This window comes from Amphiprion ocellaris, chromosome 15 (genome assembly GCF_022539595.1).
Source record: "Amphiprion ocellaris isolate individual 3 ecotype Okinawa chromosome 15, ASM2253959v1, whole genome shotgun sequence".
NCBI lineage: Eukaryota > Metazoa > Chordata > Actinopteri > Pomacentridae > Amphiprion > Amphiprion ocellaris.
This window is the reverse complement of record NC_072780.1, coordinates 34,058,874-34,195,143: the sequence shown is the minus strand read 5'-3', so window position 1 is coordinate 34,195,143 and position 136,270 is coordinate 34,058,874. Positions and strand designations below refer to the sequence as shown.

The following is a 136,270-nucleotide window of genomic DNA, read 5'->3' as shown; positions in this document are numbered from 1 at the left end:
AATTAAAAATTAAATGTTTAATTGGAAAATTAAATCTTAAAGACAATAAAACTTTAAATAGGAATTAAACAGAAAATACAATGAGGCATTTAAAAAGAAAATTAAACATTAAAAGGTGGTAAAACATTTAAAAAGAAAAACCTTAAAGATTTAATCGAAAAATTAAACACGGGGAAAAAAAGGAAATTTTTCAAACAAGCCGATAAAACATTTGAAAAAACAATTAAACATTAAAAATACAAAACATTTGGAAATCAAATCAGACATTAGAAAAGAATAAAAGGTGAGAAATGAGCAAAACTAAACATTTAAGAAGAATCAAACTAAAGACAAAACATTTGAAAAGACACCAGTTAAACTTTAGAAGATCAAATTAAACAGAAGACAATAAACAAACAAACAACAATAAAATGATCAAAAGAGCAAAAACAGATAAAGGTCTGAAAGCGTTTTCTAGTCTGAAATGAAAACATCAAGTTGTTTCTTCAAACATTTCCTCTTTCTATGTCCTTGGTTTGATTGTGGACAGATTTACTAAGAACTCATTTCAGAAAACTGCTTTCCAGATAAAGTCTGCTCGTAGTTGAAGACATTGATCAAACTAATGTTACCTTCTGATCTCTACAAACTTTATTGTTCAGTGAAGAGAATCAAAGTTTGTTGAGGATTTCTAAAAAACCCACAGGTGAAGGTCTGAGAAGAACTCAGATGGATGATCTAAATGTGAAATCAAGACTCATGGTCACAAGTTTTAAGGCTTCTGTTAACCAGAAAGTTCAAACTAACAGAGAAGTACTGAGAAACTTCTAAAATTTCAGTCCTCAGACTGTCTAAAGGTTCAAACTAACAGAGAAGTACTGAGAAACTTTTAAAACTTCAGTCCTCAGACTGTCTGAAGGTTCAAACTAACAGAGAACTACTCAGGAACTTAGAAGATATCAGTCCTTGGACTGTCTGAAAGTCAAATCTAACAGAGAACTACTGTGGGACTTTGAAAATTTCAGCCCTCAGACTGTGTGAAAGCTCAGGTCCTGAGGACTCGGGAGGTCTGGAGGCTTTGGAAAGTCTTGGAACTGAGGGTTCAACCCTCCAGCACAAAGGCTGAAGTCCAGCCTCCTGAGAAAAACGGTCGAGTCGAGACTCGAGTTAAAAAAAAACTCGAAAATGACAAAAAAGAGATGATAAATGCGCAAAAAAAAGAAGAAATAGTATCTGAGCGAGTAGCTCAGGAGGATAAGAAGAGGACTACCAAGTGGAAGGTCGCAGGTTCAAGACCAGCCACTGGCAGTTTTCTTTCTTTGTCTTTGTCAGGATTTTAATGAAAATTTAAGAAGTGTCTGGTCTTGAACCAGCGACCTGCAGCTCCATAGGCAAATCCTTAACTCACTGAGCTACAGATCAGATACAAAGAAATAAATTCGTCGTCCCTTTGGCATCGTAGTTTCCGAAGTGACCACATGGGTGGAGCCAAGGCGGAGTCTGGGTGGAGTCAGGGTGGAGAGTAGGCGGGGAAGTGGGTGGCGGCCTCCCCCCTCTACTCCCCCACCTCCCTCCACCACCCACCACACCTTCCCCCGCCCAACAAGTTTTTCGAGTCTCCACAAGTTCTTCGAGTCTCCATGGGTTTTCCCGAGTTTCTGGAGTTTCCACCAGGTCGGAGGCAGAACAAGTTGTCATGAAGAGGTGTTGAAGTCGACCAGGATGGACTGACTTTTTACAGCGACTAGAAGAGCAGGTCTTTAACCACCATCCATAAAATCCATGGAGTCGCTCCAGAGAAATGAAGGGACGTCAACTTTTATCAACCTCCATCCAGATGTTCAACTTGATATCTTTGACATTTTTAGCACCACAAACCTTTAGTATCACACTTTATCATTTATTAGGACTTTATCAGAATCCACCAGCAGATTTAGTTTTTGTTGACAAACTTTATTCTTGTCGTCGTGGGACTGCAGTATTTAAAACTGTTCCTTCTATTTGACCTCATGTTTATTAGTTTTAGTGGAGAAAGTTATTTTAGTTGTCGATTAGTCTCTTAAAAACCAAGTAATAAATTGGATTAGTCAAGCGGTTTAAATTTCTTACTTTGTCATATTTTAAATGTGACAGAAAATGGAAAAATAAAGTGTCTTGAGACAATTTGACCTGTAACTGGCGTTATGTAAATAAAATTGAATTAAAATTGTATGTATCTTGTAATGTTGGAGTAATTCAGCCATATATGTTGGAAAACACATTTTCTTTGACCATTAATCTGTTGATTGTTTTCTCCAGTAATTCATTTCTTGTTTTGGTTTATAAAATGTCAAACCCAAATATATTCAGTTTACTGTCATAAAAACCAAAAAGATTTACATTCATGATGCAGGAATCAGGCAGTTTTTCACTTTTTATCTTAGTTTAGTCAGAAACATAGTTGATAATGTGTGAATTTTTGCAGCTTGCGAGCTGTAGAAGGTTTTAATCTTTGGGGCCGAGTGTCAGAAAACATTTAGAAACCAACATCCACGAAACACTCAACAAAGATTTGAACATCATTAAAGGGAAATCCAACTTTTGCATGACAATGTCTAATTAAAGGACATTTATTTCCAATGTAAATGTGTGATATTCATCCTCTGGAGCTTTCTCTTCACATCGTCTTCCACCTGGACTGGTTTGGTCGGGAGCATGTGCAACAAACATTTGAAAAACTGCACTTTAACATCAATGAATGACACTGAAGTTTAATCTCTACATAAATGAGACTGAGTCTGGATGTGCTGCTCTGTCATTAACTCCTAAGTTTAGGGAAAGTTCAAACAAAAGAGGACAGTTCAGATCAGACTTGAGAATGAGCTAAGAGAGTTAGCTTTAGCTGAGCCAAAGAACATGTGGGACGCTAACCTAGCAAACATTTCAGACTTTTCTCTGTGAATTCTGAGAAATTATTTCCTATTTAATGACAGAGCTACACATCTTAACTCAGTCTCATTAAAACAGACTCTAATTCATTGTCATCCATCCATATTAAAGTGCAGTTACCCAAAATGTTTGTTGCATGAGCTCCAACAAAACCTGTCCAGGTAGAAGGCCACTTTGACAAACAGGAAGTGGAAGATTCCAAGCAGATTTATAGAAGGGGGAACCAGACTGTACTAAGTGTGGTGGAGTATAGAGGGGTGTTTTGTGGGTTTTTAAGGCTGATGATGATTATTAGTGAAACATTTGGAGTAGATATTCATTTGCAGTAAATGAAAATATTTAAAATCTTGGAGTTAAACTTAGAAGAACACAAACTCTAACAGAAAACTTTGTTGATACGTTTTTGTTCTGTTTACAGATGTTAAGTTAAAGGAGTTTTACAGTCCAATCACGATGCCAGCTGCCTCTCAAAAGGCTCCTTCATCTGGCAGGTGGCAGCACTTCTTCTGAGGGGAAGCTGAGCTGGTCCAGCAGAACTTTGGAGATGTGTTCCAGTGGTTGGTGGATGTGTGGGGAGATAGAGAGGGACCTTTGAATTGTTCACAAAGGAAAACAGGGAACCCATTGGTAGTTTTAGTTTAGGCTGCTACTGCGGTGTGTTTTTGGGTTTTAAGAGATGAACAGGAAGAGTTTTTTTTCCTATTGATTATCTTTTACTTTGTTCCTGGTTGGAATGTCCATCAATGTCAACATGAAGTTCACTTTTAGTTCTGTTTATTTATTTTGATTTACTAACACCCATTTGTTTTTAACCCCCTCACATGTTGTGTTGTTGTAAACTTAGTCTTTCAAATAAATTCTCGTCTAACCCTCTGGAAACCAACGTTTGTACTGTTTTTGTGTTGCTCCTCACCTACTTCAGACAGCCGGGACATAACAACGTTTTGTGGACTAAAGGCTTTTCTATGACGTTTTTAGAGCAACATGCTACACTATGAGATTTTTAGAGCGACATGCTATACTATGACGTTTGTTGGACGACATGCTATACTATAGGCTTTTTTAATTGACATATTACTATGATGTGTTTTCTGTTTGTGTTTTTTTGTTTTTTAGCAACATATAATAATTTGAACAGTTTAAAAAATTACTATACTTTTACTTGTGCAATGAAATATTATTCTTTTTAGGCAAAGGCCATGTTTGATTACATATAGGCTATTAAATAAATGTTTATTAAAAACTAAAAAGCATTAAAAAATAATAACCAACTTAGGCATTTACTGAGTCACTAAAATAGTGTAGAGTCTACGGCCACATCAGCATTATTATAAGCATCCTCTGGTAAATTCACAGCCATATACTGTAGGAAATCTAGCTGATCTCATCATGATGTCCACTTACCATATGGACTTCAGGAGATGATTAGATGATGATAAACTGTGACCTGCTGGTTGGGTTCTCTCTGTTCTCATATTTCCTCCATATTTGTCTCCTGATGCTGCCTTACTTCAGCCAGTCCATGAGCAACAGAAAACACAGTTTGCCTTGTATCCATTGCCAGGGGTTCCACTCTTCCCACTCCAGTCTGTACATTTGCAAACGTTTTTGCTTCTTTAGACGTGGTGGAGTTTCAGGTGTAGACATTTTTAAACGTGCGGGTGCAGCAGCGTCTGTAACCTGGCAACCAGAGACAGGACCGGACAGGACGGGACACACAGAGACGTCTGAAGTCTGTCCACTGGACCTGGCATCGGGTCCTCGCTGCAAAGGTCCTACGAAGATGAAACTGGCTGCCCTTAATATTTCCTGTTTTATTTTATTCATTATGCAGTTTTGATGAGTGTGTGACAGACGTGTACAGAGGCATTTATGAAAATACGGAACAACTTGCGTCCCGTATTGATTCAATACGGGACGCAACAATTAATTGTCAAATAAAGGACGTTTCTGTATTTTAAGGGACGGGTGGCAACCCTACAGAGCAGTGTAAAGAAACTGGTCACCTAGCAACCTGAATTAGTCTAGGTAACACTTTGTTTATTATGTGTGTTTTCTGCTCAAGTTAATGTCCTGGTTTGATTCATTTTAAATTACTCCTGATCTTGAAAGGTTTTAAACTGTGCAGTCAAAGTAGTTACAACTGTGAGCGAATAGCTTGAAATGAACTGCCCTAGACTGCTCTGTTCATAGCCCACCATTCTTTCAAAGCTGTATCAAGAGTTATTGTGCAATGATAGATAAATGCAGCCCATTTTTCAACTGTTTCCTGTTTAGTATGTGTAACCTCCTCTTAATTTGTTCTAAAAGAAATGTCTAATGAGGCAGTCTAGTCTTTCAGTCAGGTTCAGTCATTTATCCCATTGGTGGTTTGCATTATATAACTTTGTTTTTCTCTGTTCTAGGAACTATTGTTAAATCATCTTTATGTGAGACTTTGTTCTCGTTTGGAGCATATTCTCGGACGCATGCCTCTGGATCTGGACTTCTTAGAGTTCACTTGCACACAAGAACTTGTGTTTTTAAATAATTTATCTAACCAAGTAGAAGTTTGCCCAGCTATTTTAAATGCACTGACACAGCTACACCATCTTATCAGCTCAGAAAAAGAAAACAGGAATCAGTACATTGCAACTGTGCACTCAGAGAGAGGAGCAGCTGGGCGACAAAGAATGGTCACATCCCCAGAGCACCTTCATAACTTACTGGAACTTAATATGTCTGTCTCATGTATAGATAATGGTATCTGTGAAGTATTAGCTGAGTATGTCAAATACTTTTAGATTTTTTTAAGTGGACAGTAGACCTAGTTTCAGTATTTTTTTTCTCACATTAAAATTTGAGGCTATATATAATATATATATAATATCTCAAGAATAATTCAAGATAAAAGCCTGAAATTTTCATTTATTTGTCTTGCTAACATAAGCATATCAGATTGCTATTAAATACAGCGGTGGAAAAACGTTTTTGGACACCTCATACATTTGTGAAATATTGCATTAAGAATCCCTCTGAGGTCTTCAAATGCAATTTCTATTAGTTCAGTCACAGCCATAATACGAAACAAATCCTAAAAAAGTCAATAAAAACTTGAAATTCATTGGTTCCTTAAAAATAAGAAATTTTGAGTATTGGGTCATTTTGGTAGAATTTAGTTTTGTTGTTCATGTAAACAATAAACAAAAAAAAGCATCATTTGTGTTTGTCTAATGCAGTCACACCTTTTGAAACACAAAAGACTTTCCAACAAATATTTTACGATAATATTTGAGATTGTGGAAAATTTTCAAGGTGCCTGAAAACTTTTTTCCACCACTGTATCTGTCAAAGCATGAAAATTTGCCATTAGAAAAATGCCACTATATTCAGAAGGATATATGTGGTCATGGTTCCATTATGCCAATGTCATGTTAATGACTGGATGCAGGGCTAATTTACAAAGAAATTACACAAAACAACATGTCAGGTTTCAAAGACTGGACTTTTCATAGACCCCTTCATTTTTTTCATATTTCAACTCACCCATAATCTGAGATTATTGATCTACTTGTTCAGTATTATAGATTCTTCATCATTGTTCTGAGATAGTGTCATTCAAACAACCTCAAATTTTAATGTGCAAAAAAATGCCTGTTGAAGTAGGTTGACAGTGACAGCCAATTTAAAAATATTTTTTGCTCTGACAGTATTTGGAATACTATATATATATATATATATATATATATATATATATATATATATATATATATATAGTCAACCTATAAATAAAGCCTATAAATAAATAAATAAATATATATGTATATATATGTGTATATATATATATATATATATATATATATATATATATATATATATATATATATATATATATCCCATTCACCAGTGAGAAAATAAAGTCAGTACAGTCCAGTTCATTTTTAACTCCTGCTTTAATGCCGTGATTGCATGTATTGTTCACCAGAAATATTCTTAACTTCAGATACTTTAAATGTATGGCAGAAACACGCATACTTGAGCCAGATAACCTGTCAGGTGAGTTGGGAGAACAGGTAGGGGAGGGAATCCAAAAGTGCACTTAGTTTTGTCAGTCAAGTAAAACTAACTAGAGAACAACACCTAACATATCTTGACTGGCAAGTGCAAATACAGGCCAGGATGTCAGTCTTAAATGATGTGTAGTCCTTGTAATGTCCTGGGAATGTAAGGTCTCATAGCAGGTGGAGGCTGTCAGGTATCTGCCATTCACTACTTCTGTGGAGAGAGTTCTTGGTAGAGTCTCCCATCCAGTCCAGAATTTCACCAGACTGGTCAGTTCAGACGGTGTTGCTATGGAGTGGATTAAAATTGATTAAATAAATGGCTACAACAAATGATCAAAAACAATCTAGGGTACGCATACTAAACAGGAAACAGTTGAAAAAATGGGCTGCATTTATCTATCATTGCACAATAACTCTTGATATAGCATGCTGTGAAAGAATGGTGGGTTATGAACAGAGCAGTCTAGGGCAGTTCATTTCAAGCTATTCGCTCACAGTTGTAACTACTTTGACTGCACTGTTTAAAACCTTTCAAGATCAGGAATAATTTAAAATGAATCAAACCAGGAACATTAACTTGAGCAGAAAACACACATATTAAACAAAGTGTTACCTAGACTAATTCAGGTTGCTAGGTGACCAGTTTCTTTACACTGCTCTGTGACTTAACTGCATTTTCGGGCGCATAAATCACACTTCCACCCATTTGTGCGTTTATAAAATTGTTACTCAACTACCCAGCTGCAGAACGTGCTGTCTGTGTGACCTTATTACTTTGCTAGCGCGGCTAGCGCTGTATTAGCGTGGCTAGCGCTGTATTAGCGCGGCTAACGCTGTATTAGCGCGGCTAACGCTGTATTAGCGTGGCTAGCGCTGTATTAGCGCGGCTAGCGCTGTATTAGCGCGGCTAGCGCGGCTAACGCTGTATTAGCGTCGCTAGTGCTGTATTAGCGCGGCTAACGCTGTGCTAGCGCTGTATTAGCACGGCTAACGCTGTGCTAGCGCAGCTAACGGCATGCATTACAGCTTACTGACTCTCACAAAAACAAACCACATACAGGACAAAAAGGATTAATACACTCACTGAAGCGCCGTCGTTCATGCTGGTAGCTGTGATTGACCCCGGTCTTGTGAGGTGAACCGTCTGCGTCACATGACCGGAGGAGGAGTCCCCCAGATGTGAACAGCGAATTTTTTGACAGCGAATTGTGAACATTGAATTTTTTGATGGCGAATTTTGAACATTGAATTTTTTGATGGTGAATTTTGAAGACATTGAATTTTTAACTGGTTTTTAGAATTTTGATGAGCTAAATTCAGGCATAAAAAATTCACATATGTAATTTTGATGCAAAAAAAAATTATAAGTAAGAAATTCAGCACCTTTAAAAATTCAGAATCTGATGAGTCTGATTTGCTTCCATAATATAGAGCAACTTTAACTAATATAGAGCAACTTTAACTAATATAGAGCAACTTAAATAATAGAGCAACTTTAACTAATATAGAGCAACTTTAATATAGAGCAACTTAAACTTAAACAGAGCAACTTTAACTAATATAGAGCACCTTTAATTCATTTTACAGCATCTTTAACTGATATAGAGCAACTTTAACTAATATAGAGCAACTTTAACTAATATAGAGCAACTTAAATAATAGAGCAACTTTAATATAGAGCAACTTAAATAATAGAGCAACTTTAACTAATATAGAGCAACTTTAATTTATTTTAGAGAAACTTTAACTAATGTAGAGCAACTTTGACTTATTTTTGAGCAACTTTAACTAATATAGAGCAACTTTAATTTATTTTAGAGCAACTTTAACTAATGTAGAGCAACTTTGACTTATTTTTGAGCAACTTTAACTAATATAGCGCAACTTTAATTTATTTTAGAGCAACTTTAACTAATGTAGAGCAACTTTGACTTATTTTTGAGCAACTTTAACTAATATAGAGCAACTTTAATTTATTTTAGAGCAACTTTAACTCATATAGAGCAACCTTAATTGATGTACTGTATATCTGTGCATTGTGTGCTGCTCTTTTTTGTACTGTTTTTTCTGTCTTTGCTGCTGTAACACTGCAGGACCAATAAAGGTTTAATCTACCTATCTGTGTAAATGAACAGAATGTTCCTGTAGATCCAGGTGAGTTTCAGGTGAGTTTCAGGTGAGTTTCAGGTGAGATCCTTATTAAAATCTGATTTAAATGCAGACGTGTAACAAAGCAGAGTAGAGCGTTTCTGCTGTAAATTCCTGAATGCAGAAAACACCCACAGAGGACAGCTGGAAAGTCTGCAGACCTTTAAGGAGACAATGGCGCCTCCTGCAGGATTTATGAGAAAATGCTGCAAAGTTGGAACAAATATTAACATTTCATAACTAAATCTGAAATCCTTTTTCCCTGCTGGTGCTCCATAGTTTTATTTTTGTCCTCTGGAAACACCACAAAAGTAAATATGATCTAAAACGAGTGAAAATAAGAAAATAGGAAGAAATATGCTTTTAAATAAAATTTAAGAAATAATGGTGCAATATAAAGCAATATTAATCAAAAAATGAATCCATAAAAGAAAAGGCTAATAAAATTAGAAACTATAAAATTATATTTCTATTTAGCATATTACTATATAAATTACATAATTATAAATGATAAATTATTACAGTACATTATAATGTTATGTTGCTTTAAAAGCGAAGGAAGAGCACATTTCTTATTTTTTCTTTATATTTCTACTTTTATTAGCCTTTTCTTTTAAAGATTCATTTTTTATTAATATTGTTTTATATTGCCACATTATTGATTTTTCATTTTTTTAAATTTTTCTTTATATTTCCACTTTTATTTTATTCTTTTATCGATTTGTTTTTGTAATTTGGCATTCTCACTTCTCCACACATGGCTGCCGGAATTTTACCGTAATAACAACATTTCTTCTTCTTTTTTTTTTTTTTTTTTTACAGTGTATAAACACAAGATGTATGGAAGTCCATTTCTGCCAAAAAAGTCACATGCTATCTCATAATTATGAGATAGAAAATCATAATTATGAGATAGTAAGTCATAATTATGAGTTTGTATCTCATACTTATGGGATAGAAAGTTATAACTATGAGATAGAAAATCATAATTATGAAATAGTATCTCTTAATTATGAGATAGAAAGTCATAATTCTGACCTTCTATCTCTTACTTATGAGATAGTATGTGACATTTTTTTTCAAATGGCTTAAATGGGCTTCTATAGAGAGAGAGAGGGCAGGACGTCAGAAAACGTTTGACTGAAAAACAAACTACATTTCCCATGAGTCAGTAGGACTTTGCGCAGACTCAGTGAGAGTCATGACGCTGATGTTGTGCTAACCGGGTTACTGTGCCGCTTTGTGTCGTCCTAAGGCGTGAACAAATCCACGTCGCAGTGATGTAGCTCCCTCCAGAGGGACTCTACCCCGCTGTGAGCTGCTGCCTTCGGCTCATGTTTCCCTCCTGCCGGCCTGAGGACCGTCTGTGACCCGCCGTGGCTCCGTCTGTCCGCCAGCTAAGCTAACCGGCTAAGCTAGCAGCTAGCTCAGTAAACAAGCCGGTGTGAGTGTGCGATGAGCGGCCGTTTGTTTGTGTCGTCCCGGTCCGGTTTGTAACTCTGCTAGCGCGTGTCCGTGTGGTCCTGAGCCGAAAACAGCGAGTCCTTCCCCCGTATGCTGGTGCTGCTGTCCGGCTAAGATGTGGCAGAGCGTCGGGCTCACGCTGCTGGTCATCGTGGCCACTCTGGTGTGTGCGCTGCTCTTCATGCTGTTCGGTGAGTTAAAGGACAGAAACCTGGACGAGTTACCGACAAAACCCACTGACTGACCGGACGAGTTACCGACAAAACCCACTGACTGACCGGACGAGTTACCGACAAAACCCACTGACTGACCGGACGAGTTACCGACAAACCCCACCAACTGATCGGTGACTACTTTAACTAGTACCGGGTTGTTGTTCTACCGGCACCACCGGCCTGGATCATACCGGTTTATTAGTGAGAGAGGCTGCTAACTAGGCTAATTAGAGGCTAACAGGCTACTTAGAGGCTAACAGGCTAATTACTTTAACTAAAATAGAGCAACTTTAGCTAATACAGAGCAACTTTAACTATTATAGAGCAACTTTAATATAGAGCAACTTTAATATAGAGCAACTTTAAGTAATATAGAGCAACTTTAACTAATATAGAGCAACTTTAACTCATTTAGAGCAACTTTAATATAGATAACTTTAACTAATATAGAGCAACTTAAGCTTAAATAGAGCAACTTCAACTAATATAGAGCAACTTTAACTAATATAGAGCAACTTTAATATAGAGCAACTTTAATATAGAGCAACTTTAACTAATATAGAGCAACTTTAATATAGAGCAACTTTAACTCATTTAGAGCAACTTTAATATAGAGCAACTTTAACTCATATAGAGCAACTTTAAGTCATTTAGAGCAACTTTAATATAGAGCAACTTTAACTAATATAGAGCAACTTTAATATAGAGCAAGTTTAACTAATACAGAGCAACTTTAACTAATATAGAGCAACTTTAACTCATTTAGAGCAACTTTAACTAATATCAAGCAACTTTAATATAGAGCAACTTTAGCTCCTTTAGAGTCGCCCTACATGTCCGGTCAGCTGTTTTCAGTCTTTAACTTTAGTTTCTATTTTTATCCGGTTCAGAGGAGGACTGGCTGCTTCTCTTTACCAACTGGAACTGATCTGATCTTTAGACCTGCAGGGAAAACAACCGGTTTGTCTTAATCTAGACATTTAGTTCTTCCCTTAAAACAGCTGTTGAGTTTCCAGGTGTGAAGCTGTAAAGTCATGGAATAGATTAATGACAGCATTTGAAGCAAAGCTGCAAAGATTAATCCATTAGTTTGAACTATTATTATGATAATTAATTGCTTTGTTGCAAAAGATTCTCTGATTCCAGCCTGTTACATGTGAATATATTCATTTTTTTCCCTCTTCTCTGTGACAAAAAGTGACTATCTTTGAGTTATGGAACAAACACGACACTTAAAGACGACATTCTGGGCTTTAGGAAACACAGACCGACATCTTTCACCATATTCAGATATTTTATAAATTTTACAAAAACGGATTAATCAAGAAAATAACCGACAGAGTTAGGGGGTTAACCCAATAAGAGTAAGTGGCTGCAGGTCGATACAAATGTTTGGAACTGATGCACATTTGCAGTGAATAGTTATATTTTATTTAAAGTTTATCAAAGTTAAACTCAAACACTAAACCTATTGGTTGTACAGATGTTTAGTTATAAGAGACTTCAGTGTTTCTAGGCTGTAGTTAGGACGTGTCAGATATTCCTGTGGGTGGGACTACAGATAGAGAAGTACAATGTAGAATATTGGATCTGACGATTGATGAGGCTGATAATCAGTTTGCTGTAGTGATTTGTCCCAGAGAGGACCATATATTCCCCTAATCTGGATCAGTGAGTCTGAGTAATAAGAGTCGTTTATTGCTGCTGTCTTTGTTTGAAGTGGGACTGAATTAGGAGTCGTACCGTAATAAATGAGTAAATATCATATTACTTGTGCTCTGAACTGAATATATTTTTCTCCAGGAGGTCAAAATTGTTCCTGAAAATATCCTAAGAGCTACATTAAGTGATGTTTTGGGTTAGAGGTGGCAAACATAAGGTCCTCGGCCCAAAAGCGGTCCTCCAGAGGGTCCAATCCAGTCCTCAAAGTGTAAAAATTCCAGAGAAGACATGAACTGCAGATTGTAAATTAGTAAAACTATAAATTTAACATCATTTCTAGACCATGACAAGTTGTTTGGATCATAAAGTAAAATACTAGATTGTTCGTTGTTCTTTTGTCGTTTTGTGTCTCATTTTTGTAATATTTTGTCTTGTTTTTGTTGTTCTGTCTTTTTTTGTCTGACATTTGTCGTTTGTCTCATTTTTTACTCGCTTTGCGTCTTGTTTTTGTAATATTGTATCTTGTTTTTGCTGGGTTTTTTGTATTTTTTTGATGGCTGATTTAGAGTTTTCTTGTTCAGCTTTCTTTGTCTTTCTGTATTCTTGTGATTTGTCCCGCTGTTTTTTAGTAAGAAAGTAAGAAACGATAAAATGAACGTGGTCCATCTAACGTTTTTTCCTCCTTCCATCCTGCAGGTTGGTATGTCGTCTGGCAGCTCTTCCTGTCCAAGTTTAAGTTCCTCCGTGAACTGGTGGGTGACGCCAGTACCCCGCAGGCTGAAACTCAACCGTCCGAAACCAAGAGCGAACGTTCGACCAGCGCCCCGACACGAAACCGTCCCCGGTCCGCACGCCAAAGAGTCGCTTCTCCAGAAATCCCTTCGTAGATCCTTCACGTCATCGTCTGAGATGTTCCTCACCGACCCGACACTACACAAGGACCTCACCTCACCGGGACACTTTACTCTGACCAGGCAGACCTCCTGGAGTCAAAGGGAAAAGCCATTCGTCTTCGTTACTGTCTGTCTTTCTGTGTCCTCTGTTCATATGTCTCATAGAGTGTAGTGAGTCCTCAGAGGATCCTCCCGGTCCTCAGAGGATCCTCCCGGTCCTCAGAGGATCCTCGTGGTCCTCAGAGGATCCTCAGATCTTCCTGCTGTAGAGGCGGCCGACCGTCTGAGCGGCCGAGTTGCTTCCTGCCGCCGCTGAGAGCTTCACTCTCTCCTCTACATGTTTTAATCATGTATTTTTAGCAGACAGCAGTTAAAGATGAGCTCCTTGGTTTTAGCGACAGAAGAGAAACTGAAGCAGCGATTTGTACAACTGACAACTAAACAGAACAAAGTGCGATGGAGGGAACGTCGTGCTGTCCTGTAGGTGTTTCCTCACCGACTAGATTACGCCCAAAGCCTCAAAGGATGATGACGAATGACTGGGCTGCATTCCAGATCAGTGAAATGTGACGTGTTGTTTTCTTGCAACTTCTTCTTCTTTGTCTTCTTTTTCTAGATTTATACTTGAAGAGTCAGGAGAAAGTTTCAAGGAAATGAAGCGGCGTTTAGACGCTAGCCGACCTCTGTCCGAGCGACTTGGTCTGAATCCTGTCCCCTCCCGGTGCCTCCGTCTGTACCAGTGCCTGTCTAGATGGCATCGCTGTTGCTTACTCGGCCTCCTTTTGTACCGGCGGTGGTTGGAATCCTCGCCGACACTGTTTCTGTAACACAGTCCCCCTCAACGTACAGCTCATGTAACGCTCGCACCTTTTATCATTCAGTGGAGCTGTAGCTTCAAATAAATAAGGCTGTAAATAAAACCGTCTTGTTTGTGTGGTTTGTGGAGAAGTTGCTGTTTTTGTCCAGCAAATAGACACATGACATTTAATAATAATAATGATAAATTTTATTTATGAAGCGCTTTACAAGTAACTCAAAGACGCTGTACATAAAATACAATAAAATAAAACGAGTTATAAATAAAAACTGTTCATTTAAAATCAATAAACAGTAAATCAAATTCAAGATAAAATACAGTACAGTACATTTAGGAGGACAAACACCTGAGTTCTGGGAAAAAACTGAAACTAAAATAACTAAAAAAGCTGAAAAATAACCCCAAAAAGAGCCAAATCTAGCCTGAAAGGTTCAAATATGCCAGCAAAAGCATTCAAAATCACCACAAAAAGAACAAAGTTCATCACAAAAAATACCAAAACTACCATAAAAGAGGTGAAATTGCAACAAAAACTCAAATTTGGCACAAACATGCAAAACAACTAGAAAAACACATAAAATCATCCCAAAAAGAGGCAAAACTGCCCTGAAATGTTCAAATATGTCAGCAAAAACATGAAAATTCACCATAAAAATGGCCAAATTTGCCACGAAAAGGACCAAAGCTACCATGAAAATGGGTGAAGTTGTGACAAAAACTCAAATTTGACACAAAAAATATGCAAAATAACCACAAAAAGACACAAAATCATCCCAAAAAGCACCTCAGAACTTCATCAGTCCAGCACATCCGAGTTCTGGGAAAAACTGAAACTAAAATAACTTAAAAAAGCTGGAAAATCACCACAAAAAGAGACCAAATGGCCAAAAAACGGGCCAAAATTACCACAAAATGACCAACAGATTCTAAATGACAGAAATGATGCAAAACAAAAGAGTTTCAGCCCAAAAGTCCTTCTTTGGTTTGAACACCAGGTGGCGCTAGTGCTCTGGTAGAAGACAAACATCCTGGCAGTCTGCAGCTCGTTCAGGATTTATAATTCTGTTTTCTGTGGTTTTAATCAACTGCCTTCATTCAAGTGCTCTACATGAGTAGAATTATTAAACTGTTGAACTTTACTTCAATATTTAGATTTTTTACATGTTCCAGGGGAAATATTGTACTATTTAACTGGTTTTATTTGGCAGCCATATTTATTTGGAGGATAAAGATTAAACACTGAGCATTTCAGACATGTAATACATTTACATAATGGAGTGATTCTGGTTTATACAGCAATAAATAAGTAATAAAATCCATAAATGTAACTCTGCAGCTTCATGAGGACATGTAGTTTCGATACTATGAGTCCATTTTGCTGCTAAAACCTCCAGTGAAGTAAAATGAAAACAGATTTTACACTTGTAACAGTGCTTTGTTTCTGCCTTTACTAAAGTAAATCATCTCAGAACTTAGTTTATGGTCCGCTGCTGGTCAGAACAGATCTGAGAGTAAAGATTTTACTTTTTAAGATGCGTAATCCGACTGGTTTGCAGTAAAGGTTCTGTTCTGAGAGGAGACAAAGAAGCTCGTGTTTGTTCGTAAATGAAGTCCAGAGAGCAGAAAATGAAAATAACATTTAGGATTCGGGTTCATGAAGTTTTTCTGTGCAGCTGGTTTGTTTTTCAGAGCAGATGCTGAAACTTACAGCAATAAAATATTAAAAATAAAACAAATAGGAACAGAAAAGCACATGTCTGAATTCTGCTAAACCATTTTAGCTCAAACTGCTGCCATGAATTACTGTCCTAGAATTAACCCTCAGTATGTAAAACCTGAACCAGGAGAGTCAAACTGATCCTAGTCCAGGTTCCACATCTAGTCCAGTCTGATCTCCAGTAAAACCAGTAAAACCTAGAAATAACCACAACTCCTAATGGTTCCTTTGTTTTAGTGCAGAAATGTTCACAATTCAGGAATTATCTTTTTACTAAACATCATGAACAACCTGAAATTTATGAAGAAAAATAAATTCAGTTTCATCAACATTCATTCTCAGTTTATCATTTCCACATTACAACTTCCAGATCACAGAGTGTCTACAAAGGAACACAACATTTAGTCACCTGGAACTGAACCAGAGAGGATTTACTGGAGGATCACAACCACAAAAGTCAGACAAAAAAAAGACAAAAAAACAACAAAAACAAGACAAAACATTACAAAAATGAAACACAAATGGCAAAAAATGGACAAACGACATGAAACAAAACAAAAAAGATTAAAAATTACACAAAAACGGTACAAAGTGACAAAAAAATTGACAAACAACACAAGCAAGACAAAAAATGACAAAACGACAAAAACGCTACACAAAACAACAAAGTGAAACACAAAATGACAAAAATAAGACAAAAAGCACAAACGAGACAAAAAGGAAACACAAAACGACAAAAGTGAGATGCAAAATGACAGAAAAGTAGACAACACAAGCAAGACAAAAATGACAAAACAATAACGATACACAAAACAAAGAATCAAGCAAAACGACAAAAAATGAGACAAGAATCAAAACAAAAAAAGAGACCAAAAAAATCTGACAAACAACAAAAACAAGACAAAAAAATTACATACACGAGACCAAAAATGACAAAAGTGAGAAACAAAACGGCAAAAAACACAAAACAACATAAACGAGACACAAAGCAGCGAATAAAGCAAAACACAAAATGACAAAAGTGTGACAAAAAGGAAACACAAAACGACAAAAATTAGAAACAAAATGACAAAAACACGAGACAAACGACAAAAGTCAGACAAAAAAAGACTAAAAACAACAAAAAAAGACAAAATATGACAAAAATGAGAAACAAAACAATAAAAGAACAATGAACAATCTAGTATTTTACTTTCTGATCCAAACAACTTGTCATGGACTAGAAATGATTTTAAATTTATAGTTTTACTAATTTACAATCTGCAGTTAATGTCTTCAGCAGTTAATGGGGAGATGTAATGAATGTGAATGTAATTTCCCACACTATGTGGTCAGTGAACGCACCACTAGACATCACGAGAGTTGTTGAGCCTTTTATGGGGATTCTGGAAAGTTCGAAGGCAGCTCACCAATAAACCACCAGCTCTTGTTCAGCACGTTTTTCGGTGTGTTAATTTTATGTCAAGGCGACATTACAAGCACCTTTTCCATGTAGGCTGCAGTGATCTTGTATTCATCACCAAAATGTTGTTCCAACAGATTCTTTGCCATTTCATAACCTCTGTCAGGTGGCATGTGTTGACAGCTATGTACTAAGTCTCTGGGCTGACCCCTGGTGTATTTATCGAGGAAGTACAAACAATCACCTCTGTTGCTCGTGTTACGCTCTACACAATGTGCAAATGCTCAGACAAAAGTTCTATACTGGAGAGGATCTCCATCAAAATATGGAATCTCTCTCGGTGGCAGCAGATGAGAAGTTTGTTGCTCCACTAGCAATGCTGTTCTTTCATTTTGTCTTTGCAGTAAGTTGCATACAGTTGATGTTTCATCATTGTTTTGAATACAAATATTGGTTGGATTGGTTGACTGCTCAGGAGGGTCAACAGGAAGTTTGCTCAAGGGTTTTCTGTATTGTTTCAATTTATTGTCCTGTTCTGTATCCCAGTATACATGCTGTTGGTACTGTTGTTCTTGCCAAGGTGGTTGTTGAATGGGTGGTTGCTGAATGGGTGGTTGTTGAATGGGTGGTTGTTGAATGGGTGGTTGCTGAATGGGTGGTTGCTGAATGGGTGGTTGCTGAATGGGTGGTTGCTGAATGGATGGTTGCTGTGATTCAGGTGGTTGTGATAGGGATGGCTGGTAATCCTTGGCATGAGGATTGAGTGTGCCTGAAGGTTTCTTTGGCCTTGTTCCTGTTCTATAATATGAGTCCATTCCATGAGTATGTGGTTGATGGAGCTTGGTGACTGGGGGGTTTTAGTACTGCTACCTTAGCCTCAGCAGCAGCCAGCTGTGTGTCAAGTTCCAGCATTTCCTTCTTCTTTCGCAGCATTTCTTCCTGTTCCTCCTCTCCCTTAAGGCTGCAGCACGTATAGCAAGTGCAGCTCTCTCTGCCGCCGCCTGGAGGCGTGCTGATGACGTTGAGGATCTGCTGGATGTGCTGGATGATGATTTTGTATGACTTTTCCCAGTAGACCTTTTACTGCCCACATTAGAAATGCTGTCATGGGGATTAATTTCATATTCCACGTCCTCCTCATTCACGGTTTCCACAGGTTCCCGGCCATCTGCACATTTTATCCATTTTTCCATGTCATCAATAAATTTATCAATACTGAGCATCTTTGCTTGAATCCATACTCCGTGTTTGTCCTTTTCCTCCGGAGGTAATAACGGTAAAAGAGACTCATGTGCCTCTCTAGCTTCCTTGCATACATGCAAATATTTCTGAAAGGAGCATCGCACCTCTGTTTCACATCCTCCGTCTTCCATTAACTCGCACATTACCTTTTGCAAGTTACTTGCCTTATTTAGTTTGGAGGCTCGAACCTTTTGTAGTGTGATCAACTTTTCCATTAAGGCCTTCGGGGTTAGTTTGATTGTGCGTTTTTTAAGGACTTGTGTTTCCTTTCCACCGTTACCTGTCGCTTGCGTGGACTGTGTTTCAGCCGTGGCTTCAACCAACAAAGCTTGATCATTTGTTTCACTCTGTACATTTTCTGACTCCATCGTCACACAATACCCTCAAATTAAATATAATAAACACCACCTTTCATTGGATCAGTTACACCAGACTTTTTTTGTTTCAAGTTTGAATCACAAATACCTTCACCCATATAACACACACCTCAGTTCACAAATAGAACAAGTCACAATTATTTCAGTTCGAGTTCAGTTCGATACCAATGCATTGGATTTGTCTCTTTCCTTTTATTTCAGGAAAACGGCCCTGTGTGTGCACACAATTGTTTATAGTTAATTATGGCCATGTGTTGTGTTGGTAGCGCAACATACCTGTTGTCCATACGCTGTATGTGCCGACTGTCCGTGTCCAAACCAGCGCTTACCGTCGTCCAAACGATGCGTGCGGGCGCTTATCTGAAGTAAACAGCAGGCCGAGCAGCGTCGTCCTCACATCCCGCTACACAACGCGGCTCTGGATTGCTCCGATCCAGCGATGTCCTCAGCGATCGGCAGTTGTTCTGTAGGACAATAAATCCAGCGATGTCCTCAGCGATCGGCAGTTGTTCTGTAGGACAATAAATCCAGCGATGTCCTCAGCGATCGGCAGTTGTTCTGTAGGACAATAAATCCAGCGATGTCCTCAGCGATCGGCAGTTGTTCTGTAGGACAATAAATCCAGCGATGTCCTCAGCGATCGGCAGTTTCTGGAGCCTGAAACGTCCAACGTTGATCCTCTTCCTGGTTTTAAACTTAATAGTTCATGTTCTCAACAATAAGCCAGTTTTCGACTTTTTGTAGTGACTTTACCTGTAGTCACTGAGGTGGCAGTTAGTGTCCTCCAGTCTGACGCGTGCGGCTTCAAATTAAAACAGTGTCTCTGCTCGTTTTACTGGATGTTTCTTTTATTGACGGCATTGCAGCTAAGTTATCATTCAGTCAACATTAAGTTTCCAATAAACCAAAATTATATAACCTGACAGCATTCACCTGCTTGACACGGCGTTTGAGCACGGTCGAAAACTGTTCGGCTTCCCTCTCCAAACTGCACACCTGCATTCATTCATTCATTAGCCATCATATATGCAGTCCACTTCCAACAGTGGGCAACCCTGTGGCTCCTAAAGCCACACCCACACAGTCATACCGACACTATCAACAATCAAAACAAAGTAACCATATTTTGGCTCCAACAATGTTTTTTACTTGTGACTGAGTATTTTCTAATGAGGGCCCATAATAAACTCTAATTAAATGCAAAGAATTAACGGCTGTAGATGATTTAAAGTGCAGTAATGGAGACGTTCCTCTGGTTCCAGATCATCCTGCATCCATCACTGCCTGGAAACATGCAGAGGATCAGCAAACATCCCAGTGGAGTGACTCTGAGATGTGTTGGTTCTAATGAAGGAGCCTCTCCCTCTGATCTGACGACGTTCTGAGCTGTTTTCAGAGGAGGAGGTCCTGCTGAGCGACGAAGCTGTAATTTCAGAGGCTGCAAATACTTTACAGGAAATGATTGTGGTGAACCGAGGAAATGACATCGACTCTGCAGCTCCTCGCTCTGTTTTATTTAAAATGAGGCTTCTCTCTGCTCCTGTTGTTGGCTGAAGGTTTGACACATCACCGCTCACTGTCAAAATGACAAAAAAAAAAACCGACAAACACGCAAGCAAGACGAAAAGGAAACACAAAACGACAAACACATGACACCAATGACAAAAGTAAGACAAAAAACAACAAAAATAAGACAAAATATTACAAAAATGAGACAAACAACACGAAACAAAACAAAAAAGAGACAAAAATTAGACAAAAAAGTTACAAAGCAATAAAAAAATGGACAAACGACAAAAACAAGACAAAAAAATGCTGAAAACGCGACACAAAACAATGGATAAAACAAAATACAAAATGACAAAAGTAAGACAAAAAACACAACAGACAGGTGAGCAGACAGACAGACAGACAGGTGAGCAGACAGACAGACAGACAGGTGAGCAGACAGACAGACAGACAGGTGAGCAGACAGACAGACAGACAGGTGAGCAGACAGACAGACAGGTGAGCAGACAGACAGGTGAGCAGACAGACAGACAGGTGAGCAGACAGACAGACAGACAGACAGGTGAGCAGACAGACAGACAGGTGAGCAGACAGACAGGTGAGCAGACAGACAGACAGGTGAGCAGACAGACAGGTGAGCAGACAGACAGACAGACAGACAGGTGAGCAGCTGTCTGTCTGCTTCCTCTGTTTCTCTACAGGTTTCTATCCTGACACCTGTTGGCTGTTTATCCAGACGGTGTCTCATGGAGCTGACCTCAGAGCAGCTTCAGCGTTACCGTGGTGAAGCAGACAATCGTTTATGGGATGTTTGGCCGATGGGAGCTCCTGCTGGAATGAGTGTTGTGTCCTGAGCAGATGAATTGGAGCTGCCAGGACTAAAATAAGTCATTGATTCACTGAGCTCTCCTCGACTCTCAGGCTTTCATAGCAGCCATAATAAGTTGTTTTCTCTGACTGACTGAAGGATCATCATCACTGCAGCTGAACACAGAGAGAGTTTACAGGAGCTAGAATCCTAGAATCAGCTCCAGGTAAAAGTTATTTTAATAAAAATAGTCGATGAACTGATATCTACTTCATGATGATGGAGAAATAACACACCTACCTTATGATAATGCTAACAATCTGTTTTTCATTACTCCGCCAAGGAAGGCAGCGGTCTGTCTGTCTGTCTGTCTGTCTGTCTGTCTGTCTGTCTGTCTGCAACATCACGCAAAAACAGACCAACAGATTTGGATGAAATTTTCAGGGAAGGTCAGAAATGACACAAAAACCAAGTGATTAGATTTTGGCAGTGAAACATAAAAATGACAAAAAGACAAAAAAATTACACCAAAGAATGCTGAAAATTAAAAAATAACACAAAAACACCAAAAATGACAAAATTATGCCAAATTTAAATCAAAAATAATAACAAAATAACAAAAAATGACAAGAAGATGCTTAAATAAATTTTTAAAAATGACACAAAAAGACAGAAATTCTGATAAATGATGTCAAATTTAACGCAAATATGACAAAATGACAAAAATGACCCAAAAAACATAAAAATGTTCAATTCATTTTGTGGAAAACGAGTCAAATGATGGTTAAACGCTCCTGTTTGTACAAAAAATAAGTAAAAAATGACGATGCTAAAATAACACAAAAGACACAAAGAGATGCTAAAATAACTAAAAAAAAAACACAAAAAGGATGCTAAAATAACACAAAAAATACACAGAAAGACAGAAAAATGACACAAAAGTATGCTAAGATAAGACAAAAATGACAAAACAATGCTGAAATAACACAAAAATGACAGAAAAAAACACAAAAATCACAAAACAAAATAACACAGATTGACAAAAAGATGCTTAAGTAAATAAAAAATGACACAAAAACACAAAAGGACACAGAAATGATGAAAAATGATGTCAGATTTAACACAAAAATGACAAATGATGCAAAGTGACACATAAGTTTGGTTGATTTTGTGTAAATGGCCACTGATCACTGGAGTAAGTGGAGGATGGTTTCAGGCCTAGTTAGCGTTAGCATGTAGCTGCAGACTAGTAGTGGGTGAAATAAAGACGCTGAAACAGTTTGTAGTTTTCATCCTCTCTGCTGAACCTCTCAGGCTTCCGTAGAACAGAATCTATTGTGGATCTGACGTCTCTGAATGAATCCTTTCTGAAAGTGTTTCTCTTGTTTCTCATCTCCCCAGAGAGGAATGCAGAGCAGAATAACAACAGCCAGACTGAGCTGGAGGACTTTAATGAGGTTTTCTGACTGGAAGCTGAAGGAGGTCTGGAGTCTGGAGCAGCTCCTCCTCAGGGAAAGAATTAATCACTGAGAAAATAACGGCTGAAAACACTGAGGATGTTTTACTGCAGCTCCTCCTGTCATCAGCACCTCTGATCAGCACTCCAGGAGACCATTCTGATCATTACTGGGGGACTTCTGGGTTCTTTTGGACGTCTTTTGACTCATTCTGGACATTTTTTGAGTCGTTCTGTACAAGTTTAGGAGAAAAAGGTCATTGTGGGTGAACTTTAAGGCTCATATCAGCATCAGTTTGTTCAAAATGAAACAAAAGTCGTCCTGAATGACTGAAAATGTGTCTAATGTGCTAAAATTTGTCCAAAAGGAGCCAACATTTGTCCAGAATGACACAGAAACAGTCTAGAATTACTCAAAAATGGTCAAAAACAACTTGAAAAATGTCCAAAATTATTTCAAAATTTGTTCAAAATGAACATATTTGACCATTTTGGGTCATTGTGGAGACGTGTCTGATCACTTTGGGGGAATTTTTCTGGTTATGTTGGACGTCTTTTGACTCACTTTGCACATTTTTTGAGTCATTCTGGACAAGTTTAGGAAAACAGGTGATTCTGGGTAAACTTTAAGGCTCATATCAGCATGTTGGTCGGTGGTTGGTCAGAACTATTACAGATGGAAGGATCATTTTATACACATTTTGGATTGTTCAGGTTAACAGAAACCTCTTTAAAATGGTTGAAAAATCGTCCTGAATGACTAGAAAAAGTTGTCCTGAATGACTGAATGTGTGTCTAATGTGATAAAATTTGTAAAAAAAGAACCAAAATTTGTCCAGAATCACACAGAAATAGTCTAGAATTACTCAGAAATGGTCAAAACAACTTGAAAAACATCCAAATTCTCTCAAAATTTGTTCAAAATGAACATTTTTCACATTTTTAGGTCATTCTGAAGAAGTTTTTGTCATTTTGGGCATAAAATGAGTAATTTAGGAGATAATTCTGATCATTTTGGATGACTTTTGGGGTTATTTGTTGTTGTATTTGTTTCTACTGTAAAGTGACTTTGGGTGTCAAGAAAGGCACAAATAAAATGTACTATTATTATTATTTGGACGTCTTTTGACTCATGTCATGCAATTTTTGAGTCGTTCTGGACAAGTTTTGGGGAAAAAAGGTGATTGTGGGTAAACTCTAAGGCTGGTTTTGTGTCTATTTCTATAGTTTTCAACCCTCCAGTTCGCTACAGTGAACAGAGAAAATGTGCTGCAGATGCTGGAGTCTGAAGCTGCTTTCTCACGGTCCAAGCGTCTCGTCCTCGTTATTCTGTCCTGTCAGGTCTGATGTCCTCCCAGCAGACTGAAGAATTATTTGGCGTCTTTTCCAGCGGTCCTGTCCGGCTCAGTGGAATCCTCTCAGCCCCGTGTTCAGCTGAGATTAGAGCTTCCAAACAACTCTGATTGGATACGACTGGAATCAGAAACACCTGGTTACCATGGTTACACAAGAAATCACCTGGCGTGCTAAATAACAGCAAACTCAGCCGCTGAGTCGGTCTTCATCTGAGTTCTGCATCTCAGAGCGAGTAGTTGAAGTGAACTCCAGTAGATGATGAAGACCATGAGATGCTTCTGAAAGCTCAGGAAAAATACTGAACATTCAAGTTTTATATGTGAACACGAATGTCCTTGTAGACTTTTAAAATACAGGCTGTCCCTGCAGTCTGGACACAGGAAATCTCTTTAACTAGGATGTTTTTGCCTCCACAGATTAAATGTGGTTTATCCTTCAGCAGGTCGACTCTTTCTTCTTCCAGTCCAGCTCTGGACCGACCCGTTCTGGACGTTGGATCAGGAGCCTTTAGATGTTTAGACCTGGATGAGAAGGTCCAGGATGGAGGGAGCTGCTTTCAGTCTAGTGTGCAATTTTCATTTTGTGTCTTATTTTTCTCGTTTTGTGGATTATTTCTGTGGTTTTGTGTCATATTAGTGTCATTTTGTGTCTCGTATGTGTTGTTTCATGCCTTCTTTGTATCATTTTGTCTTTTTGTAATTTTGTGTCACTTTGTGACACACAACAACATCAACAGCACACAAAATGAATTTGGAGATAGTCTTCAGATGTTCAGTGCTCTCAGAAATCTGACCTTGGGTCTCATTTTTCTTTTATATCGCACTTTAGTCTTGAATATATGTCACTTTATGTCTTGTTTTTGTCGTTGTGTGTCACATTAGTGTCATTTTGTGTCTCGTATGTGTTGTTTTGTGTCTTGTTTGTGTCATTTTGTCTTATTTTTATAATTTGGAGATAGTATTTACATGTAGGGACAGAAATGATCCCATAAATCTGACCTTCTGGTGTCATTTTTCTTTTCTATCTCACTTTTGTCTAAAACAAAAGTAAATCACAAATATAAATGTAGTACAGAGACAAACTGCATCTTATCAAAAAAAAAATAGTTTGGTTGTTCATATTTCACTGCTGAGACAGAATGCTTAGTTTTAGCTACAAATTATCAGTATTTGCAGAAATTAACTGCTAGTTTTAAAACATTGCAAATAATTGTGCGTTCCAAACCCTCACATTGTGTTTTTCTTCTGGGTATTTCTGTTTTTCTCTACAGATCTGCTGCATCAGAAACACAAATGGACTGGGTCAGGTTGAGAACAGTCGTTTACTCTGTGAGCTCCACATGACGCTGATTTACAGGAGATCTACAGCCAGCAGTACGACACACAAAACATTGTACAGCTCAAATACAAACAGGACATCTCATAAGGTGCTTCGTTACACGCAACAGGAATGTTATGAAAAATGTCCACAGATCCTACAGAGACAGCAGTACTGCATCTATCCCATAATATAAAACAATCTACACAAAAATAGAGCAGCTATGTACAGATGGAGACTATTTACAGCGTCTAGATCAGGCTGAGGGCAACAGCAACATATTTATACTGCAAATATATAGATTTATGCCAGATTCATGTACAGACGGTGAAAGTTCAGGAGCGACTGGCTGGAATCAGCAGCTGCAATCAGCAGCTGGAATCTGCAGCTGGAATCTGCAGCTGGAATCAGCAGCTGGAATCTGCAGCTGGAATCTGCAGCTGGAATCAGCAGCTGGAATCTGCAGCAGCTGCAATCTGCAGCAGCTGGAATCTGCAGCAGCTGCAATCAGCAGCTGCTGCAATCAGCAGCTGCTGCAATCAGCAGCTGGACATCTGCAGCAGCTGCTCCTTGAACTGCTGAGCGTGGTGAGACAGCTCCGTCACTCGGTCCACCATCTCCTGGATGGCGGCAGTGTTTGGGTAGTTCAGAGCCGCCGTCTTAGTGGCGGCCACCACCGTCTTCAGCAGGTCACACAGCACGTTGCTGGAGTTCATCACCCTGTTGGCCACCTCTGGGGCCGAGGCCTGCCGGGACAGAGTGTCTCCGATGAACACCAGCTTGTGGGCGCTGAGGATCACGAACTTGCTGTGAGCCACGAAGATGCGGGGAGGCTGTCCGGCGCCGACGCAGCCGAAGAAGGCGTCGACGGCGCTGAGCAGCGTGACGAAGTGCTGCTCGCACTGATCGGAGTAGAAGCCCAGCAGCTGGCGGTCCCTGGAGCAGAGCGGGGTGGAGGGGCCGACGGAGGGGCCGACGGAGGGGCCGACGGAGGGGCCGACGGAGGGGCCGACGGAGGGGCCGACGGAGGGGCCGACGGAGGGGTCCGGGGAGGACAGCACCGAGCCTTGGTGTGAAATCCACTGAGTGATGTCGTTCTCCACGGGTTTGATCACTTCCTGCTCCAGCTTCTTGAACTGATTGATCTGTGGAGGTGAAAGGATTCAGGTTAGACTCAGTTTAGACCAACATGATTCACTCACACTCAGGCTGATAGCACTGGAACTGTCACATCTACCTCAAAAACCACTGTGATTATTTTATAAATAAATAAATAAAAAACTGTCTTCAGAAGAGACATGCTTTACATAAAAACATCACGCTCAACTAAAAATAAAAGACGGGGGTGTAAAGCTTGTTTTATGCTTGAAGCTCCACATGGATGAACTACTTGTTTCATTTCGTTTTGTGTTTCATTAGTGTCATTTTGTGTCTTGTTTGTGTTGTTTTGTGTGTTGTTTGTGTCATTTTGTCTTATTTTTATAATTTTGTGTTTCATTTTTGTCATTATATGTATTATTGTCTTCAACAAGCTCTGTTAAAAAACACTAGTTTTATGTTGTTCATGTTTCACTACTGAGAGAGAATGCTTAGTTTTGCCCGCAAATATATTAATATTTGCAGAAATTCACTGCTAGTTTTTAAAAAAATGCAAACAATTGGACGTTTCAAACCCTCATATTGCAAAAAGCCACAAAAAGCCACAAAAGGATGCTAAAATAACACAAAAAGACAGAAAAAAGACACAAAAGAATGCTAAAATAACAGAAAAATGACACAAAAGACAAAAATTTTTTGTTTCATTTTTGTATTATTGCTGTAGTTTTGCCTGTCATATTAGTGACATTTTGTGTCTCATATGTGTTGTTTTGTGTCTTGTTTGTGTTATTTTGTCTTATTTTTATAATTTTGTCTCATTTTTGTCGTTACATGTATAATTTTTGTCGTTACATGTATAATTTTTGTCGTTACATGTATAATTTTTGTCGTTACATGTATAATTTTTGTCGTTACATGTATCATTTTTGTCGTTACATGTATCATTTTTGTCGTTTTGAGTCTAATTTTTGTCATTTTGTGTCTTATTTTTGTCGTTTTCTGTCTTGCTTATGGTGTTTTGTCTTATTTTTATAATTTTGTTTCTTGTTTATGTTGTTGTGTGTCACTTTGTGACACACAACAACAAAAACATCGCACAAAATGAATTTGGAGATAGTATTTAGAGTATTTAGGGACAGAAATGACCCCATAAATCTGACCTTCTGGTGTCACTTTTCTTTTATATCCCACTTTAGTCTTGAATTTATGTCTTGTTTTTGTCATTTTGTCATATTTTTATGATTTTGTATCCGGTTTATGTTGTTTCGTGTCTCTTTGGGACAGTTGTGTCTCCTTTCTGGTGTTTTTCTATTTCATTCTTGTCATGTTGTTTCTAATTTTTAGAACGTTATTTTTTTTTTACTCTGATTTACTCTGACTGAGGAACTGAAGCACCTGAGAAATAAACTGTGATGAAATATTGACTGGTTTGGTTGTACAGACCAACAGAAAACCCTAGATTTGAATCTCTGAATACCATTTATTTAATATTAGAGCGATGATTAACTGAGTATTTAATGGATTAATCACAGCTGAAAGCTTCTCATCAATATTCTGAATATTTTCTGGATCCTTTTCTCGTCTGAAACATTAAATTGGACAAAACATTTGACTTCTTGGGCTTTGGGAAACATCAATTAACATTTTTCACCATTTTCTGACATTTTAGAGACCAAACAACTGATCAGTAATTATAAAATAGTTCACAGATTAGTGGACAATTGAAATATTGATTAGTTGGAGCCCCAATTTAACATTCAGTGTTAAAAACACGTTGGTTCTTTTTACAGGAAATTCCAGTTCTCTGACGTCTTAAATACTTTAAACTGTCTTTAGAGTAAAAGTTTAAGGTCACACTCCCTGCTTCTAACCCTGGTAAACATTCGTTGAAATAAATATTCTGTTACTTTAGGAAATCAAACATTAATTGCATATCTTAAAATGAGCATATTAAGTAGCGTTAACAGACACTGTAATGGACTAACAGCTGGAGAGCTTCAGCAGAGGGATGAAGAATTAGTTTATCAAACCTAGATTAGGTCATAATAAAGTCAGGATGTTGAAGAATCGATTGGTTGGATTAACTTTGCCGTCCCATGAGGACAAATGTCTGAAAATCTGCCGTTTGGGACAGAAGGAATTAGAAAAGCGTCTCCAGTGACGTCTGATCAAAAGGAAATTAATCTGCAGCTTTTTTCAGTTCATTAAAACGTCAAATATTTGTTGGTTCCAGCTCCTGGAATATCAGGATTAGCTTCATGTTTAAACATATAATGTATTTATAACAGTGGAGGAGATATTTATTTAGTTTTGGGTCGAATTTAACAAGCAATTGAAGTAAATGATGAAGTTAAAGCCACAAAACATGATTTCAAGAGAATTAAAACTAGTAATTCATCAGTGAAACTAATTTCTCTACAATATCCTGATTACGTACGAAGAGTTTAACCCTAAAACTCAGCTGTGTGGGTTTGATTTGATCAGATTTAACGGACAGAAATGACCCTAAAGCTGTAATCAGATACTAATTTAGATGTTTTTAAACCCTGAGTGCAGCAGTGAAGTAAAAACTGTAAGAAGGGCAAAGAAAAAACCCCAGACAGTGTGAAATAGTCAAAGATGTTTGGTGGAAATATCTAGGTAGAAAGCTGATTCGGGGGCTTTAATCTCCGGCCAAACCAAACAGGAGACGGAGAAAGTCAAAATGCAGGTCCTGAAGGACCGAGGCCTTTCCATACCCAAAGCCGATAATTTGGACGAATATTAACACCGCCTTGTTTCCACGAGCCTCTTTCTCAGTTTGTATGGGACTGATCACATTTATGTTGAATTTGAGAGAACACAAGAGTCTGATTTCCTTTGACGTTTGTCTCATTGTCTCTCCTCCACACCTGTAAAGATGGAACTCACCTGTTCCTGACCCAGCTGAACCTGACTCTGCTTGATGATGTTTTCTTTCTCCAGCAGCTCCTTCTGCTGACGTTCAAAGTCTTCTTTGCCCTGTTGAAGATGACAGATATGTAAGAAACACTCAGATTGACTGCAGTTTGATCTGTGATGAACATAAATGAGGTTTTCTCTCTTCGGGGGGTAAATAAAGCTCTGAGGGGGAAAAGAAGCTGTGCAAAAGCCTGGATGGTAGGTTTAGGGGTAGCTGTAGGGTTAGGGGTAGTTGTAGGGTTTATAAGGTTAAGGTTAGTTGTAGGGTTTGTAGAGTTGGGGTTAGTTGTAGGGTTTGTAGGTTGGGGTTAGTTGTAGAGTTTGTAGGTTGGGGTTAGTTGTAGGGTTTGGAGGGTTAGAGTTACTGTTTCTAACAGAACCTGTGGATTTAGGACTAAAAGTCTGCAAGCATGGGTTCATTTTAACATCTCTGTATGCAGATGTGAACATTTCTGATCTGAACATCTGAAACTAGATCCACAGATGCTGATCTTGAAGAGTTAAAACTGACACAGACTGGACCAGTTTTCTACTGAATCGCATAAAGTTCCTGTAATCACTAAAGTTCTACAACGACTTAAATGTCCTAATGTGAGATGTTCTGTGGTTTACCTGCAGGTGAACGTAGTCGTAGTCCTCCATCCAGCTCTTCACACACTTCTCGCTGTTGTTCATGTTGTCTTTGTCCTGGCTGGAGGGAACCGGGAAGGGTTTGGTCGGACCTCCATAGTTGTCGTTCTCTGAGGATGGGGAAGTCAGCGGGTGGATCAGGTTCTCGTCAGGTGAGCTGCCTACAGAGTACGACCCGTCCAGGTGTGTCCTCCTGAACAGCAGCTCAGCGTTGCTGCCTATCGTGGAGGCCAGCTGCTTGGCGTCATCGGGGACTGTCCTGGAGACCATGACGAAGCGGTCCAGGTCATCCGTCTTGTTGTGGTGCTTTCCAGACGAGGCGAGGGCGTTCAGGGCCCAGCTGCAGTTCTCCAGGACCTGGTAGATCTGCAGGAGGATCTGCTGCGAGTCCTCCAGCCGTCCCAGCTGCCTCCTGAGCTTACTGTGCAGACTGGAGTCTGACAGAGACGTGGCGTTAGCGGCAGCTCCTCTACCGAACACAATGAAGTCTCCCAGAGCAGCTCGGACTCGGTCCAGCACAGTGCGGACGTCGTTGGCGTGGCGCTCCATGAAGGGAAAAGTCCTCCAGTGAGGCGAAGCTGCCATTGAGTGTACAGCCCCGACAGAGACGTCCACCGCTTGCTGCAGGCGGTACAGCCTCTGCACGGCGGCGTCCAGGTCCAGGGCAAGGCGGCCCTCCGAGCTGGAGCCGGTGGAGGACGAGGAGGTGGACATGCTGCTGCGAGTGCTGCCGGTGCTGGAGAAGGACAGCCGGTTGACGCCATCCGTCACGTCGGCCACCGTACGGCCGTCCTGAGCCGGGATGTCGTAGATTCCTTTACTGGGATCTCTGTGCTGGGAGGGCTGGACGCCGCGGGGGATGTCGTACACGTCCTGCTGAGACCCCGCCCCCGAATGAAGGGCGGGTGGAGGGACGTCGTAGATGCCTTCGTTGCTGTTGGTGTTTGGGTGTTGGTGGTGGGCAGAAGGGTCGGAGCTGGGGGGGAAGTCGTAGAGGGACTGGGGGCTCTGTGCTGGTTTGGTGAGGGCAGCTGGAGGGACATCGTAGATGCCTTCCTGCTTGTGCTTGAGAGGCTGCGGGAAGTCGTAGTTCCCCTCTTGGAGGGCAGGATTAGTCCTACAAGGGGGCACCGAGTAGACCTGCAGGGGGACCACAGGAATTAGGGTTTATATACAAAACAGTGTGTATGTTTATGGTTGTTGTGTAATGACTGTTGGTGGCCAAACAAGAGCATGCCCAGACAATGGCTGCAGTGGTGATTAGTGGTTGGCAGACATAAACAAAACTTCTATAACACATGAACATTTACAAATACTGTATATTAATCTTATTTTTATTAAAAACAGACTAAAGGTTTGGTAAAAATAGTGTCCAGCACAACGATTCAGCGAGTGTGTCCCTGTAGATGACTGAAAAGGTCAGAAACTACCTCCTTGCTGTCTACATGCTCTTCCTATAAATGATGAAACTATGACTGATGTGGTGCATTTGGTTTCTTAAATGGTTGAAACTGTTTGAATTGTGAGGTTTTATGCTTTTAAATGAGGCCAGAATACATCAGCAATGTTTCTATTCAGCTCATATTTAGGTTGGGGGTCTAGACGTTGGTGTTCATTGAGGTCTAGATGTTCACTGGGGTCCAGATTTTGGTGTTCAGAGTAACAAGCTGCTTCATGTTGAGTTTTACCAACATTTATCATGTTCACATACGCTACTGTTCAACAGTTTGGGGTCATCCAGACAATTCCATGTTTTCCATTAAACTCCCACTTTTATTCATGTGCTAACATAACTGCACAAGGGTTTTCTAATCATCAATGAGCCTTTCAACACCATTAGCTAACACAATGTAGCATTAGAACACAGGAGTGATGGTTGCTGGAAATGTTCCTCTGTACCTCTATGGAGATATTCCATTAAAAATCAGCTGTTTCCAGCTAGAATAGTCATTTACCACATTAACAATGTCTACACTGGATTTGTCATTCATTTAATGGTGTCTTCATTGAAAAAAAAAAGCTTTTTTTTCACAAATAAGGACATTTATAAGTGATCCCAGACTGTTGAACAGTAGTGTATAACATTGAAGAAATTATCTGGAAAGAGTCGGCTGGAAGCTCCATTTACATGCATGTCGGTGGGTTTTCTTTGGTTTTTACTCAGAAGTTTTGCAGTTGGAGTTTGAGGAAGTGAAAAACCTTCTGGCTCGTGTAGATACTATATTTGAAACCTCAGTTTCTGCTTTTGATTCCTTCCTCTAAAGCAGCATCCGAGTCCAACAAAGCTCAACAAAGTGTGTGACGAATGCAGCCCTGAGCATGATGGGAGTGAATAAAATGGTGGCCTGTAAGTGATTTCCAGCTAGACAGGCCTGCCCAAGCTGTAATTAAGAACGACGCAAATAACAGGTCCCGGCATATTTCAGGTTATTACAAACAAACTGATGGCGCTCTGCCTGGTGAAACCTTAGAGGCTCTGGAAACAGAACAGTTACGTCCTTGACGTTTTCCTTTTTTTTTTTCCTGCTGGAGAGTTCAGACACGGAGCCATACTCAGGGAGTTTTGGTTAAACTCTACTGGCAGCAAAGGCTTTCATTTAGGGCGGCCACAAGAATGCCATAAATATGACATTTGACGTATTATTATTCATTTAATGTGGACAATTAAGAGAAATAGGAGGAACTGTGTCAATAAACATAAAATAACATTTTCCGGACATAAGTGGCTTTCTTAATTTGGCTTTATTTTACTGAAACAAAGATCCTTTCATTGTGTCCAAACCAGACCAGTGGTTAAATGTTCTCTTACCCCTTGTGAGGACGGAGGTATGTCGTAAACTCCTTGTGTCCTGAGGTCCATTTGTGACGGAGGAACATCATAGACTCCCTGGTTACTGGCTCCGGCTGGTTGACCCGAGAACATCTGACCAGGTGGAATATCGTAGACCTGGAACATGGAAGAATGTAAAACAAACGCGTCATATATGGGACAAAGAGTCACACAAAGAATCAATGTGGTCTTTAAGTATAGTCGATTGAATATTACTTGGAAAGATCCAAATTTGCCGACAAAAACACACAAAACTACCAGAAAATGGGTCAAAATTAATTTGAAAGACCCAAATTTTCCAACAAAAATATGCAAAATCTCTAGAAAATGGACCAAAATTACTTTGAAAAATCCAAATTTGGTAACAAAAACATGCAAAATCGCCCCAAAAAGAATCAAAATTGCTTTGAAAGATCCAAAATTGCCAACAAAAACACACAAAACTACCAGAAAATGGACCAAAATTACTTTGAAAGATGCAAATTTTCCAACAAAAACATGCAAAATCATCACAAAATGGGCCAAAATTACAACAAAACAGGTGAAATTGCACCAAAAACTCTAAATCACCACAAAAAAACACAACAAAAAAGTCCACAAAGACATACAAAATCACCATAAAAAAAATCTAAACTCACCACAAAAGAGTCACACAAAGAATCAATGTGGTCTTTAAGTGTAGTCGATTGACTTTGCAGGCTTTTATTGTGTAGGAACTCTTTTTACCGACTGCGTGGCAGTAAACCAAGCTGTAAACACAACTTTTGACCTCGATAGCAAACTGTTAATTACAGAGCAGCTTTATCATTCAGGTAGAGTTGAGTTTTACTTTAGTATTTGCTTTGTTTTGGCCTGTTTTCGCTGCTGAGTGAAATAGTGTAAATCTCTAGCTGTGTGTGAGAGTTTTTTAGCTGAAAAATGATGTTTTAGAAGCAAATCAACAGACTGATATTAAAACTTACAGCTAAATTCACAGAAAGCTGCAGATTTTAATGAAAAAACATCGATTACAGCCACTTTAAAAGTCGCTGCATCAGTGGGTGAGATTAACATCAGCAGCAGTTTTTAGCTCAAGGTGAGATGACAAGACAAAACTCTGACTGTGAAAGATCCTTTTCTCAGAAAATAAGGTCAGAGAAGCGAAGAGCAGAACAGGATATGTGGTCGATGAAGGAAGCAGCTTTCTCGCTTTGACAGATGCAGAGCTTCAGTTGATCTGCCTGAAAGCATCCTGCTGATATTTCGGCTTGTTTGAAAGATTACTTTATTACTTTTAATCTCAACATCTGCAGTAGGTTGGAGCTGAGATCCCAGAAGCAGCAGTTTAAGCTTTAAAACAGCAACAGGCCGATCAGAGTGTTGCTAAATTACACATCATGCATGCTTTGCATTACTGTGGAACATTCTGAAATCCAGCCTCAGTGGTTTGAGATGTTTAAAATATTTTCCTTACTGTTTCATTTCTGTCTGGTATGAAAATCAAACGGCACAATCTTGAAATAATTTTAGGCCACTGCACTCATGTTTGTCAGTGTTTTATTGTCTTTGCTGAATGATTAGTCACCAAACGGAAATAAACACAAGTCGATGGAAGAATTCTGAAACAACGGTCGGCATAGTGGTTCCACAAAAGTAGGAGATATTTGCAAGAATGGTTTACCATAAAAAGATGAAAAACTACCACAGAAAATGGCAAAACTACCCCAAAGACTCACAAAAACTGGTAATATTACCACAAATAGACACAAAATCACACCAAAAAGAACCAAAACTACTTTGAAAGATTCAAAATTTGCAACAAAAACGTGCAAAAATACCACAAAATGGACCAAAATGACCACAAAACAGGTGAAATTGTGACAAAACTCAAAATGACCACAAAAAACACGACAAAAAAAGGCCAAAAAGGTCACAGTGACACAAAATCACCATAAAAAGATCTAAAATCACCAAAAAAGACCCAAAATTACAACAGAAAAAAATGAAAATCACCATAAAAAGATGACATATTACCACAAAAAGTGGCAAAACTACCCAAAAGACTCAATTTTGCCAGAACAATCAAGTAAAATGACCACAAATAGACACAAAATCACCACAAAAACAGCCAAAAATGCTCTGAAAGATCTAAATCTGCAAACAAAAACATGTAAAATCACCACAAAATGAACCAAAATTACCACAAAACAGGTGAAATTGCAACAAAAACTCTAAATTGCCACAAAAAAACACTACAAAGCGTTAAAACTACCCCAAAGACTCAATTTTGCCACAAAAACAGGTGATATTACCACAAATAGACACAAAATCATCCCAAAAAGCACCGAAACTACCTTGAAAGATTCAAATTTGCTAACAAAAACATGCAAAATCACCATAAAATGGAACAAAATCATCACAAAATGGACCAAAACTACTTTGAACATGAAAACATGCAGAAGCATTGGTGTCTTCCTTAAATAAGTAAACTGATGTTGTGGGATAAGTGCTATGAAGTGTTTTATTTGAGTTTTCCTGCTGTGTGTGATCACAGAATGCTTCTGAAGGAGTTGGTTTCAGTGTGAATGTTCAGATCATTGGGTTGTTTGGAGGCTCCTCCAGTAGTCGGTGATGTTGTGTTGATGCTGTGGAACAGGAGAACCTACCCCCTGGGACCTGCTGGGTGGGACGTCGTAGAGGTCCTGCTGGTTGTGCTGTCCAGGGCTGTAGCAGTAGGACTGTCCCACTCTGGTCGGGGTCACCACCTGTCCATCACAAACAAACAACAACATGATTCCAGCGGCTCTCAGGCTGCTGTCCCGCTGCCTCTCATTCGCCTTTCCTTCTTTTCTAGTCCTCAGATGAGCCAGAAGCAGTAAATGATCAGAGATATTCTCTGACAGCATCCTCCAGAAACCCAGGTCAGAAACAGAAACCAGCTGTTAAATGAGCATCATCTCTGGTTTCAGTCAACTTGATGCTCAAATAGTGAAAAAATACCTCATTAAACTGCAACAAATGATTATTTCCTCTATTGATTCATCCGATGCTGATTTTCTGTCTTATTACGGAGTTGTTTTGTTTATAAAATATCAGAAAACCATAATATGGCATCTTTAAATGTCATCCTCAAAATATTTGTGTAAGTTGGTGTAAAACTTCACTGGAGATGTCATCAAAAATATGCAAAAACACCACAAAATGGACCAAAATTTCTTTCAAAGATCCACATTTACCAGCAAAAACATGCACAATCACCCCAAAAAGAATCAAAACTACTCTGAAAGATCCAAACTGGCCAACCAAAACATGCAAAAACACCACAAAATGGATCAAAATTACCACAAAATGAGCCAAAATTACCACAAAATGGACCAAAATTACCACGAAATGGACCAAAATTACCACAAAATGGACCAAAATGATACCTTTAAATGTCTTAAATCCCCAAAATATGCGTGTAAATTGGCGTAGAACCTCACCGGAGATGTTAAAACAACCACATTTGGTATTTTAGGTGTGAAAAACGACTGAAATTTTTATTAAAGCGGATGATTAAACAATCAATTGTATAAAAAGCAAATCAAAACATCAGCAGTGTGGAAATGAAAACAGGACAAAGAACAAGACCTGGTGAAATACGGTGTTTTAATTTTGATAATGTAATAAAACCAAAACTTTCTCAGTATTATCTTTCTAAAGTTCGCTAACTGGAGCTAGCTTCTGTTAGCTTGTTTAAGCTATTTTCCATTCAACTTTTTATAACTTTTCTTTTCAAAGTTGCTATTTTATTGGTCTAAAAGCTGAAAAGCCAAAACTCAGACTGTAGCACCAAAACCCCAGAGCTGCATTTTTCATTTGTATTTTTTCCTTTTTAAAAAGTTCAACAGTCGTCATTTAAAGGCCTAAAATCCAAAACATAAGATCAGAAGAGGAAAGCTTTTTAGCTGAAGATAGGCGTCATTAGCTAGCATTAGCTACTAGTAACAAACAAAGGAAGGCTAAACCGCCAAGCACCTGAATTTATTGAAGAGTTTATTAAAGTCAACAAGGTTTGGTTCGACTCCAACTGTTTTATTAATTTATTCTGAGGGTGTAATATTTGAAGGCTAGAGAGCTCAGTCCTCCTCCAAGGCTGCTGATTCCCCCATACGTCAGAAATGCAGCATTTGTTTATTAGTTATTCATGATCAGAAATCACAGCAACATAGAATGTGTCCATTTAATATAGATGAACTCACAAACTAAATGACCTTGCTCTGAGCACAGGTGTGTGTTCTGCATGTGTACGTTATGTACGGATACCGGATCACGTGACCTAAATATGTAGCAGGCAGCAGGAATTGATGGGACTCAGAAACACCCCCACAGTTTAATCAGTTGATCCTTGGATCATTTCTGATGGATAAGTCCTGATAAGTCCTCAGTGGTGGATTTGTAGTAGGATCACAATCATGTGATCATCAGCAGGCAGCTGATGTAGTGTTCACTGGTTGTCATGGTTACAATGACGCCATGCTGCTATCTGGCAATAATACAGAAATCTGTAACAAATCTGTGGATCCAGACTATAAGCTGCATCACTGACAAAATCTAATCACTTGTTCCTTGTGTCATTTCTGACCTTCCCTGAAGATTTCATCCAGATCTGTTACTCTGTTTTTGAGTGATGTTGCTGACAGACAGACAGACAGACAGATGGACAGACAGACAGATGGGCAGACAGACAGACAGACAGACAGACAGACAGACCAATGAGCCAAACCTTCAGCAAACTGACTGGTGAAATTACAGTTCCTCTTTTCATCCTCAGAAGGACGTGTCGTTCCTAAACTCAGCTGGCTTATTCTACAGATCTAAATATGTTTAGAAGTATAAGCGGTGCATTAATCTGAATCTTCTTCCTGTTATTATTTTCGACAGTAGTAAGTCCAACTTGATGTAGATGCTACATCTTTGACTGAGCGATAAATAACAACAGCATGGTTCCACCTCTGAAGAAGATGAATCTTAAAAAAGATCCTCTGATGGTTTAAAGTGAACATGAGCAGATCCAGGAGCAGCTGTTTGTTCTTCTGCTGGATGCGTTTAGAGACGGGATGATGAATTCAGCGACAGGAATGCCAGCGATGAACACCTTAAATCAGGGCGACCTTGTTCAGATGGGCCTGATGAGAACCAGATGGACTACCGTCAGACTCACATGAATGGCATTCCTTTCCATACTAGGCAACTCTTTTTCCGTCCCTCGGCGTTCCCTTTCTTCCACCTCGGTCGCCTTTTTCATAAATCTCTTCTCCAAACTGTCCTCAGGAACATTAATCCCACTCTGAGGTTAAACGTCTCACAGACGGTGTTATGATTTTAACTGGACTGGACAGAGACTCGGGTCTGGATTCTTATTGGTCCCCAGAGACGCTGCGCTGCCAGGAACCCTCATATGGTTCCTGTCATGGTTCCTGTCCTGGTTCCTAGCCTGGTTCCTGTCATGGTTCCTGTCCTGGTTCCTATCCTGGTTCCTATCCTGGTTCCTGTCCTGGTTCCTGTCCTGGTTCTGCTCATGGTTCCTGTCCTGGTTCCTAGCCTGGTTCCTAGCCTGGTTCCTGTCCTGGTTCCTATCCTAGTTCCTGTCCTGGTTCCTAGCCTGGTTCCTGTCCTGGTTCCTATCCTAGTTCCTGTCCTGGTTCCTATCCTGGTCCCTGTCCTGGTTCCTATCTTGGTTCCTATCCTAGTTCCTGTCCATGTTCCTATCCTAGTTCCTGTCCTGGTTCCTAGCCTGGTTCCTGTCCTGGTTCCTATCCTAGTTCCTGTCCTGGTTCCTATCCTAGTTCCTGTCCTGGTTCCTAGCCTGGTTCCTGTCCTGGTTCCTATCCTAGTTCCTGTCCTGGTTCCTATCCTGGTCCCTGTCCTGGTTCCTATCTTGGTTCCTATCCTAGTTCCTGTCCTGGTTCCTATCCTAGTTCCTGTCCTGGTTCCTAGCCTGGTTCCTGTCCTGGTTCCTATCCTAGTTCCTGTCCTGGTTCCTATCCTAGTTCCTGTCCTGGTTCCTAGCCTGGTTCCTGTCCTGGTTCCTATCCTAGTTCCTGTCCTGGTTCCTATCCTGGTCCCTGTCGTGGTTCCTATCTTGGTTCCTATCCTAGTTCCTGTCCTGGTTCCTATCCTAGTTCCTGTCCTGGTTCCTAGCTTGGTTCCTGTCCTGGTTCCTATCCTAGTTCCTGTCCTGGTTCCTATCCTGGTCCCTGTCCTGGTTCCTATCTTGGTTCCTGTCCTGGAGGCTAATGAATCCTGCTGGGCCGTAGTAGAGGAGCTCTGGGATGGAGGAGGACATTCCCTGGATTTCTGAGTGTCTGATGCAGCGCGGAGGAGGAGGAGGAGATCCTGGATCAGGAGGAGATCCTGGATCAGGAGGAGGAGATCCTGGATCAGGAGGAGGAGGAGATCCTGGATCAGGAGGAGAAGGAGATCCTGGATCAGGAGGAGGAGATCCTGGTTCCGGAGGAGGAGGAGATCCTGGATCAGGAGGAGTAGGAGATCCTGGATCAGGAGGTGTGGAGCGACTGATTAGGCTGATGGGAAGAGAGGAGGGAAACTGATAGAAAGTTACCAGGGTCAGAGGATCACAGAGAGTTTGTGTTTGGTTTTTTCCAGCAGTAATCTGTCTGCACCATGGGGTGAATATTCCAGAGCTCTATTAAATCCTACAGGGCAGAATCCTGGAGTTTAAGGAGGCTGTTCAGTGATGACTCCACCAGAGACTCCTGAATCCAGGCGGTACTACGATAAAAATACCCGTCCACTCATAAAACCGTCCTCCATTCAAACGTACGAGTTTAAAACTGTTTTCACAAACCGCTGCTGAAGTTTTACTGGTTTATTGCTCGACTGATTCACATTAGTTTTATGTTTTATTCACTTTTTATTAGCTGAACTGCAGTATTGTGGAATATTCTGGACTTTGTTTTCCCAGTGTAGCTCTTTGGCTGAAACAGAACAACTCCGTCACATCTCAGTTTCCAGCTCTATAGTCACAGATTTCTCTTAGAAATTCAGCTCGAGTTGTTCCCACTCAAAAGAAGAGATGGATCTCGAAATGTGACCTCGTTTTATTCCCTACATGGAGGGATTACTTTGTCTGTTAATGCTAGTTAGCATTAGCGGCAAAACTTTTCTTTTTACTCTGCCAAGGAATGCAGCAGAGTTATGTGACGATCAGCGTACGTCTGTCTGTCTGTCAGCAACATTACTCTAAAACAGACCAACAGATTTGGATTAAATTTTCAGGGAAGGTCAGAAATGACACAAGGACCAAGTGACTAGATTTTGACAGTGATGCAGCTTATAGTCTGGATCCACGGATTTGTTACAGATTTCTGTATCATTACCAGATAGCAGCACGGCGTCACTGTAACCATGACAACAAGTGAACACTACATCAGCTGCCTGCTGATGATCACATGATTGTGATCCCACTACAAATCCACCACTGAAGACTTATCAGGACTTATCCATCAGAAATGATCCAAGGAACAACTACATAATTTACACATGCATAACACACAGCTGTGCTCAGAGCAAGGTCATTTAGTTTGTGGGTTCATCTATAATAATATATTGGACACATTCTATGTTGCTGTGATTTCTGATCATCAATAACTAATAAATAAATGCTGGATTTCTGACATATGGGGGAATGAGCAGCCTTGGAGGAGGACTGAGCTCTCTGAGGGCTTTTCTTGTTGTCCAAGTTGCTTAAAAAATGATCCAAAATTACTTGAAAATGATCCAGAATTACAGAAAATTTTCCAGAAATGATCTAAAACGATGAAAATTTGCTCAGAATGACATGAAAATAGTCTAAAATGTCTGGAAAATGATCCAAAGTCACTCAGAATTTCTCTCAAATGATTAAAAATGATCCAGAATGACTGAAAATTTGCATAATGATAATCGGCATCTGTCTGTCTGTCTGTCTGTGCAGATGTGTTGGAATGAAATGAGACATTTAAAGGCTTCCAGAGTATCCAGAGCCAGCAGACAGGGAGCTAACCTTCCACTGAGCTACTACAAAGTGATGCTTTCTAAAAGGTCACTTTTCCCGGCTGCAGTCCCCTGAGTCTAGCCTGTTAGCATTCGATAGCAGGAAGTCTGGACTGGGCTGTCACAGCGAGGTGTCAGCTGAACACCTCCCTGACCTTCCTGCAGGTAGATGTCGCTGCTTCCAGAAGCTCTGTGGCCTTCACAGGCTCATTTATTTCCCATCTGCTCCCTGTGTTTACCCAGCAGGCTGGAGCTCTAGCGGGTAAATATTCACCACGTCCAATGAGGCTGGAGATGACATCATGAAGAGCTGGGGGACTGAGCAAACATTAGTTCCTCTCAGGTGATCGGAGCTCAGGATTCCTTCATGGTGGGACTTAAAGAGGAGCCTGAGGAGCTAATGCAGGCTCGCTTGTCTACTTTTTGTCATTTTGTTGCTGGCTTTGGTCATTTTTGGTCTTGTTTGTTCCATTTATGTTATTTCTTTTCTCGTTTTTTGTCGTTTGTCTCTTATTTTGTGGTTTTGTGTCTCATTTTTGTCATTTTGCCCTTGATTTTAGTGATATTTTGTCGTTTTTATCGTTTTTGTTGTTTTTCGTCTGACTTTTGTCATTTGTCTCATGTTTTTGTCATTTTGTGTTTCTTGCTTGTGTTGTTTATCTATGTTTTTGTAATTTTCTTGCTCGCTTTTGTCACTTTTTTGTCTCGTTTTTGTCATTTGTCCTGGTTTTGTTGCTGTGTAACTTCATTTTTCAAATTTTTTGTCTCTTTCTGTTTTGTTCCGTGCCGTTTGTCTCATTTTTTGTCGTTTTGTGTGTCAAACATTAGCCGTGGCCTTCACCACATCTCCACCCAGACGGGAGGTTTTGGCAGCGGCGCTCCTCTCCACCAGCACCAGAACAACAAACAAGGGAATATCTTCTAGAGGAACGCTGCTCTTCCTTCCAGCCTCCTGCCAAGAAGCCGTTTGGAAACTCGCCCGACTCACTCAGACGCCGTATGTTGGTTTGTTCTCTCCTCTTATTGGAAAACCTTCGTTGTTGGCGTGTTTTCCACCAGTCTGGGTTCGTTGTGGGTGAATTAATGCGCCTGTGTGATCTGATTTAACAGGAAGTCATCATTTCACACCTTTTCATTGGTTTCATGCTCACCAACCACTTCCCCCGGCTAATAGCTCGCTAACAGACTGCTCTCTGTTGAATCTCATCCATCCGTCACCTTCTTCACACCTTCTCATCTCCTCTTTATCATCCGTCTCATAGAGTCCTCTGTCAGCGCCGTTGGTTCACCTTTTAACCCTGCAGAGCCCAGCGCAGCTACGATTACACATTCATGTTTGACTGGTAGAGTGCAAACCACATCAGATAGATACAGAAACACAAAACAACAAAACCAGAAACAAAACGACAAAAACGTGAGACAAATGACAAAAGTCAGACAAAAAAAGACAAAAAACAACAAACACGAGACAAAATATTACAAAAATGAGACACAAAGAAAAACAAAAATGACAAAAATTGAGACAAATGACACGAAACAAAACGAAAGAGACAAAAAATTACACAAAAAAGTTACACAGCGACAAAACAATGGACAAATGACACAAACAAGACAAAAAATGGCAAAAGCGAGAAACAAAACAACAAAAACTGACAAAAAAGACAAAAAAATAACAAAAACAAGACAAAATATTGCAATAAATGAAACAAACGACACGAAACAAAACAAAAGATAAAAAATTTGACAAAAAAGTTACAAAGCGACAAAACAATGGAGAAATGACACAAACAAGACAAAAAAAGACAAACGTGAGAACCACTAAATGACAAAAAAATAGATAAACAACACAAGCGATACACAAAGGAAACCCAAAACGACAAAAACGAGAAACAAAATGACAAAAACACGAGACAAACAACAAAAGTCAAATTAAAAAAGACAAAATCAACAATAAACAGACAAAATACTACAGAAAAAGGACACAAAACGACAAAAAACAATGAAAAAAGCTAAACACAAAATGACAAAAATAAGACAAAAAACACAAGCAAGACAAAAACGGGACACAAAAGAACAAAGAACAATCTAGTATTTTACTTTCTGATCCAAACAACTTGTCATGGTCTAGAAATTATTTTAAATTTATAGTTTTACTAATTTACAGTCTACAGTTAATATCTGCGAGATAAAAAGGAAACACAAAATGATAAAAACATGAAACAAATGACAAAAATAAGACAAAAAAGACAATAAAAAACCCAACAATAACAAGACAAAATATGACAAAAATGAGACACAAAACAGACAAAAAATTAGACAAAAAAGTTAGGGAGACAGAAAAATGGACAAGCGACAAAAGCGAGAAACAAAACACCAAAAAAATAGACAAACAACAAAAGTCAGACAAAAAGAGACAAAAAACAACAAAAACAAGACAAAATACTACAAAGATGAGACAAAAAACAACAAAAGAACAATCTAGTATTTTACTTTCTGATCTAAACAACTTGTCATTGTCTAGAAATTATTTTAAATTTATAGTTTTACTAATTTACAATCTGCAGTTAATGTCTTCTCTGTAATTTTTACACTTTGAGGACCGGATCTGACCCTCTGGAGGACCGCTTTTGGCCCACGGGCCTCATGTTGGACACCCCTGACTTAAAGGATTAATGAGGAAAATCTGAATCACAGTCTGATGATGTTTTTACAGTAGAATAGCTTGACTTTTTTAACAGACGTTAAAAAAGTCACGCTATTCGAAAGTAAGAGATGACAAAATGGACATAATCCATGATGTTTTCCAGTGTTGCTCCTCCTCCTCCAGCTAATTAATGCAGCTAATTAAGTCCTGAATCCGTCTCTGTAACACGTCCAAACAGCTAAACCCAAACAGACAGCAGCTTCATGAGCAGCATTAAAGGAGAACAGAGCTGTTCTAGCTCTAATAAGGATCATCCTCTGTGATCAAAGCAGCTTTTTAATCCATGATTATCAGAAAAGAAGAAACATTAAGAGATGTTTGCTTTCTAAGAAAAATACAGAAAACCCTCTGACTTCTCAGAATGAGAAAATGTATAAAAATACAGCCGAGTTCCAGCAGTAATGTGTTCCAAAATTTGGTTAAAAACTGTAAAATCTGATGTTTCTGGCGCCACAAACAAGAATAACAACTAAGAATGGACTTCTGGTAATTAAACACTTTACAGCAGCTGAGAATATTTAACTTTACAAAGATGCCCTGAGATTAATATTAATACATTAAGACTTTTTTACATTCAGAAAATCTGGTTTTCCTTGATTCCTGAAACCTCACATTGCTGAACGCTAGTGTATGTCCAAGATGATAGAAATTTCTCTAAAACTACTTAAAAATATTCCCAGGTAACTTAAAACTCCTCTAGGTTTGATGGATGGATGATGATGGATGGATGGATGATGGTTGGATGATGGTTGGATGGATGGATGGACAGATGGATGGATAGACGGATGGATGGATGGATAGACGGATGAACGGAAAGATGGATGGATGGATGGATGGATGGATGGATGGATGGATGGATGGATGGATGGATAAATTAACTGTAGCTAACAGTATTTTAATGCAGCGTTGCAGGAAACCTTTTAGTATCATTCATCAGGAATGAAATCAGCCGTCCAGACCGTTAGCATGCTAACGTCTCTAAAGTACTACTGAGGCTGAATGTCATCTGTTTGTAGATATTTGTTCATAAACCGATGTTTTGGAAAAACTGGAATTTGAAAGTTAATATTTGGCCTTTTGTTGGCTTTATTAGACCAGTTAGTAGAGAGAAGAAGACCTGCAGCAAAGGACCGTGAGCTGGAATCGAACCCAGGATGCTACATCTCCTGTTCATGGGTCGTTTGCTCAACCAGTGGAGCTATCTGGACACCTGAAAACTGCAACTTTGAGGTGAGGATGAGAAGATTAGGGCAGCAGAGTTGTTCTGTTGCTCCTCTGCAGTAGATTTCACAGCGTTGAGATATTCCCGTCGGTGCACCGACACACCAACGTGGTCCAACCCAGACCCGGCCGTGAGGCTCCAAATGCCACAACTGACCTCAGTCTGGCTTCTTAGATGTAAATAATTCCTGGTGTTCTGCCTCCTCGGCGATGTGAAACTGAATCCATTTGGGTTTTGGATCGTTGGTCGGATAAAAAAGGACACGTCAGTTTGGGTTTTTGTAAACGGTCTCCTGTCTTCTCTCGTCCTTCCTCTGCTACTTTATCACTTTCTCCACTTTCAACTTTCCACAGGAGAAAGTCCTCTCAGCATTCTCACTGCAGAGCACATTACTGCTGCTGATTTATGATCTCAGCCCAGCGATTCATCACCGACCCAACAATGGAGAGAAGGAGTCGGCCTCCTCCAGGAAGGAATAACTCACTGATCCGCTGCCGTGATTCGGCAGAAAAACTACGGCCGAGAAACAAACACGCCATTCATTCCACCTGACCTGGACTCTTTGAAAGGAGGGTTTATCAAGGTGGACGGCACGCCTAGCAGCTCTGCAGTTATCAGAGCACTTCCTGGAGCTGTGTGGGAGTTTATTGGACCTTTTGTTGCACCTCTTTGTGGCAGATTGGATCTATGGGATGGAGGAAATGCCCAAACAAGGAGCAGATCTCCAGAGAGCAGGAAGTGAGGAATGAAAGGCGTCTGGAAGGAGTCGATAAGAGTCGATATGTGAACTCTGAACCGTCCTCAGCGAGGTCTGAGTCAGAGGAGGAAGCTTCCTCTCTGAGTGACTCTCATTTATGAAACTCTTCTAGGTTTCATTCCTCCCTATTTGTGTCTTTATTAACAGCTGCTTACGTTCAGCACTACTCTGGACTGAATTTGGAAAAAGAGCTTTCAGCTTCACCGCCCGATCGGCATGAAATACTTTACAGACTGAACTGAAGCCGTCTGAATTTATTCCACTTCAACCAGTGGTGTCAAACTCGTCTTAGTTCAGTCCAGTCTGATCTCCAGTAAAACCAGTAAAACCACAGCAGAATAACCTAGAAATAACCACAACTCCTAATGGTTCCTTTGTTTTACTGCAGAAATGTTCACATTTAAGGAATTATCTTTTTACTAAACATCATGAACAACCTGAAATTTATGAAGAAAAATAAATTCAGTTTCATCAACATTCAGCCTCAGTTTATCATTTCCACATTACAACTTCCAGATCACAGAGTGTCGACAAAGAAACACAACATTTAGTCACCTGGAACTGAACCAGAGAGGATTTACTGGAGGATCAAAAGTCAGACAAAAAAAAGACAAAAAAAACAACAAAAACAGGACAAAAATATGACAAAAATAAGACACAAAATGACAAAAAAATGAGACAAATGAAACAAAACAAAAAAGAGACAAAACATTAGACAAAAAAGTTACAAAGCAACAAAAAAATGGACAAACGACAAAAACGAGACAAAAAACAATGAATAGAGCAAAACACAAAATGACAAAAATAAGACAATAAACAAAAGCAAGACAAAAATGAGACACAAAACAACAAAAGAACAATGAGCAGCCTAGTATTTTACTTTATGACCAAAACAACTTGTCATGGTCTAGAAATGATTTTAAATTTATAGTTTTACTAATTTACAATCTGCAGTTAATGTCTTCTCTGGAATTTCTACACTTTGAGGACCGATTGGACCCTCTGGAGGATTGGACCCTCTGGAGGACCGGATTGGACCCTCTGGAGGACCACTTTTGGCCCGTGGGCCTCATGTTGGACTCCCCTGAGTTAGAACCTTCCATTCTATCCTGAGGGTTCGACAGCATGAGACCACTGAACAGTGTTTTTAAATTTTAAATTGTTGTTCATTGTCTGTGTTACAGCTTTTGCACCTTCAGAACTGTACAGTCATGGACGAAAGTATTGGCACCCCTGAAATTTTTCCAGAAAATCCACCATTTCTCCCAGAAATTGTTGCAGTTACAAATGTTCTTGGTATAGAGGTGTTTATTTCCTTGATATGCATTGGAAAAACACAAAAAAGCAGAAGAAAGCAGCCAAAATTGACTTAATTTTACACGAAACTCAAAAAATGGGCCGGACAAAATTGTTGGCACCCTTTTAAAGCTGTGGGTAAGTCATTTTATATCAAGCATGTGATGCTCATTTAAACTCAACTGTGGCAGTAACAGGAGCTGGTAATCTAGAAATCACACCTGAAGCCAGTTAGAACGTATAAAAGTTGACTCTATGTGTGTCACACCAAGCATGGAGAAGAGAAAGAAGAGCCAAGAAATGTCTGAGCAAAATTGGAGCAAAATTGTGGAAAAAATATGAACAATCTCAAGATTACAAGACCATCTCCAGAGATCAACAAAGTTCCTTTGTCCTTTGTTGTGAGGTGGCCAGCAATGAGCCCGGATTAAATCCCATCAACACCAATGGAGAGATCTCAAAATTGCTGTTGCAAGAAGCACCCTTCAAATCTGAGAGACCTGGAGCAGTTCGCAAAAGAAGAGTGGACCAAAACTCCACGTGCGAGGAGTAAGAAGCTTGCTGATGGTTACAGGAAGCGACTGGTTTCAGTTATTTCTTCCAAAGGGTGCCAACAATTTTGTCCAACCCATTTTTTGAGTTTTGTGTAAAACTATGTTAAATTTGTTCTTTTTCTTCTGTTTTTTGTGTTTTTCCAATGCACATCAAGGAAATAAACATGTATACCAAAAACAATTGTAATTCAATTCAATTCAATTCAATTCAATTTTATTTATATAGCGCCAATTACAGTCAAATTGTCTCGAGACGCTTTACAGAACCCATATGCCTGAACCCCAGAGCAAGCCAAAAGGCGACAGTGGCAAGGAAAACACCCTTTTAACAGGGAAAAAAACCTCGAGCAGAACCCGGCTCTAATGTGGGGGAACCATCTGCTGCTGGCCGGGTGGGTTGAGAGGGACAGAAGAGGTAGAGAGGTAGAGATAGAGGGGTAGAGGTAGAGATAGAGGGATACAGATAGAGGGGTAGAGATAGAGAGGTGGGGGGGGACACAAGGACCATAAAACACAGCCACACATCTGAAGCATCCAGCATCCAGCTCTGGGACCAGGGACACTCGGAGAAAGGACACAGAAAGAAACAGAGTGAATGTAATGCAATAATGGTATATATAGTAAATACATAGGTAGTTAGAGAAGGGCTCAGTGCATCCAGAGAGGTTCCCCAGCAGTCTAGGCCTATAGCAGCATAACTAGGGGCAGAACTAAAGGGACGTCAAGAGGGGAAGTCAGTTTTGCAAATGAAAACACCAGCTCACCCTGTCAGGGTCACCCAGTCAGTCCTAACTATAAGCTTTGTCAAAAAGGAAGGTTTTAAGCCTGGTCTTAAAAATAGAGAGGGTGTCCACCTCCAGAACCCAAACTGGGAGCTGGTTCCACAGGAGAGGAGCTGATAACTGAAGGCTCTGCCTCCCATTCTACTTTTAGAATTGCAACAATTTCTGGGAGAAATGGTGTATTTTCTGGAAAAATTCCAGGGGTGCCAATATTTTCGTCCATGACTATATGTTAAACTTCTACTGTCGCCTCCTTGTCGTTGTTTTATGACGACCTCCAGGTCACCCTCCTGGAACAGATCCTGATCTAAATGGGTTTTTATCTGGTTAAATGAAGGCTAAATAACAAATGGAGAAAACTGGAACAGCGTCGGTGAAACAGACACACCTTTCAGAGCTGCTGCACATAGAGGAAATGAAGAGCAGCAGCAGAGATGAGAAACGTCGGCTGCTCCTTCCCTCCATGTGAGGAGGCTCTTTGTGTGGCCAAAGTTTCAGGCATCGTCCCTCACCGTCCAGCCTGGAGGCCCCAGACGGAGGGGCCCCAGCAGGAGGGTCACCCAAGGACAAGGCCATCAAACCAGAGGCAGCCAGCGCCAAGCCTCAGTGTGCCTTTATATACCAGTGCCTAACCCACACCACATGAAGGGAACAACCAGTCGCCAATCTGGATCTGCAACCCAGCAGCACACAGGAGGCCTCTGGAGTAACATGAGAAGGATTATCAGGCTAGGAAGCCAGCGTCAGCCTCAGGAATCACCGGGAAACCAAATGCATGTTTGCACTTGACAACAAGAAAATGTGTGTTTTCCTTCAGCTGCTTCAGTTCTTAAAACATGACAGAGTCAACGCTGCAACCTGTCATCAGAACCACCGAACAACGACTATCTGCAGTCAACAGGACTCAAAGGTCAGGCTCTAGTTTCACATCAACAACAAATACCTCCATAAATACCACGACACATGTAGTACCACAAGGTTTACTCTTTAAATATCTTCAAAGTACCTCAAAATAGAAACCAGAGGGTCCTTCTGTCAGTTTAGACAGAATTTAGGAAACACACTACTGTTCAAAAGCGAGGGGTCACTTAGAAATGTCCTTATTGTTGAAAGAAAAGCATGTTTTTCCAGTGAAGATAGTATTAAATGAATGATAAATCCAGTGTAGACATTGTTAATTTGGTAAATGACTATTGTAGCTGGAAACAGCTGATTTTTAATGGAATATCTCCATAGGGGTACAGAGGAACATTTCCAGCAACCATCACTCCTGTGTTCTAATGCTACATTGTGTTAGCTAATGGTGTTGAAAGGCTCATTGATGATTAGAAAACCCTTGTGCAGTTATGTTAGCACATGGAGAAAAGTGGGAGCTTTACTGGAAAACATGGAATTGTCTGGATGACCCCAAACTGTTGAACAGTAGTGTACAACCTGTTCAGTAACTCGTGTTTTTGCTTGATTAGAGCAAAACTGTGAGACTTTCAACAGCAGAATAACACAATATTTGTCTTACAAAAAAGTTAATTTGACAAACATTAAAACTTAATTCTTAACTAAAATCTTAATTCATGTCAAAACTCACATTTTGCAGCTAAATCCTCACCTGTTCACTTGTTTAAGGAAGCTAACATTAGCCAATATTAGCAAAATTAGGTACTATGACAAACTGGGTTTTAGCACATTGGCTACCAAATGACTAGCCATTCCATTCACTAATATTAGCTCATGTAGGCTAACATGATTCACTGTAGGAGAGTGAATACAGCAAACAACCAACATGTGCTAACATGCAGCTAACATTAGCTCCCACAAGCAACTGGTCAGTCTGTTTGCTTATGATAGGTTATGTAGCTGATGCACTGGTTAGCTACCAAAAGCTACTGGCTAACATTAGCTAGCGTAAGCTACCAAAAGTTACATAAAGTCATTGAGTTTTTTATGGTAGCTGATGCTATGGTAGGTAATGATAGCTCATGGTAGCTAACATTAACATAAATATTAGCTATGTACAGTTGGTAGCATGTTAGGTAGCATTAGCTATCCCAAGTAACTGGACTGGAAGTAAATGTTAGCAAACGTTAGCTAAGATATAGCTAACATTAGATACAATAATTGACCTAAGTCATTCCATTCACTTAATGCTGATTAAAGGAGCACATGTTAGCTAACAGTAATTGAGACAGAATTTAGGAAACATTAGCATACATAAGAGCTAACATAAACCTAACAGTAGCCACCATAAATCAAATGGGCGTTCAGTTTTTGACAGTTAGCTGATGTGTTGCTAATATTAGCCTTCAAAGTGACTGCTAGCTAACATTCGGTACCAGAAGTTCCAGTAGCTGATGTTAGGTGTTAGCAACATGAAGCTACATATTTCTAACTGACAGTACTGAGCCACAGTGATGCCTTCATGTCTTCTAGACTTCTAGAAGCTTCTTCTTGGTGTAAATAAACCTGTCAAACAGCAGCAGTTAGCTCGTCCATGTGAATGGAAGTCATTGGTAGGTGTGTGATGAAACACGAGGGGAGAATCTTCCTGTTTATTCAACTGCTTAACGAGCTCTGGCACCTCACACCGGCTCATCCCTTCAGGATGAGGACAGTAATTATGTACTGGATGAGCTTTTGTTATCCTGAGGGTTTTTTTTTTTTTTTAACAAATCATCTCCAGTCATCACAGAAATGAGCTCAGGTGTGCATTCAGCAGGTAAACAGGCAGCAGGTGCCGGCAGCTCAGAGGACTTACAGGGATCACTGTGCTAAAGTCAGACAGAGCCAGAGGCTGAGAGGAGGGAGCTGTCAATCATCCTGCACACACACACACACACACACACACACACACACATGAACACCTCTCTGTTCCATAACAGAACCGGCATTAAAAAGGCTTTGACGGTAACATGGAAAATGTGCCTCTAATGTGAGCGTGTTTTGTGCTGTAGTCACGTTATTGGACGGATTAAATTATTAGATTCAAGACCTTTAATTATCATTTTATCATCATCTTTAATTTTATATATATATATATACACATATACATATATATACATATATAAGTTACCAAGACAAATATATGAATCAAAGGGAATTAGTGTAAAGAATATACATATACAAGGCGAAAGTGAAAGGAAAATATCAGTTAATGTTTGCACCTCAATCCTTTTAACCCTCGTGTCGTCCTGCGGGTCAAAATTGACCCATTTTAAAGTTTGAAAATGTGGAAAAAAAATATAAATATATTTTCACAATGAAACTTCTGATGTCCACATTTTCAACATTTTTGGGAAATCTTTGAACATTTTTTGGTGGAAAAAAAGAAATGTTAAAAATGTTTCTTAAGAACATTCACAAAAAAATCTACCAAAATCCAGTGAATTTCACTGGATTTTGGTTGATTTTTATGTGAATGTTCTTAAAGAAAATATTAGAAGTTTTACTGATATATATGGAATCACTTTAGATATTTTTAGGATTTTCTTGGAAGATTTTTACTCATTTTTTGAAAATATTTACAAGAATTTTCTTCCCAAATTTGGGGGATTTTTAAAAATACAACTTTTAAGAAATTATTGGAATTTTCTTCCTGAAGGTTTTGCAAATTTTCAGAAATTTGGGGAATTTTTTTGCTGAACTTTGGATTTTTTTCAGACAAGGAAACAATATTTTTTGGTGCCCATAAATGAGGACAATAGGAGGGTTAAATTAATGAAACACAGCTAAAGACGACAATCTGTCCAGAAAGAGGTAAAAGTGAGACTCACTAGGAAACTGAGCTGTGTTTATTTTCTCGGGCAGCCTGAGATATATACTTTAAATGAGATGCTGTCTAGCCAATAAAACAACAGATATATATTATGGACATGCTATTTGGACGGCTGTATATTTAGCTCTACTGTAAACGGCCGAGCCAAGTGCAGTGGGTCTGCCAGCAGCCATGTGTTCAGTGTTTAAAGGCAGAAAAAAAGTGCTTTCAGGCAGCTGGGCTCCACCAAAATCCAAAAACCAGCTCTGTGCTGTTTGCTTTTCCACAACTCCTTCCCATATTGGCTGCCTCTGTGCGGCTTCGACTGGCTCTGCTGCACAGTGTGCCAGTATGAAGCCTAAAACACTACCCTGCTCTGTGGCGAGGCCAGGCCCGGCACACCCATCCACAGCTCACATGGCAGACCCACAATCTGTGTGCAATCACACCGACGAGATCAGGGCGGACAGGCAGGTTGACAGGTCACGGTGCAAATGAGAAAACGCCACATCCTATCACGTCTGACAGAGCTGAGGTTTAAATCCACTGTGGAAGCAAAGACGGGACAGACCAGCGTCCGTTCTCTCTTTACTGGCGCTTTTCCACCAGCACCGACTCGGCTCGGCTCGGCTCTACTCGGTTTGTGAGGTTTTCCATTAGGATGTCGTATCTGGTGCCAGGTACTATTTTAGTACCTACCTACCGACAAACGACACAAGCGGAACAAAAAGGAAACACAAAACAACAAAAATGAGAAACAAAACTGAAAAAAAATAGAAAAGTCAGACAAAAAAAGACCAAAAACAACAAAAAATGGAAAAACGATTTTAAAAAAATGAGACAAACGACACGAACCAAAACAAAAGAGACCAAAAATTAGACAAAAAAGCTACAAAGTGACAAAAAAATGGACCAACGACAAATACAAGACAAAAAAAAGACAAAAGCAAGAAACTGAACGACAAAAAAATAGACAAGCAACACAAGCAAGACAAAAAGGAAACACAAATCGACACAAACAACAAAAGTCAGACAAAAAAGACAAAAAACAACAAAAACAAGACAAAATATTACAAAAATGAAACGCAAAATGACAAAAATGAAATACAAGACCACAAAAAAGTGAGCTGAGCGCAGCCGATAATGTGACGTCTACAGAGTGCAGGCCACTGATTGGACAGGAAATGACGACACACGAGAGACTCCTTCACGAAAACCAAACCCGACATTTTTAAAAAACTCTCAACCGCAACAGTGACTCTCTTCTTTTACTTTAAATCTGACAAAAAGCCACAGACCTAGCAGCAGGTAGACCATCGCCTCCATGTCCTCCATTGTTGTGTTGCGTTTGTGTCGCACAGTAAGGGATTTCCGGGCCGCCGTGCTATGACGACTCAGTTGTAATGGAAAACGACCTAAAACGAGTCGAGTCGAGTCGAGTCCTTGCATACTTCCTGTCAGCGAATCCAAGCATGTCCACCAGGTGGCACTGTGACTGAGAGTGTATTTCAGCCTATTTATCTGATGAAGGCCGGACTCTGATCACACGTAAAATTTCAGGCAGATTGGAGCATGTACAGACTAGTTATACATCACTTCCTGTCCATCCACCAGGTGGCGCTAAGACTGTGGTCGTATTTTGACCTATGGATGTCATCAGGGCAGGACTCTGATCACACGTGAAGTTTGAGACAGATTGAAGCATGTACAAGCCAGTTACACAGTACTTCTGTTTCACGGCGAAACGGTGAAATTCTGGGGTCCGCCATTTCCACACCCTCACACTTTTAAGGAGCATTTTGCTAACTTTTGATCACCCATTCCTGCTGTACATCTTTGCCAAATTCCAGCTCTGTCAGAGTTACCCTGTTTGAGTTTATAGCTTTTGAAAATGTGCAAAAATTGGTTCAAAATTGTCCAAAATATGACACATAATTCAAAATGGTCCACCTCCTGTTGGATTTTGGGAATGGTTGTCAATTACATTTTTGTGCATCTTGACGAGTTATGTACGTGTACCAAATTTCATAACTGTAGATGACACGCACTGGCCGTAGTAAATGTTTGAAATGTTCCAGGTGGCGCTATGGAGCCATTTTAGCTCACACTTCTGCAGTTCTCCTAAAATAGAGGAGGCAGAAGAGTTATGTGACGATCAACATTGATGTCCAGTGGACTTCTCTGGTAGGTTCTTGAAGACGTTCCACCTCTCATCCAAGATGAGAAGTCCAGTTGAACAATCTTGTTGTTTCTCTACACAATGTCCAGTTTTCTTTCCTATAAAATTCCTATTTTTACTTCTACATAACGCTGTGGAGTTATGTGACAATCGGCGTTGGTTTGTCCATCTGTCTGTCTGTCCGTCTGCCTGTTAGCAACATTATCAACAGTCATCCAGGTCATGGTGATCCTAAAATATCAAATCTTTCATCGGTCCTGATCTGTATGGCGTGCATTATGTGGCAAGTGGGGCAGTGGTGGCGCAACGGTTAAGTCTCTGGACTACTAATCGGAAGGTCAGAGGTTCAAACCCCAATGCGGTCACTCTTCCTTCCTTCTCCAGGGCCGCTGTACCGCGGCTGACCCTGTGCTCTGATATGCGAAAATCGGAATTTCCCATCGTGGGATTAATAAGGGATAATAAAATTAAAATAAAAAGTTTCACTCATTTTTGAGGTATGTATAGGCCGCCAAATTTGAGTTTCAAAAAATGGGAAAATGATAGGGTTACAATAGGGTCTTCGCACCATTCGATGCTCGGACCCTAATAACTGTCTGAGAATCTAGATGGAAACCAAAACCCACTTGAGAAATAATCATAAATTATTAATCAAGTATAAATGCCAAACAGTTCTTTTTCCAGCCTCAAATGTGAAGATCTACTGCTTTCTCCGCTTTTTCTTCGTTGTAAACTGAATATTTTTAGGTTTTTCAGAGATGGTTGGATAAAACAACTGTAAAATGTTCCAGGTTTTTCTGTTCTTTTAACTACAGATTTGGTATTTTGTGCCACAGGAATCATAAATCCAGAGGTGTTCCTTCCCTCCCACCACCTCAGCAGCTGGTCTCACTGATGAGTTCCTCCCTCTACTTTAAGGATCAGGGAAATCAGCTGCTTGAAATGAAAACCTGCAAATTATTGGCTTTCCATGGTGGGTGGTTTCTCATCCCAGAACTGAATTAATCAAAAAATGAACCGGCAGATTAACAGATACTGAGAACAGTTATTATTTCCAGCTCCAGTGAAAGGCGGATGTGTCTTACCTTGCTTGGTGTTTTATCAGCAGCTAGAGTGCTCCTTGGTGGAACCTGGTAGACTTCCTGTCCTGGAGGAACCTGGTAGATGCTCTGCTGCTGCTGTGGACTCTGCAGGGACGAAGGCATCTGGTAAAGCCCCGGAGCTCCAGACCCGGCCTTCTGCTGGAAGCTCTGAGGGGGCGAGTGGGCGGCGGCGGTCGACGGCTGGGCCTCGAACATGGGTCCGATCAGCAGCTTCAGGCGGTTCCCGGGAGCGATGCCTTGGCGGCCGTGCAGGGAGCAGAGCCACCAGCCCTCCAGACCGCCGGTGTTCTGCTCAATGACGGTCAGGATGTCCCCCTTACGGAAGGCCAGCTCCTCGGGGGACTCGGGCACATTGTCGTACAACGCTTTGGCCATCAGGTTCTGCAGAGAGAAAGGTAAAAGATAGTTAATTATTAGTATTATTACTCCACCAAGGAATGGCGGAGATATGTGACTATCGGCATTGAAGTCCAGTGGATGTCTCTGGTAGGTTCTTGAAGAAGAACATCTTCAAGAACCTACCAGAGACATCCAGTTGAACAATCTTGCTTCTCTACACAACCTCCAGTTTTCTTGCCTCTAAAATTCATATTATTAATCCGCCAAAGGAATGCAGTAGAGTGACGATCGGCATACGTTTGTCCGCCTGTTAGCAACATTATCAACAGTCACCCAGGTCACGGTGACCGTAGGAGCTTCAGTAAAAATCAACTGGACGTCTCTGGTAGGTTCTTGAAGATGTTCCACTTATCATTTATCATTCATTTAATTTTATCTTCATTGAAAAAAATTTCATTTTCTTTCTAAAATGGGGATATTTCTAAGTGACCCCAGATTGCTGAATGGTAGTATATGTCTAATATGATAGAAAATTGTTTAAATCAACTTAAAAATTGTCCAAAGTAACTTAAAATCCCTCTAGGTTTCCCCAGAAATCGTCTACAATAACTTTAATCCTGTCCAGTTTTCCTCTAAAGTGGTTGAAATGACTTGGATGACTCAAAACGGGTTCAGATTACCTTGAAAACGACCCAATTTGACTTTGAAATGGTCCAAAATGGCTTCAAATTTGTCCACAATGATTCAGCGTTTGTCTAAAATGATAATAACTTGTCTGAAACATCTCAAAAATGCTCCAAAAGCACTTAAAACCTGTCCAGGTTGTCTAAAATGACTCCAACGTTGTCCTAAAGGATTCAATACTTGTCCAGAATGACCAAATCATCTCCAAACTGTCTCAAAAATGGTCTAAAACAGCTCCAGAATCATCCACAATGACTCATTTGTCCCAAATAACTCAAAACTTGTGTAAATTGATTAAAAACTCATCCAGAATTACTAACAGTTTGTCCAAAATGACAAAAACTGATCCAAACTCACTAGAAAACAGGCAAAAAAATGCCCAATCTGACTCTAAACTGGTCCAAAATACCATAAAACTTCTCCAAACTGACTCAGAAATTGCCAAAATGCTTCACATACTCTACTGTTCAGCACTTTGGGTTCATCCAGATAATTCCATGTTTTCCAGTAAAACTCCCACTTTTATCCATGTGCTAACATAACTGCTCAAGGGTTTTCTAATCATCAATGAGCCTTTCAACACCATTAACTAACACAATGTAGCATTAGAACACAGGAGTGATGGTTGCTGGAAATGTTTCTCTGTACCCCTATGGAGATATTCCATTAAAAATCAGCTGTTTCCAGCTAGAATAGTCATTTACCACATTAACTATGTCTACACTGGATTTATCATTCATTTAATGTTATCTTCATTGAAAAAACTGCTTTTCTTTCAAAAATAAGGACATTCTAAGTGACCCTAAACTTTTAAACGGTAAGACTGATACAGATGTCTGGTAAATAAATAACTACAGCTGGTTAGCTCAGCAGAATGACTAGAACCAGGTGGAACCAGCTGGCCTGGTTCTGTCCAATCGGAGCAGCATTTACCTGCCAGCACCGTTAAAGCTCTACTGTGAACAGTTCACATGTTGCTTGTTTTACTCGTGCAAAAAACTAGGTGTTAAAACAACAAGTGTTTGTGGCTGGTTTCAAAAAAGTCACAAGACTCACAAACCCCCCACAAAACCACAGTTTGAGTTAAAGTTTATAAGATGTGGTGTAGTTACTGGTTGGTTTTAGTCGTCTTCTGTTTTTTCTTTACTTCTGTCCTGGATGCATCTTTATAAATGTTTTTGGAGAATGCTAGCTGTTTTGTGCAGTAAAAAATTATTTTTGTAGTTTTGATAGTACAAAAATTAAATAAAACACACTTTGTCATGAGTCAGAGCTTTAGATTCAGACTTTCTTTGGACAAACCTAGGCTATCTGGTTTTCATGTGTTCAGTCTTAATGCTAAGCTAAGCTAACTGGCTGCTGTATCTGGCTCGTATTTCCTGTGCAGACGTGACACAGTATCAGCTCATCTAACTGTCCACTATAAGGTAATTAGGTGTATTTTAAGTGTCAGAGTCTTCCTCTATACCTCCACTGGTTTACTGAATGACTTGCTGGTGAACTTTGGGCAGATTAGCTGTTAGCCTGCAGCTTTGCACCAGATGTCTTCCAAACCAAATCTGAACTTGATGGGATTTTCTCAGCCGGCACCAAGCTCCAGGGCACAGTTATCTAAGGGTCCAGAGAGGGTTGAGGGATAATGACTCAAGACCACAGATCCTGGAGATAGGAAAAGCCCTGGAGCGTGCCGCTTCTGTGTCTGAGAGAGGCATTTAAGGCTAATTGCCTCAGTAAATCGGTCTTTTTCCTTTAGCCTCTATTCAGCCAGAGAAGGAGTTAACTGAGCATGAATACGCCTTTTCAACTGCTGATGCTCACGATTTGAACTCCTGGGAGCTGCCCGGCACAACAACAGTCCTGTACTTCCAGCCATGCAAGCTCCATAAACACAATTAGAGGTTAAGCACCTTGCTCCATGGCACCTTCACGGCACCGACGGCGGAGAGAACAGGGTTTGTTCCTCAGTTTTCCCACTTTGTCTGTGATTCATGCCAACAACCAGCCTTTGTCGTGGCTTTTTTTTCCTTTTAAACTTCTTTTAAACTTTAACAAGACTCAGCTTCTTGACTCATGTGTGAAAAAGTTCAAAACAAAACCTCTGTTTGGCTCAAAAAATACAACAGAAAGCATTAAACTGGAGTTCAAAGACTGTTCCTTGCATGTCTGCTGAAGAATCTTGGACCGTTTCCTTCCATCACAGCTGACCATCCAAAAAACAATTGCTCAAAACTGCATCAGTTCATGAGTCAGAAGTAAAAAACGCAAATTATATCAATATATTGGCATAACTACCCACAATAACCGGCTATAGGGTCAGATGGGCCTCGTAAAGACAGGAAAAAGAAGCAACACGTCCTTAATTTGTTCAGTTATTGTTAAGCAGTAAAATGAAAATATGTATAATGAAAATGAACCATAAGCTTTTGAATCTTCTGCACAGTGAGCTGGATTCAGTTTGTAAGTAATGCTGGGACTTTAACGTGTTAATTTCAATTAATTAATTACAGAAAAAAGCAACACATTTAATCGCATCTTTCTCAGTGCCCTAATTTCTGTCACACCGGTAGCACTGATGAACACTCCAGGTGGCGCTAGTGAACCTAAAGTTTGTTTTCCAGCCGTGAAGAAGATCCACAGGTAACATCAGAAAGTTTGGTGAACAGTGAAGGAAAACGAGACGCTTTGAGCTTGTTTTTCTTTTATAAATCTTGAATAAAAACCTGCGAATTTCGCTGGATTCTGGTAGATTTTTTTGTGAATGTTCTTAAGAAAATATATTTTTTGCATTTCTTTTTTTCCACCAAAAAATTTTTCAAAGATTTCCCAAAAATGTTGAAAATGTGGACGTCAGAAGTTTCACTGTGAAAATATATATTTTTCCCCACATTTTCAAACTTTAAAATGGGTCAATTTGACCTGCAGGACGACACGAGGATTAAACTTATTTTGAGTTTTCTTGTAAAATTCAACTCAAAACAAGATAATTTCAAGATTGTTTGACTTAACAAGATATTTCAGATGCATTGTCTTAAAACAAGTCCCTCCATCTGCTGAAATGTCTCTTGTTCAGTGAATTTATCTTAAATCAAGTGGGATGAGACATTTAGACTAAAAATAAGGCAAATAGACTTGGTAGGATTTAGAGTTTTTGCAGTGAATCCAGTTGCTCAGAGGAAAGCCTTTCATTTATCTGTGCTGCAGTTTAATTTAGCTCGCTGTGGGAATCAGGAAGCCTCTCTGCGGCTGCTGCTGGTCTGAAGGTTTCTTGAACCTTCCTCTTTCCTCGCTGCCTGCTTCAGAAAGTTCCCATGTGAAACTCGCTGCCGTTAACGCCGTTATCTCTCTGTGGCTATTGTCTGAGCACACTGTCAGGACCATTAGCTGAAAACACCTGTCGCACAATTACCCTCCGACGACCAGCAGGTTCCATCCTGACCGTCCAATGGGAGATGACCTGGACGTTTGCTCACTGCAGTAACGTGATCAAAGCCGGCAGCGTCGTCCATGAGGACACTAAACGCTGATTACTGCTCCAGTTAGAGTCTGAATGGAACAGGAAGTGCAGCTATTTTAATAAACCATAAACTGATCAAGTCAGGCTGAAAGCAGAGTCACTAAAGTGAATTTATTTGCTTGTTTTATTGACTTTTTTTTGACCGTAATCTAAAAATCTAACTTTAGATTTTACAGACCAAAGAATTCATCAATTTATCTAAAAAAGGGTCAGTTGCTTGTTTTACATTCATTATTTTTTCCAAATTTTATTCAGTTTATCTGTTTATGTCTGGTATTTTACTAGTTGTACCTAATTTCTGAAGCCAATCCAGTTTAACATCTGTTATTTCATGAAGTAAAGTTGGATTCAACATCTACACCTCGTTCAACAGTTTGCGGTCACTTAGAAATGTCCTTATTTTTGAAAGAAAAGCTGTTCTAGCTGGTAAAGGCTGATTTTTCATGGAATATCTCCATAGAGGTACAAAGGAACATTTCCAGCAACCATCACTCCTGTGTTCTAATGCTACATTGTGTTAGCTAATGGTGTTGAAAGGCTCATTGATGATTAGAAAACCCTTGTGCAGTTATGTTAGCACATGGAGAAAAGTGTGAGTTTTCATGGGAAACTCCCAATTGTCTGGAAGAGCCCAATTTTTTCAACAGTCGTGTATACATGGTTTTAGTTGTTGTTTACAAAATGAACACAGTTTTTATGTCAAAAATACGAGTTAAATGTCTTCTCAGCCAGGTTGGTTTGTTGTTTTTGGCCTTAACAAACCAGAAACCGACTAAATAGTCACTTTGGCGATACATTTGTGAGCTCTGTGTGGTGGTGGAAGGAAAAACGTCTCAATCTCAAACACTAAAATGGATTTTTCTACTGAAATTATGCAGAAAGAAAAGAGCAGCACACATATGCCAGAGTTATCCTGAAGTTCATCGTTATAAAAAGACCAGAGTTTAGGCTTTGGTGTAGGGCTGGGCGATATGGCCTAAAAAAAATTCTCCGATTTTTTCCCAAAAAATCCCGAATCACGATTTATCCAATTTTTTTTTTTTTTACCCCCTACCTAATCTCTGCACGCCGGAGTCCAGTCTACTTAATGCAAATGAGCTGCAGCCCTCTCCAGGTAAACACACCTGATCGCAGCTGGAAATGCACTGCATGTAGCATGCTGGTCCGGTTGCAGTGCGTTTCCAGCTGTGATCAGGTGTATTTACCTGGAGAGGGCTGCAGCTCATTTGCATAAAGTAGACTGACTTCTACTTCATGCAAATTGGATGCGGATGCGGAGATTCCACACATCGTGAAACTGTCCTCAAACTTCTAAACTAGGTGTCAGTGACCTAAAACGAGGACAGATTCAGCTGCTGCAGATTATTTCTGCCTCAAATGCTTTCAGAAACACTTTTCGCTGACGTGTTTTTGAAATAAAAGGGAAAGTTTGCGGCCGAGCCGCTGTGTTTATCTGACTCGTCTGCAGGACTGTCCAGCTGAAAGCTCGGTCATGTGACCACGTAGCGGCCTGCTGTTGGTCCAGCGTTGTCATGTGACCATGTTGTGGTCCGCTAGTGACCGCCCGCCGTCCGTGTGATTTTCAGATGTGGTGTGTTGCCGTGCGGGAAAATAGCATCTAGTGGACACGAGCCTTTAGATCTGTACCGCTCGCCGCCATGTTGTTTGTGTATCAAGCGCGGGGGGGAGGGGGGAGCACTCTGAACTACGGGAGCCCAGCGGGAAGGTGTTGGTGGCGGATGTTGATGAGAAAATCGATTTTCATTAGAACAAATCGACATTAAGTACAAACTCGAATTAATCGATAAAATCGATTTATCGCCCAGCCCTACTTTGGTGACTTGATGATGACCTTAATAAGACGAAGGTACAGACTGGAGAACATACACAAATACATTAAACACCGTCCTACACACCAATCTGAAGCAGCTTCCAGCTAGTATAGAAGTACAGTAGTTTATCCAACCTGCCCTACATATCTCTGCCAGCCCGTTATTTAAGGACCAGAAACTCTTCGTAGTTTCAATAGGAAGCAGCAGAAGGCCTCAGCTATAACAGATAACTTCCTGGAAGCCCCTCTGAAGCAGTTGAGGCCTGACAAACGGTGAACACGTGTGTTTATAGGAGGATCAGTGGCAGCGATGGAGTCACCACGCTGTGACTAACTACTGTTTACACCAGAGATCTGACGCCCCGTCTAATAGTCGGTTTCACCTGCTCCCACTGAGGAAAACATCACTTCAAACAGCTCTGCATGGAGCTGGCAGCACTTACAGCTAACAACCTGTTGGTTCAGCACCACTAAAGGTCATGTTTAGTGTTTCACATGAAAATAGCAGTCACTGCATTTGAATTCTGCTCATCTGTGGCTCAAAAAATGACATAAAATGACAAAAACGAGTCACAAAATGACATAAAAGAGACACAAAACGACAAAAACAAGACAGAAAATGACGAAAACAAGACAGAAAATGACAAAAATCAGACAGAAAATGACAAATGTAAGACATGAAACGACAGAAACAAGACATCTGACATCAAGACGTCGCCATCTGTGGCTCCTTCCTGATTGAACAGATGCAGTAAAACTATTCAGAATTGTTCATGTGGTCTGTTTTTACCTGCAACCCCTAATAGAAGCTGAACCACCGTGAGAATTAGAGTGAAGTGTGTGAAAATGTGTCGGCTGTTTCCTTTGGTCCCAGATTCACCGCAACACTTCATATTCTGTTTTTGTTTTTTCTACCAACTAATGTCAGACTTCTGCAGAAATTCAGTCGCAGCAGAGAGTAAATGTTTGTTGGTCTTATCGAGGCAGCAGGAATCTTATCGGCTTTATGATTCAGCAGCACTATTATAATTACTGCACTTAATATTAACCCTTGTGTTTTGTTGACACAGCCTTTATTCACTGCAGTAAAACGACTGGAAACCAACATTTAGTTTGGTTTTTCTGACCATATTAAAACCCAAAATGCTAAAAAACATTGAGGTAATATCTAACAACACAGACACAAATCAGACGAAACACAGAAATCTTCATAAAATGCAGCTTTACACAAAATAATTATACATATTTAATGTGTGATTTGGCTATTAATCAGCAAATACATGCATGCAAACTAAAGTTAGCACTGATCAGAGCTGTAGATATACAGCTTCTGTCATATTCTATGAGTTAAACGAATCAGGAATCAGTGTTGATCCTGAGTTAAATATGTTTCTGAGCTGTTTAATGACCTGGTCAGGGCTGATTTAGTTGTTAGGATCATCTACATTCTGCTCTGAGGCTTGTGTGACCCAGATATGAGCTCGATGTGGTTTCGATGACACCTTTTCTTCTACCTCATATCTGCACCACTGGTTTTCAGCAGCGTGTTCACGTGAGAGTGCACGTGTTGGTTAGTGATGGCGGTTAGGAGATGCTGGTGAAACTGTCGCTGCTGTTCCAGCAGCTGGTCGCAGCGATTGATGGCTGTAATTAGATCTGATATCTGCTGTTCTTCTGTCTCCTCTGAGGAAAAACACAGCAGCACCATGCAGTAGATTGGAATAAAACTGCATTTTTACTCTGTGACAGTGCATTTTATTTTGGTAAAAAAAGGAAGAAATCTGTATTTTCTATGCTTTGGTTTTATGATGGTGCCTCGTGGTTTAGCAGCTGGAGACTTTAGTTTAGTAAAACCAGTCAACTCTTGGATAAAGCAGTAAAATCACACAGCAGCTGCTACACAACAAACTCTGGACAACAACCTGCGTTAGCGTTCCTGCTAAAGTCTCCTAGTTAACTGATACACATGGACACGTCTAAGCTAGCTGAATGAACAACAGGATGGACGGCACCAGAACATCAGACAGCATGGACATTTTCAGGAGACCCCAAACTGTTGAATGGTACTATATGTCCAAGATGATAGAAATTTGTCTAAAACTGCTTAAAAATTGTCCAGAGTAACTTAAAACTCCTCTAGGTTTCCTCAAAAATGGTCCTAAACGGCTCAAAAATCATATTTTGTCCCAAATAACTCAAAACTTGTGCAAATTGATTAAAAACTCATCCAAAATTACAAAAATCTATCCAAACTCAGTAGAAAACAAAAACAAATGTCTAATCTGACTTGAAACTGGTCCAAAATACCTTGAAACTTCTCCAAACTGACTAAAAATTGTCCAAAAAATTATTCTATTCCATTAAAAATCAGCCGTTTCCAGCTACAATAGTCATTTACCACATTAACAATGTCTACACTGGATTTATCATTCATTTAATGTTATCTTCATTGGAAAAAACGTCTTTTCTTTCAACAGTAAGGACATTTCTGAGTGACCCCAAACTGTTGAATAGTAGTGTAGGATGATGAAAAGTTTTAAAAACTTAAAAACTACACCACAATGTTTAAGAAAGGCCAAAGTAACTGGTGTTTTATTGCTAAGTTTCGTGTCAGTAATGTTATCTGATTTAATCTGCGTTTGGTAGAAACAGGTTTGTTAATTAGACTCATCAACAAAAGAGTAAACTCGTGTTGATCTGACTGCTAACGGAACATTATTATTAGTCTCCTGCTCCTCCTGGACAGTAAACACTATGTTAGAGCTCAACTGAATGAATCATCCTCTGAGGAAACAGGTGATTTATTCCCAGCACGTAAAGTTTAAAATGCAACACGTCACTGAGAAAACTCCACTAAAACCTAATGACTGAATCTGAAACACATCTAAAGACTAAAAGGTGCCAGAATGAAGACTATAAAGGAGCTCTGAAAGGATCCCATCTGGTTCTAGGAAAGCTTTCAGTATGTTTTTATCATTATGAAGGAAGAAATGGAGCCGAGCAGATCCACACCTGCACTGGAAAAAATGCTCCTCTCAAAACAAGAAAACACCTTATTTCAAGGAACGTCTACCTTGAAATAAGTGAAAAAATCTGCCAATAGAACAAGTGAAAAATGTCTTGGTAAGATTTCTTGAAATAAGATATGATATTTAGAATATTGAGATCTTAAAATTAGCTGGGAAAACTTATTTTAAGCTCTATTTTACCAGGATTGTCAAGTTTAGGTGTCTTAAAATAAGCCAGACATGCTAAAAAATAAGCAGTTTTTCACTCAAAAATAGATTTTTGCTTTCATGTAACCTCCTAATTTGAGATGTATTAAACTTATTTTGAGTTTTCTTGTAAAATTCAACTCAAAACAAGATAATTTCCAGATTGTTTGACTTAACAAGATATTTCAGATGCATTGTCTTAAAACAAGTCCCTCCATCTGATGAAATGTCTCTTGTTCAGTGAATTTATCTTAAATCAAGTGAGATGAGACATTTTGACTGAAAATAAGACAAACAGACTTGGTAGGATCCATCCAGCCGTCTGAGTCCACATCAACAGGCCTCTTTTTGTTTCCTGTCCTATTTCTGTCGTTTTGTGTCTTACTTTTGTCATTATATGTCTCATTTCTGTCATTTTTGTCATTTTATGTCTTGATTTTGTCATTTTGTGTCTTGTTTTCATCTTTTTGTGTCTTCTTCTTGTCACTTTGTCATTTTTGTCGTTTTATGCCTTCTGTCTGTCATTTTCTGTCATTTTTGTCATTTTATGTCTCGTTTTTGTCATTTTGTCATTTCTGTTGTTTTGTGTCTTACTTTTGTCATTTTATGTCTCGTTTGTCGTTTTGTGTCTTGTTTTTGTCATTTTCTCTCGTTTTTGTCATTTTCTGACTTATTTTTGTCGTTTTGTGTCTTTTGTCATTTTGTGTTGTTTTTGTCATTTTATGTCTCGTTTTTGTCATTTTCTGACTTTTTTTGTCGTTTTGTGTCTTCCTTTTGTCATGTTTTGTCATTTTCTGTCTTGTTTTAATCATTTTCTGTCTTGTTTTTGTCATTTTCTGTCTTGTTTTTGTCATTTTCTGTCATTTTTGTCATTTAATGTCTTGTTTTTGTCATTTTCTGTCTTGTTTTTGTCATTTTATGTCTTGCTTTTGTCATTTTCTGACTTATTTTTGTCGTTTTGTGTCTTTTGTCATTTTGTGTTGTTTTTGTCATTTTCTGTCTTGTTTTTTGTCATTTTATGTCTCGTTTTTGTCATTTTCTGACTTATTTTTATCGTTTTGTGTCTTCCTTTTGTCATGTTTTGTCATTTTCTGTCTTGTTTTCGTCATTTTATGTCTCGTTTTTGTCATTTTCTGTCATTTTTGTCATTTAATGTCTTGTTTTTGTCATTTAATATCTTGTTTTTGTCATTTTCTGTCTTGTTTTTGTCATTTTATGTCTTGCTTTTGTCATTTAATGTCTTGTTTTTGTCATTTTCTGTCTTGTTTCTGTCATTTTATGTCTCGTTTTTGTCATTTTCTGTCATTTTTGTCATTTAATGTCTTGTTTTTGTCATTTAATGTCTTGTTTTTGTCATTTTCTGTCTTGTTTTTGTCACTTTATGTCTTGCTTTTGTCATTTAATGTCTTGTTTTTGTCATTTTCTGTCTTGTTTCTGTCATTTTGTGTCTTGCTTTTTTCATTTTCTGTCTTGTTTTTGACATTTTTTGTATTGCTTTTTTCATTTTCTGTCTTGTTTTTGTCATTTTCTGTCTTGTTTTTGTCATTTTCTGTCTTGTTTTTGGTCATTTTGTGTCTTGCTTTTTTCATTTTCTTTCTTGTTTTTGTCATTTAATGTCTTGTTTTTGTCATTTTCTGTCTTGTTTTTGTCATTTTATGTCTTGCTTTTGTCATTTTCTGTCTTGTTTTTGTCATTTTCTGTCTTGTTTTTGTCATTTGTCATCATTTCATATGTTTTTATCGTTATGAAAGCAGAAGTGGAGCAGAGCAGATCCACCTGGAGCTCCATCCAGCCGTCTGACTCCACACCAGCAGGCCTCTTTTTCCAGCAGCGTCTTGCTTCAACACAAACAGTATAAACGTGGTCTCATCAGTGTGGCGAGCCTCTGCTGACCTTTCCAGAACCTAAAAACACTTCCATACATAACTTCACCACTCGCTGAGAGCCCCACCTTCCAGCCGAGCTCTCTGGGTGGTTCTGGCTCCATCCCATAATAATGAAGGTGGCTTTGGCTGAACCAGCTGCCAAATATCCAGTTCTCCTGCTGCCACGGCCACATGGAAGGAACCCGCATCCCCACGGCAACCAGACGGCAACACAAACACAACCTGCTCCCAAAACAGTGGTACGCTCCGACTGTGAGAACATCACTGCGAGAATCAGGGCCGTACCACTGCAACACATGTCCCGGGGGGGTTGGTGCACACTCATTTGTATAGTATTTTTCGTTTTCTGTCTCATTTTTGTCATTTTGTGTCTTGTTTTACTGCATCTGTTCAATCAGGAAGGAGCCACAGACGGCGACGTCTTGATGTCAGATGTCTTGTTTCTGTCATTTTATGTCTTACATTTGTCAATTTCTGTCTTGTTTTTGTCATTTTATGTCTCATTTCTGTAGTTTTGTGTCTTGTTTGGGTGTTTTCTGTCTTGTTCCTGCCATTTTGTGTCTTGTTTTTGTCATTTTGTGTCCCATTTTTGTCATATTGTGTCTTGCTTTTCTCATTTTATGTCGTTTTTGTCGTTTTGTATCTCATTTCTGTCGTGTCTTGTTTTTGTCATGTTTTGTCTGGTTTTTGTCATTTTATGTCACGTTTTTTTGTCATTTTATGTCACGTTTTCATCATTTTGTCTCTTGTTTTGTTCGTTTTTAGTCTCGTTTTTCTCACAAAACAAACACAACCTGCTCCCAAAACAGTGGTACGCTCCGACTGTGAGAACATCACTGCGAGAATCAGGGCCGTACCACTGCAACACATGTCCCGGGGTGGTTGGTGCACACTCATTTGGCCTCATTTCACGTGGTTAAATATAGAAAATAATTATAGTAATGACGGTAATGAGGACCTGATGACTTTTACGAGCCGTTCCTCAGAGTGCGGGTGAGAGCCAGTTCACTAAATGGGCCGTGTGGAGGGTTCTGGATAGGGAGGCTCCTGGGAAGCAGCTTGGAGCTCAGCATTCACGCTGCACTGGAAAAAATGCTCCTCTCAAAACAAGAAATAAAAAACTTATTTCAAGGAACTTTTACCTTGAAATAAGTGAAAAATCTGCCAATACAGCAAGTGAAAAATGTCTTGGTTAGGTTTCTAGAAATAAGATATGATATTTAGAATATTGAGATCTCAAAATTAGCTGGGAAAACTTATTTGAAGCTCTATTTTACCAGGATTGTCAAGCTTAGGTGTCTTAAAATAAACCAGACATGCTAAAAAAAAATAGTTTTTCACTCAAAAATAGATTTTTGCTTTCATGTAACCTCCTAATTTGAGATGTATTAACCCTCCTGTTGTCTTCATTTATGGGCACCAAAAAATATTGTTTCCTTTTCTGAAAAAAATTCAAAAATTCAGCAAAAAAATTCCCCAAATTTCTGAAAATTTGCAAAACCTTCCAGAAGAACATTCCAATAATTCCTTAAAAGTTTCCCTTAAAAGTTTTATTGAAAAAAAAAATAAAAAAATTTGGCAAGAAAATTCTTGTAAATATTTTCAAAAAATTTGAAAAAATCTTCCAAAATATCCTAAAAATATCTAAAGTGATTCCATATATATCAGTAAAACTTCTAATATTTTCTTTAAGGATATTCACATAAAAATCAACCAAAATCCAGCGAATTTCACTGGATTTTGGTTGATTTTGATGTGAATGTTCTTAAAGAAACATTTTTTTAACATTTCTTTTCTCCACCAAAAAGTGTTTAAAAATGTCTCTTTTTTTGTTTTGTTTCGTGTCGTTTGTCTGATTTTTGTCATTTTGTGTCTCCTTTTTGTTTTTTTGTCTGACTTTTGTCATTTCTCTCATGTTTTGTCATTCTGTGTTTCCTTTTTGTCTTGCTTGGTTTTTTTGGTCTATTTTATGTGTTTTTTGTCATTTTCTGTCTTGTTTTTTTCTTTTTTGTCATTCGTCTCATGGTTTTGTTGATCTGTTTCCCAAAAATGTTGAAAATGTGGACATCAGAAGTTTCACTGTGAAAGTATATTTTTTCTCCACATTTTCAAACTTTAAAACGGGTCAATTTGACCCACAGGATGACACGAGGGTTAAACTTATTTTGAGTTTTCTTGTAAAATTCAACTCAAAACAAGATAATTTCCAGATTGTTTGACTTAAGATATTTCAGATGCATTGTCTTAAAACAAGTCCCTCCATCTGCTGAAATGTCTCTTGTTCAGTGAATTTATCTTAAATCAAGTGGGATGAGACATTTAGACTAAAAATAAGACAAATAGACTTGGTAGGATTTAGAGTTTTTGCAGTGTGGAAGCTTGGCCCTCTGGTAACAGCCCCTCTGTGAGCCCTGCCAGGGTATTAACAGAATCACAGCATATTCCTGAGATAGTCCAGTGGAAAAAAGTCGTTTTGAAACTGACACTCACCCTCCTGCTTCCCCTGATTGATTGGCTTCTTATGCAAGCGGCTGTAAGTCAATACTCACAGTTCCAGCAGCAATAATCAATCAGCGGTCACGTTGTTTGTTTCTATGTTCCAGAACTGGAGGACGTTTTACATCCAATAATCCACATATTAAACCCTAAAACATCAGTAGTGTGTAAATGTTCTTGTCCTGAGACCAAATCTATAAAAACTAGGAGAAAAGAATGTTTAAAATATTTTAAATCCCAAATAAGTCTGGAGTTCCCCTAAAATGCCATTTTTCTCTTGTCCTCCCCCCTGATGACCAAACTGGATCTCTGATAAAACAGTTAGAATCTCATTTAAATCTACTTTTACTGGTTTTATTTTTTCATTCATGTCTCTGTAATTGTGGGAACATTTTTTAATCAACATAATATTTTAAATAATAATTATTATTATTCATGGAACGTTTCCCACAACATGTTAGCAGAACCTGCTGATGTTTTTCTTTTTCTGTCTTGTTTTTGTCATTTTCTCATTTTGTGTCTTGTTTTTGTCATTTTATGTCTCGTTTTTGTCATTTTCTGTCGTGTTTATGCCATTTTCTGTCATGTTTTTGTCATTCTGTCTTGTCGTTTTGTATCTCACTGTTGTCATTTCGTGTCTCATTGTTATCATTTTGTGTCTTGTTTTTGTCATTTTCTGACTTTTTTTGTCATTTTGCGTCTTATTTTTGTCATTTTGTGTCCTATTTCTGTCGTGTTTTTATCCATCTTTCAGAGTGAAGATTCTCTTTCAGCCACCGGACTGCGATAGAAAAAGCTCTGCTCCGTCTGCCAGGAGCTGCATGAAGAGACGACTGTATCTCAGAGTAAACACGACACCCACCACCTCCCTGCTAAACCTCCACACCCTGAACATCCCAGCAGCAGCAGCAGCAGCAGCAGCAGCAGCAGCAGCAGCAGCAGCAGCAGCAGCAGCAGCAGCAGCAGCAGCAGCAGCAGCAGCAGCAGCAGCAGCAGCATGATGGCATCTGCTGCAGGATGTCAGCTACCATGCTAACGCTAACCACAGAGCAAGCTGCGACAAACCACCGACGCTAATGATCTGTTTAGTCAGACAACTGTGTCACAACCACAGAGTTTCCCTGATAACAGCATTTACAGTTCAGTACTTCTCTGTCAAACAACAAGCTAATATCAGTATTTTATGTTGAAGGTCGGGTCGTACAGGAAGTAGAGGGCAAGCCGCTGTAGCTGTGGAGCTAAATGCTAACATGCTAGCTGCTCTAGTGCTGATCAGTGGAAATATCTCCCTAAATATTCGTCTCTTTTCTTTTTTCTGGCAGTTTGTAGATAATTTATCAATATTCAGGTTAGCAGGCGTGCTAACTAGCTTACTATGTTAGTATTTTATTCTGGTACATACACTAGCATTCAACTAGCATAGAGCATCTTTACCTAATACAGAGCAACTTTAACTAACATAGAGCCACTTTAGCTAAAATAGAGCAACTTTAACTAAAATAGAGCAACTTTAACTAATATGGAGCAACTTTAATTCATTTTTGGGCAACTAAAGTTATAATTTAACTAAAGGTCAGCCAGACAATTTCATGTCTTCCATAAAATCGTCTGGGTGACCCCAAATTTTGAACAGTCGTGTCTGATGGCTTGTTTTTGTTGCCCTGAAGTAGCCAGAAAATTCACTTAATGCAGGTTTTGAGGAATCTTATAACTGAAATCTTTCACTCTTATCTGTCTCACGGAGGATTTCAGGAAATTCCAGCAGTAAAAATGATGATGAAACTCAACGTGGGCAGGAAACAACTGCAACACCGTCGGCTTGTGTTTGATGAAGTCATCGGAAGTGATTTTATTTGAGTAACTGCTGGGCTGAAGTGTTCCTCCCTGGATCCACCCATCACCTCGGTGTTTTTCCTGCCTCCTAATCTACCCGCTAACCTGACATGTCTCCGGAACCCTCCTCGTCTTATCGTTTCACATCCCAGTGGTCACAACTCCAACCTGTAATTAGAGCTGGAGGCCGACGCTGCAGATATTCTCTAAAGCGTGTCGGATTCTGGGAAGTAGACGAGCTGCCGGGGAAACATGGTGCAACTCGGCCTCTCGTTTTCTGTCGAGTCATTCCAGCACCGAGAAGGAAGAGGAACACCTGAAGACCCGAGGAGACGATTTACTGCAGAAAACACAACCAGCAGCATGGACGCTGTCATTTTATGTCTCATTTCTGTCATTTTATGTCTCATTTTTGTCGTTTTGTGTCTCGTTTTTGTCTTTTTGTGTCTTGTTTTTGTCATTTTATGTCTCATTTTTGTCATTTTATGTCTTATTTTTGCCATTTTGTGTCTTGTTTTTGTAATTTCTTTCTTGTTTTTGTCATTTTATGTCTTGTTTTTGTCATTTTGTGTCTTGTTTTTGTCGTTTTGTGTCTTGTTTTTGTCATTTTGTGTCTCGTTTTTGTCATTTTGTGTCTTGTTTTTGTCATTTTATGTCTCATTTCTGTCATTTTATGTCTCATTTCTGTCATTTTATGTCTCATTTCTGTCATTTTATGTCTCATTGTTGTCATTTTATGTCTCATTTTTGTCATTTTATGTCTCATTTTTGTCATTTTCTGTCTTGTTTTTGTAGTTTTGTGTCTCGTTTTTGTCATTTTGTGTCTCGTTTTTGTCATTTTGTGTCTTGTTTTTGTCATTTTGTGTCTTGTTTTTGTCATTTCTTTGTTGTTTTTGTCATTTTATGTCTCATTTCTGTCATTTTATGTCTCATTTTTGTCGTTTTGTGTCTCGTTTTTGTCATTTTGTGTCTTGTTTTTGTCATTTTATGTCTCATTTCTGTCATTTTATGTCTTATTTTTGCCATTTTGTGTCTTTTTTGTCATTTTATGTCTCATTTTTGTCATTTTGTGTCTCATTTTTGTCTTTTTGTGTCTCGTTTTTGTCATTTTGTGTCTTGTTTTTGTCATTTTATGTCTCGTTTCTGTCATTTTATGTCTTATTTTTGCCATTTTGTGTCTTGTTTTTGTCATTTTATGTCTCATTTTTGTCTTTTTGTGTCTCGTTTTTGTCATTCTGTGTCTTGTTTTTGTCATTTTATGTGTCATTTCTGTCATTTTATGTCTTATTTTTGCCATTTTGTGTCTTGTTTTTGTCATTTTATGTCTCATTTTTGTCATTTTGTGTCTCATTTTTGTCTTTTTGTGTCTCGTTTTTGTCATTTTGTGTCTTGTTTTTGTCATTTTATGTGTCATTTTTGTCATTTCGTGTCTTGTTTTTGTCATTTTGTGTCTTGTTTTTGTCATTTTGTGTCTTGTTTTTGTCATTTCTTTCTTGTTTTTGTCATTTTATGTCTCATTTCTGTCATTTTATGTCTCATTTTTGTCATTTTGTGTCTCGTTTGTCATTTTGTGTCTTGTTTTTGTCATGTCTTTCTTGTTTTTGTCATTTTATGTCTCATTTTGTTGTTTTGTGTCTTGTTTTTGTCGTTTTGTGTCTCGTATTCTGTCGAGTCATTCCAGCACTGTGAGGGAAGAGGAAGAAGGAGGCTCGGCTCCGACCTCCGACCTGAGGAGATGATTTACTGCAGCTCCAGAAACTCAAACAACCAGCAGGATGGACACTATTCAGGGGCTTCCAGCCAACAAAGTTCTGGCAGAGCAGCGACGTGGATTATTTCCAAGCCTGGCGCCGATGCCAAACGACGGCGGTAACCCCCGGAGACGAACTCTAATCCCTCCTGGAGGCCTCAGCCGAGACGTGAGGTTCGTCTCCTGGTATCTGTGCAGCTCCAGAACGTTTTCCATACAGGAATAAACAATGACCTGGAGATTCACTGCAGCGTCTCCCTGATTTCACGCTTTCACAGATCCACAAACACAAAGAGCCGACCCACCGACGCTCATCTACCCCCTTGAACACACATCACATTCTCCGTTCCAACGCTTTCATTAGCAACCGGCGACTGTTGTCACCATCAGATGGTTTTGATTCACCAAACTGTGAAGAAACCAAACCAAAAGCTCCCAGAACACATGGAGATGTATTCAAATATCTGATCAATAGACAAAAACCCAAAGATGTCCAGCTATACCTGGTACAAAATGGTGAAATCTCCAAATCCAGACATTTATAAGACCACAACTGTGGAATAACTTCAATGGTTTTCATGAAAAATTACAGATTGATTCATTAACAAAGGCCAAAAATTTCTAAACATCTAAAATATCAAATGCAGACGGTACATTTTTAGGATTTTTTTGTTATTTTTTATTTGTAACTTTTTTGTCTAATTTTTGTTTTGTTTTGTGTCATTTGTCTCATTTTTTGTCATTTTGTGTCTCATTTTTGTAATATTTTGTCTTGTTTTTGTTGTTTTTTGTCTTTTTTTGACTGACTTTTGTTGTTTTGATCATAAAGTAAAATACTATACCATCAGTTCCAGGTGACTAAATGTTGTGTTCCTTTGTCGACACTCTGTGATCTGGAAGTTGTAATGTGGAAATGATAAACTGAGGCTGAATGTTGATTAAACTGAATTTATTTTTCTTCATAAATTTCAGGTTGTTCATGATATTTAGTAAAAAGATAATTCCTTAAATGTGAGCATTTCTGCACTAAAACAAAGGAACCATTAGGAGTTGTGGTTATTTCTAGGTTATTCTGCTGTGGTTTTACTGGTCCTACTGGTCCAGTCCACTGGAGATCAGACTGGACTGAACTAGAACCTGCTCTAAACTCTTCTAAACCAGGTTGGTCCAGATCTGCTGTTAAACACTGGTCTGGCTGTCAGAGCTCCTCCTATCGTCCAGCTTCTCCTCAGAGATGACCTGAGAATAGCTGGCATTCCTCAGAGGGAGGACGGGGGGCGGCACGTTGTTTCCTCCAAAGGTTGAACATGGAAATGATTATTTGGACTGGAATGTCCACACTGTCGTCTGTTTTCAGATGTTAATGTCTGGAAGGCAGCGGGGGGCGGAGCTATTCACTCCGACTCTGGAAGTCCTCCAGGAGCAACGACGGGGCAAAAAGACAGAAACTTTGAACTGAAACGTCCTGAAAAAACGTCAGGAGAACTCTGTGACTTCTAGCAGATAATAAATCTCCCTGATTGGAAGAAACTATCTCACTGCATTTAAACTAGCGTCACTTTTTAACCGACAGCTGAGTTAGTCTTAGTTCAGGTTCCACATCCAGTCCAGTCTGATCTCCAGTAAAACCAGTAAAACCACAGCAGAATAACCTAGAAATAACCACAACTCCTAATGGTTCCAGATCACAGAGTGTCGACAAAGGAACACAACATTTAGTCACCTGGAACTGAACCATAGAGGATTTACTGGAGGATCAAAACCACAAATCAGACAAAAAAAGACACAAAAACAAGACAAAATATTACAAAAATAAAGACAAACAACACAAAACAAAACAAAAAACTGACAAAAAATTGGACAAACAACTCAGAAAAAGATGGTTTTAAAAAAATTTTGTTTCGTTTTGTGTTGTTTGTCTCATTTTTTGATCATTTTGTCTCATTTTTGTAATATTTTGTCTTGTTTTTGTCGTTTTCTGTCTTTTTTTGTCATTTGTGTCATCATTTGTAACTTTTTTGTACAATTTTTTGTTTTGTTTCGTGTTGTTTGTCAAATTTTTAAAATTGTTTTATGTCCCATTTTTGTAATGTTTTATCTTGTTTTTGTTGTCTGACTTTTGTCTCATGTTTTTGTTGTTTTGTTTCTCATTTTTCTCATTTTGTTTTTTTTGTCTTGTTTTTGTCTTATTTTTGTCATTTTGCGTTTTGCTTTATTTCTTGTTTGTTTCTCATTTTTGTAGTTTTGTCCATGTTTTGCCACTTTGTACATTTTTTGTCTGTTTTTGTTTTGTTTTGTGTTATTTTGTGACTCATTTTTGTCATTTTGTGTCTCGTTTCTGTAATATTTTGTCCTGTTTTTGTAGTTTTCTTGTCTTTTTTGTCTGACTTTTGTCATTTTGTGTCTCATTTTTGTTGTTTTTTTGTCTGATTTTTGTCTAACTATATTGTTGTTTTGCAACTTTTTCGTCCATTTTTTGTCTTAACGTCTAATCTAAACTATTTCACTGCAACTAGAATAGTGTTACTGTTTTAACCAAGCACCGAGTCAGGTAAAAAGTAACACTATTCTAAAGTAAGAGGCGACAACATGAACACAATCCACTTCTTCTCAACAAACATCTGTCCAGTCCAGAGAAGAAAAGCCTCATTAAGGGGGACCCTGAAAGCATCGTGTGGATCTTCTGACCAGCCTTCCCATGCTCCAGCGGCTGGAATGCTCTCATTCTCACGGCTGTTCCTCCACCTCCCATCCCCCCCTCTGTTTGCCCTCTGGTTCCCCCCTCCACTTCCTCTCTCTTTCATTTTCTGCAGCCCAGATCCTCCTCCTCGCTCCCAGAACAATGTCTGCTGTTGGACCGCCGGCTGGAACCTGAACCCGTAAAAACAGAGACGAATCACCTAATCACTGCTGAGGCTATTTCTGCAACGCTTACATCAGCTGTGGAGGAACGAGGACCAGGAGGAGGACATCTCTGGGTGCTTTAAAGGAACGTTCTGGGGGGGAAAGACTCGGCAGCTTTCTGGAAAAAACTTTAGATTTTACATCTAATTTACAATCTGCAGTTCATGTCTTCTCTGGAATTTTTACACTCTGAGGGCCGGATTGGACCCTCTGGAGGGCCGCTTTTGGCCCACGGGCCTTATGTTGGACACCCCTGGTTTAGAGTTTCAGCTCCTTTTAGCTCGTTAACAATCTAAATCATTAAACCCAGCAGTGGGTTTGAAAGGAATGTTGTCTTTAAGAAACAGTGTCAAATTTATAGCATTTTAAAAGACTGAAACTATAAAAACACAAAGAATCTGCAGGTTATCAACTTTCTGACGGTCCTTGAACTAATCATCTACCACTTCCTGCTCTGTCAAACAAACATATTTAATTGAAATCACTTTATTCAGCATGTTACGTCTAAAAACTGGCCAAAAATGAACTGCAGACTAAGCTCTGACCAACAGTCATAATAAAACTAGACAGCAGTCCTCCTCCAAGGCTGCTCATTCCCCCATATGTCAGAAATGCAGCATTTGTTTATTAGAAATCACAGCACCATAGAATGTGTCCATTTAATATAGATGAACCCACAAACTAAATGACTTCATTTTTCTTTGTCTTGTTTTTGTTGTTTTTTGTCTTTTTTGTCAGATTTTTGTTGTTTGTCTCATGTTTTTGTCGCTTTGTGTTTCACTTTATTCGTTGCTTTGTTTCTCGTTTTTGTCGTTTGTCCATTTTTTTGTCCCTTTGTAACTTTTTGGTCTAATTTTTTGTCATTTTGTGTCTCATTTTTGTAATATTTTGTCGTGTTTTTGTTGTTTTTTGTCTTTTGTTGTCTGACTTTTGTCATTCTGATCATAGAGTAAAATACTAGATTGCTTGTTGTTCTTTTTTTGATTTGGGTTACATTTTTGTAATATTTTGTCTTGTTTTTTTTGTCTGACTTTTGTCGCTTGTCTCATGTTTTTGTTGTTCTATGTTTTTGTCTCGCTTGTGTTTTTTTGTCAATTTTTTTGCTGTTTTGTTCCTTTTTTCGCCATTTCTTTTGTCTATTTGTGTCCATTTTTTGTCGCTTTGTAACTTTTTTGTCTCATTTTGTTTTGTTTTTCTCGGTGGATTTTGTAGACCAGTTGTTTCTGCAACTTCCAGTCTTTATGCTAAGCTAAGCTAACTGTCTTAATGTCCAGACATAAGATAAGACAAGATAAACTTTATTGATCCCACAGTGGGGAAAGTTCACCGTTACAGCAGCTCCAAGGAGGTCAATCTTCTCCTCTGACCCTCAACTGTTCCTTTAAACTCCCTCCAGTCCGTCTGTTTGGACCCTTCAGGAGGACTGATCTGTATTTTCTGACCTCCTTCACACCTGAACACCTGCTGGAGACCATCTCTGCAGCGTCCCCTCAGGTCATGTGACGGCAGGGTAAACTCCTGCTAAACGTCAGCAGCTCCTCCTACAGCTGTGAATAAACTCAGTCACTGTTTAACGGGCTGATGAGGAGCTGGAGGCTGAAACCCGAGAACCTGAGCGCTGACGTCCATCTGCAGCCTCCGTCCTCCGGTTGCATAACGGAGACGTTTATGAGAAGCAAAGAGCAGCAGCAGCAGCTCGCTATCAAACGGAGACGTCAGCGAGTCGGAGCTCCTCCCAGAGCAGCGATAGCAGCGTTTATTAGCTGCAACACCGTCGCCATGGAGACGCAGCAGAAGGAAAACCAGCTCAGGTCTCAGTGGACTCAGCAGGACAATGAGTCAGGCAGCATGACGCAGTAACACAGCGTGCACACCCTCCACAATGTGCACGCCCTCCACAACGTGCACGCTCTCCACTCACAACCAGACCCAGCTGAACAGTGACTCCAGGCCCAGCAGCAGTAAACAGAACACAGCTTTAACACTTCAAGATCAGAAACCAGAACTAGATCTCTAAAAACCTCTAAAACCTGGACCCTCCAGCCTCTAAAACCTGGACCCACCGGCCTCTAAAACCTGGACCTACCAGTCTGTCAAACCTGGACCTGCCGGCATCAAAACCTGGACCCTCCAGCCTCCAAAACATGGACCCACCGGCCTCCAAAACCTGGACCCACCGGCCTCTAAAACCTGGATCCACCGGCCTCTAAAACCTGGACCCTCCGCCTCCAAAACCTGGACCCTCCAGTTTCTAAAATCTGGAGGCCTCTAAAACCTGGACCCACCGGCCTCAAAAAACCTGGACCCACCGGCCTCTAAAACCTGGAGGCCTCTAAAACCTGAACCCACCGGCCTCAAAAAACCTGGACCCATCGGCCTCTAAAACCTGGAGGCCTCTAAAACCTGAACCCACCGGCCTCTAAAACCTGGACCCATTGGCCTCTAAAACCTGGACCCACCGGCCTCTAAAACCTGGAGGCCTCTAAAACCTGGACCCACCGGCTTCTAAAACCTGGACCCACCGGCCTCCAAAACCTGGATCCACCGGCCTCTAAAACATGGACCCACCGGCCTCCAAAACCTGGACCCACCGGCCTCTAAAACCTGGACCCACCGGCCTCCAAAACCTGGATCCACTGGCCTCTAAAACCTGGACCCACCAGCCTCTAAAACCTGGAGCCACCGGCCTCTAAAATCTGGACCCCCCGGCCTCTAAAATCTGGACCCATCGGTTCCTAAAACCTGGACGCACCGGCCACTAAAACCTGGAGGCCTCTAAAACCTGGACCCATCGGCCTCTAAAACCTGGAGGCCTCTAAAACCTGGACCCACCGGCTTCTAAAACCTGGAGGCCTCTAAAACCTGGACCCACCAGCCTCTAAAACCTGGACCCACCGGCTTCTAAAACCTGGACCCACCAGCCTCTAAAAGCTGGACCCACCAGCCTCTAAAACCTGGACCCACCAGCCTCTAAAACCTGGACCCATCAGCCTCTAAAACCTGGACCCACCGGCTTCTAAAACCTGGAGGCCTCTAAAACCTGGACCCACCGGCTTCTAAAACCTGGACCCACCGGCCTCAAAAAACCTGGACCCACCGGCCTCTAAAACCTGGACCCATCGGCCTCCAAACCCTGGACCCACCGGCCTCTAAAACCTGGAGGCCTCTAAAAACTGGACCCACCGGCTTCTAAAACCTGGACTCACCGGCCTCCAAAACCTGGATCCACCGGCCTCTAAAACATGGACCCACCGGCCTCCAAAACCTGGACCCACCGGCCTCTAAAACCTGGACCCACCAGCCTCTAAAACCTGGACCCATCGGTTTCTAAAACCTGGACCCACCGGCTTCTAAAACCTGGACCCCCCGGCCTCTAAAATCTGGACCCATCGGTTTCTAAAACCTGGACCCACCGGCTTCTAAAACCTGGAGGCCTCTAAAACCTGGACCCACCTACCTCTAAAACCTGGGCCCACCAGCCTCTAAAACCTGGAGGCCTGTAAAACCTGGAGCCACCAGCCTCTAAAACCTGGACGCACCAGCCTCTAAAACCTGGACCCACCGGCCACTAAAACCTGGAGGCCACTAAAACCTGGACCCACCGGCCTCTAAAACCTGGAGGCCTCTAAAACCTGGACCCACCGGCTTCTAAAACCCGGAGGCCTCTAAAACCTGGACCCACCAGCCTCTAAAACCTGGACCCATCGGCTTCTAAAACCTGGACCCACCAGCCTCTAAAATCTGGACCTATCGGCCTCTAAAACCTGGACCCATCGGCCTCTAAAACCTGGACCCACCGGCTTCTAAAACCTGGAGGCTTCTAAAACCTGGACCCATCGGCCTCAGGATTTCAGCTGCCTCCGTCACCAAACCAACCCCAACGGACTGAACGGAGCCTTTGATTGGCTGAAGATGAGTTAAAGAGCAGCTGATGAGTCCAAACTGAGCTGACTTCATCTGTAATAACTGATAGAAACCTGATAATCAACAAAAACAAACAAAAATCCTCTGTTTCCAGCATCTCTAATGGTAATATTTCAGATTTCTGTCATCATATTTGATTCAAAACACCATGAATGTGCAAAAACACAAAATATAGCATAAAACAAACCAAACTAAAAGCAGAATATGACACAAAATCAAAGTGTTATGAATAAAAACCAACTGTGAGAGAAGATAAAAACACTGGAAGTAACTGGAAATAATCAGAAAACAAAGAATGTGATTTTATCCACATACAGTGTCCAAACAAAGGTCGGATTAGAAGAGCAATAAATGATATGTTTATGATCAATAGACTCCCAGTGGATTATTTTAACTGAATCCTGGGAGTCTGAGTGCAACAAAAGTCCAATTAATCAATTAATCGAACAGTTTTTCTAATCAATAACACCAAATATTTGCACGTTGCTGTTTGCAGAATTAATGTCTTTCTATTTCCTGCTATTTAAATATAATTATTCGGTTATTTGAGGGGGAAATGTGCAGAATAATCAGTAAGGAACGTTTCTGTTCCTATTTGAGGAGGAAGGAGCTTCAGAGGCTCAGGCTGGTTGGGTTCGCCTTTCTACCCGCCCTGAGCTTCAGAAATTAAACTAGAACCATCCAGAACCATCCACAAAATAAACCAGAACTATCCAGAACCATCCAGAACCATCCAGAACCCTCCACCAGCAGCTCATTAATACTCCTACATTTATCCAGATTATTCCTCAGCGTTCATCTGGAGAAGTTCTGAGGAGCTCCGTGAAGTTCCAGCAGCCCCACAATGATCTGATCCACTTACTTTATACTTCATGTTCAGCTCCGGTCTCCGGTCTCCGGTAAAAGTTCAAAAATATCCGCTTTAAGGAGGTCGTTCCTCTGCTCGGTTAACGGGCCATCCACAGTTCCACGGAGCCTCACGGAGAAACGTTCTCTGTTCGGTACGCCGCGTTCTGCCGCTCCGCTGCACCGGACCGCCGCTCGGCTCCCCGAGACTCCGCCCACCGTCACTCACAGCTGCTGATTGGTCCGAAGACAAGACTGACTCAGCCCCCCTCATACAGCTCCGGTTCAGTGGTGACGTCATTAGAACACAAACCGAATTAAAACGAGTTTTTTTTTTTTTTTTTTTTTAACAGTAGATTAATTATTATACAGTTGGTGAGAATAGCAAAATCTGAAATTTAAAAAAATAATATAAAAATATTTGATATACAAAAACGCAGTCCTCAAAACAAATTAAAATTTATTAAGAATATTTTTTTAATTCACGACACGATCATAGACCGTATTATGACAATTTTATTTAAACAAGAGATTAATTACTATTATATACAGTTGGTGAGAATACATAAATGTCCCTCAGAAAATAATATGAAATTTAAAAAATTCTAAATTAAAAATATTTCATATAAACAAAAACACAGTCTACAAAATAAACAGAAATAAATTATAATATTATAATTATAATTATATAATTATAATAAATATTGTTTTAATTCATGACACGATCATAGACCGTATAAAAATGATTCTTTCTTAAAGTAGATTAATTATTATATTATACAGTCAGTGAGAATAAATAAATGGCACTCAGAAAATATGAATTTTTAGAATTAAATATATTACAAAAACAAGATCAACATCTTGTAAATAAATTAAAATTTGAACCTCAAAAAATCAAAACATAAAAATGAAATCCTTTATTATTATTATTATTATTATTATTATTATTATTATTATTATTATTATTATTATTATTATTATTATTATTATTATTATTATTAGTATTAGTATTAGTATTAGTATTATTATTATTATTTAATGTATCCAAAAATAAACATATAATAACATTTATTCAAAAAAATAAATCAGAATTTTAAAAAACTAAACAAAGTTTACCTAAAATGAAATGAATTAAATTCTAATATTACATGGTCTTTATTTTATTTTTTAATATATTTAAGATATTTATAATATTAATATAAACCGCATTAAAACTATTTTTACAGTAGATTAATTATTGTTATATAGAAAAAAATGCAGTCCTCAAAATTAAGTTCATAATAAATTTTAGTTTATTATAAATATTTATTAGAATTAAATATATTACAAAAACAAGATAATTGTCTTAAAAATAAAAAGTAACAATCTAAATAGATAAAAATGCAACACTTTATTATTATTATTATTATTGTAATTATTATTATTTTTATATAAATGTAATTTTATATATATATAAACACATACCTCCTTTACAAACTAAAACACAATAACAATTATTTTAAAAATTATCTGAATTTTAAAAAACTGAATAAAGTTTACATAAAATAAAATGAATAATATTTAATATAAACTCCAATATTAAATAGTATTCATTTCATTTTTAAATATTCAATATATTTCAAAAATAAAATGAATAAAATAAGTGTAACCAAAAAAAATTGTGAAAATACTTATTTAAAAAAAACATATTGTATTTACATTTGAAAAGCCTCCACAAAGTAAATACAATTTTTAATGAAAAAACAGCCTCTTAGATAATAAATAAAAATTAACAAAATTCTGAAGCATCATCACGTGCATATTTTAATAAAAATAAAAGTATTTTCTTTTAATGGTGGTTCATACGTACATTAATAAAAAGAAACACATACCTCCTCTATGAACTACAATATAATAATATTTTTGAAAAAATAAATCAGAATTTTAAAAAGTAATATAAAGTTAACCTACCGAAAATGAAATAAACTCTAAAATTAAAAAAATTAATTAGAAATATTTTTAAATTAAAAGTTAAAGTCCACTGAAAAAGATTTAAAAATAGACGCACAACACTTAGAATTAGATAAAACATGAGCCTCAAAAAATATTTTAAATATATAAAAACTGAATCCTGTAAAAAAAAAAACTTATTTTGAAATAATTTACAAAACATGTTTTCAGAATAAAATGAATAAAATAAGTGTAACCCAAAAAAATAAAGTGAAAATATTTATTAAAAAATATGATGTTTTTAGATTGTAAAAGTCTCTGCAAAATAAATAAGATTTTTTTAGGATTAAAAAGGCTTCTTCTTTAATAAATAAAAACTGGCAAACCTTTGAAGCATTAGCACCTGTATATTTTAATGAAAATAAAAGTATTTTTCTTTTAACGGTGGTTCAGATATGTATAAACCATGGTTTGATTAATGAAAATGATGCCTGCTTCCATCCACTGCTGTTGTTTGTTGAGATAATCTTTTAATATAATAAAGAAAAAGTGCTTTTCAAACCTCAGAACTTAACTTTGCCACACATTTTTAGATGTTTTAAAATCTAGATGTAGAAGAGCGACAAATTCAGCCGCTAACTTTGAAGATCTAAAAGCAAAAAAACATGGAAATCCTGCATTTTATGAAACATCTTCATGACTTTTCTTTGTCTCCTGTTCTTATTAACCTTTCATTGGTTTTTAGGGAATTTTATTTGGAGTGAAGTTGCTGTTATTATTATTAATATGATTATTTAATGTGCGGTTTTGGATTTTAAAGTTTTGTCTTCAGTTCATCTTTTCATCTCTTTACTGGAACACAAGCTTCAAAATTACAGACAAGAAGTTAAACATTTCATCATTTTACCTAAATATTCTCTATATTTTCTGGATTTTCTTTAATCCTGATGGTTCCTCTGAGCATATTATTAATAATAATTAATATACAGAATCTGTACAGATGAGTTGTGTTGTTGTTTGTTTCTGTTTAAATGATCGTTTAGATCCTGAGACTGAATCTGTTTTACTGGAACATCTAAACACATCTGAGCTCTGACAGTCTTCTCATGCTGCCTGAACTCTGATGTACATCAGAGGAAGTGCTGCTTGTTTTGTCAGAAACAGTGAAACCGTGAGTGAAGGAAGTGCCGCCATGCAGCAGCTTTGTTTGCTCAGAAGAAGATTGCGACGGCTGGTAACAGATCCTCTGATCTGCTTCCTCACACCTTCGTCCTCCTCTTCTATGAATACATGAATAAATCCATTAATAACCTGAACCTGGAGCTTCTCCTCCTCCAGCTGATGCTAAACGTGTCCTTAAACACGCTTCAGTTTGCATCAGCAGCACTTCCTGCATTTATTCAGCCGTTTGCTCTGCAGTGAAATGAGGTTTAGGCGTGAAGGACAGCCTCACATTAACCGACACACAAAACATCTTTTCTGATTCCACAGAGGTCGATAGAAGCTCAGATTAGTTTCCGACAATTAGAAAATGATGACTTCTGCTTCTATCTGTCTAGTATGACTTTGTGTGACCTCTAAAAAACTGATCACAAAGCAGAATAATCAGAAATCGAAAGCATTCACTGTATAATAAGATGACAGGGTGTGGTGGAGAGATGTTCAGATCATTCTGGTGCAAACAGCAGCACAATAACTGAGTCAAAATTAATTTAAAGGTGGTTAAATGTAAGGAGATCTTTGTAAAAGTGCTGTTAAACTGATGCTGTTTTAGTTTTAGTTTCCAGTTTTATTCTGATCTGTTTAAAGTGAAGAATCCTCCACACTTCTTTAGCTGAGAGATAAAATCTTTATTTATGAAGTTCAGAGTTAATAATCCTCATAAAACTGGATTAAGATTACAACTTGAAAAGCCCTCAGAGAGCTCAGTCCTCCTCCAAGGCTGCTCATTCCCCCATATGTCAGAAATGCAGCAGTTGTTTATTAGTTATTGATGATCAGAAATCACAGCAACATAGAATGTGTCCATTTAATATAGATGAACCCACAAACTAAATGACCTTGCTCTGAGCACAGGCGTGTGTTCTGCATGTGTACGTTATGTACAGATACTGGATCACGTGACCTAAACATGTAGCAGGCAGCAGGAATTGATGGGACTCAGAAACACCCCCACAATTTAATCAGTTGTTCCTTGGATCATTTCTGATGGATAAGTCCTGATAAGTCCTCAGTGGTGGATTTGTAGTAGGATCACAATCATGTGATCATCAGCAGGCAGCTGACGTAGTGTTCACTGGTTGTCATGGTTACAGTGACACCGTGCTGCTATCTGGCAATTATACAGAAATCTTTAACAAATCCGTGGATCCAGACTATAAGCTGCATCACTGACAAAATCTAATCACTTGTTCCTTGTGTCATTTCTGACCTTCACTGGAAATTTTATCCAAATCTGTTGGTCTGTTTTTGAGTAAAGTACCTGACAGACAGACAGACAGACAGACAGACAGACAGACAGATGCTGATCTAACTGCACTGCGTTCCTTGGCGCAGCAATAAAGATAGATAAATGTACAGCTAGCAGTAAATGGTATGAACAGTGTAAACAGAATGATGTCTGCAGAGTATGAACAGAACAGAAATTGTGAAGTTCTGATATTTATTTACTATATTACTATGAATGAGGAGTCAACTTATGTCTTCACGGTGGACAACCACCAATTATGCAACCAAAATAATCTGTGGAACAAAAAACGACTAAAATATCGTAACTGAAAGTAATTATTATTATAATTATAATTATTAATCTATAACCACCCTTAGAACCCTCAATGACACATTTAGACCAACCTCTGTACTTTCATTTCCTGTAACTCTAAAAATGTTCATAGTTTGAAGGTAAAACCTTCCATGTGTTCATTAAATCTACTAAAGTTACTGTCCATAAAGGATCAACTGACTGTGAGGAGGTCAGATGGAGGAACTGAATGATTTTTCATACATTAATCCCATTCAGATCGGACAGACAGACAAACCAACGCTGATCGGCACAAAACTCCACTGAGGTTCCTTGGTGGAGTAATAAATGATCTACAGGGACCTCAGAACACTGTATGCAGTGTTGTAGATATGAGCATGATCACCATGATAACCAAAATACACTTTATGCATCCTAAAAGACCATAATATATACATTTCAATGATCTGACAGGTTGCTTTTTTGCTCACCTCGACTCAAGCGACGATCGTAGCTGCAGCTGAGACGCCTCCTCGGTTCATCTGCTCACTTTCTATCAGAGGTGACAAGAAAACACCCGGTGGAGCTGAAGAAGCCTTCCTCTCTGATCACACCTCTACAAGCTCTGCAAGATCTGCATGTCATGAAACCACCAGAAACAGGCCTCATGTGTCTGTTCCTTTAAACCTCCTGTAATTAGCTTCCCTCTCATGTGTTTCTGAATGCTCTAATCTTCATCCCGATCACAGGGCCTCCGTCGGCTCCCATTGTCCCCAGAGAGCCGTCATATCCTCAGATGAACGCTCCACTCCAAACACTGGCTGCTGTGATTTACACCATCCCAGCTGGAGCCCATTCTCTGGGCCACTAGTGGCCATGGGGGCAATTCTGTTCTCTGATTATGTGCATGAAGCACCTGTTTCCTCTGACAAACAAAACTCATTTTCCCATCTGTTTATATCAGCACCTGCAATAAGCCAGAAAGGCTGTTTATCCCCGTTTCACAACATCTGGCTGCTCTGAACGAGTCCATTAGTCTTCCATCTACAGCATCATCGACCCGTTGGTGGAACCCAGACAGAATCACTAGCAAGAGCTGGATCAGAGGAGTTAAATCATCTTAGTTCCCAGTCTGATCTCCAGTGGACCAGAGCAGTAAAACCAGTAAAACCACAGCAGAATAACCTAGAAATAACCACAACTCCTAATGGTTCCTTTGTTTTACTGCAAAAATGTTCACATTTCAGGAATTATCTTTTTTCTAAACATCATGAACAACCTGAAATTTATGAAGAAAAATAAATTCAGTTTCATCAACATTCATCCTCAGTTTATCATTTCCACATTACAACTTCCAGATCACAGAGTGTCGACAAAGAAACACAACATTTAGTCACCTGGAACTGAACCAGAGAGGATTTACCGGAGGATCACAACCACAAAAGTCAGGCAATAAAAGACAAAAAACAACAAAAACAAGACAAAATATTACAAAAATTAGACACAAAACGACAAAAATGGACAAATGACACATAACAAGAAAGAGACAAAAAATTAGAAACAAAAATGTTACAAAGTGACAAAAAAATGGACAAACGACAAAAATGAGACGAGACGAATCAAGCAAAACACAAAATGACAAAAATAAGACAAAAAACAGAAGCAAGACAAAAAGGAAACACAAAACAACAAAAATTAGACAAAAGTCAGACAAAAAGACCAAAAACAATAAAAACAAGGCAAAATATTACAAAAACGAGAAACAAAACAACAAAAGATGAGACAAACGACACAAAACAAAACAAAAAAACTAGGGCTGGGACTTTAACGTGTTAATTTCGATTAATCAATTAAACCAAAAAGAACGTGTTAAATGCCCAGTAGGTGGCGGTAATGAACCTGAAGTCTGTTTGTAGCCATGAAGAAGAAGCACAGGAAGCACTGAGTGAAGTCAGGCTCTGGTGAACAGTGAAGGAAGATGAGATTGAGCTTGTTGGACAGAAAGTTTTCTTTTAAAAATCTTCCTGATGGCAGCTTGGATAAAAGCCTGGTTGTGTGCAAATTGTACAACAAAGAGTTTTCTGATCACTGCGTCACTTCAAGGCGACGGTATCACCTCAATGTAAAACATGTTGCTGTTAGCACCAGAGCTAACGTTAGCTACGAGTCATGCTAACGGCTAACGGTGTAGCCATCCCATAATAGACCACTTTTCTAGACAGTGCTTGAGTTTACAGAAAGTCTTAAAATGTTGAATAAAATCGCTATAATTGCACTTAGATTTGCAGTAATCTGTGAATGTAGCAGACAGATGAAAAATGCAGATAAATAGAAATGAAACATTTTTGTGGTTTAAGTTTTTACTCCGTCGAGGCTCTGCCTCCTTGGAGGAGGAATAACCTAAACAACAAAAATATCTCTTTTAATAACTTAATTATAAACTTTTTGTTTATAAAAAAATTACATAAATAAAAATTAATATTCCTGTAAAAAGAACCATCAAAATTACACCATTTATCAGACCCAGAAAAGATGAAAACAGAACGAATCTGTGGATTTTCAACTTTCTGAAGCTCCTTGAACTACTTATGCTGATTTTATGTGCCATACAGTGGAAAAAAACAACAAAATTCAGGCTTTAAGTTATCAAAATCACTTTTTCTATATGTCCCATTTTCCTTTTTTAAAATAAATTTTAAATTATAAACACGTATATGTCTATTCATTGATTCAACTGTCAACCACAATTTTATCTGAATTGAAAAACTTCACTTATTGTGTCAAATATTGCTATTTGACAAAACTGCAATTAATTGCGATTAATTACAAAGCCTGTAATTAATAAATTTTTTAAATTGCATCCCACCACTAAAAAAACCCCCCAAAATTAGACAAAAAAGTTACAACGCGACAAAAAAACCAACATAAGTGAGATAAAAAGACACAAAATGACAAAAACTATACAGAAAACAACAAATAAAGCGAAACACAAAATGACAAAAATGAGACAAACGTCAGACAAAACAAGGCAAAAAATTACAAAAATGAGACAGAAAACAACAAAAAACAGACAAATGACATGAAACAAAACAAAAAAAGACAAAAAATTAGACAAGAAAATCACAAAGTGACAAAAAAATGGACAAAAGACAAAATTGAGACAAAAATGACAAAAGCGAGAAACAAAATGACATAAAAATAGACAAGCAACACAAGCAAGACATAAAGGAAACACAAAATGACAAAAATGAGAGACAAATGACAAAAGTCAGACAAAAAAGACAAAAACGAGACAAATTATTCCAAAAATGAGACACAGAACGACAAAATAACAATGAACAATCTAGTATTTTACTTTCTGATCCAAACAACTTGTCATGGTCTAGAAATGATTATAAATTTATAGTTTTACTAATTTACAATCTGCAGTTAATGTCTTCTCTGGAATTTTTACACTTTGAGGACCGGATTGGACCCTCTGGAGGACTGCTTTTGGCCCGCGGGCGTCATGTTGGACTCCCCTGGTTTAGAGCCTAAAATCCTGCTCGTGAAAAACGGTCAGCGGTCGAAGGGAAGATTTGCGCTGGCATCCTGGCTGGAGTCGTCATGACAACCGCCACCACAGCTGCAGTATTTGTGGCCTCACACCTCCAGCAGAAAGATGAGCCGGCCTCCTTTCATCCCCACCAGGTGTGTGAGACATCTGGGTTACATGAGCAGGTCTGACCCCAGCTTCACCTCCAGAGGACCACCGGCTGGACGGACAGAAGCAGGAGGTGGAGTCCTGATAGCTCCCCGTGAACCATCAGCCCTCAGGCAGATTTATGGACCCACCGCCACCCCGGCTGCTCAGGAAAACGAACCCCCCCAACGGTCCTGAGGGCCTCAGGCAGCCTGGTGGCCGAGCAGCAGCACAAGAATGTAGAAAACACACAACACACACAAGAGCAGCCAGAAAATATGAGTCTGAAACCCACCAGTCAACAGCCCAGACTGAAAACATCCACGAAGAAACTGGATCAGTTCTATCTGGGATTCTGGTTCATCTACAGTCCGTTCAAAAGTCTGGGGTCATCCACTCTGTCTTAGTTAAAGTTGCTCTACATTATTTAAAGTTGCTCTATATTAGTTAAAGTTGCTCTATATTAGTTAAAGTTGCTCTGTATTAGTTAAAGTTGCTCTATATTGGTTAAAGTTGCTCTATATTAGTTAAAGTTGCTCTACATTAGTTAAAGTTGCTCTATATTAGTTAGAGTTGCTCTACATTAGTTAAAGTTGCTCTATATTAGTTAGAGTTGCTCTATATTAGTTAGAGTTGCTCTAAGTAAGTTGAAGTTGCTCCCAAACTTTTGAACAGTAGTGCACCACAGACACTCCTATTATTTACCCAGGAACACGGTGGAGTTATGAAATGATCGGCATACGTTTGTCTGTTTATCTGTCTGTCTCTTAGCACATTTTTACAAATATTAAAGTTTGTAAATTCAAAGTCGGTTTTTTAAGGGACAAATGTTTTGCCTACAATTTTGCCCAAAAGTGGAAAGTTTTATGATGGCCACAAAAAAAAGTAGTAAAATTGTGAGCTGTTTACGTTTTTATAGTCTTTTTATGAGCAGTAAGACGTTTTTCTACCGTTTGACCTCTAAACTCTGAATAGATGTGATTTAAAGAGTGATTCTCCAAACAATAAAAACACAGATAGTCCATATAGTTCTGACATACTGCAGGATATTGTGACCCAGAACCAGTGACCCAGTTTAGCTGAATGTAAACGTCTATGTTTAGAGGTGATACTGAGGTTCACCCTCCAGCAGCTACAGAGGAAACACACAAACACAACAGCATAAAATGTTGTGAGTAAAAACAACGTAAAGCAGGACGACAGAAGACACCCACATACAGCGAGTAAACCACACTGTCCTGTATAGCAGTACGACAGCATAAAAACACTAAAAACTAAAGTCTAGACTCCAATACACAGACCACTAACCATCTAAAATATAAACTAATCCATGTTCTGCACTAGAACTGTAGCCCAGATGCTGCAGCATCAACTGACTGCAACAATAACAAACACTGACACTGGAGATTTTCACACCAACGCATTAAGAACAAGAAAATCCCTCAGAGAGCTCAGTCCTCCTCCAAGGCTGCTCATTCCCCCATATTGTCAGAAATGCAGCATTTGTTTATTAGTTATTGATGATTAGAAATCACAGCACCATCGAATGTGTCTATTTCCTTGTTGGAGTAATAATAGTTTAGGATTAATTGCAAAACGGAATTAATTGCACACGTGTGGTTTATGAAGCCATACCTGCCACCAGTCTCTATGCTAAGCTACAATCATCTCAGAGTCTCTGAGATAAAGCGAAGGAGTTTCATCTTCACCAACACAATGATCCGTGCTTCATGTTCTCCAGTCGATTGATTCCTTGTGCATCGTTAACTGAACTCAGATCAGAGCTATAGTCTGAACTCTGCAGCAACACCAAGGCTTTCATTTATGTCTGATTGTCACAGTTGTATTTCAGTGACCTGAATAGCTCCTTGTCTGCGGCTCAAGGCTTTGCTTTATTTGGCCTTCAGCTTGGCAGTGATACAAGTGATCCACAGTGGGTAAAAAACAAGGCCGTAAAAGTCTGGATTAGACTTAGATTGTGCTGTAAATGCTCACAGTGGACGTGAATTACTCTTAACTGGACGCCCAGGCCATCTTTTAAAACCCACAGTTCAATGTTCACTCTGTTTTTCTTGTTCATTCATGGTAGGCTGGCCGGGAACACCTTCCCCTGTGAGTAATACGCCTCTGGATCGGTCCTTATTCTGCTGCAGAGCCAGCTGTTCATCATTCTGTCACCGGCTGCTGCAGGATAATGCCTCAGTGTCAGCAGCAGTTTTAGCATTCAGACGACATACAGACGCCTGCATGCAGCAGAGAGGTGAAAAATCCCTCTGCTGCTCTTTAAACGGGAGGACGGCGAGGTCAGACACGAGGTATCGACTCGCTTTAGGATTCCAATCATCCACTCCAGTGAACAATAAGCCTGAACAGTAAAGCAGACGTCAGTCAGTCTGCAGCTTCTCACAACATGATCCTGAGCTCAGGAACCATTTCTGCTCCTCACATCTGCATTATCCTCAGATATCAGGAGGTTCTGGACCGAGAAAACCAGCGAGAACTACTGAAGGAAGTCTCTGCTTGGAGAGACTGTGGAACTATCCCAGTTTAGTGAAACAGAAATAGCAATTTTATGTTTCAGAAATGTGTGAATCAGCTTTCACAATAGACCACAGTTGCAACTGAAAGTGCTTGAAAAACTTGTAGCAAACCAGAAGACTACAGCTGACACAGTTTAACTGCTAAAAGCCATGGAAAAATGGTCAAAAATGTTTATAAGTAATGGAAAAATGGTTCTAGGTGACTGATAAATGGTCAAAAATGGTTCTAGGTGATGAATAAATGGTCAAAAATGTTTCTAGGTGATGGATAAAAGGTCAAAATGTTTCTAGGTGATGGATAAAAGGTCAAAATGTTTCTAGGTGATGGATAAATGGTCAAAAATGGTTCTAGGTGATGGATAAATGGCTATCCTGTAAATAAAGCACAGCTAGCTAGCAGCATGGATAAACAGTTAAACTAACAGTAAAGGCTCAAATGGAACTGTTGGGTAAAAACTATTTGAATGAGCAAATAGTGAGATGTCGTCCCTCAATGTATTGATTAGGTTGAATTTGTTATCTAAATGTAAAACTGACAGCTGAGGCCAGGATGTGGTTTTAGAGTGGATGTTAGAAAAATGACCCAAATGCATCATCCTTATTAACCCTTGTGTCGTCCTGAGGGGAAAATTAACCCGTTTTAAAGTTTGAAAATGTGGGGAAAAAATTTTTTTTACAGTGAAACTTTTGATGTCCACATTTTCAACATTTTTAGGAAACAAAACAACAAAAACATGAGACAAATGACAAAAAATGACAAAAACAAGACAGATCATGCCAAAAACGAGACAAAAAATGACAAAAAAACAAGCGAGAGAAAAAGGAAACACAAAATAACAAAAACATGAGAGAAATGACAAAAGTCTGACAAAAAAACAACAAAAATGAGACAATGAATGAAAATGACAAAAATCAGAGAAACGACATGAAACAAAACAAAAAAGAGACATTTTTCAACATTTTTGGTGGAAAAAAAGAGATGTGAAAAAAAGATGTTTCTTTAAGAACATTCACAAAAAAAATCAACCAAAATCCAGCAAATTTCACTGGATTTTGGTTGATTTTTTTTTGGTGAATGTTCTTAAAGAAAATATTAGAAGTTTGACTGATATATATGGAATCATTTTAGATATTTTTAGGATTTTTTTTGGAAGATTTTTACTCGTTTTTAAAAAAATATGTACAAGAATTTTCTTGCCAAATTTGGGGGATTTTTTTAAAAATAAAACTGTTAACGGAAACTTTTAAGGAATTATTGGAATTTTCTTCCTGAAGGTTTTGCAAATTTTCTGAAATTTGGGGAATTTTTTTGCTGAATTTTTAGATTTTTTCTGACAAGGAAACAATATTTTTAAATGAAGACAACAGGAGGGTTAAACCTCCATGAGCAGCAGTGTGTTGGTGAGCAGAGAGCTGCTTCCACATAATAAATCACCTCCTGGCTGAAGTAATCCCAGTGATAAAGTACACGTCTGAAGCAGATCAATAACCGCTGGATGCTGAAATTAATGCATAAATGATGAAACGTTTTAACAGCATCCAGTTTAAATCTTCATGTTTTAAGAACTTCGGTTCCAGCAGGTTTCAGATTCAGAGTCTGGTGATGCTGAGTCTCCTCCTCGGCTGGAGGCTTGATAAGGGCTCGGTTGGCACGGCGACAGACGGAGCGTATTGACCCCCTCCGCTGCGTCTGATTGGACGGTTGTGTAGGTGTGTAGCTGAGTGCGTGTGGCCCTGAACATGTGTGTTTACTGTATGTGGTGTGTTGACAGGATGTGTGAACAGCTTTAATCAAGCCACTAATCCAGACGCTTTAAAGCTGCAGCGCTGAAATCAGAGCTCAGAGATCAGGATGGAGATGAGTTTCACCTTTAGGTCCTCATTCATCAGTCTGCTGCTTGGTTTCTGGAATAAATACAGGGAGTTTTATTGTTTAACTGATGGATTTTTGCTCAATATTAGTTCATCTTTTGTGGAATAGCTTCAGCAGGACAAGATGTAAACATGACACTGATATATTATCATCTTTTGACATACGAAAATGTTTTGTTTATGCAACACAAACGAATTCTAATAATATAAAAACATACAAAAGCTACAAAACTGCATATTTTTGAACCCTCGAAACAAATGTTTAACATGTTTCTTTGATAACTGGCTGAAAACTATGGACCTCTTTGTGAAAGTAGTTTATTATTTTTGTGTTTCAGCTCTAATTTCATTATAAGCTGATCAGATTTCTGCCTTTTTATTAAGAACAAACTCATATTGTGACGTTTTCCTGTCGTGTTCAGACAAGTCTCATGTTTCATTCTCCTCTACTTTACAGATTCCTGGCTTCCATTTCCCTTCATTTTTTCCCTTCACTCCGATGTGTGCCGGAGGTTTATCTGCTGTGTGAGACGGATCCAGCGAAACAAAGCATGGAGAGGAAAACATGGTGGTTTTGGCTCTGCTCTGCTGGTTATTTATGGAGAGGATCCATCCATCCCTTTGTGCTCTGCAGCAGGGGCGATGCGGGTGGGAATTCTGGGAAGTGAAGCATCTAAACGAGGCAGCAACCCCCCGAACCCTCCAACATGTCGGTGGACAGCGAAGCAGCGCCTCCGGCTTTCCAAACACACTGCAGCCCAGTAAACACAGATATGCAGGAGAACACACAACCGAGGAGGGATTCCTGACCTCTGCCTGCACCGCCGGCCCTCTTATCACTGATTTGTTGGGAGACAAACACTCCTCTGCCAAGCGCCCTACTTCTGAACATGCTAACCTTCCTCCTTCCTCCTCAGGTTCACCGCAGCTTCGCTCCCCTGCCGTTCTACCTGCATGTTAATGTTTTCTTAACCTAATCCTACAAAAACACAGCCGAGACAATCACACCAAGGGGCCTGACAAAAACAAGACACAAAAAGACAAAAACAAGACACAAAACGATAGAAACGAGACACAAAATGCCAAAAACAAGACACAAAACGACAGAAACAAGACACAAAATTGGCAGTTTAGGGGGAACTCCAGACTTATTTGGTATTTAAAACATTTTGAAGCATTCTTTTCTCCTATCTTTTTTAGATTTGGTCTCAGGACATGTGGTCATACCTGCATGTTAATGTTTTCTTAACCTACAGCTGAAACAATGGCACCAAAGGGCCTGAGCAGATCTGAGAACACAGGAAGCAGAGCAGTGTAAGCCATCCATGCGCTGCTTTCTGTGTGCGTCTCTGGTATGGCTTCAGAACGGGTTCTGGTTTCCTGCTGACTGAGATGAATGGCTGCAGTGTGGGGCGCTTCCTAATGAACTCATAGCAGGGTGTAGTCTGGGACGGCCGATTGCTCAACACCAAGTCTGGAGCGGGAACGCTACAAATCTAATTGTGGCTCTGGATGCAGAGTCGGGCTGCTGTGATTGCTCTCTGGTTGTCAGGACGAGGAGCTCTGCCCAGGATCTGCGGCTGAAAAGTAGAGCGAGCGCTTGGCTCACGTCTGGGTTTGGTGTGGACTGTGGGCCAGGAGACATGATGAGACACGACGAGATGAAGGACGCTCTGGTCGTAACCCACGTTTCCTCAAACACATTACAGCAACCTGCTGCAGCAACAGGAAGCTACCTGAAGGCCACGGAGGCTTGGAGCTAACTGTAGCATGCTAACATGTGTTTACAATCATCCTCAGCTTAGTTTGGCATGCTACTTTTGCTAATTAACGCTAAACCATACTTGTTGTCTTTGTACAGTAATTAAAAATGTGGTGGTGTGAGTGGAAAAGTCTGGATAACACGGACGTTAAATGAACAGAGTTTCATAACAATCCTTCCAGTGGCTGCTGAGATGTTTCAGTCTGGAACTAAATGGTGGACTGACCAACACTAGCATTCCTCAAACCACAGCGCTAGCATGGATAAATGAGGGGAAACAAGCTGAGCTGTGAGTGATGCTGGAGGTTTGTAAAGGGAGGATGTCTTTTCAGGTCTGTTTGTTTAAGGTAGAGACTGATCGAGCTACAGAGAGGTCAACAAGATATTCCTGTCGCCAGGATAGCAACTAGCATCCACTGACTAGTGACTAGCATTTAGAGGCTAATCCTATCCCATTACCATCCCTAGCAAAGCAACTAGCATCACTACAATAGTGACTAGCATCTGTAGGCTAGTCAATGCAATCTGTAGGTGACTGACTAGCATCCTGAGGCTAGCATCTACTTTTACTGATTCACAGCTGTTAGTGGTTTCAGCAGTTACTATGACAACCTTTACCTTCACAACAAACACAAGATGTTGACAACAAGGCTAAAAATGTTAGCACACAGAGATCTAAACCTCAGCATCTACAGCTGCACAGATACAAACACGTTGTCCAGAGTTTTATATTTAGAAAGTCTGAGCTTCACCTAAAGCAGCATCTTTAAACAGACGCTCAGAAACATCCAGACATGTGGTCAGAGTTTGATCCAGGTTCTGCTCTCAGCCATCCGGAGTGGTTTGGTGTCGATTCCCCCTCAGTCAGACTGGATCTGTTCATAGGAGTCTGACACAGCTTCACTTTAATATGAACAGATTCAGGAAGAACCGAGGAATTCTGCAACAGAGTGGAACCATTTCTGCTCTTAGATCCAGGTCACAGAAACATCAGGTGTTGAGCTTTTCCATCGTAGGAAAGGAACTGATAAATTTCTATCATGTGGTCGCTGTCCTGTAAAAACAATATTCTGTTTTCTGCCTCTCAGCTTTGTGGCGAAGCTTTTTTTTTTTTTTTTTTTTTTTTTAGAAGTTTTAGGTAACACAAGAGGTTTTCTCAGCACAGAAAGGAACATTTAATCCTGAAAAACTCCAAACCACCAAATTCTGTTTTCACTGTTCTGTGAGGAAAACATGACAAAGACTAGAACAAAGCTAACAATCAGAAAACTAGAGGTCTGACTGTGTTTCAATAGCATCAATCCCAACTATACATCATTTAAAAGCTCAAAGGTTCACTGTGTAAAGATAATACACCACAGCAAAAGCAGGTCTTACTTTATAATAAGAGTTAATAGAGTAGATTCGTACTTCTACTGTCATCTTTCAGGGTACATGATTCCTAAATCACTGTGTTCTGGACATTAGTTTCACTGTAAGAGTCCGAATAACAACATTTTTAAAGCTTTTCGTCTTTAATTGGTAAAATAATCAACAAATCCAGTAGTAGAAAGTAGCCACAGGTCTGAAAATGTATTTAAATAAAATGTCTAATCCTTTAAAAATCAGCTGCTTCCAGCTAGAATAGTCATTTACCACATTGACAATGGATTTATCATTCATTTAATGTCAACTTCATTGAAAAAAAACAACTGCTTTTCTTTCAAAAATAAGGACATTTCTAAGTGACCCCAGACATCTGAATGGTAGTGTATGTAAATCTGTACACATATGCATACAGAAGTGTGAAAAAGTCATGCTGATTAAGAAATCAAGATTAGTTATTGATGATCAGAAATCACAGCTCCATTTAATATAGATGAACCCACAAACTAAAGGACTTTGTTCTGAGCACAGGCGTGTGTTCTGCATGTGTACGTTATGTACGGATACCGGATCACGTGACCTAAACATGTAGCAGGCAGCAGGAATTGATGGGACTCAGAAACACCCCCACAGTTTAATCAGTTGTTCCTTGGATCATTTCTGATGGATAAGTCCTGATAAGTCCTCAGAGGTGGATTTGTAGCAGGATCACAATCATGTGATCATCAGCAGGCAGCTGATGTAGTGTTCACCTGTTGTCATGGTTACAGTGATGCCATGCCGCTATCTGGCAATAGATTGTTTTCATTTTGTCGTCTTTTCATTAGGTTAGTGCTGCCTTTTTGTCTGCTAACTTTGTAAGGATTATTAATCTGTCAGGCTCCCTTCCATCCGATGGTCTCTGGAGGATGAAATCCCAGGTGTTAGAGGGTGTACGCCCATCTTCCTGATCTCAGTGACCTCTTTTATCCACCGTTTGCATTTGGTGGTCTCCGATGTTATGATTCTGCCCTTGTCCCAGTCGTAATGATACAGAAATCTTTAACAAATCCATGGATCCAGACTATAAGCCGCATCACTGCCAAAATCTAATCACTTGGTCCTTGTGTCATTTCTGACCTTCACTGGAAATTTCATCCAAATCCGTTAGTCTGTTTTTGAGTAATGTTGCTAATAGACAGACAGACAGATGCCGATCATCACATAACTCCACTGCATTCCTACAACGCTGATCTTTGCAGAACTCCACCGTGTTCCTTGACAAAGTAATAATGCTGACATTTCCCTGCAGCCGACTCCTCTTTAACTGGTTGTTGCTTCATATTTGTTTAGTTTAAACATTGAATTTCTAATTTATTGCCTGATGAAGGTCTCAGACAGAAATGTTTTCCAAAATAATCCCCCTCGATGTTTCCACCGTGGTTCCCAGTAGTGTGTTTTTATATCCTCTTTGTGAAAGAGCATTTTTAATCGTTAGTGAAATAAAAAACGACTCTCATAATGACAAACTGCAACTGCATCTTTTCTAATTTCTTTTCCTCGTGATACCCGAAACCCTCCATCTACAGAACCAGAGCCCATCAGCATGACAGGAACATTTCCATAAACTTTTATCGCTTCGGACTGATGCTGGTTCAAGTTTACTAGGAACAGATGCTGAAGAAGGAGCTACAAAAAGGTGGAGGACTCCAGCAGACATTTGTTTCAGGAGCTTCAGAGATGTTTGGATTTGTGTTTTCTGGCTCTGAGGAGCAGCTTCCAGGCTTCATGTGGGTGAAGAATGTGCCTCATATACCACTGCATGAGTTTCATGTAGAATCATTTGCTTTCATGTGTTTCCGGACCAAAACACTAAACAAAACAAGTGAAATTGCGACACAAATTCAAATTTGACACAAAACACATGCAAAATAACTACAAAAAGACACAAAATCACCATGAAAGGTTCAAATATGCCAGCAAAAACACCCCATATCACCAGAAAAGGTACCAAAATTACCACAAAACAGGTGAAATTGCGACAAAAACACAAATAAACTCAAAAAACTTGCAAAATTACCCCAAAAAGAGACACAACTACTATAAAATGTTCAAATATGCCAGCAAAAACATGGAAAGGACATAAAAGGAACAATGCAACAACAAACCCTTTGTCTCTGAGCGTCTGGTTTCCACTGCAGGTTTCCTTTTTTAGCTGGAACATGGATTCCTCGTCCTCCACCACCACCTGGGGCTAAACCAATTCCACCAGCGCTGGTCCCCGAGCGGCCGGGTGGATTGAAATGGGGGCAGGATGCCGACTCTTCCGGCGGCTGCAGGGGATCCAGCTCCATCCTGACCTGATATAACCTGCTGCTTCTCCCACTCCACCCAGACCTCATTTCATCTCGTTAGCTGCTCAGACTGTGAGGAGGCCACGGCTCGCTGTGAGGGAGGTGAAGGATGTCTGTTTGTGAGGAAGCTAACGAAGTCTCCGGAGGACTGAAGTCTAGATTTACTGGACTTGATTCTGAGTTTATCAAATGATTGTTTCTGTAAACCACTGGGAGCTTTCTGCAGCTGAAAAAGCTTCATTTTAACCCTCCTGTTGTCCTCATTTATAGGCACCAAAAAATATTGTTTCCTTGTCTGAAAAAAATCCAAAAAATCTGCAAAAAAATTCCCCAAATTTCAGAAAATTTGCAAAACCTTCAGGAAGAAAATTCCAATAATTCCTTAAAAATTTCCCTAAAAAGTTTTATTTAAAAAAAAATAAAAAATCCTCAAATTTGGCAAGAAAATTCTTGTAAATATTTTCAAAAAATGAGTAAAAATCTTCCCAAAAACTCCTAATAATATCTAAAGTGATTCCATATATATCAGTAAAACTTCTAATATTTCCTTTAAGAACATTCACAAAAAAATCAACCAAAATCCAGTGAAATTCACTGTATTTTGGTTGATTTTTCTGTGAATGTTCTTAAAGAAACATTTTTTACATTTATTTCTTTCCACCCAAAAATGTTCAAAGATTTCCCAAAAATATAGAAAATGTGGACATCAGAAGTTTCACTGTGAAAATATTTTTTCACATTTTCAAACTTTAAAACAGGTCAGTTCTGACCTGCAGGATGACACGAGGGTTAAAAATAATAATTTGCTCTTGTGGAATGTATGGCTGCAAAATTACTGCTGTTCAGCAAATAGAGTTTTAATTTGCTGCTCCGTTGGTTTCATAAATCCAGCGTTGTTGTTAGTGTTTGTTCTGTTGCTCTGCTGGAACAACAGCAGGTTTATCAGCACAGTTTCATCCTCATATGTTGCACTAATGTCCACCTCCTGCTATAATAACCGTCTGAGGCGTTTTCTCTACATCGCTGTCACACTGAGGCGGGACTCGTCTGTCATTTGGGATGTCCTGTTATGAAACGACCTGATTCTGGCTGTGATTTAAGCTCGTGGTTTTCCTGCCTGAACTCTAATCCGTGTGGTGTTTTCAGCTCAAAACAACAGAGCCTTTATCGTCCTGGTTAAACGGTTTGTTTCCTCTCATCTCTGCTTCCAGCTCTTCCCTCTCGCTGCCCCCGTCTCGTCTTTCTGCTGGGTTTTGTTGAAGGCAGCAGCATTTCATCCTGACAGCTCTGGAGGTGAAGCACCACGCCCTGCAGTAACGCAACAAAAGAGCTCCGTCTGGGGATTATACTGTCCAGGATGTAGCCGACTCCAAACAACAGGGCTAGTCTTTCACTCTTCTTGTTTGTTTGCCACAGCAAGTCTCCGATGAATGAACGCTGGAGCAACTGGAGCCCTTTTATTACCCTGAACAAGGCCGAAGGTTTGAGTGCATCTCAAAGAAACTCTGAGGAAAAAGAACAGATGCAGAAAAATGAAGAAGTCAGTCAGCAGTTAAAGTCACTGTTTGCACTAAAACTTGTGGAGTTTTGCTGCTCAGACGTCCAGCAGGAGTTCAGATGATGACTTTTACCGACACACAGCTGGAGTTGTTGCTGCTTTGTGACCCGACAGCCTCAAACTCTCAATGAAACACAAGAAAACCTCTCAGTCCTGCCCTGAAATATCACACCACTGCTTGAGTTTCATGTACAATCATTTGCTTTCATGTGTTTTAGGACCAAAACTAGAAACAAAACAGATGAAATTGTGACACAAATTCAAATTTAACACAAAACACATACAAAATAACCACAAAAAGACACAAAATCATCCCAAAAAGAGCCCAAACTATCTTTGGTTGAAATAGGTAGCTAGAAGATCCCCGGTTCTCGTCTTCCTGAGATCTTTCTGCATGGAGTCTCCATGTTCTCCTGCTGGGTTCTCCAGGTTCTCCAGGTTCCTCCCACAGTCCACAAACATGCTGAGGTTAACTGGTGATTCTAAATTATCTGTAGGTGTGAATGTGAGTGTGATAGACTGTTACCTGTTCAGGTGAACCTTCAGTCAGCTGGGATAGACTCTGCCCCCATAACCCTGATGAGGATTAAGCGGTGTGTAGGTGATGGATGGATGGATGGATGGATGAAATGATGGATGGATGGATGATAGATGGATGGATGGATGGATGGATGGATGGGTGGATGGATGATGGATGGATGGATGAAAGGATGATGCTGGATGGATGGATGGATGGATGGATGGACGGATGGATGGATGATGGATGGCTGGATGGATGGATGGATGGATAGATAATGATAATGGATAGAAGGATGATGGATGGATGGATGGATGGATGGATGGATGATGGATGGATGATGGATGGATGATGGATGGATGAAATGATGATGGATGATGATAGATGGATGGGTGGATGGATGAAATGGATGGATGGATGATAGATGGATGGATGGATGGATGGATGGGTGGATGGATGATGGATGGATGGATGAAAGGATGATGCTGGATGGATGGATGGATGGATGGATGGATGGATGGATGGATGATGGATGGCTGGATGGATGGATGGATGGATAGATAATGATAATGGATAGAAGGATGATGGATGGATGGATGGATGATGGATGGATGATTGATAATGGATGGATGGATGGATGGATGGATGGATGGATGGATGGATGGATGGATGGATGGATGGATGGATGGATGGATGATGGATGGATGGATGATTGATGATGAATGGATGATGGATGGATGGATGGATGATGATGGTTGATGGATGCATGATAGATGATGAATGATGGATGGACGGATGATGGATGGATGATTGATAATGGATGGATGATGGATGGATGGATGGATGATGGATGGATGGATGGATGGATGGATGGATGGATGGATGGATGGATGGATGGATGATGGATGCATGATAGATGATGAATGATGGATGGACGGATGATGGATGGATGATTGATAATGGATGGATGATGGATGATGGATGGATGGATGATTGATGATGAATGGATGATGGATGGATGGATGGATGGATGGATGATGATGGTTGATGGATGCATGATAGATGATGAATGATGGATGGACAGATGATGGATGGATGATTGATAATGGATGGATGATGGATGGATGGATGATTGATGATGAATGGATGATGGATGGATGGTGTTTTACTCATACAGCTGTGCTACTGAGGCTAACTGGGTCTGTAGAGATGTTTCCTGTAGTTTTGGTGCACCAGGACCTGGTTAGATCCTCTCAGGTGTAGAACGTTACAGAGTCTGGATATAGACTGCAGGTATTAACCTCTCATTGGCCGTTTATTTCACCAGCTTTCTTCTCTTTTTTGTTGTTTTCAAAGTTTCCCTCGCTACAGGAAACAACAACATCCAGACAACAGTTACTTCCTGTCTACATGGAGGTTAAATCGGCCTCCTTCATTCTTCTGTGGATAGATAGATAGATAGATAGATAGATAGATAGATAGATAGATAGATAGATAGATAGATAGATAGATAGATAGATAGATAGATAGATAGATAGATAGATAGATAGATAGATAGATAGATAGATAGATAGATAGATCTGATTGAAGACAAACCAAAAGGTGTCTAAAATGCTGGTATTTACAGAAATGTGCAAAAAAATAGTTCATATTTCCAATAAGGTACACCTTGGTGGTATTCACAGTAAAAATAGAGTAAAATACAGAATGCATTAAATAATGTTATAAAGTCCAAAGGTAGTAGTATCAGTGGGCCAAGTTCTGTTTGTCTCTTTTATCTCTAAAAGTCGTCTTTTTCTGCATTTTCTGTTGCAGACAATAAAGCTAAATGACATAAATAAGTGTAATGACAAAGTTTCTACAGTCACAGCGTCCTGTTCTTAACACCACCCAACATAACTGTGATTTATTTAAGTCTATATAATCAGAACGAACCCAGCAGCACAAAAATAACTGTCTGGCTACACAAACATTAAAAATACAAGTAGAGACCCACAGAGTGAACATCACCACTAATCACTGTCTTTATGATGCCAGCAAATGATTTTTTCAGGGAAAAAAAGTGCAAATTCTATAATAAATATTACAGTAGGGTGTTAATCTTAATATGTAATCTTGTGATCTTATTTCTCTCTGGATCAGCGTCTGTTGTTCTAAACAGAAGTATTTAGCAGCTAAACTCAGCTTTCCTCCATGGTTCCTCTCGGTTCTTCCATTCGCTGTAAACCTGCCGGACTGTATTTTATTGAGCCTCCCTTCGTCTACCGTCACTTCTGTTTCCGAGCATCAAACGGGGTGAAGATAAAACCAGCTTTGTTCCACGTCTGCTCGGTCCATCTCAGCACATCAAACCAGACGCTGATCTGGGTCACGAAGATTCCATCCCAGCGAGACGTTGGGTTAGCGCTCTGAGGACGGGGAGGCTTTGAAACACATCGTCTGCACGTCAAAGAAAAGCAGAAAATCTATGAAATACAGTCTGGAGGGATCCAGAGCTGCTCCCTGCTGGTCCAACATCCGTCTGCAGAACAGATGCAGCGTTTTCACATCCAGCTGAACACTTCCACTGCTTGTTCTCACTTAGTGACTGTTTACACTGCAACAACTCTAAATCCTGCCAAGTCTATTTGTCTTATTTTTAGTCAAAATGTCTCATCCCACTTGATTTAAGATAAATTCACTGAACAAGAGACATTTCAGCAGATGGAGGGACTTGTTTTAAGACAATGCATCTGAAATATCTTGTTAAGTCAAACAATCTTGAAATTATCTTGTTTTGAGTTGAATTTTACAAGAAAACTCAAAATAAGTTTAATCCTCGTGTCGTCCTGTGGCTCAATATTGACCTGTTTTAAAGTTTGAAAATGTGGATAAAAAATCTATTTTCACAGTGAAACTTCTGATGTCCACATTTTCAACATTTTTGGGAAATCTTTAATCATTTTTTGGTGGAAAAAAAGAAATGTTAAAAATGTTTCTTAAGAACATTCACATAAAAATCAACCAAAATCCAGCGAATTTCGCTGGATTTTGGTTGAGTTTTTCTGAATGTTCTTAAGAAAAATATTAGAAGTTTTACTGATATATATGGAATCACTTTATATATTTTTGGGAAGATTTTTTCTCATTTTTTGAAAATATTTACAAGAATTTTCTTGCCAAATTTGGGGGATTTTTTTTTTTTTAAATAAAACTTTTAAGGGAAATTTTTAAGGAATTATTGGAATTTTCGTCCTGAAGGTTTTGCAAATTTTCAGAAATTTGGGGAATTTTTTGCTGATTTTTTGGATTTTTTTCAGACAAGGAAACTATATTTTATGGTGCCTGTAAATGAAGACAACAGGAGGGTTAATACATCTCAGATTAGGAGGTTACATGAAAGCAAAAATCTATTTTTGAGTGAAAAACTGCTATTTTTTTTAGCATGTCTGGCTTATTTTAAGACACCTAAGCTTCACAACCTGGTAAAATAGAGCTTAAAATAAGTTTTCCCAGCTAATTTTGAGATCTCAAGATGCTAAACATAACATCTTATTTCTAGAAATCTTACCAAGACATTTTTCACTTGTTCTATTGGCAGATTTTTTCACTTATTTCAAGGTAAAATTTCCTTGAAATAAGTTTTTTTTTCTTGTTTTGAGAGAGCATTTTTTCCATTGTACTTCCTAATGCATGTAATCAGCAGGTTTTTAATGTCTTATCGTTTTTAAAAAGCACATTTCCCTAACCCTAACCCTTTCAAACCGTCTATTCCAGCAGACAAAGAGCCTAAATATTCCATCCGACTGTATTCTGGCAGCGACGGCGGTTTCTTTGTGTGGCTGACTGACAGCAAACACAGAGAAACATAATGAAGTCTGGAAGGAGGCGATAAAGGAGGAACAAATGAAGTTTTTATTGTGATGAGCTGCAGGGAGAGAACTGATGAACCCAGCAGCAGGAAAATACCCGCCTGGCTGCAGCCGTTAGCGTCCATATCAGCTGATCTGAAGATTATCTGGAAGAAAGTGAAAAATACAAACTAAAAGAGCACAAGTCGACAAAGAGAAACAGAAAAACAACATTTAGAGGCGAGTTTTGTTTATATAATGAGTTAAATGTTGTGTTCTACATGAGGATTATTTTCATTATTGATGAGTTTTCTCCATGAATCAACTAATCATTTGGTCAGGAAATGATGAAAAATGTTTCCCAAAGTCTAACATTGCAATAAATAGGGCTGCCCGAATAGCAATTTCTGGGCTCCAGAAATAACCGAATATTTGGATCAGTTCGTAACGTTCGTGCAACGTCATCCAACGTGGTGGTAAAAATCCGAATCCCACCGTAACGACCGAATATTCAGATGTTCAGGTGCAGCCCTAGTAATAAACATAATCAGTTTAGTGTCATAGAGGAAAGACAACAGAGCATATTTACATTTTGGAGGCAGGAATCAGGATTTCACGTTTTTTTAATCCCTTTTTTTCTTACAAAAAAACACTTGAAATGACTCAATTAACTGAACAAACCCTTTTCAGACAGTAAATATTAGCGTTGCTGCTTCATCTGTTTGTTAAATTGATGTTAACTTTTAATGTTAATCAGGGATCTATTTAGACCTAAACTTTAAATTAAAAAAAACTTTACATTTTTTCACATTTTAAATTATCTCCTGTTATTTTCCATATTTTCTCAGATTTATTAAATTACAGATAACTATTCAAATTCTAAAAAAAATTTATTTATTGTAAAATTGTAAATAAAGTCCAAATTAAAAGTATTTTTACAAATAAAATTAAGATATTTCACAATCCGTAGCTGTAAAATAACACAGTTTTACTCATTGCCAGATAGCGGCACGGCGTCACTGTAACCATGACAACAAGTGAACACTACATCAGCTGCCTGCTGATGATCACATGATTGTGATCCTACTACAAATCCACCGCTGAGGACTTATCAGTCTTTGGGTTTAAATTATTGACAAAAAGCTGCATATTTGCTCCGACTTGTTGCACTAATGTCAGAAGGATGGATTCATCCTCCTCTCTGGCCTGTAGACATAATAAACGTTGGTTTGTCGACTCACTGGAGCTTCTGGTGTTTATGCTGGAGATCCCTGGAGCCTCCAGCTGATGGTGGAGGTCACCGACCTGCTGCCCAGACTGAGGTCAATAAACAGCAGCTGACGGCCTCTTTACACAACCAGAGCCCATCTGAAACAGTCTGATGATCCAGCAGCGTTACGTCAGCGTCCTTCCTCCGGATTACAATCAGAAATCCTCATGTCAAGCTTAAAGGTGCAGAAGAGCAGCAGCAGCTTTGTCTGAAGGGCGGCGCCTTTTTAAACTTGGTCTTATTTAGGAAACATCCAGAGTTTGTTTCTCTGTAAACTCCTGCTGCTGTTCAACCATCCAGACCTTCTCTGACCTTCAGATCCAACACAGACACAGAACTTTATCACAAATAAATCAGATTAGACTCAGTTTGTTTGGATTAAGATCTCACTTCATAGCATTAACCCTCCTGTTGTCTTCATTTACAGGCACCAAAAAATATTGTTTCCTTGTCTGAAAAAAATCCAAAAATTCAGCAAAAAAAATTCCCCAAATTTCTGAAAATTTGCAAAACCTTCAGGAAAAAAATTCCAATAATTCCTTAAAATTTTCTCTAAAAAGTTTTATTTAAAAAAGAAAAACCCAAATTTGGCAAGAAAATTCTTTTAAATATTTTCAAAAAATGAGTAAAAGTCTTCCAAAAAATCCTAAAAATATCTAAAGTGATTCCATATATATCAGTAAAACATTAATGTTTTGTCATTATTGTGTTTAAGTCAACAGTTAAATTATAGATGTGATTTTGTAGGTCACAGTTATATTGCTGGTATTTAACGTCTAACACTCAAACTCATGGAAAAACACTCACTGTAGCTGAACACTGGGCAAGAAAATAGTTTAAAATTTGCATCCATAATTTTCATTTCATTTATTCATTTATTTTTAAAATGGGACAATTCATACTGATGTACATTTTCATGTAAATACGATAGATTGTAGCCATACGGCTAATTTCCGTCTCAATCAGTATCTTACACTACAGTTCAAAAGTTTAGGGTCACTTAGAAATGTCCTTATTGTTGAAAGAAAAGCAGTTTTTTCAGTGAAGATAACATTAAATGAATGATAAATCCAGTGTAGACATAGTTAATGTGGTAAATGACTATTGTAGCTGGAAACAGCTGATTTTTAATGGAATATCTCCATAGAGGTACAGAGGAACATTTCCAGCAACCATCACTCCTGTGTTCTAATGCTACATTGTGTTAGCTAATGATATTGAAAGGCTCATTGATGACTAGAAAACCCTTGTGCAGTTATGTTAGCACATGGATAAAAGTGGGAGTTTTCATGGAAAACATGGAATTATCTGGGTGACCCCAAACTGTTGAACAGTAGTGTATGTGAAGCATTTTGGACAATTTTTGAGTCAGTTTGGAGAAGTTTCAAGGTATTTTGGACCAGTTTAGAGTCAGATTGGACATGTTTTTCTGTTTTCTAGTGAGTTTTTATCGGTTTTTGTCATTTTGGACAAACTGTGAGTAATTCTGGATGAGTTTTTAATCAATTTACACAAGTTTGGAGTTATTTGGGACAAATTATGAGTCATTGTGGATGATTTTGTAGCCATTTTAGACCGTTTTTGAGACAGTTTGGAGAAGTTTTAGTCATTTTGGACAAGTATTGAATCCTTTAGGACAACGTTGGAGTCATTTTAGACAACCTGGACAGGTTTTCAGTTCTTCTGGACCATTTTTGAGATGTTTCAGACGAGTTATTATCTTAGACAAATGCTGAATCACTGTGGACAAATTTGAAGCCATTTTGGATCATTTCAAAGTCAGTTTGGGTCGTTTTCAAGGTAATCTGAACCCGTTTTGAGTCGTTTTGGACAATTATTGAATCATTTACGACATTTCTGACTCATTCTGAGTGTGACGACCCTCCAGCTCGTCACCGGGTGCGCCTGATCAGGAGCTGAGTGTCGTCACCTGACCGAGCCACATTTGCAATCAGTGGCTCAGCAGTACTTAATCGCTCTCCTTTTCCAGTCGGGGCCTCTCGCTGACAGGAGCGTTGTGTCCGGGGAGCTCCAGTCCCTCATAGAGATCTGGCTGAGTTGGGCCTGGGCAGCCGTGGCACAGTATTTTGTTGGGCAATAAAAGCTTTGTTTTTGCATCATACAGTGGTGGTCTCAGCATCTTTGTTGCAACTGAGGAGCCGAGTTGTAACATGAGCAAGTGATTTTAGCCACTTTAGAGGAAACCTGGACGGGATTGAAATTATTTTAGACCACTTTTGAGGAATCCTAGAGAGTTTTAAGTTGTTTTGGACAATTTTTAAGTTGTTTTAGACAAGTTTCTATCATCTTGGACATACACTAGTGTTCAATAGCTTGGGGTCACTTAGAAATGTCCTTATTTTTGAAAGAAAAGCAGTTTTTTTTCAATGAAGATAACATTATAATGACTATTGTAGCTGGAAACGGCTGATTTTTAATGGAATATCTCTACAGGGGTACAGAGGCCCAACCTCTGATGGACTAAAACCAGTAAAATCAAAATTTTTTTACCACCAGATCATAAAAACAAGCATTAGTTGAGTCAGTAAGCCATGAAATCTTTTGGACATCACACCAACAAACCAAGAATTCTGAGGTTTAGGTTAACCGATGGGGCTCTGCAGCATAATTTCTCCCCCTACAGAAACAATGATCCCACACAGCAGAGCACTGGTTTCCAGCATGAACTCGTTCTGGATGAACATCAGGATTCCTGGTTTGCTCTTTAAGTGGTGCTTGTTGCTGCTAATGGGCTGAGGGAGGCCGGAGCAGAACATGGGAAACAAGCTTGTTAATTCATCTTACAGCAGGGTTTCTATAGGCGTCTCCTACATGACAAAAGAGAGCGAAAACAAAACCAACCAGCTCGTTCTGTGGTTTTGTTCTGCAGTAAAACCAACCAGTCAATGAGGCACATTCCTCTCACTGGGAGCAGATGTACAGGAGCTTTCTGATTTCACTAACGGCCGATAACTTTACAGCCCTGTGAAGCCAAATCGCAGTAAAACATTCACATCCCAGCACAACATGAAGCTATTACTGAGGAGAAAAGGTTGTTGAAAAGCATCAGTCAGGACGATACAAGAACATTTAAAGTTCCTGAAGATCTCCTGGAGTCCAGTTAAATTCATCATTAAGAAACGAAAGGAAGATGGAACATGAATAAATCTGACTAGAGCAGGACGTCCTCAAGACCTGAGAGACTAGAGAGGGAGGCCACCAAGACTCCTATGACTCCTCTGAAGGAGAAAGAGACTAGAGAGGGAGGCCACCAAGACTCCTATGATTCCTCTGAAGGAGAAAGAGACTAGAGAGGGAGGCCACCAAGACTCCTATGACTCCTCTGAAGGAGAAAGAGACTAGAGAGGGAGGCCACCAAGACTCCTATGATTCCTCTGAAGCATGGTGGTGGCAGCATCATGATGTGGAGTTGCATCTTTGCAGCAGCTCCTTTTACCAGCTGTGTTTGCTGACTACATTTAGCTCAGTTGTAATCACATGATCCGACTGTGACTAATAACTGAAATTCATCATCTCCATGACAACTCAGCAAATTCTAGCTGTGGAGGAAGAGAGTCAGATACGATTAAAGGCTGTGAAGAAGCTTCTTAACTGGTTGCAAGTCGAGATGTTTATGTCTATCTACAATTTCTGAGGTTGAGATTTAACTTTGAAATTCAAAATTACATTGTTCATCTTCATTAATAATTTATTTAGATGTTAACTGTAAAATATAGACAAAACTATATATAATGTTCACCTAGAAAATCTGTATTTTTACAAATTTATGTTTTACAGAGTCATCGTAATATTACACAGCTTCACTGTATTAAAATCAGATGAAAATGTCATCATTACTCCACCAAGGAAAGCGGCAGAGTTATGTCTGTCTGTCTGTCTGTCTGTCTGTCTGTCTGTCTGTCTGTCTGTCTGCAACATTACTCAAAAACAGACCAACAGATTTGGATGAAATTTTCAGGGAAGGTCAGAAATGACTCAAGGACCAAGTGATTAGATTCTGGCAGGGATGCAGCTTATAGTCTGGATCCATGGATTTGTTACAGATTTCTGGATCATTGCCAGATAGCGGCACAGCGTCACTGTAACCATGACAACAAGTGAACACTACGTGATCACATGATTGTGATCCTACTATAAATCCACCTCTGAGGACTTATCAGGACTTATCTGTCAGAGATATTACAATGACTGAGTAGCCTTGGAGGAGGACTGTGAGGGCTTTACATGCTTTCCGTTATTGTTGCCGTTTTTACATTTAGTTTTTGAACATTTCAGTATTCCATAATTTTTTAAACATATTTTTATGGCTCCTTGCTGCCAGATTATCAGTATTTTTTGTGCACTTCTTTTGTATCTTCAGCTTATCTTTTGCATGTTTTCATAGTTTTCAGAAGATGAATGAATGATGAATGTTACTGTATAAACTATGTGTTTTTGTCTTTAAATGGAGGGATTACTGGTGACACACAGCTGGTCTTCAGCTGAGTCCAGCAGGTGTTTTTACTATCAGACACTGCTGCTGCTGCTGCTGCTGCTTTCCTCCCAGTATTTCACACACTCAGCTTCAACACTTGTCTGCTGGGAATATACCGTCACAATGTGCTCTGTTCACCCCAACTACTGAAGGAATGACAGCACATTTCCACCTGAGACACTCCTTCCTCCAGGAATGCAGTGATTTACTGCTGCGTTCAAACCTCCATCCAGGAAAACAGCAGCTCCATCTGAAGACCAATGAGAACCTTCAGGGTATTCTGAGGACTCTGGAGGACCTTTTGTTTTATATTTAGTTTGTTGGCGATGATGAGCAGAGTTGCAGCTCATGATTTAACCACCTCTTTATTCTCCTACATCAGTGCTGACAGGACATGCAGTGAATTTACAGCCTCTAATGACAACATCTGGAAGTCTGGTTCTTCATATACAGTAAAGAAGGAATCCAACAGATCAGCACTATGGGACCTTTTATTTTCCGGTGGACACACGAGGTCTTAGTTTGTGTGTTTTGTGTGTGAGTATGTAGTTCCACGTACATTAGCAGGTGATAGCAGCTGAAACACCAGAGAGCAGAAACAGGATGGTGGAGCTTCAACAGCAGCCTGAGGACCTCATCCTGCGAGTTACCATCAAGATCAGACAGATTCCCACAAAGACTGAACAGACACTGACCTTCTAGTGGAGTCAGTCTGTTGCTAACACCCACCCACTGAGAGACAGCAGCTGCTCAGCCTCATAGCAGCAGGACTCTGGAGGTCTGATGGTCCAAAGATTCAGACTGAAATGTCTCAACAACTACTGGATGGAAACATTCACTGTTCATAGCAATGGAACAAAGGACCTCCTTCTAGTCTCTTTCTCCTTCAGAGGAGTCATAGGAGTCTTGGTGGCCTCCCTCTCTAGTCTCTTTCTCCTTCAGAGGAGTCATAGGAGTCTTGGTGGCCTCCCTCTCTAGTCTCTTTCTCCTTCAGAGGAGTCATAGGAGTCTTGGTGGCCTCCCTCTCTAGTCTCTTTCTCCTTCAGAGGAGTCATAGGAGTCTTGGTGGCCTCCCTCGCTAGTCTCTTTCTCCTTCAGAGGAGTCATAGGAGTCTTGGTGGCCTCCCTCTTTAGTCTCTCAGGTCTTGAGGACGTCCTGCTTTAGTCAGATTTATTCATGTTCCATCTTCCTTCCATTTCTTAATGATGGATTTAACTGGACTCCATGAGATCTTCAGGAACTTTAAATGTTCTTGTATCGTCCTAACTGATGCTTTTTAACATCCTTTTCTCAGAGTTTTTGGTTCGTCAGTCTTCATAGTGTCGTTCTATCCAGGAGTTCTGATCCACCAGAGACTGGAGTCTTTATTCCACAAACACTGACCTCAGATCAGCTTGATTTCACTAACTACTGACTTCTAGAACCAACTGGCTGCACCTCAGTTCACTTACAGGAGGTAAATACTTCTGCAATCACATAATTGACATTTTATGGTTTTAATTCATCTACATGACTTTGTAGACATCTGGTTTCACTCTAACATCAAAAAGTCTTTTTGGTAATTTCTTGTCCAAAAAGCCAAATTAAATCGACTGATTCAGTGTTAAAAAGCAGCAAAAGGGAACATTTTTTTTAAAGGGGGTGAATACTTTTTAAAGTCAGCTGTTTTTAGTCTGAATTATGACCTACATTATTCTGCTGAGTAGTGAATCCAATGAAGTCAGGCTCCAGTTGATTATCATTCCAGTATTAAGCTCAGTGATAAAGACTTCTTACAGCTGCACGGTTCTGTTTAATCAGAGGGATTACTTCTCCCACTATTTAAAAGCGAGGCGTGCATATGAAGACCTGCTGGTAAAGGTCATGGATTAAACTACTGGAGCTGCTAAAGCTGCAGCTACTCGTGCAGCTTCTGAACAAGCCTGAACCTGCCGTGGGCATTCAGGTAAACCTGGTGTCAGACGTGGGAGCTGAAAGATGATCTGCCTTCCTGCTGCGATCCCTTCAGCTGGGATCGAGGGCAGAGGAGTGTCTGGTTTCCAGCGTTTCATGCAGGACAGGACGTTCTGAGGCCTGTCCTCTGAGCTTCTGTGGGAAAACTGTGAACAAAATGCAGCAGCTTCACCCCCAGCGGAGAGCGAAACCCGAGATTTAACCACTTAAAGCACAAGAGAGATCAGGTACTCCCCCTCCTTGTTAAAAGAAGTCCTCGGGGACGGCAGCGGGAACACGATGAATGAGCGTGACATATGTCTCCGAGCACCTCGAGGAGATGTTGCCTCATGTGGGCAGAAGAGAGAAGAAGGGCTGATCAGGTGGTGAGCAACACGGCTCTGGCCTTTATGACTCATTTACGCTGAACTATGAAGCATCACGACCACAGATGGATGACTGAAAGAGCAACAGGTCAGAGAGCCCCCTGAAATTAACCTGTCAAAGGAAGAGGCACAAAAAGTCCAGAAACAGATGCTAAACAAACACAACACGGTGCAGAACGAACACAAAGGAGCTCAAAGTGAAATTTGATGAGATGCAGAACAACCACAAAAGATGTATCGCAACCGTTAACACACACAAAATCATTCAAAAGGATTGCACAAGAGATGCAGAACAGCTTCAAATACATAAAAACAGCCACAAACGGAAACAAATCTACCACAACAAGGGCAAAGACCTACAAAGAGACACAACACAACTTTGACTTCACATAAGACAAACTGGGAGATGCAAAAAAGCTTGAATGTGATGCAAAACAACGGCAAAGAGATTCAAAACAACTACAGACAGGCACAAAACAATGGCAGGAACACAAAATGACCGGAAAGAGATCTGAAACAACTATATAGAGACACAAAACAACCACAAAGATACAGAAAACAACCGCAAAGATACAGAAAAAACTGCAAAGAGACAGAAAACAGCCACAAAGAGACAGAAAACAAACACAAAGAGACAGAAAACAAACTCAAAGAGACAGAAAAAGAGACCGATGGAAGAGTTTATTAATGCAGTGGCTGCTCTTTATGTCTTATTTGTTCTAAAATTAAAGGTCGGCGTGTGACTGCCTGTTTCCTTTGAAACTACACTTTCACAACATCAACCTTGAACAACAGCAAGAGATGATTACTCAAGGAATAGAACTTAATACCCTCAGATCCTGAAACCTACAGTACGTTTACCTTCTCCAGATCAGCCATGGTGCAACACTTTAAGCTGGTGGTTTCCTTGTGTCTAAAGGAGTATTTGTGGTGAAATATGTCAGGACTTAGAGGAGCCTCTCTGATGGCTGTAGTAAGACTTTGTCCATCAGAGTGTTTGTTTGTGATGGTGGTGCAGAGGAAACTAAAGACGACGTGGATGTGACAAGGTAGTGAAGGCTTGTTGTGTTTTTTCTGATCGCTAAGTGTTGAAAAGTGTTCAAATTTGGGTAAATCGTTGTTCTTGTCGCTGTCACTTTTAGTTAGCTGTCCAATTGCAGCTTAAGAGGGGTGGGACAAATACCACATTACACAACCGTCATATTGTACTGGTAGAAGAACCAAAAAAACAGCTACACAACAATATAAAAGATGTTAATACTGCTGTACCAGGTGACTGAACTGGATTACCACAACATTAAAAACAACTGGAGCAACACTTCAGCAGCCGTTAGTCGACTCCTTCCAGATGCATCGACTATTTGATTGGTTTTCTACCATCACCTTGACGGATATTCACTATAATAACAATTAAAGCATTTCAAGCTGACGTTACTTCCCAACACTGGATGGTTGATGGGCGTACGACTAGGTAGTGTCATGATGGCTGATGATCATGACTGGGTAACTGTGGCTCAGGTGGTGGAGCAAGTCGTCCACTAATTGCAGGGTTGGCGGTTCATCGTTGTGTGAATGGGTGAATGAAAAACACATTGTACAGTGCTTTAAGTAGCACTAAGGTAGAGAGACGTTGTGTAATTGTCGACCTTTAGCTGCTCACCAACAGGAAACCAATACAGACCTCACTTCCTGTAGTCACCGGATTTCAATCGGCTCTGTCTATCCCTTTCATCAACTGGACTTCTCTTTTAGGTTCTTGAGGAAGTTTCATCTCTCATTCCAGAAACTTTGTCGGCAGAATTGAAGAAACTTCTTGTATGAGAGGTGAAAGTTCCTCAAGAACCCAAAAGGAGAAGTCTAGCTGCTTCTTGCTGAAGCTCCTAGGATTTGACCACAATAGATCTGCTTGCAAACCTTAAAGCCAACAGAAATATCAGATATTTGTGGTCATTTATGACTAATTCTAACATCAGGGAATTTGACAACAAACCTGCACCGCTATTCCTCTTCATATATCCATCCTATAATGAGGCCGTCGTTTCATTTTATGGCCTCCACCTGACCCAACCAGCAGCAACAACACCATAAAACATTCACCATGAAACCTGTGAGATCATCAGATGAGCGTTGTGAAGGTTGGACTGTTGTTACCAGCTGGGTTCTTGTGGGATCAACACAGCTGTACGTTGGTTCATCAGCTGCAGGTAACAGCTCGTATCAGCTGATGTGAAAATGTTTCTGCAGCTTCACGAGCTGATCTGATGATATCACGGTTTTATTGTGAGGGTTTTATGGTGTTGTTGCTGCTGGTTGGGTCAGGTGGAGGCCATAAAATAAAACGACGGCCTCATCACAGGTTTAAAATATGAAGAGTGATTACAGTTCAGGTTTGCTGTCATCACGTCGCTGCAGCCTCAGCTGTCTGATGTGGTCGATGATGTGCATTACCTCAGCATGCAGACGTTACACATGTGCAGTTTATCTTCTGACAGGAGGCCATGAGGGATTAACGTGGAGCAGGATGGAAAAGCAACCATCCCAGTGGTGGAAATATTCAGCGTTGGAGCTGTCAGAGGAAGAAAGATGATTATTGAGAGGCTCACGTCTCTTTTTCCATCTTTGTTGTTGGTCTGTCCGACAAAAAGCTCTAAAAATACTCACATGATCCAACACAAAAGGACTCAGAAGCACCAACTATTCCTACATCTGGTACTAAACTGGTTCTTTCCACCTTATTAAACTGGATGACACCATTAAAACTGAAGAGATGCCATTAATAGTAAAGACTTTGGCATAAATCAACAGTTAGAAAGCATTTTAAGAACCATCCAAACAGAAGCAATAAACTATGTAGCTTCTACTCATATTTATTTTCATCACTGATTAATCTGCCAACTATTTTCTAACAATTTGGTTAAAAAAAGGTAACAAATACCAAAAAATGTCCATTGCAGTTTCTCAGTCCAAGATGGTTTCTTCAGATGTCCTGTTTAGTTCCACTAAAAGTAAAAAACATAAAGATATTCAGCGTTAGTACTGCAGTAGATGGAAAAAATGGATAAACATTCACATTTTGAACCAAACTGAAGCTGTAGTCAGTGATTTGTTAGCATTTTAAAAATGTGTTTATGAATTATTTCAGTGCTGCAATTAGATAAATGTGTAAAAAAACTAATTGTTAAAGCTCTGCACAGTGGTGTAGTGGTTAGCACTTTCGCCTTGCAGCTAGAAGATCCCTGGTTCACGTCCCGGCTTTCCCGGGATCTTTCTGCATGGAGTTTGCATGTTCTCCCTGTGCATGCGTGGGTTTTCTCCGGGTTCTCTGGCTTCCTCCCACAGTCCAAAAATATGCTGAGGTTAATTGATCATTCTAAATTGCCCGTAGGTGTGAATGTGAGAGTGATTGTTTGTCTCTGTATGTAGCCCTGTGACAGACTGGTGACCTGTCTAGGGTGTCCCCTGCCTTCACCTGAGTCAGCTGGGATAGACTCCAGCCCCCCATGACCCTAGTGAGGATTAAGCGGTGTATAGATAATGGATGGATGGATGGATGGATGGATGGATGGATGGACTAATTGTTAAAACTAAAACTAATCCTTTTTTAAGTCTGTACTTTTAAATACACGGTCATGTCTGCATGCATGGACAAATATGGGTTTGTGTTTACAGGTTAGAATGACGTAACCCAGCATGCCAAATAGCTGTTTTATTTATGGTCGTATTTATTCATCCGTTTTTAAAATTTTAAAAAATAAGACAAAAAACACAAGCGAGACAAAAAGGAAACACAAAAACAAGATAGAAAATGACAAAAACATGAGACATACAACAAAAGTCAGACAAAAAAACGAAAAAATACAAAAAACAAGATGAAATATTACAAAAATAAGACACAAAACGACAAAAATGAGGAACAAAATGAGACAAACAACACGAAACAAAACAAAAAAGAGAGAAAATATAGACAAAAAGTTACAAAGTGACAAAAAATGGACAAACGACACAAGACAACAAAAACGATGCACAACACAATGAATGAAGTGAAACACAAAATGACAAAAATAAGACAAAATACTCAAGCAAGATAAAAAGAAAACATAAAAGGACAAAAATGAGGAACAAAACCACAAAAACATGAGACAAATGACAAAAAAGAGACAAAAAAATGACAAAAAAACAGACAAAATATTACAAAAATGAGACACAAAATGACAAAAGAACAATGAACAATCTAGTATTTTACTTCATGATCCAAACAACTTGTCATGGTCTAGAAATGATTTTAAATTTATAGTTTTACTAATTTCCAATCTGCATTTAATGTCTTCTCTGGAATTTTTACACTTTGAGGACCAGATTGGACCCTCTGGAGGACCACTTTTGGCCCACGGGCCTCATGTTGGACACCCTGGTTTAGAGCATCCTTCATTCCTGTTAATCATCATGTTTCCCTCCAATGTTGCCATTTCCAGTCCTGTATTTTGTCCATTTAGTCCATTTTTTGTCCATTTGTGCTTCCTGTAGTCTCAGTTGTCCTCAATAATTTCCAGCCATTGGTCGTTTGTTGGTCTTCTGTTTCCCCTCAGTTTCTTGTTATGGCTTTTTTACACGCCACCAGCAGTATTTTCACTAAATATTGCAAAGATAATGCACACTGCAGCTCAGAGGGCTTTAGACTCCATTATTTGTTGTAGATCTTCACATTGTTTCCCAAAACACACTTATTTTCTGACATTTGCAAAGAACCTGTGAGTGATTTAGTTCTCCAACATTTCTGATGTCAGTTTAATGGTTTATTTTTCATCTTTGGTGGAATAAAGCTCAAATCCTTCCAGGAGAGCTGTATTAGTCCTAGTTTTATGTCACGTAGCAGCAGCAGTAGTAGGTCAACCCTCACGTCGTCCTGCGGGTCAAAACTAACCCGTTTTAAAGTTTGAAAATGTGGAAAAATATATATTTTCACAGTGAAACTTCTGATGTCCACATTTTCAACATTTTTGGGAAATCTTTGAACATTTTTTGGTGGAAAAAAAGAAATGTTAAAAATGTTTCTTAAGAACATTCACATAAAAATCAACCAAAATCCAATGAATTTCCCTAGTTTTTTTGGTTGATTTTTATGTGAATGTTCTTAAAGAAAATATTAGAAGTTTTACTGATATATATGGAATCACTTTAGGTATTTTTAGGATTTTTGGGAAGATTTCTACTCATGTTTTGAAAATATTTACAAGAATTTTCTTGACAAATTTGGGGGATTTATTTTAGAAATAAAACTTTTAAGGGAAACTTTTAAGGAATTGTTGGAATTGTCTTCTTGAAGGTTCTGCAAATTTTCAGAAATTTGGGGATTTTTTTTGCTGAATTTTTGGATTTTTTTCAGACAAGGAAACAATTTATTTTGGTGCTGTAAATGTGGACAACAGGAGGGTTAATGATGAGCTGCAGACTGAACAGGAAGCTGACAGAATGAAGCTGCTGTTGATCTTCATCACCTCCAGGTTGTTGACACTCAGACCACCCACAGGTCTGAGAAGATTATCCAGCTCCTGTTGACTTTCTGTTTCTGTTTGAGGGCGAGAAAGAGGCTCAGACAGAAAACAAAGGATGTGACAGACTCAGGATCAGGTCTGGACTCTAACTGTGGTCGGGGGAGTCTGGTTGGGTGGTTCAGGGTTTGGATTGGAGATGGTCATACAGAATGAGTCCAAGAGTTGAGGAGCGTGAAGAAGCCGACACGGTGGATGTTTTTCAGTGCGTGAACCACTTACTGGATGGAGGCGGCTGGTAGAAACCTGCCATCAGCTGCTCATTACTCCATCAAGGAACGCAGCGGACTTATGTGACGATCAGCATTGAAGTCCAATGGACTTCCAAGATGAGAGGTGGAACGTCTTCAAGAACCTATCAGAGAAGTCCAGTTGAACAATCTTGTTGTTTCTCGACTCAACCTCCAGTTTTCTTTCTTCTAATATTCATATTTTTACTCTGCCAAGGAACACAGTGGAGTTATAAGACGATAGACGTTGGTTTGTCTGTCTGTTAGCAACATTATTCAAAAACAGACTAACGTCATTTTGTGTCATTTCTGTTGTTTTCTATCTTGTTTTTGTTGTTTTGTATCTTGTTTCTGTCGTTTTGTGTCTCATTTTTGTCATTTTTTGTCTTGTTTTTGTCGTTTTGTGTCTTGTTTCTGTCATTTAGTGTCTCATTTCTGCCATTTTGTGTCTCATTTTTGTTGTTTTGTATCTCGTTTCTGTCGTTTTGTCTCATTTCTGTCATTTTGTGTCTTGTTTTTGTCATTTTGTGTCTTGTTTTTGTTGTTTTGTATCTTGTTTTTGTCATTTTGTGTCTTGTTTATGTCGTTTCCATCATCAACAGTGTTCCTACAGAATGTGTAGAGCAAAGCTATGTCCTCTCTTCTATTTTCCATCTTTTCATCCCATTGTCAGCCTTGATTGAATGTCTCCCTCCAGCTCATATTATCAGGATCAGACTAATTCTTTGGACTGTTTTCCATCAGTCAGTTTGTCCTCTTGGTCAGCAGTAACAGCAGCTAAATATCTAGCTTCTACTGCTGAGAAAAAGATCACATTAGCATGGATTAGAGTAGAGTTAGCAAACAGCACAGAAAACATGGAAGAAGAAGCTGAGCCCATCAATACCTATTATTGATCAATGTGGAGCAGAAAGGTTGATTTTTCACACATTTTGAAGCCCAGATGTTCTCCAGATCTGGAATGATCCACAGAATCATGAAGTAAAATACTAGATTGATCATTGTTCTTTTGTTGTTTTGTGTCTCATTTTTTTCATATTTCATCTTGTTTTTTGTTTTTTGTCTTTTTTTGTCTGACTTGTTGTTTGTCTCATGTTTTTGTCATTTTGTTTCTCATTTTTCTCGTTTTGTGTTTCCTTTTTTATAATACTGTTAGGTAGCTAACTATCACATGCACCTTATGTTTAGCAAATAATGAACTTTTTTTAGGTTTCAAACTCAACCCTTGCTTCATCAGTTTTAACTATGGCTAAAAAAATACTAAATAAATAAGCATAATAATTATTTTATCTAATTTTAAATAACAATTTCAACCATTTAACCATCATCTAGAACCATTTTTAACCATTTATCCATTACCTATGACCATTTTGATCATTTATCCATCACCTAGAACCATTCTTCATCATTTATCCATCACCTAGAACCGTTTTTGATCATTTATCCTGGTAAATTTTTCAAACATTTTGATGCCAAAATGTCCTCCAGTTCTGGAAAGACCCACATGTTGCTGGTGAAGCTAACGGCTAAACTCAGTCTTTTCTTACTCAAAGTCCTGTAAATGTATTTTTTTCCACACAGTAAATGATCAGAGCAGTAATCTTCAACCACATTTTCTTCTTCTGGATGCAGTTTGTCGTCTTTTTCCCAGCAGCTGTGATCATCTGTTCTCACTTTAATCAACTCCAACGTCCTTTCAGATCAATTCAAACTTTCCTGGTGTCTCTTCGTCCAACTTTAAACCTCCAGAATGCCACCACCAGTCTCCGTACGCCTCGCTGATTTCCTGCTGATTACAGTGATGCTGCTGCTGCTGGCATCTGCTCTGGCTCGAGGAGGAAGACGCCTGCGAGGAATTTAAATGTCATTATCTCACCAATCTGTCAGAAAACACTGCGGGTTTACTTTGACTAAGACCAGCTAATTACTACTTAATGAACTCTCCTCTCTGGGTAAACACAGAAAAGCTCAGAGAAGGAAAAGGAACGACAAAGAAGGAGAGATTCAGTCAATAAATAAGAAGCAACAACTATTTATTCCAGAGGACGCCATTAGCCATGCAGAGCTTTAATTATTTCTACCATTTGCATTTCAGATTCATCCTCCCTTACGAAAGACAGATTAGTTTCACTCGTCTCTCCTCCGTCACACTGGAAGTAATTCCAGGATAATGAGATGCAAATGAGCTCATCAGAGTCAGAAAAACCCCGATGAGGAGCAGATAGCAGGATTTTATTCCACTGTGTCAGAGCTCAGATGATTAACACAGTTTGGGAATAACTTGGTAAATAATGAAATATCGGCTCATCAGTGTTCTCTAATGAATTTGTCAAAATTACAACCAGCAAAATATTATGTCTGCTCTGGGAGATAAGCTTTAATTCACCTTCAAAAGCAAACAGGAATGATTCTGTCTGCTTCTATTAACCTGACAGATAAACTCTAATTATATTTACTATTCTTTAAATTATCCAGATTTAGTCTGTTCCACTTCAACTGAAGGTTAATCTGCCTTTAGTTCCTGACATTTCACCTGTTTTATTGTTGGATTATCTTCAGTGTTTTCTGATCATTTAACTGCCTTCAGGACACAGATACAAATAAAAGTCAATAGAGTCACAGCAGACAGAGAATTCACTCATAATTAGTGAATTATGTGTGATTGTTTTCTGCTCATTAGCTAAACCGTATGTCAACATCCACTTTTATTTAATTCTCTGTTGCATAATAAACGTATCTGCAGAACAGGAAAGTTTACAGGATTTAATCTGACACGTGCACCTTTTCAGTGCACTAATTTATTGTCCTGTTAGCGGCCTAGCTAACATCCCTGTCTGCTAACTGATGGCTTACACGTTAGCTAGTTTAGACTTTTGTCAATAACACATGATTTACAATCCTCAGAACAAGGAGGAGAACAGTGCAAATAAAACGGATATTTGGAAGACTGAGATCTTAAAATTATCTGGGAAAACTTATTTTAAGCTCTATTTTACCAGGATTGTCAATCTTAGGTGTCTTTAAAAAAAAAAGCCAGACATGCTCAAAAAATAGCAGTTTTTCCCTAAAAAATAGATTTTTGCTTTCATGTAACCTCCTAATTTGAGATGTATTAACGCTCCTGATTTTTTTGTGAATGTTCTTAAGAAACATTTTTAACATTTCTTTTTTTCCCAAAAATGTTGAAAATGTGGACATCAGAAGTTTCACTGTGAAAATAAATTTTTTATCCACATTTTCAAACCTTAAAACGGGTCAATATTGACCCACAGGACGACATGAGGATTAAACTTATTTTGAGTTTTCTTGTAAAATTCAACTCAAAACAAGATAATTTCCAGATTGTTTGACTTAACAAGATATTTAAGATGCATTGTCTTAAAACAAGTCCCTCCATCTGCTGAAATGTCTCTTGTTCAGTGAATTTATCTTAAATCAAGTGGGATGAGACATTTAGACTAAAAATAAGACAAATGGACTTGGTAGGATTTAGAGTTTTTGCAGTGTTCCACCTTGGTAACCCAGGACATGGAGGGGAAGCTTCCTATGTGTAGTTAAAGGTTCGTATTTTAACCCAAACCAAGTCATTTTGGGGCGTAACTTAACCAACATGTAAAACTGTTGAACAAAGCGAGGCCATTTGACAAATTTTAGTCATAAACTGATGAAATCTATCAGAGTTTGACCTTTTTGGTTGAACTGTTGCTTGTATGAGTTGAGAGAAACAGTTTTTGTAATAAGACTCTTCTGTTTCTTTCATGTTCTTACTGGAGGGGATAAATGCACATGTTTTAAATATTAAATCCCAGAAATGTTCATCTTTGACAGTGGAAACCAGCCTTTCATTTCACATCCACACAGTGAGAGTTAAAGTAGAGCCAGAGAAACTCTTTGGCTTCAACATTCAGCTTCTTAGAAAATCACCACCATGAGTTCATTGATCAAAATCAATAAACAGAAAGAGCTCAGAGTGAATGAAAAACCATCTGTTCTGTCAGCGTGTTCAGTTTTCTCGGCCTCCACGGGCGTCAAAAAACACAACAATAAATGAAAAACAACCTCCAAGGATCTGCAAATGAATGAAAAGAGAAGAAGAAACAGCTGCAGCTGGTAGTTAGCCGGTTAGCATGGTAACAGAACTGTAATGACAGGGTTCCCATCGTAAACCTTCACAGATGGATCCACCCTCAGCAGAACCGCAGAGCTTCACCAGCCCATGGAAAAACGGAGCTGGACGCTCTGTGGTGGCAGCAGGAACATGATTGGATAAACACTCAGAGCTTCTCTTCTGGTCCTGATGGAAAAAGCTGCTGGTCGGTGACATCCTCAGATGCTGCTTATTGGAAACAGGCCTCATTATCGGAGCTATTTCTGTCCATGAGCAGGTGACTCGCGTTAGAACGAACCGGTCCAGTTCTCAGACGTCATTCAGCGTCGACCCTGAACCTGAACCTGAACCTGAACCTGAACCTGAACCTGAACCTGAACCTGAACCTGAACCTGAACCTGAACCTGGCCTCGCTGGGAAAACTCTCAGTCGTCTGTTTAACCTGAGAGCTGGTCATTCAGGGAAATATTCTGGAATTTGTGTTCCCAGGATCCTTGTGTTCTTCTGTTTTTCTTATTTATGTTGTATATATAGTGTTTATATCTCACCTCTTTAATTTATAGTTGTGTTTTCTTGATTTTTCTTACTGTCACTTTGCTGCTGTGACGTTACAAATTTCCCCTTGTGGGACTAATAAAGGATTTTCTATTCTATTTGATTATCAGAGAGTTATTTCCTATCTCCTTTATTGGCACACAAGACACAAAACGACAAAAATAAGACAGAAGATGACAAAAACAAGATATAAAATGACAAACAGAAGGCATAAAACGACAAAAACAAGACAGAAAATGACTAAAACAAGATATAAAATGACAAAAAGAAGACATAAATGACAAAAAGAAGACATAAAATAACAAAAAGTAGACAAAAAATAACCAAAACAAGACAAAAAATGACCAAAACAAGACAAAAAATAGCAAAAAATAAGACAGACAAGACAAAAACAAGATATAAAATGACAAAAACGTCATGAAGAGGTTATGCTAACAGGGCTGTTGTGGGAGGCATGTTCTATGTCTAATAAAGGATATTCTATTCTATTATCAGAGAGTTACTTCCTGTCTGAGCTCCTCATCATCTGTGAACCTCTGGAGAACATCAGGTCCAAACAGTTGGATCCTGGTGGTCGGTTTGAAGGAGAAGTTATTTTACATTCTCCTTTTATTTGGACATAAAATGTAATAATAGTCATAAAAGTCTCGACTGTTGTTTCTCAAAACAACCTGAAAATGAAGGAAATAACCCCAAAAATCTCTGAAATAATATAAAGAGTAAATCTGAACCTAATGCTGAAAAAGAGGAAAACATTCAAGAGAAACTTCTGGAAAAATCATTAAAGGAAACTTATTCTACAGAAAACTACAGCTGCAAACTAATTTTACATCCCAGAGAGGAAGAAAAGGGTTTAATTTTAGGCTCAGTTAGGAAAATAAATGGTTGTAAACACAGAAAACATGTGAGCTAACAGAAGAATAATTAAAACTCTTTCACACCAAACAGCAAACCTCATCTGTATTGCTGTAAAACATCTGGTAGAAGATAAACCTGATGGCGTAGCCACTGTTAGCAGGTTTACCGTAGAGAAGACCTTGGATGGGATATTAAAGATAAATCTGTTAGTTTATGGACGACTGTTGTAAAATTTCACTATCACCATCTTGGTTTTTAAAATCCAACGTAAGGAGTGAAGGATGGATCACATCATATTAAGATTTAGCAGCAAGTTCAGACACCAGAACTAATTAGTTTTAGGTCAAATATTAAAATGGACCATTCTTGTCAATCAACAGGTAGCCGCGCCCTAAAACAAACCAAACTTTATCATCTATTTCCTCTAAAAGAGACCATAATTTATAAAGAGATCTTATAAAGTGTCTTTAAGGACACTTAAAACTGGAGGTTAAGACCAAATACTCAATTATAAAATGTCGACTGAGGCAACAGAGGAAGTGAGAAGTTGGATTATTTTCTCATAAACGTCTACATTATCAAGTCGCCCCCTGCTGGCTGTGAGAAAAAAAACGTAGGTTTAATGCTTAATCTTTTTAGATCTGAAGGTTCTGTCCATTGTTTAAGCTAAGCTAAGCTAAGCTATGCCATGCTAAGCTAAGCCAAGATAAGCTAAGCTAAGCTAAGAAAAGATGACCTAAGATAAGATAAGCTAAGACAAAATAAGGCAAGCTAAGCTAAGATAAGCTAAGATTGGACAAGCTAAGATAAGATAAGCTAAGACAAAATAAGGCAAGCTAAGATAAGCTAAGCTAAGACAAAATAAGGCAAGCTAAACTAAGCTAAGATAAAATAAGCTACGAAAAAATAAGGCAAGCTAAGCTAAGATAAGCTAAGATTGGACAAGCTAAGATAAGATAAGCTAAGAGGCAGAATTCACCATCAATCTTAGACTTAAAAGTTGTTTTCTGTCATTGTTACTCCACCAAGGAACATAGCAGAGTCATGTGACGATTAACGTCGGTTCGTCTGTCTGTCTGTCAGCAACTTTACTCAAAAACGGTGTAACGGATTTGGATGAAATTTTCAGAGAAGGTCAGAAATGACACAAGGACCAAGTGATTAGATTTTGGCAGTGATTCAATTCAATTCAATTCAATTCAATTTTATTTATATAGCGCCAATTACAGTCAAATTGTCTCGAGACGCTTTACAGAACCCATATGCCTGAACCCCAGAGCAAGCCAAAAGGCGACAGTGGCAAGGACAACACCCTTTTAACAGGGAAAAAAACCTCGAGCAGAACCCAGCTCTAATGTGGGGGGACCCATCTGCTGCTGGCCGGGTGGGTTGAGAGGGACAGAAGAAGTAGAGAGGTAGAGATAGAGGGGTAGAGGTAGAGATAGAGGGATACAGATAGAGGGGTAGAGATAGAGAGGTGGGGGGGTGGGACACAAGGACCATAAAACACAGCCACACATCTGAAGCATCCAGCATCCAGCTCTGGGACCAGGGACACTCGGAGAAAGGACACAGAAAGAAACAGAGTGAATGTAATGCAATAATGGTATATATAGTAAATACATAGGTAGTTAGAGAAGGGCTCAGTGCATCCAGAGAGGTTCCCCAGCAGCCTAGGCCTATAGCAGCATAACTAGGGGCAAACTAAAGAGACGTCAAGAGGGGAAGTCAGTTGTGCAAATGAAAACACCAGCTCACCCCGTCAGGGTCACCCAGTCAGCCCTAACTATAAGCTTTGTCAAAAAGGAAGGTTTTAAGCCTGGTCTTAAAAATAGAGAGGGTGTCCGCCTCCAGAACCCAAACTGGGAGCTGGTTCCACAGGAGAGGTGCCTGATAACTGAAGGCTCTGCCTCCCATTCTACTTTTAGAGATTCTAGGAACAACAAGTAAGCCTGCAGTCTGAGAGTGAAGAGTTCTGCTAGGGTAATATGGTACTATGCAGCTTATAGTCTGGATCTACAGCTTTGTTAAAGATTTCCCATTGGGAGATATAGCAGCCGGCACGGCGTCACTGTAACCATGACAACAAGTGAACACTGTATCAGTTACCTGCTGACGATCACATGATTGCATCCTGCTACAAACTGACTGATTAATCAGTTGGAAATCATACAAGGAACAAATGATTAAACTGTGGGCTGTTTCTGAGTCCTGCTACATATTTAGGTCATGTATGTAGCAAACCCCAGTCAGACAGTGGTTAAGCTCCTGATGTTTCACAAAGCCTTCATTTACGTTCAGCCATCAGCCTTATTTTGAACACAAATCCACCTTCCTGTCCTTCACTCATTCCTTCACAGTAAGAGCTTGTCTCCATTGCAGCTGCTTCTAAGTTTAGACACATCCTTTACTAGACAGCAACAGCTGGAACTGTTGTCTTTCATCTTTATTTGAATTTTCTGACTTTTCGGCAGCATCGTCGTCATGTCAAGAAACCGCTTCTTAGAGAATCACTTCCTGTGCCCCTGGAATGGTAACAAAATAAAAGCATTAAAAATATGCCTTCAAAATAAAAGCATGGAGGGAACGGTTATTGTAACTAACAAAACAAAGGCTTGGCAAAAGTGATGAACTGATCAACAAACCTTTATAAGAGTAATTTACACGTAATTCGAAATCCATACATAACGTGCACATGCATAACACATGCCTGTGCTCAGCACAAGGTCATTTTTAATTAAAGATTTCATCCGTCAGAAATGATGGCTCAACTGAGCAGCCTTGGAGGAGGACTGTGCTCTCTGAGTGCTTTTCTAGTTTTTGTTGTTTTCTGTCTCGGTTGTCTTGTTTTGTTTCTTTGGGACAGTTTTGTCACTTTCTGATCATTTTGTGTCCATTCATGTTGGTTTATTTCTCTTTGTGAGAGTTTTGTATCTTTTGGGTTGTTTTGTGTCTCATTTGTGTAATATTCTGTTTCTTGTTTTTGTTGTTTTCTGTCCCATTTTGTGGGTCATTCTAGTTTGTTTTGTGTCTCTTTGGGACCTTTTGTCTGTGTAGTTGTTTGGTTTCTCATTTATGTCATTTTCTGTCCTATCATGTTTTGTTTTGGTTTTTCTGCTACGTTTTTGACATTTTTTGCATTTTTTTGGTATTTTAGCATGTCAAAACGCTAACATGAACTCATTAGTAGGAGATAAAATCTGGTGAAATCTGTTGGTTCTTATTATATGTGCAGAGTTAAGCTGCTTCATGTTGAAATTTAACAACATGTGAGGCTTATTTTATCTCACTGAATGTTCTCAGACAAACTGAAACAATCACTGAATAGACAAACTGATAATTCAACACTGAGTAAAGTCTGAGGAGCAGCAGCAGTAAAACTAAAATCCTCTGAGCAGCTTCCAGTAAACGTCCAGGTCTTCGTCCCTCCAGAGACGAGCCGTTGGCATCAGACTGACTCAGCGACGTCCTGCTCTGGTCTCAGTGACTCAAACACTAACATCCATCCAGAGCAGCTCTCAGTGAGTCAGGCTTCAGACAGCTGACCCTGGATCAGCCTGCATGCCTTCCCCTTTAGCTCAGCCCACATCCAGGGAATACTCGGCATTCTGGGGCGTTCAGACGGAGCAGCTCTGATCAGCCTATCAGATGGTGAAGATGACAACACTATTCTCACACACAAGAAAAAAAAAGAGTTTCCATCCCAGTTCCAGCGCTGGTCTGCTGCCTGCCGGCCAAACTGATCCTCTCAGAGGGAGAAGCTTCTCCTCGTCCTCGGTGTGTGATCTCAATATGTCTATGAGACACAAAATGAGAAAGACGAGATGCAAAACGACAAAAATGAGACACAGAATGACAAAAACGAGACACAAAGTGAGAAAAAGGAGACACAAAACGACAAAAATGAGACACAAAATGACAAAAATGAGACACAAAGTGAGAAAAAGGAGACACAAAATCTCAAAAAAGGAAACAAAACAACAAAAATGAGACACAAATGACAAAAGCGAAACACAAAATGAGAAAAAATTAGACACAAAATGACAAAAAAAGACACAAAATGACAAAAACAAGACACAAAATGAAAAAAATGAGACACAAAATGACAAAAAAGAGAAAAAAAGACAAAAACAAGACACAAAATGACAACAATAAGACACAAAAGGACAAAAATGAGACATAAAACATTAAAAACGAGACACAAAATGAGAAAAACGAGACAAAACAACAAAAACAAGACACACAGTCCCATCATGTCTCAGTCCTGGCGGCTGCTCTGATGAAAGGTAGATCAGATGGAGGAAGCAGCCGTCCTACCTCCTTCCTCCTCATTTAAAGCTCCACCGCTGAACTGTGACCCTCAGAACCTCCAGCAGCATCAGAACCTTCAGCAGCATCAGAACCTCCGGCAGCATCAGAACCTCCAGCAGCATCAGAACCTTCAGCAGCATCAGAACCTCCAGCAGCATCAGAACCTCCAGCAGCATCAGAACCTCCGGCAGCATCAGAACCTCCGGCAGCATCAGAACCTTCAGCAGCATCAGAACCTCCAGCAGCATCAGAACCTTCAGCAGCATCAGAACCTCCAGCAGCATCAGAACCTCCAGCAGCATCAGAACCTCCAGGAGAAAAAGATCAGGAAACGTGGATCCATGTAGCTCTGTTCTGACTGACTGATGGTGGAGATCAGCAGAGCAGAAAGGAAATGTTCAGTAAACATTAAATTATAGAAAACAATTTTCAAAATAAAACACAAAGTTTGGGGTCACTTAGAAACGTGTTTATTTTTGAAATAAAAGCAGTTTTTTTTCCCAATGAAGATAAATCCATTCATTCAGAGCAACTTTAACCAATATAGAGCAACTTTAACCAATATAGAGCAACTTTAACCAATATAGCACAACTTTAACTAATACAGAGCAACTTTAACCAATATAGAGCAACTTTAGTTAATTTTACAGCAACTTTAACCAATATAGAGCAACTTTAACTAATGTAAAGTCACTGTATATTAGTTGTTGACACGGCTAGTGTCAGTAGAAGTGGATTGGAGGTGAGCTGCAGCACTACAATTTAAAGACAGAATAAAATACAAATAAATACAGGCAGAAGATGTAAAAAGATAATTAGCCTCATGTCTTCATGTCAGATATCTGGACGAATCTTAGTGCAGCTAAAGGCAAAAAAAAAAAAAAACAAGTCTGGGCAGAATCTTCATTTTTTACTTTATTAAAAATGACACCCATATTATTGAACTGTCATTTACAGTCTGCAGCATCACGTGGTTTAATTCCATCATGAGTCACATTATTAATGCTGCCAGAGACACGTCCAGTATGCAGAAATGTTTTAATGGAAAACCAAAGATTTTACCATATTTCTTTGTCCGAAGTACACAAATAAAACCTAGAAATTTTCAGAAACCACTACAAATGTACAAGTTTGGTTTCATCCAGATAATTCCATGTTTTCCAGTAAACCTCCCACTTTTCTCCATGTGCTAACATAACTGCACAAGGGTTTTCTAATCATCAATGAGCCTTTCAACACCATTAGCTAACACAATGTAGCATTAGAACACAGGAGTGATGGTTGCTGGAAATGTTCCTCTGTACCCCTATGGAGATATTCCATTAAAAATCAGCTGTTTCCAGCTAGAATAGTCATTTACCACATTAACAATGTCTACACTGGATTTATCATTCATTTAATGCTATCTTCATTGATAAAAACTGCTTTTCTTTCAACAATAAGGACATTCCTAAGTGACCCCAAACTTTTGAACAGTAGTGTACATGAATTAAAGTTCCTCTATATTTGCTAAAGTTGCTCTAAATGAGTTAAAGTTGTTCTATATTAGTTAAAGTTGCTCTAGTTAAAGTTGTTCTATATTAGTTAAAGTTATTCTACATTAAAGTTACTCTACATTAGATAAAGTTACTCTACATTAAAGTTGCTGTACATTATTAAAAGTTGCTATGTATTAAAGTTGACCTACGTTTGTGTTTTAAGCCAGTAGTTCAGTAAAACAAGCTGCTTCCATTAATTTACTCACAAATCTTAAATAAATCTGCTGCTTTCAGTCTAACTTTTATTTATTCATGAAGCAACATGTGGTCTCCTCCTGTTAGATCCTCCAAAAATACAGAAAATATTTACACTATTTTATTTTGATGATGTCTGTTAGACACCATCCTGATAAAAATAGACCTTTAAAGACGTTATTAATAATCTGAATGGCTCTAGATCCAGTAAATACTGAAAGTTTGAGGTCAGTACTTGACTGAAACCACATGTTGAGCTGAGTGTTCCTGCTACCGTCCATCCCAGAACACTAATAATAGCTCCAAACATTTCCATAACTGTGGTTTTTACAAACTGTTCATGAGTTTAATTGGACGCTTGGTTCTGTTTGTCTGTCAACAGATCCGTTGTTGTTGTTTGTGTCTCCATGTTGGTGGTGTTCTGTAATGTTCAGACCGCTGATGACATCAGCTCTCTGGGCTCAGAAGACGTTTTTACCCACAAACATTCCTGCTGAGTTCTGGTCTCTGGATGTTCCTGCAGGTGTTGAGTAATCCTCAACATTTGCAGATTATTGTGAAATGAAGCCTTATAAGGAGCAGCTTGTAAAGTTACGACACACTGCTAACAAAAGAGACCACTGGAGTCACTTTCATTATCAGTAAACTGGAGCCTCATAAAACACACAGTAGTGAAGGTCAACATGGAAAGACTTCTAGTCCAGGTTCCACATCCAGTCCAGTCTGATGTCCAGTGGACCGGACCAGTAAAACCAGTAAAACCAGTAAAACCACAGCATAATAACCTAGAAATAACCACAACTCCTAATGGTTCCTTTGTTTTACTGCAAAAATGTTCACATTTAAAGAGTTATCTTTTTACTAAACATCATGAACAACCTGAAATTTATGAAGAAAAATAAATTCAGTTTCATCAACATTCAGCCACAGTTTATCATTTCCACATTACAACTTCCAGATCACAGAGTGTCGACAAAGAAACACAACATTTAGTCACCTGGAACTGAACCAGAGAGGATTTACTGGAGGATCACAACCACAACAGTCAGGCAAAAACAAGACAAAATATTACGAAAACGAGACAAAAAATGATAAAAAATGAGACAAACGACACGAAACAAAACAAAGAGAAAAAAATTTGGAAAAAGTTACAAAGTCACAAAAAAATGAACGAGAGACAAAAAAACAAAACGACAACGATACACAAAACAGTGAATAAAGCAAAATGCAAGATGACAAAAATAAGACAAAAAACACAAGTGAGATAAAAACGAAGCACAAAATGAGAAACAAAATGATAAAAAATGAGACAAATGACAAAAACGAGACAAGAAATAGCGAATGAAGCGAAACACGAAATGACAAAAATAAGACAAAAAACACAAGCGAGACTAAAAGGAAACACAAAACAACAAAAATGAGAAAAAAAAATGCAAAAATATGAGACAAACGCCAAATTCAGACAAAAAAACTACAAAAACAAGACCAAATATTCGCATTTAGTCGCAGCTATCTGGATCTGTTCAGCATAGAACAGTTCCAGATAGCTGACGCGCTGAACAGATCAGAGAGATGCCCTTTGAGAATTCCTTGGAGGTGTTAAAGTAGGTAAGCACTTTCAGATATGCCAAGGAAACCACCCTGGTCTGTAAGAGTAGTGAGGAACCAATGGACCTGCTGAGAGCGGTGAAAACAACACGCGAGGAAGGAAACCAAAAATGACCAAAACCACAGTTGTTGACGATAGTGACAGTGATGCAGATAGAATCGTTTCTCTGGACGGTGATGGAATAGGAGAGGTGGTAAACTTTGAGTTTGTGGGTTTGGTCGTCAACAAAAAAGGGAACTACACCCAAGAGATCAAAAGAGGACTAGCAATGGCCCGAAGCGTCGTGCAAAACATGACCAAGCTATAGAAAAGTAAACTTCCTTCATCCCTGAACGTCCAAGATCAACAGTCTTTGCAGTGGCATCACATGGCTCCAAATCCTGGACTATGAAGTCAGCAGATAAAAGCAGATTGGATTCTTTAGACATCTGGTGCTCATGAGGATACCACGGACAGACAACAGAACAAATGCATCTGTAGTCAAGGAGCTTGGAGTCGAAAAAAAATCATCGCTAACATCATGGCTAGGAAATTCAGCCTCTTTGGTCATACTACCAGACATCACTGCCCGGAAAAAACAATCATTCAAGGGACGGTTAACGGAAAGACAAAGAGAGGTAGACCTGCAAAGTTGACTTGATGACATCAAAGACATCACAGGAAGTGGAACTGAGGCTACTAGAGCTGCTGCTGACCATAGACGATCTCATTCCAACCTCACCAGCATTTACTTATGCTACGTGGACAATCTAGGATTTTACTTTATGACCAAAACAACTTATCACAGTCTAGAAATTATAGCGATATTTGAAATTTATATTTATTTCCACATCTGTGTAGTGATTGTGACCACCTGAACTGACTCACTGTTAAGGAAAAAGTAAGTTTATCTTTAAAATTTATACATACAAGCACACAAAAGTTGTGGTGTTACAGTGGTCAAATTTAAAATAGCATTCACTTTTACTGAAAAATTGCAGTTAATGTCTTCTCTGGAATTTTTACAATTTGAGGACCAGAGTGAACTCTCTGGAGGACCACTTTTGGCCCACGGGCCGCATGTTGGACACCCCTGACTTATGTAGGCTTATTTAATCATCTGTCTGTGTTTGTTGACCTCCTCCCTCCATCCACTGATACACTGGCTAAAGGTGACTTCAGGATTAGTCTCATAAAGATGAGTTCTGCTGAACTGTTTTATTCTGATGACGTCTGTTAAACAGCAGGGAGTCATCTGCATATAAATAGACCTTTAACCCTCGTGTCGTTCTGCGCATCAAAATTGACCCGTTTTAAAGTTTGACAATGTGGGAAAAAAATACATTTTCACAGTGAACCTTCTGATGTCCAAATTTTCAACATTTTTGGGAAATCTTTGAACATTTTTTTGTGAAAAAAAAGAAACATAAAAAATGTTTCTTTAAGAACAGTCAGAAAAAAAATCAACCAAAATGCAGCAAATTTCGCTGGATTTTGGTTTTTATGTGAATGTTCTTAAAGAAAATATTAGAAGTTTTACTGATAAATATGGAATCACTTTAGATATTTTTAGGATTTTTTTGGAAGGTTTTTACTCATTTTTTAAAAATATTTACAAGAATTTTCTTGCCAAATTTGATGGATTTTTTTTTTTTTTTAATAAAATTTTTCAAGGAAACTTTTATGGAATTATTGGAATTTTCATCCTGAAGGTTTTGCAAATTTTCAGAAATTTGGGGAAATTTTGTAGAATTTTTGGATATTTTTCCGATAAGGAAACAATATTTTTTGGTGCCCGTAAATGAGGACAACAGGAGGGTTAAAGACGGTTTTATTAATGTGAATTCATTTAACTCATCTGCAAAATTCTTACAGAATTTTCAAATAAAGAGAAGCTTTTTGCCTTTTTCAGAAAAACACTTTCCCCACATGCTTCATAAAACAGAAATCTGACCCCTCAAGTCGACACTTTACTCTGGAACTCCAAACTAAAGCTTCTATTTACTCTGATAAACTGTTCTTTTCTCATCATTATTGGCATCGACTCAGCAGCTCAGTTCATTCTTTATTCTGCTGTTAGAACACATTTCTACCTTCAGTTATCAGATTTACAGTAAACCTGCTCATTTCCTCTCAGCTCTGCCCCCGCCTTTAATAATTCCTCAGATCCTTCCTTCATTCCTGCTCCAGTAAATCCTCGTCTCACCTGGTTGAGACTCTGCCTGCACCTGCCTCACACTTATTTATTCTATGTGTGATGAAACCGTCCAGGCATGAAACAAGCTGGTCTCAGGTCTGTACGGGAAATTAAACCCGTTTAATATTTCACCGCCTCCTTGCCTTTTCAGCGTTAGTCAGTTTTGAGGAACACAAGGAGGTTTTGGTTAATGAGAGATTCAGGGTTACTGGAGTGACGGAGCACTTTACAGCGAAAACGTTATTTATGGTTTCATTTCATGGAAATTCCGTGTGTTTTACTGTTAAGGAAAAACCAAAAAAATGGTCATAAACAGGAGAAAAATATGTTAAAAAAAAAAAAGACCAGATATTATGAATATAAGCACAACTGAACTGTAGAATCTGAATCAACTCAGTGTATAAAATACATAAAACTCAAAAAATAAAAACTCAAAAACATGAACACAGTGAAGCAGCAGAAGATTTGACACTAATTATATTTTTTGGCAGTTTGGGTTACTATTTTTTTTTTAACATAAGAGTAAACAAGCAGACTTCCTAGTTTCCAGCCTGCAGTTGTAGATTTTGATTCCTGAACAGATTCAGATGTAGCTTCTAGCTAAGCTAATGCTAACACCACATCCTGTTAGTTGGTTAAAAAAAATTTAGCAAAAATTAAATTGGAAATTGTTTGGATCGTATTTTTCTAGTTCTTTTTTATTTGGAAACAATAAACAAATGCGTTTTGTTTTTTTATTAAAAAGTCATAACACATAATTTGTTGTTTTGGTTCCCAAACACATTTTTTTTAAATTGCTGAAAAAACAACAAAATGGACCATTTGTTTGTTTGTTTGGTAAAAAATTCATCACAGCTTTGGCTAAATGCATGACATAATATAAAAACACTTAAGCTAAAGCTAACATCATCCTCGAGCTGATCATTGATTTATAGGTCACCAAAAAAAAGAGCAATATTGTTTATGTTTAACTATTGCTAGCAGATATAGCAGTTGCTCGCTGGTGTAAGCTAATGCTAACAGTACATTTTGTGGTTAAAAAGTTCACTCAAGCTGATTTTAAAAAATGTTTTAAGCTGTTGTGCTTCAAAAAGAGACTTCAGTGAGATTTAAACATGAACATGTCAGCTGCTATATTCGATATAATGCTAAGATTAAAGCTAAAAGTCCTCAGTAGTTTATAATCCTCTAAGCATAATTGTTTGTGTCTTTTGCTAGCAGGTTTTTAGCAGATATAGCAGTTGCTAGCTAGTTTAAGATAATGCTCATTGTACATTTGGTGGTTATAAAGTTCACTCCAGCTGATTTTAACAAATGTTTTAAGCTGTTATGCTTCAAAAAGAGACATCAGTCAGACTTAAACATGAACATGTCGGCTACTCTACTCGATATAACACTAAGATTAAAGCTAACAGAGTACTCAGTAGTTTATCATCTGTCAGGCAGCACTGTTTGTGTAGAACTGCTGCTAGCAGACTTTTAGCAGATATAGCATTTGCTAGCTGGTGTAAGCTAATGCTAGCAGAGAATTTTGTGGTTAAAAAGTTTACTCCAACTGATTTTAACAAATATTTTAAGCTGTTATGCTTCAAAAACAGACGTCAGTGAGACTTAAATATGAACGTCGGCTGCTATACTTGATATAATGCTAAGATTAAAGCTAAAGCTAACAGAGTCCTCAGTAGTTTGTGTTTTGCACCACTAAATAGAGGATTTTAAATATATAAATATAACATTTAAAAGCTTTTGAAGGACAAACTATTCAAACTTTAGTGTAATTCTGAGATATTATCTTTCATTTCTACAAAATAAAAACGGCAGAAGAAATGGTATTAATTTGGCTAGTGCTAACTTAAGTAAAAACCCAAATAAACAATAACACAAAGCTGCTAAAGTTAGCCTGAGCTCTGATTTATAACATAAAGCAGTTCTGACGTGTATTTTTGTCATAACATATAATTCTAGTTAAAAACATAGAAATACAGCTCGGTAACTGGTAATACACATGCTAACGTTTTGGGCTAACATTAGAGCGGATAAACAAGTTTTTTTGTTTACATTTTGCAGTTGTGTTTTTGGAGGTCATCTAAAAGTCTGAACCCAGAGAACTCAGAAAATGAAGCGTTGCCATCGTTAGCTCTGGTTGGCAGTCCCGACGCTCTGGCTGAATAAATGAGTGATTAAATGAGTGGTTAACGGCCGGCTGTAAGCCTCTGTGGCTGTTTTTAGTGGGTCTGAATGCAGTAGAGCCCAGAGAGGTTCAGGTAAAGTGGCTGATTGCATCCATGTGTGCTCTGGGAATGAGGCATTGAGGGTATTCTGGGAACAGAGAGCAGAAATAGCTCCGAGGATTCAGGCCTCCAGCGCTGACATCAGCCTCGGAGCTTGTTTAGTCTCTGCAGCGCTGCATGACTCACCCTCAGCTTTATGACCTCATGAATTAGGAGGAAAATGGGTGTAAATATTTGGTGTTGTCATACATTGCAGTGTGACTAGATAAGCTCCACACCCACAG

The 136,270-nt window shown here is 39.1% G+C and overlaps 2 protein-coding genes and 1 long non-coding RNA gene across 3 annotated transcripts; 1 reads left to right on the top strand and 2 right to left on the bottom strand.

Moving 5' to 3' along the window:
* Positions 1-6,820: 6,820 nt before the first annotated feature.
* Positions 6,821-10,287, bottom strand: LOC129350722 (uncharacterized). The gene is made up of 2 exons (XR_008604208.1): positions 8,035-10,287; positions 6,821-7,236 (listed from the first exon to the last, which is right to left on the bottom strand). It is a non-coding gene; the product is annotated as an uncharacterized LOC129350722 (long non-coding RNA).
* A 65-nt stretch (positions 10,288-10,352) lies between these two features.
* On the top strand, positions 10,353-14,252 carry smim13 (small integral membrane protein 13). The gene is made up of 2 exons (XM_023296756.3): positions 10,353-10,753; positions 13,136-14,252. The coding sequence occupies exons 1-2, from the start codon at positions 10,678-10,680 to the stop codon at positions 13,324-13,326; spliced, it is 267 nt and encodes an 88-aa protein (XP_023152524.1). The 5' UTR covers positions 10,353-10,677; the 3' UTR covers positions 13,327-14,252.
* Positions 14,253-25,318: 11,066 nt separating this feature from the next.
* Positions 25,319-80,603, bottom strand: nedd9 (neural precursor cell expressed, developmentally down-regulated 9). Its single transcript, XM_055017670.1, has 7 exons — positions 80,431-80,603; positions 55,175-55,573; positions 35,477-35,575; positions 32,811-32,948; positions 29,984-31,141; positions 29,342-29,431; positions 25,319-26,478 (listed from the first exon to the last, which is right to left on the bottom strand). Exons 1-7 carry the CDS (start codon positions 80,440-80,442, stop codon positions 25,873-25,875), a joined length of 2,502 nt encoding a protein of 833 aa, XP_054873645.1. The 5' UTR covers positions 80,443-80,603; the 3' UTR covers positions 25,319-25,872.
* Positions 80,604-136,270: the final 55,667 nt, after the last annotated feature.

Bases quoted from the DNA above. Each gene is read 5' to 3' on its own strand.
- nedd9 (XM_055017670.1), bottom strand. The intron at 32,949-35,476 runs GTAGGTTCTCCT...TCCATGTTCCAG, and splicing joins CACCCAGCAGGTCCCAGGGG to GTCTACGATATTCCACCTGG. The intron at 26,479-29,341 runs GTGAGTTCCATC...TCACCTCCACAG, and splicing joins TTCAGCTGGGTCAGGAACAG to ATCAATCAGTTCAAGAAGCT.
- smim13 (XM_023296756.3), top strand. From the start codon at position 10,678: ATGTGGCAGAGCGTCGGGCTCACGCTGCTGGTCATCGTGGCCACTCTG. The intron at 10,754-13,135 runs GTGAGTTAAAGG...TCCATCCTGCAG, and splicing joins GCTGCTCTTCATGCTGTTCG to GTTGGTATGTCGTCTGGCAG.